Genomic DNA, 144,179 nt, shown 5'->3' on the forward strand with positions numbered 1-144,179 from the left:
CAAAATGCTGTGACTTCTAATCTTGTTATGTGATTTTAATTATATTTTTTAGTTGTGACATGATCCCTACTTACATTTATTACAAACTTCTGTAATTATACAAATCATGCCTGTACACACTAATTTATGTAAAATAATATTCAAACAAAATTATCTTTTTTCCTGTCTCCAACAGGGAAGGATGTTGTGCTGAAGTACAATAAATGAAAGCTCTCTAACAAAGAGTCTTTATGGAATGGAAATTGGCAACATGAGAATGGGAACATGAGCACTTTCTACTTGGCTGAACAGGAATTTTTGTTTCTACAGTACTTTCTTACCTTTTAATAACACAGGGAAAGCCATAAAATTTGAAGTTCATATGAAGGAATTGCATTCCTCAAAGATGTGGCAACCTTTCTCAAAAGCTCGATCTTATCACTAGTTCTTTGCTCTTGCTGGCTGATCTATTTCTCTATCATATGTTTCATATTATTAAGCATATTAGTAATTCATCAATGAGTACATTACAGGAGACTCCAGAAATTCACATCTATTGTGGTGTAATAATCAGAAGAGAGAAAAAAGATTATATTAATTTCCAATTCCTCCCTTTGGCCTTCAATATGCCAATTAATTTTCAAAACAATCATGTACAATGTTTGTTTATTTTTCCCTTTTTAATTAGATATTAAGCAAGTGTTTTTGCAGTAAAAAGAGATGACAGTGGTATAAGAGCTCTGGTATGAGCACCTTCTCTCTAACAAGTAATGTTCTATGGACTGTAAATATGGAAGCCACATTAAAATTCTCTACACACTCCTCTCTCTCTCTCTCTCTCTCTCTTTCTCTCTCTCTCTCTGTCTCTCTCTGTCTCTCTCTGTCTCTGTCTCTCTCTCTCTTACAGACACACACACACACACACACACACACACACACACACACACACACACACACACACACACACAGCTGCCACCCAGACACATCAGAGATCAGTTGCATTCATCTGTAATGATTGTTGATTGATGTTTGATCCATTGCTTTATTTCAGCTTCAGATCTTGCCTGGACCTTTATCTTTCCCTGAGATCAAGTCCCTAGTTCTTAGTTTATTGTGGGTCTGAGTATTCATAATATGTTCCTGGCTGCTTCAGGCCAATTAACAATACCCTAAATACTGTATCCTCAAATTTGATATTCAAGTCCAACTCCATGAATTTATACTACTGTTCCAAAATACTAAAATTTATTGGATCTAGGAACCAAGAAAGTGCCCACCTTGATACTTTAGTAGCAACTGACATCATGAAAGTAGAAGAATAAAATGTAGAATACTGGATGGGTGTTACAGATACATACGGACTGCCAGTGAACACAGTTAGCCTTTTGTCCTTTCCTAGCGTTAGAGCTTGGGTCAGGGCTATTAACTTGGCTCTCTGGGTTGATATGGCTACTGGTAGAGGTTCAGCCCAGACCACATCAGTCTCAGTCACTACTGCCACTCCCGCATAATTCTCCCTGATGAATAAAGCTGCTTTCATCTGTAAACCACACGAGTTCAGCGTCCAGCAATGGCTGGACCCTTAAGTCCTCTTGGATGTTATGGACTTGTGCCAGGATCTCTGAGCAGTTATGTAGTGGCATGTTTACATCCTGATCTGGTAGAAGTGTTTCCCGGTGGAGAGCTGAAGGAGCCTGGAAATTGATTCTGAGAGGGTTGAGTAGCATTCCTTGGTAATGGGTTAGTTGGGTATTGCTGAGCCACCGATCTGGTGGTTGCTTTAACATACCCTCAATTGTGTGGGGGGTGGTCACACAGTTCTTGGCCCATGGTTAGTTTATCTGTGTGTTTTACCATCAGAGCAGTAGCCGCTATCATTCTCAAACATGGTGGCCATCCTACTGTTACGGAGTCTAATTTCTTTAACAAGTAGGCTACTGGTTTTCTCTACAGGCCCAAATATTGGGTTAGGATTCCTTTTGCTATTCCATTATGTTCATCCACATATAAGTAAAAGGGTTTACTGGCATCAGGGAGTCCCAACACTGGGGCTTATAATGCAGTTTTTATCTGTTCAAAGTCGCATCAGCTTCCTCTGTCCATTGAAACAGTTGCTTCTCCTCGTAAAGAGGTTTAGCCAGCTCTGCAAACCCTTGGATGCACAGATGGCAAAAGGTGGCAGAACCCAAAAACTCCCTTATTTGGTGCTGTGACCGTGGTGTTGGAATTTTGAAGGACAGTTTCTTTTCTGTCTTTGGTGACACATCGCTGCCCCCATTTCAATAAATAGCCCAAGTAAGTTACCTCTGATTTGCAGGTTTATGCTTTCTTGGCCCATGCTCATTAACCAAGGTTTCCCAATATCTGGGGTAAATCTTCTGTTCCTTGGATGCATTCTCTTTCAGTTTCACCAGCAGTTAATAAGTCACCCACATATTGCAACAAAGTCAGACCAGGGTGGCTTCCCCTAAACTCACCCAAGTCCTAATGCAGAGCTTTGTCAAAGAGTGTTGGTGAGTTTTTGAATCCTTGAATGAGTCTTGTCCAGATACATTGACACCTCCTTTGACATCTGTCCACTCAAAGGCAAAGGGATCTTGATTTTTGGGCACCAAGGGTAGGCTGAAAAAGGCATCTTTTAAATCTAATACAATGTACCACTGCCTATATTGAGGCAGGGTGCTCAGGAGAGTGTAGGTGTTAGGTATGGTAGGGTGATTGTCCATTACCCTTTTATGGACTTCCCTGAAGTCCTGTACTGGCTTATATTCATTAGATTTGGGCTTGCAGACTGGTAGCAGGGGAGTGTTCCACTCTGACTGGCAGGGTCACAATACATCCAGGTCTAGCAGACACCTAATGTGGGGTGTAATTCCCCCTGTGCCTCCATGGACATAGCATACTGTCAAACTCTAACTGGGTCCACCCCTGATTTTGCTTTGATGAAGAGAGCTGGTCTATGTTTCGCTAGTCCCACTCTGCCAGTCTCTGCCCAAGCTTCTGGATACCTTTCCAGCCAATAGGTGATTTCTTGGTCAGGAGTCTAGGGTGGTTGGAGCAACCGGTCCTCATCTTCCAGGCCCTGAGTCAATACTTGTATTGGTCTTCCTTGAGCATCCTCCACCGGGGGGCCTTCTGGATATAAGTGAATCTGTGTCCTGACCTTGGTTAACAAGTCTCTTCCCAATAAGGGATAAGGGCTTTATGGAATAACCAAGAATGAGTGGGACACTCATCCCATCCCCAGGTCCACTGTTCTTTCAGTGGTCCATGAGTATTGTTTAATTCCCATTACTTCTTGCACCCCAGAGGTTTTTTGTTGTTATTTGGGTTTTTTAACTGTATTTTTTTGTCTTTTCTTTTTGGTACTGGGGATCGAACCCAGGACGTTGTACTTGCTAGGCAAGCGCGTTGCCACTGAGCTACATCCTAGCCCAACACCCAAGAGATTTTATTTGAGACTTTTCCTTGGGGCTATATTAAAGCAGAGTATTGGATCCCGGTATGTACTAGAAATTTTACTGGAGTCCCATCCACTCTCAGTGCTACCCTGGGTTCAGGGAGGGGAATTGAACCCTGACATCCCTATTCATTATTAGCAGTACTGTTAGCCATTAGTGTCGAGGTTCTATGAGGCTGCCACTGCTTTGTTCAGTTTCCCTTTCTTAGCACATTCTTTGACCTAATGCAATATTTCTTGGTAGTAAGTGCACTAATGTCTGTGTAGACCTCGACTATTTGGGCATCGTAGGGTTTCCTTCCCTGTAAGACCATGTATACTTTAGCCAAATTGTTATGTTTGCAGGCTACTGCCCTGAGATCCGCCATTAGAGTCTGGTGATAGACCCTTAATCCCCCCCTACGTTCTGACGTGTTGTAGTCCCAACCATCATTTGGAGGCCTGGTTAATGGAAAAGATGCATTGGTGAAATCAGGGTTAGTAGTAGGCTACCTGTCATCCACCAGAACCAGTTTCCTAGCCTCAGTTTGAATCCTTTCTCTTTCTTCCGTGTGGAACAAGACCCGAAGTAACTGCTGGCAATCATCCCTGGTCAGCTGACACATGGACATTACATTATGTAGGAGATAAATCAAATCCTTGGGATTATCTGAAAATTTTGCATTTTGTGTTTTCCAATTATATAAGTCATTCCTGGAAAGGGCCAACACTGAATTCGGGGGTTTCTGGTTTTGTCCGGTGGCCCAATTTCTCTGAACAGCAGCATCATGGTGGTGTCAGGGAGACTCAGGCTGGCAGCTCTGTGAATGCTACCAAGAGTTCTTCCTGTTGGCCCTTCCAAGTTGCTGCTGGCTCCTTGCTTCTCATCTCTTACTGCCTCCCCTTCCTCCAAGAGGGGTGGAGGAGGCAGCAGTGAAGGGTATGGGAGGAGATCAAAGGCTAATAAGAGAAGATCTTCACTCCCTTCCTGTAAAATGGTATATAAGGAGGCTGAGGGCGGTAGTTGACACAAACTTTTCTTATGCTAAAATCTTGTTTTTATTGACAGAAAGGGGTAGAAAGGGCAACAGACACTTTGGAGGTTCCTGCACCAAATTCTGCCATACTAAAATATAGGGAATCTGATTGGGGTGCCCTGCACTTCCTGGGAGAAAAGCCCTACTTTAACCACCCAAATGGTGTTTAGATTAAAAGTTCTTTGGGGGCTGGCATCCAACCTCAAAAGTAGGCCACTCTGACTTGCACAAAATAAGTAATTTTTCTTTTTTAACTTCAACACCTAAATTGTTAGCTCTTTCCTTATCACCTTTAAAAATATCTGTCAGAATGGTAAGAGGTGTACTTTGGTTCTGACTCATTTCAGTGTATATCAATCCACACACAAGACAAGAAAAAAGGAGGAAGGCAATTACAAATGTCACAAAATTAAACAACTGGTGCTTTCGGGGATTTAGGATAAAACCACAACTCAGAGTGTCCCAAGGAGAAAAGTGTGGATTCACTGGCCTGTTTAGGATCCCAAAGAGGTAGATGTAGACACTTGGTGATGTTTCAGCAGTGTCATCGGGTAAAAGACTACCCGACTCTAGCTTTGCTTCAAGTGGGCCAACTTTCTAAGCCAAATTTCACCCTTCGAAGCAGAAGATAAGAGAGTCTGAAAGAGAAAGTAATTATTGTTGGACAAGAAACTGAACAAAGCATAACAATTTTACATGGAGGCAAACAGGGTTTCCAGGCATCTGTGTCAGGATGAATATGAAAGAGGGAAATGTTCCACGAAAGCCACAATAAGACAGACACACAGATTTTAAGAGAAGACACATTAACAGCATGCAGGTGATAGACTGGGTGGTAGACTGTCAGACAGAAATTGCCGGACTAAAGACAGGAAACATCCCAAATGTCCACACTAGTGGACAGTCTACCCTGTAAACTATCAAGCAGACAGTTCAGGACTACAGATGGGCCCAAATGTCCGCACTAGTGAATAGTTTACCTTCCCTGGGCTTCTCAGGGACATCTCCCACTGGTTCTGTTGGCTGCCTTATAGCACGTCCGCCAGGATTTTTTGCCAACTCCAAGACCCAAACTGAAAACTACACAAATATCACAGTTCCAAAACTTACTGGCTGTTCTTTACTACACCCTGATCAGGTGTCTGGGTGAGCTTATGAGGGAGATCCCATATGAGCCCCTATTTGTTGTACCTGGACTTGAGACCCCCCGAAGACTACCAGAGACCACGACCAATGCAAATAACAAAGGAGTGGTTTATTTGCAAGCTCGAGGTTGATCCTCCACGCACTCAGTAACCGGTGATGCTAAGAAGCCCCGACCATAGAATAAGCACAGTTTTTTTTTTTATAGTATTGAACAAACAACTTTAAGGAAGTTTTACATGAGAAATTACATGATTGGTTAACATTTTAAGCAAACTACACTATACATATGTGATTGGCTAATATTATTATGGATGTGATATTGATGGGAATTGTCTGGCCACTGGGTCACTGTGTCCTGCATGGCCACCCAGTGTTTGGTCAATGCATCTGGAGAAAATTCCTGTGGCTTTCCCAAGGATCATTTATGTCTCAGTTGTCCAGGAATTGTTTTTCTTTTTGTGTCATTTCTTGGTCAAACACATGGTTATTTTAATAATTCATACCTTACAAGATGGTTGCTAGCCTGTAATGGAGTTACTTAGGCCTTCATTGTACCTCTTTAAGCCTTAGGTTCTTCACATTTAGTATTATTATTGTCTCTTCATACAAGCCTGAAATCACTATTTCAAAGTAACACAAATATAAAAACAAAAATAATCTGATACAACCATCACAAATCATAAATTATGTTAAAAAATCCACAATATAAATAAATAAACCTGAGGAAGAGGAAAAACAATGACAGAATAACAACAGAAAATTACCCTAGGTCTCTCTAATGAAACAGATATTGAGAGTCCTAGAAGATACTCAAATTCTAGAGGTTCATACCAAGTCAGCTATAATTATATATAGATATAAAATTCAGAGGCAGATTTTATACTGACTTCACAAAAAAATACAGAAATCTATGGAAAGTTACCCAGCCAGGCAGGTGACTGCTGTGACTGTGTTGGCCAACATATTCAAAAGCACAATTGCATTGTGGAAACAAAGGGCCACATGGGAAATAAATCATGAACAGAGACAGTCACATCTAAACACAAACTCAATTCACCTTACCACTGGACAGTCCAAACTGTCATTGTAACCACAAGTATTAACATGACAACATCTCACCACAACTGATCTCTTCTCCTACACTTAATGGTCTAGACAAAAACCTAAATCCAGAAAAAGAAATCACAACAGAAGATCAAATCAACACCTGGCAAAAGATGGATTACTTATAAAAGATATAGAGTCAGAATAAATACAGATTTCTTAGCTGATATGGTAAAAAGGAGAGCCTGGCATGATTATGACAAACATTAAAGGCAAACAACTACCAACCATGAATTCGTTCCCAAGCCAAACTATCCTTTATATTAAAAGGATATATAAAAATATTTCATGACAAAGAAAACTTGAAACAATGTATCTCCACCAAATCCGCAGGATAGAAGTTAATCTAATATATCCTACATAGAGAAGATCAAGAAGAACAGGAACTGGTGACATAGAATGCTCCCTACCAGAGAACAAGGTAAATATATTAAGAGTAGATGAGGCACAGCTCCTAACAACAGGTGCATAACACAGCAGGACTTATCAAATATTTCAAAGTCTTAACTCTCAATATCATTGGACTTAAATTTCAAAATAGAAGACATAGATTAGATACTAGTATCAAAAAACAAGATGCATCCATGTAGTATCTACAAGAGACACATTTTATTGACAAAAACAAACACATACTCAAACTGAAAGGCTGGAGGAAAAATTTCAAGCAAAAGGACACCATAAACAGGCCACAGTAGAATTACTAATACAAGATAAAATAGAATTCAAATTAAAATTAGGAGGAAGAGATATTATATATTGATAAAAGCAACTCTCCATTAGGAGGATATAAAAAGTCTAAACATCAATGCCCTGAATCCTGGAGCACCCCCACTTCATCAACCAAATAACACTTAACCTAAAAACACATCTCAACACATCGTTGTTATCCTTGGATAGGTCATCCAGGAAAAACTCAACCAAAAACTGCAGGCTTAAATAACTACATTGACTGCCTAGCCCTAACAGACTTCTACAGAATATACATTCAGCATCAATAGAAACATTCTTCTCAGCAGCTCTTGGAAGAGTCTTGAAAATAGAACATATCCTATGTTACATAGAAATTCTATCCAAAATGAAAGAAAAATAAATTGACTTGCCAAATCATGTCAGACCACAACAGACTAAATTTAGAATTAAACAGCTAAAGCAAAAAAAAAGTCTCAAATACATGAAGACTGAACAACACATTACTGAATGACCAGTGGGGCACTGAATACATTATAATGAAAATCTGAAAGTTTCTGAAAATTAACAAATTGAACACACAAAATACCAACTCCTCTGGGACTCAGTAAATGCAATACATAGAGGAAAATGTATACCTCGGAGTGCCTACATCAAGCAATTGGGGAAATCTCAAGTCTGTATTTTAATTATATACCTCAATCTTCTTGAAAACAGGAACAAGTCCAAACCCAAAGCAGTAGACAGAAACAAACAAACAAAAAAAGAACTAAATCAGATACACGCACAGGTTGTGGCTCACGCCTGTAATCCTAGCTACTCAGGAAGCTGAGATCTGAGGATCGAGGGTCAAATCCAGCCCTGGCAGGAAAGTCTGTGAGACTTTTATCTCCAATAAACCAATAGAAACCCGGAAGTGGCACTGTGGCTCAAACGGTAATGCTCTCGCCTTGAAGTGAAGAGCACAGGGACAGTGCCCAAGACCAGAGTTCAAGCCCTACGACCTACCAAAAAAAATTAAATCAGAAATACCTACATAAAGACAAAATGAAACATAAAAAGATCAACAAAACAGAGTTGGTTCTTTCAATAAATTAACAGAATTGACCGACCCTTACCAAATCTGACTAAGAAGAGAATTTATATAGATAGAAAGATAAATAAAAAGTCCACAGATTGGGAGAAGATCGTTACTTGCTCTGCTACAGACAATGGACTCATAACTCAAATATATTTAGAGCCCCTAAAGTTAACCCCCCCCAAAAAAACAAATAATCAAAAAACAGCCACCCTATTAATAAGTGGGCTAAAGATTTAAGGAGAGAACTCTCTGAAGAAGAAATATGAATGGCCAATAGACACATGAAGTAATATGCAACATTTCTGGCCATAGAAATTCAAATCAAAGCAACATTGAGATTCCACCTCACCCCAGTTAGAATGACCATTATGAAGAAAATTAATAATAACAGATGATGGGCTGGTGGGGATATGGCCAAAAAGGAACATTACTACACTATTGGTTGAAATGTAAACTTGCTCAAATATTCCGTAAAGAAGTGTACAGGTTTCTCAGAAAGGCTCCCCTATGACTCAGCAATCTCACTCCTGGGCATTTACCCAAATGACCACAAACAAAGCCACACTAACGCTGCTATCAAAACTATGTCCAATGTAGCATTATTTACCATAACTAAGATATGAAACCAAAACAGATGCCCCTCAGTAGATGAATCGGTCCAAAAAATGTCATATACATTCACAACAAAATTCTATGGTTCCGTTAGAAAGAATGACATTGCCCCATTTGTAAGGAAAAGGAAAGACTTGGAAAACATAATAAGTCAAAAAAGCCAGACCCAAAAAACCATAGGCTACATGTTTTCACTCATTTGGAAAAACTAGAATATATCTAGGATATTCTTAGAAAAGAGCACAATAGCTCAATAGCTATATGCATATCACCATAGAAAATGATGCTTATTGAAATGAGCTCCCCGAAATGGAAACAAGATAATTGTATGGTGAACTGTTTTTAGTTATTTCTATTTACTTTTCCCCCTTTGGTTTATTCCCTGTAGTCACTGTTTTTGATTTCCGTACCCTTTGTCTTATACCTAAGTTAATTTTATTTGGGGAACGAAGAGAAATCACAGAAATGGTGGGACAAAGATTAACCAAAGCAACAGTGATAAACACTAGACACTATGTTAGAAATGAACTTTATAACTTTGTAGGTGTGGGATATCAAGTTTGGGGGTAATGTACTCATTACTTATTTTAATGTAACCTCCCCCCGTCTAACACCTTCATAATAAAAAAAACCCTGAAAATACAATAAGAGAACTCACCCAAATAGAGAAATTAGAGAAAAAATTAGACATCACAACATAAATAAGCAAAATTGAGAATGCTATAAGAAAGTACTTTGAAAACCGTATGCCAGTCACCTGGAGAATTCTAGAGAAATATATGCTTTCATATACTCGAACTGAACCAGGAAGTGATACATAAGAAGTAATGAAAATGAAATGTCAATAAACAATTTCCCATACCAGAAAAATCTAGGACTCAATGGATTTACCATGAAATTAAGGCCTGCAAAGAGCTTGCAATACTCAGATCTAACTCTTCAATGGAATAGCAAGGGAAATGAAATTATCAAACACATTCTATGAAGCTAGAATTAGACTCTTCCCCAAATCAGATAGGGACTCATCAAAGAAAGAGAACTATGAACTGAACTCTTGATATGCATTGATACAGAACTTCTCAATAAAATTTTCACCAACCAATTTCAGCAACTAACAAAAAAATCGTATACTATAATCAAACAGTATTCATTCTAGGATCCACTTGGATCCAATATACTTGTAAATAAACATAACATAAACCATCATCAGAAGCATGGACAAGAGCCACATTATCATATATACATAGATGTAAAAATAGCTTTTAACAAACTCCAATACCCCTTTATGATTAAAGGTCTGAGAAGCTAGGAATGCATGGAACATTCCTCAATATAATACAGAGTATGTATATGACAAAGAGATAATAAACATGTACCTAATGGTGGAGGCAGGAAGACATTAAAATCAGGAATGATAAAAGGATGTCCACTCTCTCTACTAATGTTCAATATAGTACTGGAGTTCCTAGCAAGAGCAATAAGCAAGAGAAAAACATAATGGGGATCCAAATAGGGAAGAAGGAAAAGTATCTCTTTTTACAGATGAAATGATCCTGTATTTATAGGACCCTAGAACTTCCTCCCTCAAATTAGTAAAGGTGATGCTAACCTTCAGCAACGTAGCAGGGTATAAAACCCACAAGAATCAGTAGTTGTTTTGTGTTACCAACAATGGGAAGATCCAGGCTGGAATCCAAAAAACAACCTCATGTATATTAGCTCAAAATCAAATCAAAACTAAACAGAACAAAACAACAACAAAACTAGGAATTAATTAATTTAACTAAAAATGAGAAGTACCTCTACTGTAAAAACGTTAAAACTATAAAATGGGTAATTGAAGGAGATTCAAGGAAATGGAAAGTCTTTCAATGCTCCTGGTTGGAAGAATTAACATTGTGGAAACTGCAATATTACCCCCAAACAATTGACAATGCAATACCCAGCAAAATCCCAACAATATTCTTCAATACAGTAGGGAAAACAATCCAAATTTAATATGAAATTACAAAATTACAGATGAAACAGAAAGCTTAGAAATGAACTAATGGGCCTATAGTCATTTTAAACACACACACACACACACACACACACACACACACACACACACACAATGGATTTCTATTCACTCATCAGAAGGGATGACTTTTCACTAGTCTTAAGGAAAATGAAAGGCTTGGGGAAATTATACTAAGAGAAAGGAATGCACACTCAGAGCAATATATGTTTCATGGATTCATTCACTTATGGTAGCTAGTAGGTGCCTAGAAATCTACAATAACAAGACAGATTCTAGCTCGTCCCAGTTAGGAGGGCCATTATCAAGAAAATTGACAATAGCAAATTCTGAGGTGGATGTAGCCAAATGGGAACTCTATTACACTGTTGCTAGGAAATTGAACTTGTTCAACCACTCTGGAATGCAGTATGAACTTTCCTCAAAAGTCTAAACATAGATCTCCCTATTACCCAGTAATTCCACTCAGGGTCAGTATTCCAAAAAATAACAAAGAAGTTCACATTAAAACTACCAGCATAACCACGATCATGGCCAAGGCCCAGAGTTCAAGATTGGAAAAAAGTTACATTGCTGGTATTTGTTTCCCCAAATATGAATATTTTGACATAAGATTCCAAATCATTCTATTTGCAACAGCTACCATAGGACTTAAATGTAGTCGGTTTTAAAATGGCTTCTTTATTGAATGTTAGGAAAAGCGGTAAGCAGTCCAAGAAAAGGGAGAATATTTTGTTGTTGATGTTGGTTGAGAGGCTTGATGTCTGGGCGTGGCCACTGGCCCTGAGCTCTTCAACTCAAGGTAAGGGCTCTATCTCTTGAGCCACAGGGCCTGCTCTGATTTTCTGGTGGTTAATTGGAGATAGGAGGCTCAGGGGCTTTCCTGCCCAGGCTGGCTTTGAACGGCAGTCCTCATATCTCAGCTTCCTGAGTAGCTAGGATTACAACTATGAGCCTGTGGTACCAGGCTAAAAATGGGGGATTTTTATAAAAGAAAATCCACCTCTTCACCTGTGTCTAAATATCAGATGTCACTATTAGAACACGGCACCCTCAACTCATTTCATCCCACATTTGTAAATTTTCTCTTTTCCTTCATCTGGGAACATTGCAGTCAATATCAAGTCAGCTGTGGGACTGGATCAATTGTATGTTAATTGCTAGCATGTAAATCAAGAACTGTTATATCAAAACAAATAAAACCCTCATTTGGAATAATTGTTTTCTCTTTTAATTACAAATCTGTGTTTGATTACTTCCTAATGTGATATTGGACCACCTAAAAGAGTGATGACATTTTCTTTCTCTTCAGCAATTGGCCTTCTCCCACATGTTGTCAAATATTTAAGAATTCAAAGATTTCCACTGATAATTCATTAAGCTGATATCTAAGAAAATGTGTATTTCTGGAATTGGTCTTATGTCTTGTTCTTACATGCACAAGTGTTCTATGATTTATTTGTTCTACAAGGAATTCTATTATCCAATCTTTGTGTGATCAATTTTAGTCTCTCTGATCTGTCCTTCTGACCCTCTCTCGGGAATCTCATTTCAGTCTGCCTCATAAAAAAATATGTTAGTTATTAGCTAAATGACTCTCAGCTTTTGTTTTTTGCCTGACTTCATGTAGGCTGTGATAGCAGCCCTGACTGGCTGTACTTACTGGAGTTCTCTGTTTGTTTGTGTGTTTTTTAGAGATTTATGATTACTATTCAAGGTAGTAGATTCTCTGGGCCCCAGTGATCCCCTGGCCTAGAGTCAATGGCTTTTTTTCCTAAAGATACAAAAACAACTGACTAAATTCCTGTTTCAGTTGTCTCAAAATGAGGCAATCTGGATCCTTGCAAAGCCATCAATGAGCCTCTGTAACCACTTACAGAAATGGTCTATCAAGATGGCTTGTCAAGGTTGACTGTGAAAAATGTTCATTTCCAAGTGACCACCATAAAACAGATCACCTCACTGGGAACAGACTTTTCTATGGAAGGTTAGCCTTCCTTCCTTGTCTTACGATAGATCAAAACATAATATTCTGCAGTTTTGCCATCCTGGAGCATATTTTCCCAAGAATATTCTGTAGTGTAAAAGAGGACCAATTATCAAAATAAAGGTGAAAATACTTGTCTACTACAGACTGATTTATCTGGCTTATATCTGTTGTTATTTTCATTACTTCAAATATATAGATAATTTATATTGCAATTAGACAAGTGACAAAGGATTAATGGAATAAACATTTAATTTACTTTCATATATCCAATATAATACACTTATCCCCTTATGGAATATTACATCCAACAGTAGAAACAATGTCAGGAATATAAAATGAACCTCAAGATGTGTAATCTGGCACATATACACCATCATCTACTCAAAAATTCAGTTTCTCTATAAAAATTTATTTGGTAAAAAATAATAAAACTTTAATTAATGAATATGACTTTTAAGAATCATCTGAAATGCTACTCGTGTATCTAATTGCATATAACTGTGTAGAAGTCACCTAGAAAGGAATTTAACATGCATGAAGAAATCAAATTTCCACAATTTAAGCTAGATGAGAGGAGTCATACCCTCATGTACTGTGTGGTGTGAATTTTACCACAGTGCTGAACCCTTCCACCTAATACCAAGAGTCATGTGCAATAATTTATTATTTGATGTCAAGATGAGTGCTAAGTGTAGAATACACTTTGAATTATTCCATTAATTCACATAAATGAAACAGTAATGATATATTATTTTTTAAATTCTAATGCTTGTCACTTTTACAATTCATGAAATGTATTATTAAAATTAGTTTCAATTTCTTCTTTTCTAAATTTTAAATTATATATTAAATTTAAATTTAATTTATATATTAAATTTAAATTATATATTAAACATTTAATATTAAGAAATCAGGAATAAGTAACCTGTTATTAAAATGATCTACTATTAAAATTATCTACTATTAAACTGTGATTTGAATTATGTTTCTAACAATTTGTGATGTAAAAAAACTTTTCTTGGGGGTTCCAATCTTGGGGCCTGAACTCTGGGAATGGGCTCTGTCCCTCAGCTCTTCTGCTCAAGGCTAGTGCTCTACCACTTGAGCTGCAGCGCCACTTCTGGCTTTTTTCTTTTTGCTTATGTGGTGCTGAGGAATCAAATCCAGGCCCTCATGCATGCAAGGCAAGCACTCTTCACTGAGCCACCTTCCCAGCCCTGATGTAAAAAACTTTTAATAGAATTGTGGGTAATAATTTTTAAACTTACCAGCTTGTTATTTGTTTTCTAAATGTGTTATTTCTTATTCTTGGTCCATGTCATCTCTTCACCTTAGTTGTTTAGTTTTCTATTTTATCTCTATTGGTTTGCTGATTGTGCATTTTGATTTCCCTTTTTAGTGACTGACATGAGGCTGAAATTCTGTATGGTAGTTTACTCCCAACAGCTGTTCTGCTCTTCTTTGTATACTATTATATTTCCCACACTCCCATCTCCTGTATTGCTGCTCTCAACTATTTTATTTCATTTTGTATTTAAATTTGATTGTCAAAGTAATGTACAGAGGGGTTGTAGTTACATAAGTAATGTAATGAATTCATTTCTTTTATAACTTTTTACCTTTCCCCCATTTTTCTCCCTCTTCCCTCCCAAAATCCCCCCCCAAGATTATTTCTAACATATTGTCTCATGATTTTCACTTTTGCATAAGTTCCCCCTTTGTCCTTTGTCTCACCATTTTGTTTTTTTCTCTTACCCTTCCCTAGTTCCCTAGTTGTGATAACCTGGGTATCAAAATCAAATACAGTGACTACAGGGGATAAACATATGTGGGGAAAACGCAAAAGGATGAAAAGTACATAGTACATTAAGAACAACAATAACAAATAACATGTCTTGGAGTTCATTTCACTTGGAATCACCTTTTGTGGTCATATGTACATAGCTATTGAGTTATTCAGCTCATCTACTAAGATTATCCTTGATGTGCACAATAATGCTCCCCTATTACTCAGTAAACCAACTTCTGGGCATTTAACCATGTGACCACAAACAAGGCTACACTGAAGCTACCAGCACAATTATGTTTTTTACAGTATTATTTACTATAGCTAAGGTATGGAATTAAGCCAGATTCACCTCAGTAGATGAATAGATATAGAAAATGTGACACACACACACAGACATACACACATACACAAACATGGAATACTATGCTTCCATCAGAAACAATGATACCACCTCATCCATAATGAAATGAAAGATCTTGAAAAAACATCATACTAAGTGAAGTAAGCCAGACGTAAAGGAACATAGGTCCCCAGGTTGTCCTTATTTGTAATAATTAGGTTACATCAAGGAAAATCTCATGTATTTTAATTTGAAATTTTGTTTTATGTTGAACATACATTATTACTATATTGTTTGTTATTCTTTCTTTTTTTGAGGAGGGCTAAAATTTATTTAACCATTAAAATGAAGTATGTAGCCACTGTATAAAGTTTAATATAATGTATCTTCTTAATAATTTTTTATTGTGAAAATACCGTATGGAGCAGTTACCATTACATGGCAAGGTAATGAGTATATTTCTTATCAAACGTTGTTGCCTCCACCTTTGTTTCCCCTAACCATCAATTCCTATCCCTCCCCCCAATTCTCGTGCAAAAGTTGTAAAGTTCGATTTTTGACTTAAAGTCCTGTACATCTCATTGTTGCAATGAGTCCATCTATTTAAACAATTTGATTTTTTTGCTTCACTTCCACAAATTATACCTACATCAAATACAGTGAAAACCGGGGTTATACCATGTGGGAGGGACACACAAAGCAACAAAGAAATAACTTTAAAAAATGTTAGAAACGATAGCAAGAAAGAAAAAAAAAAAGAGTCTTTATCTTGAGTTTCATTTCACTTAACATCAACTTATTTGTCTGTTATTTCTTGTCTCAGACATATACTAGTTATTGTACATAAGGGAAGCCATGGGACGTATGTTTCTTTGAACCTGGCTTACTTCACTTAATATAATTTTTTCCAAATCTTTCCATTTCTGGACAAATGGGGCAAAAGGCAGATATACTTAAAGAATTATGTTCAGCTTATGCATTACTGAAGGTAGAACAAATAAAAGAGCAATCCCTATTAGGAAGAAGAACTCCTATTTACTTAGCTTCATTCCTCTGTAACGCCAGAGTTGCCCCCTGTATCCTCATGTTGTACATTACAACTTTATACTTGATCATCCAGTATATCTACTATCTTATACATTGTGACCTAAATGCCACAGGAATTCCACTTCGTTTTACTTTTTAAAAAAAATTCTCTCTAGTGAAGATATTCTCCCCATCTGTGGGCTTTCTATTGATCTTGCTAGTTATGTCCTTTGCCATGTAGAAGCTGTGCAATTCCATGCAATCCCATTTGTCCAACCTTTCTTTGATTTGTTGTGTTTCTGGGTCTCTATTAAGAAAATCTGGCCTTTTCCTGGAGACCCAGGGTTTCTCCTATTCCATCTTGTAATGTTTTTAGAGTGTCTGCTTTGACTCAGAGGTCTTTGAAGCATTTGGGGTTGATTCTGGTGTAGAGTGATATCTAAGGATCTAGCTTCAGTTTTCTACAAGTACTTAACCAATTTTGCCAGCACCATTTTCTGAAGAGGCTGTCTTTCTTCCATTCTATGATTTTTAGCTCCTTTATTGATGACTAGACATACAACGGAGAAGTGTCTCATATCTAAAATAAACCTGGAACTCAAAAAATTAAATCCCTCAAGAACAAATCTACAAAGAAACAACTGCCCAATAAGTAAGTGGGCTAAAGACAAAGAGAAACTTCTCTGAAGAGGAAAGAAGCAGGGTCAATAGACACATGAAGAAATGCTCAACCTCCCTAGCCATAAAAGAAATGCAAATCAAAACAACAATGAGATACCACCTCACCCCAGTTAGAATGGCTATAATGAAGAACTCTAATAACAACAGATGCTGGAAGGGATGTGGACAGAAGGGAACCTTACTGCATTGGGAGTGTAAACTTGTTTAACCACTTTGGAAAGCAGTATGGAGGTTCCTCCAAAGACTCAACAAAGAGCTCCCCTATCACTCAGCAATCCTATTTTTGGGTATCTACCCAAAAGATCACAAACAACACCACACTAAAGATACCACCACGACTATGTTTATTGCAGCATTATTTACCATAGCTAAGATATGGAACCATCCCAGATGCCCTGCAAGTGATGAATGGATCAAGTAAATGTGGTATATATACACAATAGAATTCTATGCCTCCATCAGAAAGAATGACATTGCCCCATTTGTTAGGAAGTGGAAGGACTTGGAAAAAATTATTTTAAGTGAAGTAAGCCAGCCCCAAAGAAACATAGGCCCCATGGTTTCCTTTATTTGCAATAATTAGTATATGTCTGAGTCAAGCTGAAAAGGTCAGATAAGTTGATGTTAGGGAAATGAACCCTAAGATGTGTATTCAAATGTTTGATTTCTTTCATGCAATTGTATCTAAAGTATTTATAAGATTTTTTGGTTGCTTTGTATGTCCCTTCCCCATGGTATAACCCCTGCTTTCATGGTATTTGATGTTGGTATAATTTGTGGAGGGTAAGGGAAAAAACAAATCATTTAAATAGGGTTAGAGGTGGACCCATTGCAACAATGAGACATACAAGTCCTCATGTTGAAAATGAAATTTACAACTTTGGGGGAGGAGGAGGATTGGGTGGGGGGGAGGATGGGAAGGAATGGGAATGGGAAACAAAGGTGGAGGCTACAATGCTTGATAAGAAGGAAGGGTTAAAGTAACTCCATTTTTGAGGCAGTGACCATTTCTTTCTTGTTTATCTCAGCTAGCAGAGCAACACGTGGTGGTAATCTAAATACCTGGTTGTTTGCCTTTATAAGCCCTGCAAATGTTCAGGTCAGGGCTCTCCTCCTAAGCTCCACTCTGTGGGAGTGTAGGATGAGGCCTGAGCTGCAGCCCGTCTAAATAAAACCTTGCTTTTGCATTTTGGAACGTCTGACTCTAGTTGGTCTTCTTTGTGGGGGTCCTGAAAAATGGTCACTACATGTTAGTGAGGGCTCGTCCAGGATAACTCAAGAGACCCACGAGACCTCAGACTCCGAAGGTAAAACAGTGCTGTCAAATTTGTCTTGTCCTGTCGTTCCTCTTTGTCTGTTTTACTTTCATTTTTGTTTGTGAGGACAGCAGCTCCAATTCGTATTGTGTAAAGGGTTGTCATAGCGGATGCGCTTGCATGACAACCCTGGAGGAACTGGGGGAAACTGAGACCTGAGAAAGAGGTCCTCCTAACCTAGGCCCAACTCACACACTGTGGGTCTGCTCCTTCCGCTTCCCTATTACAGGGGTCAGCGGACCAATTCAGATCTCCACTTCGTAACCTTTTCTTTTTTTTTAACTGTCAGGCCTGTGTGTTTTTGTTTTTTTGTACTGTTTATTGTTTTTTGGACTGTATGACTAATGGGACTGGAAATCATGGGCAACAGTCCATTTAACCCCCTAGACTTACAAAAAGAAAAAACTAAGAAAGAGGAAAAGATATTGTACCCCCCAGTTTTTCAGGGAGATAACGTGGAAAAAATATTTCCTACCCCATACTCAGCTTCCAGGTTCCTTTTACAAAGCCTGAGAATGATCAAGAGGAGGAGGTAGCTATAGAACCAGCAGCCGAACCCTCGGTACCTGCTCTTAAAGTTTCTGAGGGGCCAGTCACTAGAGGAAGCCATGGGATCAGCCCCTCTCCCCCTTCTAATGCAGCTGTTTTTCCCTTAAGCACAGTAGGTCCTGTGGATGTGAATGGTCAACAGCAATTGTAATATTGGCCATTTTCTGCCAGTGATCTATACAATTGGCGTACCCAAAATGCCCCCTTTTCTGAGAAACCCCAGGATTTAATTCATTTGCTTGAAACCATTCTGTTTACTCATCAGCCCACTTGAGATGATTGTAGTCAGCTTTTACAGGTCCTTTTTACCACTGAAGAGAGAGACGGTATCTGAGAGGTGGCCCGGAAACATATCCCTGGTCACTTAGGAGAGCCCATCACAGATCGCTGCCTATTTTCCTGAGATCTGACCAACATGGGACTACAATATGGTTGAAAGTAGGGAGCAACTCCTCATCTATCACCAGGCTCTGTTGGTAAGTCTCAAGGTGGCAGCTCACCGACCTACAAATACAGCCAGAGTCCATGATGTTAGATAGGGAGGAAGTGCAAGTCCGGCAGCGTATCTTGAGCAGCTCATGGAAGCTTTTAGTAAATATACCCAGGAGTCAGCTCTGATGATTATGTTTTCCTATATAAATTTATCTGTACCAGACATAAAGCAAAAGTTGCAGGCTCTAGAATGACTTCGTGAAAAGTCTATTAGGGATCTAATAGCAGTGGTGGAAAAGATTTACAGTAAGAGAGAGACAGAGGAGCAAAGAAAGGAAAGGAAGGGCAAAGAACGTGAAATTGAGCATGAAAAGAGAGACCAGGCCAAGTTAAAGAGGCCAGACTTGTTGCAATTGTCATTATCACATGCCTTGCATACCTGGTTCACAGATGGCAGCAGTTTCATTCGAGATGGAAAAAGGTACACGGGCACAGCAGTCACCATGGACACTGAGATAGTGTAGGCTGAAGCACTCCCCTAGGGAACATCTGCACAAAGAGCAGAACTAGTGGCACTTACAAAAGCCCTATGGATGGGAAAAGGGAAGGGATTAAACATTTACACCGACAATCGCTTTTGCTACCATGCATGTCCAGGGAGCCATTTACCAAGAGAGGGGGCTGCTGACAGCTGAGGGAAAGGCTATTAAAACCAACAAGAAATTTTAAGCTTTGTCCAGGCCTTATGGGAACCAGCAAATATTGCCATTATGCACTGCCTTGGCCATCAAAAGGGAACTGATTCAACACCCAAAGGAAATAACTTGTAAGATCAGGCAGCAAAGGAGGTGGCCCTCCATCCTAGGGGGGAAGTACTTACTCTAGTAGACGCAGGGCCTCGAGCTTTGCCTCCTGAGCCTCAGTACTCCCAAGAAGACTTGGAGCGGATAAAGAAAATTCCCATAGCCTATAAGCCCCCAGGCAGAGAAGAAAATAAAGACTGGTGGAAAACTGGTGAGGGGAAACTTACCTTGTCACAAAGATTGGGCAAGGGAATTTTTAAGAGAATCCATCAGGCCTCTTTCATGGGAACCCGAAGAACGCAGGACTTGCTCCAACAATCAGAAGTAAAAATTAAGCAAGGAAATCAACTCATTGAGAACATTGTTAAAAATTGTAAAGCCTGTCAGCTCACCAATGCCCCCAATCAACCGGTTACAAAAGGAGTTGGCCTCCGTGGAGATAGGCCAGATGTGTATTGGGAATTAGACTTCACAGAAATTTAAAGTGGAAAAGTTGGATATAAATATTTGGTAGTTTTTGTAGACACCTTTCAGGACGGGTTGAAGCCTACCCAACAAAGCATGAGACCACGAACTTCGTAGCTAAGAAGATCCTGGAAGAAATCCTACCCATCTATGGCTTCCCATCCACCATCAGGTCGGAAAATTGACCTGCCTTGGTCTCAAAATTAAGTCAGGGAATAGCTGTGGCACTGGGGACGGATTGGAAATTGCACCGTGCTTATAGACTCCAGAGTTCAGGGCACGTAGAAAGAATGAATCAGACTCTAAAAGAGACCTTAACTAAATTGGCTTTGGAGACTGGCACAGACTAGGTATCACTCCTTCTTTTTGACCTGTTTAGAGTAAGAAATTCACCCTATCACCTTAGCTGTACTCCTTTTGAAATAATGTATGGACATCCTCCACCCATTATCCCTAGCCTTCAGACTGGATTGCTTGCTCATTTGAGTGACACTGAATTTCTATGTAAACTTGACTATCTATAGCTTGTCCACAAAAGTGGGTGGCCCCAGCTTAGAGCATTATATGATTCTGGTTCTATTCGTACCCCCCATTTCTTTAAACCAGGGGACTGTGTGTTTGTTCAAAGGTACAACTTGAGGTTTTTGGAACCACGGTGGAATGGACTTTACATGGTACCTCTGGCTACACCCACTGCCCTTAAGGTGGACAGCATTGCTGCTTGGATCCACTGCACCCATGAAAGACCAGCTGACTCCCTTGCCCTTGATGACCATGGGGAAACATGGGAAGTCTCTAAGCATCCTACCCAACCACTCCATAGAAAAATGGACTGATTGTTATTGGTATTGTTTCAATTATCATTTGCAGAACTCCTGGGACCCGCTCAGTACAACAAGGGGAACTTTGTGCTGCCCTAGGAGAAGAGTGTTGTTTTCACGTTGACCATTCAGGAATAGCAAAAGACAACATGGACATGGTCATAGAGGGACCAGTCAAGATCGAGAGCTGTTGGAGTGTAGTTTTTGGCTGGAGCCACAATATTGTGTCTCAGGACCATAAGTCAAGTGGGGAGGAAGGTTAAAGTAACTCCATTTTTTGAGGCAGTGACCATTTGTTGCTTGGTTATCTCAGCTAGCAGAGCAAGATGTGGTGGTAATCCAAACACCTGGTTGTTTGCCTTTATGAGCCCTGCAAATCTTTATTTAGCTCAGGGGTCTGCTCCTAGGCTCCACTGGGTGGGAGTGTAGAATGAAGCCCAAGCTGCAGCCCGTCTAAATAAAGCCTTGCTTTTGCATTTCAGAATGTCTGACTCTTGTTGGTCTTCATGGTGGGGGTCCAGCAACGTGGGCACTACAAGAAATGTACTCATTATGTTGCCCATGTAATTGTAACCCCTCTGTACAGTATTTTCACAATAAAAAAATAAAATTCTTGGGAACAACAAAAATCATTTCTCTCTAAATCTTTGAGGTTGTTGTTGTTGTTGTTGTTGTTGTGTGTGTGTGTGTGTGTGGTTTTACAAAGATCAGAAGACATTTACTTCATTTAGAATACATCTTTGAGGTTATTGTAAATTGTGGCTACTGGGAGAAGACTCTTGCTATATTAAAGATGAAACAAGCTGTTTTGATTACTATGGCTTTATAGTAGAGTATGAAATTTGGTATTGATATTCCTCCAGCAGTGTTCTTTCCGTTGAGGAGCGTTTTTGCTATTCGGGGTCTTTTATTGTTCCATATGAATTTTTGGATTGTCTCTTCTATTTCCTTGAAGAATGAGGGTGGAATTTTGATAGGTATCGCGTTGAATTTGTAGATAGCCTTGGGAAGTATTGCCTTTTTCACGATGTTAATCTTGCCAATCCAGGAGCATGGGAGGTTTTGCCATTTTTTAAGTTGGGTGTTGATTTCCTTTTTCAAGATTTTAAAGTTTTCATCACAGAGGTCCTTCACTTCTTTGGTTAAGTTAATTCCTAGGTATTTTATTTTTTGTGGGGCTATTACAAATGGAGTTGCTTTCCTAATTTCAGCCACACTTTTCTCATGGTTGGCATATAGAAAAGCCATTGATTTTGGGTGGTTAATTTTATAACCTGCTACTTTGCCAAAGTTTTGAATCAGCTTGAGTAATTTGGGAGTGGAGTCTATGGGATTCTTTAAATACAAGATCATGTCATCTGCAAAGAGGGAGAGTTTTATTTCTTCTATCCCTATTTGGATCCCCTTTATGTCTGCATCTTGTCTTATTGCTGTAGCTAGGCATTCTAATACTAGATTGAAGAGAAGTGGAGAGAGTGGGCATCCTTGTCTTGTTCCTGAGTTAAGAGGAAATGGCTTTAGTTTTTCACCATTGAGTATAATGCTGGCTGTAGATTTGTCATATGCAGCCTTTATTATATTGAGGAATGTTCCATGGATTCCTAATTTTTCCAGAACCTTCATCATAAAGGGGTGTTGGATCTTGTCTAATGCTTTTTCTGCATCTATTGAGATAACCATGTGGTTCTTATTCTTGCTCCTGTTGATGTGATGAATAATATTAATTGATTTGCGTATATTGAACCAGCTTTGCATCCCTGAAATGAATCCTGTTTGATCATGGTGTATGATTTTTTGGATGAATTGTTGAATTCGGTTGGCCAAAATTTTGTTGAGAAGTTTTGCATCAATGTTCATCAAAGAAATGGGTCTATAGTTCTCTTTCTTTGATGAGTCCCTGCCTGGTTTTGGGATGAGGGTTATGATGGCTTCATAGAATGTGTTCGGTAGTGAGCTTTCTCTTTCAATTTCATTGAAGAGTTGGAGGAGTATTGTGGTGAGCTCTGCTTTGAAGGCCTTTTAAATTCCGCTGTAAAACCATCTGGTCCTGGACTTTTCTTAGCTGGGATGTCTTTTATTGCTGTTTCTATTTCAATGCTTGATATGGGCCTGCTAAGCTGGTTTAACTCATCTTGGTTTAGTTTTGGCATGTCAATATTTGCTAGGAAAAGGTCTATTTCTGTCAAGTTCTTATGTCAAAACCAGCTTTACAATGTCGGTGTGGGGGGGGAGGGGGGTATAATTGGGTGGGGGGAGGGGGGAGGCTGGGAAGGGAGGTGAAGGGTAAACAAAGGAGGAGGCTGCAATGCTTGGTAAGAAATGTATGCATTATCCTGCCCATGTAATTGTAGCCCCTCTGTACAGTATGTTCTCAAATAAAATTAAATTAAATTAAAAAAATAAAATAAAATAAAGATGGAACAAAAATATATTGTGCATGCAACACAGTGCTTTATTAGTCTGCAGTTGAACCCTTAACTTCAAGTTATATCTTGGCCGTTGTTGTGAATAATGTGAATAGCAATGAACTACAGATATTTATCAGTTACCCAAAGAGAAATAAACACATGATCCATGGGTCATATGATATTTCAGCTTTACATTTCTCTAGAAAACTGCATATTACTTTCTACAATGAGAATATTTACCTGTATTTTGACTAAGAGTGTAGAGAATTTCTTCTTTTTGCTTCTGTGGTGCTGAGGAATCAAACCCAGGGCCTCAGGCATACAAGGCAACCGCTCTACCACTGAGCCACCTTCCCAGCCCTAGAAAATTTTTTTATCAACATTCTCACCAACATTATTACCTATTTTTTTAAGGTCAGGCTTTTACTATGTGCAGTACCCCAGACTGGCCTTAGAATAAAATCCTATAACTCCAACCAGCTAAATGCTTGGAATTACAAGCCTTTACCACCACACCAGGTTCCTTTGATTTTTTGGATAAGTGTTATAATAGTTATGAAGTAGTATCATAGTAATTTTGAATTGCATTTCTCTAATGAATTCTGTTCCAAAAGCATTAAGCCAACATAGAAGTTGTATTAAACACTAATTTGTAAACCCACTGGCTACTTTCATGGCTATTTGGAAAACAGGTCTATTCCGAACTTTTGTCCCATTTTAATCATTTCTTTTTTTAATGTGAAAATACTGTACAGAGGGGTTACAATTACATGTGAAAGATAAGTACATTCCTTTTCAAGCATTGTAGCCTCCACATTTGTTTCCCATTCCCATCCCTTTCCATTCTCCCCGCGCCAATCTTCCTCCCCCTCTTCTCCCATCATAAAAGTTTAAAGTTAGTTTTTCAACATAATAACTTGTGCCTCTCATTGTTTCAATGGGTCCACCTGTATTCCTATTTAAGCGATTTGTTTCTTCCTTCCCCTCCACAATATATACCAACATCAAATACAATGAAAGCAGGGGTTATATCGTGGGGGAGGGACATAGAAAGCAACAAAAAAAATCTTATATATACTTTAGGAACAATCGCATGAAACAAAAAAACATTTGAATACATATCTTAGGGTTCATTTCCCTAACATCAATTTATCTGACCATTTCTGCTTGACTGAGACATATACTAGTTATTGCAATTAAGGGAAACCATGGGACCTATGTTTCTTTGGGCCTGGCTTACTTCACTTAAAATAATTTTTTCCAAGTCTTTCCACTTCCTAACTAATGGGGCAATTCCATTCTTTCTGATGAGGGCATAGAATTCCATTGTGTATATATACCATATTTTCTTGATCCATTCATCACTTGAGGGTCATCTGGGTTGGTTCCATATCTTTGCCAAGGGAAATAATGCTTCAATAAACTTAGTCCTGCTGGTAGCCTTAGTATGGTCATGTTTGGGGTCATTTGAGTAAATGCCCAAAAGTGGGATTGCTGGGTCATAGGGGAGCTCTATGTGGAGCCTTTGGAGGAATCTCCATGTTGTTTTTGAAAGTGGTTGAACAAATTTACACTCCCACCAACAATGCAGTAATATTCACTTCTTTCCATATCACCTCCAGCATCTGTTGCTATTAGAGGTCTTGATTATCGCCATTCTAACTGGGGTGAGGTGGTATCTCAATGTTGTTTTGATTTGCATTTCTTTTATGGCTAGGGAGGTTGAGCATTTCTTCATGTGTCAATTGGCCCTGGTTCTTTCATCTTCAGAGAAGTTTCTCCTTTTCTTTAGCCCACTTACTTATTGGGCCGTTGTTTCTTTGAAGATTTGTTCTTGGGGGATTGAATTTTTTGGAATTGCAGGTATATTTTAGATGTGAGACCCTTGTCTGTTGTATGGCTAGTAAAGATCTTCTCCCAATCAGTGGGCTTTCGATTGATGTTGCTAGCTATGTCCTTTGCCATGCACAAGCCCTACAATTTCATGCAATCCCATTTGTCCAACCTTTCTTTGATTTGTTGTGTTTCTGGGTCTCTATTAAGAAAATTTAGGCCTCTGCCAAGGAGACCTAGGATTTCTTCTATTCCATTCTGTAATGTTTTCAGAATGTCTGCTTTGACTCCAAGGTCTTTGATCCATTTGGAGTTGATTCTGGTGCAGAGTGATATCTAAGGACCTACCCTTAGTTCTCTTCAAGTAGTTAACCAATTTTGCCAGCACCATTTACAGAAAGGGCTGTCTTTCTTCCATTCTACATTTTAGCTCCCTAATCGAAAATTAGATGGCTATAGGTCTGTAGGTTCATTTCTGGGTTTTCAATTCTATTCCATTGGTCCTGAGGTCTGTTCTTGTGCCAGTTCTAAGCTGTTTTGATTATTATGGCTTTGTAGTAGAGTTTGAAATTTGGTATTGACATTCCTCTAGCCCTGTGATTTCTGGTAGGGATCATTTTCACTATTTGGCATCTTTTATTGTTTCATATGAAATTTTCGATTGCAGCTTCTATTTTCTTGAAGAAGTAGGTTGGAATATTGATAAATATCACATTGAATTTGTAGATAGTCTTTGGAAGTATTGCCATTTTCACGATGTTGATCTTTCCAATCCAAGATCATGGGAGTTTTTGCCACTTTCTAACTTTTGTTTTGATTTACTTTTTCAGGTTTTTAAATTTTTAATCATAGAGATCCTTCACTTTTTGGTTAATTTAATTCCTAGTTATTTTTTGGAGGCCTATTTTGAATGGAGTTGCTTTCCTAATTTCAGCCACACTTTTCTCGTTGGTAAACAGAAAAGGCATTGATTTTTGAGGGTTAATTTTATACCGTGCTATTTTGCCAAAGTTTTGAATCAACTTGAGAAATTTGGGAGTGGAGGCTGTGAGATTCTTTAAATACAATAACATATCATCTTCAAAGAGGGAGAGTTTTACTTTTTCATTCCCTATTTGGATCCCCTTTATGTTTATATCTTGTCTTATGGCTGTAGCTAGGCATTTTAATAGTACATGGAAGAGAAGTGGAGAGAGTGAACATCCTTGTCTCATTCCTGAGTTAAGAGGGAATGGCTTCAATTTTTCACCATTAAGTATAATGCTGGCTGTAGGTTTGTCATACAAAGCCTTTATTGTATTGAGGAATGTTCCATGGATTCCTAATTTTTTCAGAACCTTCATTATAAAGGGGTTTTGTATCATGTCAAATGCTTGTTCTGCATCTATTGAGATAACCATGAAGTTCTTATCCTTGCTTCAGTTGATGTTATGAATTATATTAATTGATTTGTGTATATTGAGCGAGCTTTGCATTCCTGAACTGAATCCTGTTTGATCATGTTGCATGATTTTTTAGATAAATTGTTGAAATCGATTGGCCAAAATTTTGTTGAAAAGTTTTGCATCAATGTTCTTCAAAAAAATGGGTCTATAGTACTCTTTCTTTGATGAGTCCCTGCCTGGTTTTGGGATGAGGGTTATGATGGCTTCATAGAATGAGCTCGGTAGTGAACTTTCTCTTCAAATTTAATTGTAGAGCTGAAGTATTATTTGTGTGAACTCTGCTTTGAAGGTCTTGTAGAATTTCACTGTAAAACCATCTGGTCTTGGACTTTTCTTAGATGGGAGGTCTCTTATTGCTCTTTCTATTACAATACTTGAAATGGGCCTGTTCAGATGGTTTAACTCATCTTGGTTCAGTTTCAACATGTCAATATTTGGTAGGAAAAGTTCTGTCGCTGTCAAGTTCTCAAACATATTAGCATAAAGTTTTGAGGATTATTCCCTTATAATGTTCTGAATCTTGGTTGTTTCTGTGGTGATGTTACCATTTTCATCTCTGAGTTTATTTATTTGGATGTATTCTCTTCGTTTTTCTGATAAGATTTGCTAAGGGGCTATCAATTTTTTAAAATTTTTTTGAATAACCCACTCTTTGTTTTGTTGATTCTCTCCATGTTTTTTTTGATTCTAATTCATTTATTTCTGATTTAATTTTAATCATTTCTTTCCATCGACTGTATTGGGGTTTATATTGCTGCTCTTTTTCAAGTAGGCTCAGATGTCTCGTTAAATTGTTGGTTTCAGATATCTCCAATTTGTTGATATAGCATCTTAGAACTATAAACTTGCCTCTGAGTACTGCCTTTACTGTGTCCCAGAGGATGTGGTAATATGTGTGTTCTTTTTTGTTGAATAACATGAACATTTGAATTTCCTTTCTAATTTCTTCCAACAGCCACTCGTGAGTCAGCAGTGTGTTGTTCAGCCTCCATGAGTTACAGGACTTTCTTTGGTGGCTTTTGGTTTTGAGTTCTAATTTTATTCCCTTGTGATCTGAGAGAATGCAAGGTATAACTGCAATGTTTCTGAATTTGGACAAGTTTGCTATGTGACCTAAAAAGTGGTCTATTTTTGTTCCATGTGCTGATGAGAAGAATGTGTATTCTGATGCTGCTGAGTGAAATATTCGGTAAATGTCTGTGAAATCTTGTTGACCTATGCAGTTGTTTAGATCTGCAGTTTCTCAGTTGAATTTTTGCCGAGTTCATCTGTCTAGTGGGGAGAGTGGTGTGTCAAGTTCCCAACAATCAATGCCATTGTATCTATGTGGGATTTGAGGGAAAATAGTATTTCTTGGATAAATTTGGGTGCTCCGTTGTTTGGAAAATAGATATTTAGAATTGTAATATCCTCCTGAAGGGGGGATCCCTTAATTAGTATATAGCAAGCTTCCTTATCTCTTCTCATTGATTTTAATTTGAAGTCTATTTTATCTGATATGAGGCTTGCAACACCTGCCTGTTTATGGTGGCCGTTTGCTTGGTAGATTTTGTTTCAGCATTTCACATTCAAAATGTGTTTGTTTTTATGGGCAAGATGTGACTCCTGAAGGCAGCAGATAGAAGGATCTTGCTTTTTAATCCAACTAGGCAGTCTATGTTGCTTAATTGGAGAGTTTATTCCGTTAATGTTGAGAGGTAGAACTGAGAGGGATTTGGGAGTTCCTGCCATTTTATCCACCTTCTTGGGATTGTGGCAACTGGGTTCTTCCTATGGTTCTTGGATTCTCAGTTTGGGTGCAGTTTCTTGGCCTTTATTGTGGTCTTGTTGGTTTGCTAAGGATATCTTTGAGTATCTTTTGTAGGCCTGGCTTGGGAGAGATATATTGTTTCAATTTTTCTTTGCTATGGAAGGTTTATATTTGACCTTCAGTTATGAAGGAGAGTTTAGCTGTGTACAGTATTCTTGGTTTCTAGTTGTTTGTCTTTAGGGCATGGCATACCTTATCCCGGGCTCTTCTTGTTTTAGTTGTCTCTGCTTAGAAATCTGAGGTGATTCTAATTGTTTTCCCTTTGTAGGTGATTAATCTTTTCTCCTTGACAGCTTTAAGGATCTTTTCCTTTGTCTGAATTTATCCTGTGTGGATTATAATGTGATGGTGGGATGTCCTGTTCTGGTCTGGTCTAGTTGGAGTTCCAAAAGCTTCTTGTATCTGAATAGGCCTATCGTTTTGCATGTTTGGGAAGTTCTCTGCTAGGATCCTGGTAAACAAATTTCCTAGACCATTAACTTCTCTCTCTCTCTAAGTGCTCCACTACACCCATTATCCTCAGATTAGGCCTTATGATGGTGTCTTCTAAATGTTGAATAGATCTGTCATATTTCTTGGATTTGTCTTGATGTTTGTACGTTCTTTCTCTATAATATCTAGGCTGTCTTCAATCCCCGAGATTCGATCTTCTACATGGTGTAACCTACTGACAAGACTTTCTATTGTTTTTTATTTCTTTTCTTTCTAATTTGTCGGTTTTGATCGCTTCAAATTCTTTGTTGGAGCTTTGTTTTAGATCTTCTATGGAGTTCTTTGCTTCCTTAACTTAGTGTTCAGTGTTTATTCTCAAATCACTTAGTTGATTGGTTATGGTTTCCTTGGACTCCCATTACTTCTGTTGGGTTCCATTCAGCATTCCCTTTGTGGTCTCCCTGACTTCTTTCAGCTCTCTGTTTATGGATTCCATAAATGCCTCTAAAGATCTTTGTCTATCTCATCTCGCTATCTCAATTCTTGTATTACTCTTTGATTAGCTTCCTCACATTTATGCAATTCCTGACTTTCTCTTTGTCTATTCTCAGCCAGCTCACGCAATTCATGTCTATCTCTTTGACTGGACTCAGCCTTCTCATGCTATCCCTGTATTTCTCTTTTAGTGTTTTCAATCTGCTCATGCAGTCCCTGTGTCAATCTTTGAGTAAGTTCCGTTCCTCAAGCTCATGATATTCATGTATTGACCTTTGGTTTGCCTCCTCTCTCTCCCTATCATGCTTACACTGAGTCGTTTGAAGGTGGTCAATTTTTTCATTTACCATGTTTATCAGTAGTTTTTGTATAGCTTTTGGGGAGCTCTCCCCTGGATTATTCATTATCTATTCTGTCCCCTGATTATCATAAGTAGGAGTTTAGATACCGGACTTGCCATTTTTCTTGTGTTTTTCTGCTTGTTCTGCAAATTTGGGATGAAAGTAACACCAGTTTTGTGCTAGAACATTATCTTAAGGCAAGCATCATCCAAAGTCTGTAGTTTCACAGTCAAAAGTCCTCAGATACAATCTAGTTCAACAGATATATTTATTCAATATCAAACAACTATATACTAATGGGCTATGAACAACAAAGAATAATTTGGCATACCAGAAATTATAAGGTTTAGGGAGAGATGTGGGTAAAAATAGGAATAGAGGAATGTGGAAAGGTAAAAGGAGAATTAAATTAACTAAGTCCTAATCTCAATAAGGAAAATAGTTCAGATAGAATGATAGTAGAGAGAGAAAAAAAAAGAAGAAAAACTATGAAAAAGAAAAAAGAGACTAGACAGAATAGAAAAACAAATATTAAAAATTATTAATTGAAACACTTAAAATTTATGCAAATTTAACAACATAATATTCACAGAAGAAGAGGGATAGGATGAGAGAAGGGGAGGGATAGAAAGGGATAGAAAGTAAAAAAAAATATCCTGAAAATATTATATAGGTATAAAGAGGTAGTACTGCTATTAAGAAACTTAAGTCAAAGAGGTTTTGAATTGAGTAATAAATTTCTGGATTGTGTACACAATGGGGGATAAGGTCTAATAATCGACTTTTCGTATATCTGAGGATGAGCAGAACAGCAATTAAGTCACACAAAAAAGAATGAAAGAGGAAAAAAAGTGAAAAGAATGAGAAAGAAAAAAAGGATCAAAAGTTCAGTAGAGCTAAAGCACACACACACACACACACACACACACACACACACACACACACACACACACACACACACACACACACACACACACACACAGAAGCACAGATATTCCCCCAAAATAAAAATTAGAAGAGGAAGAAAAAAAAGGTTAACAGCAAACAATTTTTTAAAATTAAAAATGAAAACCAAAAATTTAAACAAATTTTAAAAGGTACAAAATATGAGTTCTTTGATTTTTTTGGTGTGGATGGGAAGATCCTGTATCTCCCTTGTGTCTGTAACCAGTCCCTTGTTGGAGTTTCTGGTCTGCTTGTGGTGTTTGATTTTCCTGTGGGTTGATTGGTTTCTTAAGTCAGTTTGTTTGAGCATGCAGAAAAATGTTCTGATTTACCCAGAATTTTGTGATCCTCCTCCAAGGCTAGTTCAATGGGAGGGAGATCTGTTTTGAGTATCACAAAAGAGTGAGATGGCTGTTTCCTCTAGTCTGGAGATGCTTTGATGAGTCTTGGTTCTGGGTAGAGTGGAGGCCTTTCAGCAAGCAGTAGAGTTTCCCTGAGGGTCTAGCTTCTGAGACACTTACAGAGCCTAGCCTGGAGATGTTCTCAGGGTTTATGTTTACTGAATTTCAGTTGATTGTCAAGACTGCTGTAGGGAGGAGCAGCCTCTTGCTCTGTTTAGCCAGTGAAATAATCAACACCTGAGGAGGGCAGAGCTATCTCTGCCTGGGCTGGATGACTTTTCCCTGGGTGGAGCTGAGCCTGGCAGGTGACGTCAGGTTCCTGTGACCTGCTAAATGACTTTTGTTTTCTTCCAAGGCCTGAGTTGGAGCTAGCTGCTCAGCCAGGCCTTTATCAGTATCAAAGATGGAGATCTCCAGTAGTGGAGAGGGGAGGAGTTGCCTTTCCTCCTCTGCTCCCTTAGAAGGAGTGAGGATGTCAGGCTTCTACTCACAGCAGACTCTTGGTTCCTGGGTCATCTCTGGTCTTCGATCTGCAGGATGAAGATGTCTCTTCCTTGTCAGTTCTTGCTAGTGTTGTGTAGAATCCCCTAGCCCGCTGATCTGGGGCCTTCGTCCCGGACGCTCTGTTTTTCAGGTTTGGTGGCTATGGCTGCCTCAGCCACCGCCAAAACCGCAGCTGAGCCTGCTGACAAGTGCATGGACCTGTCCCCTTGCCTGGATTTTCCCTCGCTGGCCAAACTTTCTGTACTGTGATGGCACCCTTGGTGTGATTCTCTTGCTTAGGACTGTTCACTGGAACACTTAAACTGCTTTCTATGAAAGAGCCTGTAGCCTCCAGCTTCTCCCTTACCATCTTCCCAGAACTCTTTTGAATTTTAATCATTTCTTGTTAATCTCATCTTTAATCTCTTTATACAAAATCAATAATTAATTCAAGGGAGGAGAAAGGAAAAAATTAATAACTCCTTACATTTTTCAATTTTCAATAACATAATATTGCTTATATCATTTTCTGTTTACACTTTAGACTATATAACTCAATTTAGTTAGACCTTTCATAAGGCTATGTGTATTTTATTTATTTTATGTTGATTGTTCTTTCAAAAGCCTGCATGTATAATTTCCCTTGGTTTCTTTCATTCTCAAGTAGTTCAGATTTCAAATTGAAGAATAAATTGAAAGAAGCAAACAAAAAATACAGTTCCTCTCATCTGATAATGCTTCTACAAGAATGAAGAAAGAGTTCATCTTGCTAAGGACCTATGATAGGCTATCAAAAAGAGAATTCATGGTTCTAGGTATTCCCTATCTTTGCAATGCAACTTAAATGATGTAAAACACAATATACTGCTCAGGTACTTTTACGTTTTATCAGTTTTTCACATTATCATATGGACATTACCTCAGTCTACAACATTCCTTCATTATTCTGTCCTTGATACTTTTACACTACCAAGACATAAGATAATCAGTTTGATTTAAAGCATGAGACATTGTACACCTGGCTTCCTTAGAAGCAGAGCATGGTCAATAGATCATATTCCTTCTGGTTGCTCACTACCTGTAATGTTTTCTGTAATATTATTGCATTCTATTTAATATTAAAAATTATGGCTAAATTCAAAGCTCATTCATAGAAGTTTATGTTAAGTATTTTGCAAGTTTTATTTCTCTCAATTCTTAAGATAACATTTGCTATAATGCTAATGTTATTATCATTTTAGTGTTGGGAAAAAATTGTAATTAAAGGCATGAAGTGCATGGCCCAAAGACACACAGTGAAGAAGGAAATGAGTCACAGTCTCCAAAAGCCTTTTAGCAATACAAAAATTGTAGGTAAAATCTCTCCATTCTCTTACACTCTCAATTCAATATTCATATTGTCCTATAATAATAGCATACCAAATATTGCCCATGGCGATTGTTTTCTGTTACATTTTGTCTCCAACACAGACTGTGTTGGTGACATTGTGTTATCATGCACAGAACTGAGCTTATAAATTGATGTCCAAAGAGAGTCAAATTTCTTTTGTCCCACAGCTCCAGTGTCCTTTTTCAAAAAGTACTAAAACTTTTAAATACCAACACTTACTATCTTTTAAGAATCCGAAAACGAAGTAAATTCACATATAATCACTCCAAAATGCTTTAAAAGTAGGAGATGATAAAACAGGCCCCCATAAAGTAAACTTTCTTCTATTTTTAAAATTATTCTTAAGGCCTTGTCCTGGGTGGTCACACCTGTAATCCTATCTACTCGGGATATCTACTCAGGAGCCTGAGATCTGTGGATAACTGTTGGAAGCCACTCAGGGCAGAATAAATTCATGAAATTATTTTTCAGAAATTATAATGAACTAGTAAAGAGCCAGGAATGGAGATGTAGCTTATATATTAGCTCATCAATCTAAAGAGGAAAGGCCTAGCAAGACCTTGAAGCCCTGATTTCAAACTCTGAGCATGCCAATACACAAGCATGTGCATGTGTGCATGTGTGCATGCGTGTGTGTACAAACACCCCCCACGCACATTTATTCAAAATACCTTCGTATCAGCATATCAGTGTTCTGCATTAATTTCTTTGTTAACGTTATTATCTGGGTAAAATAGAGGAAATAAACTCTTCTATATCAGAATATTTTTATACTTTTTTTACTGTGAAAATACTGTACAGAGGGGTTACAATTTAATGGGCAAGATAATGAGTACATTTTTTTATCAAGCATTGTAGCCTCCTCCTTTGTTTCCCCTTCCCATCCATTCCCATCTTCCCCAGCCCTCCCACCCAATCCTCCCTGCCCCCCCCCAAATTTGTAAAGTTCGTTTTTGACATAACGACTTGTACTTCTCATTGTTGCAATGGGTCCACCTGTAAAAATAACTGTACAGAGGTGTCATATTTATTTGAACAAATAATGAGTACATTTCCTAACAAGCATTGTTACCTCTTCCTTTCTTTTTCTTCCACCATCCCTTCCCTCCCACCTCAACAAATACACTCCTCTCCCCCTTCCCCTGTCTAAATTGTAAAGTTCATTTTTCAACATAGTGTCTTGTGCATCTCAACCTGTATCCCTGTTTAACTATTTTGTATTTCCCTTTCCCCTCCCCAAATTAGAGAAACTTATACACAGGATGTAGGCGCGCAAACTTCAAATACAGTGAAAACAGGGGTTAGAGCGTAGGGGAAGAACATATAAAGGAACAAAAAACATCACCTCACACATTATAAGTATCTTAGAAACAATAGCAAGAAACAGAAAAATCACTTGTCTGATTCATTTCTGGTAATATCATCTTATCTGATATGCACATAGCTTATGATCTATTCTTATTCTAGACATATATTATCTGTTGAAAATGAGGGAAACCATGGGACCTATGTTTCATTTGCCTTGGCTTACTTCATTTAATAAATTTTTTTCAAGTCTTTCCAATTCTTAACAAATTGGGCGATGTCATTCTTTCTGATGGAGGCAAGAATTTCATTGTGTATATATATACCACATTTTCATGATCCATTCATCTTCTGTGGGCCCTCCAGGTGGGCTCCATATCTCAGCTATTGTAAATAATGCTACAGTAAACATAGTTGTTCTGGTAGTTTTAGTATGGTCTTCTTTGTGATCATTTGGGTAAATCCCCAAAAGTGTGATTGCTGGGTCATAGCGGAGCTTTATATGGAATCTTTTGATGAGCCTCCATACTGCTTTCCAAAGTGGTTGAACAAGTTAAAACTCCCACCAAGAATCAAGTAAAGTTCCCTTGTGGCCACATCATCTCCAGCATCTTTAGTTGTAAAAATATGGAATGATTCAAGAATTTGCATGTCAACCTTGCGTAGGGGCCATGTTAATCTTCTCTGTATTGTTCCAATTTTAGTGTATGTGCTGCTGAATTGAGCACAGAGCATTTTATATAGATAAAGTGTAATTGATTTTCTTAAACTAGACAATTCAAAGAAAAGTAAGTTTTGAAGAATTCTCGTTAAATTTTAGAACCATGTACCTCTTACATAAGCACACATTTAAGAATAGTCAAGATTGACATGTCAGAAACAAAATAATCCCAGATATTGTTGTTCAAGAGATGTGTAGGATCGGGTGGGAGGGTATTGGGTAGGAGGGGTGGAGGAAGGCTGGGAAGGGATGTGAAGGGTAAACAAAGGAGGAGGTTGTAATGCTTTATAAGAAATATACTCATTATCTTGCCCATGTAATTGTAACCCCTCTGTACAGTATGTATACAAAAAATAAAAATAAAAAAATGAGATGTGTAGGAGGACGAATTCAATTATTCTGTACAAGGCACCTGTCATTATGAACACTATGGCAAGTGTTAGGTTTTGTTAAAAGTTTTAATGTTTTAAATATATTTAATTTTGGGAATTTGCTTATATAGGCCAAAATTAGGACTGTTTGTCAGGTCATACAACTTTTCTATAAATATTTAAGATTTATGGTAGCAGACATATGCTACTAAAAAGTACATTTCAGAGTTTAGTAGAAACATTACTAATGAGATGTTGCAAAGTCTTAGTGTAAAGAAGCAGAGTGAAGAGTTAAGACTTTGTTAACTGCACAGTTTCTCTTAAAACTTTAGGGCTTCCTTACTTTATATGTTAGTGAGGAACAAATGATGATATAAGCCATATACAAATGATGAGATGAGTCATAAAAAGCAATCTTAGTTGGTAACTTTAAAGACTACACATAGCCTATAAACTCTGTTGAACATCATAATCTTATTCATTGTTAAATGTACAGGAATGTGAGAATAGTAAAATTAAATATGTAAGTACACTTCAAATACTGAAAACCCTGGTAATTCTTCGATATTTTATTTTATTAATCATTAATATTTATTTATTGTGTTTTTTATTTGTAGTATTGTTTCCCTTGTAATATAATAAAGCTTTTTGTTATTCATCATCAGGAGGTACTTTGAGAAGGTTACTGGGATAGCCAAAACATTTTTTATAGTTGCATGTGAATTTACATAAAGCAAAATTAAGAACAAAATATTGATTAAAAAATTATCAAGTACAGTCAGAATCAGGAGGTATGATAAATGTCCACACTTAAAATCTTAGCCCTAGGCTGAAGCAGTGATATTACAGAGTTGAGGTCACAAAAGTGAGAGACTGTGTTTTCTTTTGTTTTTTACTTTGATTTTGTTGGCCATGGGGTTGAACTCTGGGGCCTGGTTGCTGTACCTCAGCTCAAGGCTAGTGCTACCACTTGAGCCACAGAACCACTTCCGTCCTTTTCTACTTATGTGATGCTGAGGAATCAAACCCAGGGCCTCATGCATGCAAGGCAGGCACTCTACAACAGCCACCATCCCAGCTCCTGATAGCCTGGTTTTAAAAATTCATCCAAACAACATTTGCTTTCTGCTTTGGGTTATATAATGAAATATATGAATATCTTTTCATATTTTTGTGTATTTTTATACTTCTAAATTTAAACTAATCCCAGCCACATTATTCTTTTCAAAGTCATGAAATATCTCTGAGAGTTTGCTAATGTGAAAATTGTTTTAGCATTTTAAATTACTTCTGAGTCATTTTTATTTTTTATTAAAATCATTTTATATTTTGGGTTGATGGATTATCATACATCAAATACCTTTAAGTGTACATGTAGAGCCTAAAGATAACAGTATGAATATTCTCATACAGCTCTTTTATCTGTTATGCACTTTCAGTATTATGATATTTCTCCCTCTTTCACGCTCTCTCGTTTCCTCTTTCTCTTTCATGCTCCATGTCTGCTACATAGAATTTCTGCTGGTCTACTATTATCCTTGAGGATCCACTGGCTTTGTGGGAACATGATGGAGACTAACATTTTCCCTTGCATTCTTAAAGAATTATGAGTGACGTGATATTATTCTTTGACATTGTAAATGGCAAAGCAACAGGTCTAGGAATTCCTTTTCATGTTTACTACTATTACAAATTTTATCTCATAGGAATCATTTGGATGGATATGATATTTTAATGTGGGCTAGGAAGGTGGCTCAGTGCTAGAGTGCTTGCCTTGCATGCATAAGACTCTGGGTTCGATTCGTCAGCAGCACATAAGCAAAAAGAAAAAAAGCCAGAAGTGGCGCTGTGGCTCAAGTGGTAGAGTGCTAGCCTTGAGCTGAAGAGCTGAGGGACAGTTCCCAGGCCCAGAATTCAGGCACCAAGACTGGACCCCACCCCAAAAAAAGATATTTTAACCTGTGACCTAAAAGTTCTTTTTCTTTCACAAACAACCTTTGTCTTTGATTAGCACTTTGTAACTACATGTAATGAAAATAAAGCTCTCCTATGGAAACCAGACCGAAGTTGTTCACAGGGATGAAAAAGAAGCTAATGATGGAAGTGAGTACAATAGAGCAAGGTCCTCAGAGCAGTTTATCATGAACACTTTGTGAGAATGACAATGTTCTGGGAACTGAACAATGGTATATATGCATATATATTTGTAAATGTATATTTATTTATATATGCATATATGTGTGTATATGCCCTTATATTGCACACATATATGTTACTATACACACAAATTCACATACACATATACACGCATACATGCACACATGGAGAAAGACACATAATTACAGCCAACACAAGTTTCATTAGTTGCTGAAAATGCCTTAGATGGAATGCTTGGAAAAAAATATGTTCAAGATGTATTTGTCTCTAAGAGTTCTTTTACCACTCCTCTTATCTCTTTAAACTGGGAGGTTTTGACAGATTGGACTTGCAAAATGCAGTACACATGATAGCAAGTTACTCAGAAATGTCAGTATGTAAAGATCATATGGTGTCTCCTTGATCCCCAGGGAATGCTTGCTCTTATACACACACTCTCAACAGCCAAAGTAACAGGAGAATATCATGGTAAAGAATAAAATTATAAGCCATTAAATGGCAGCCTTCTTTGAGCTCTTTTCCAACAGCCAGCATCAATTCCTAAAAAGATTATTGAGTCCTCATAAAACTGGACCTCAGGTCAACAGGTAACCAACTCATGTGAAAAGTCCTATGAGAGAAATGCTGACTGAGGTCTTGCTGATTTTCTGGCCAAGAAAATAAGAAAAGAAGAGATTATTTTTAATATATTAAAGTTTGAGAATAATTTGTAAATTGTCAATAAATGTCTAGAACACAACTAAACCAACTGACAGAAACGTTGTCCATTTCATTTAATATGCTCTTGGACTTGGTGAGTGATTTTAATTGTGTCTACACAGTAGAATCAGCCTAAATCAAGCCAGCATTTCTTCATTTAATATACAAAGATAGGATTCAGGTTGACCCATTGTAATAATGAGATAATAATAATGTAATAATGTAATAATAAGACACTTTATCAGAGAGTGGGTGGAGGGATGAGTTGAGGAGGTGTGAAGAGAAGGGATGGTAGGGGAAAACAACGGATGGGGTAAAAATGCTCAATAAGAAATGGACTCATGCCAGGTGCCAGTGACTCATGCCTGTAATCCTAACTACTCAGGAGGCTGAGGTCTGAGGATTGTGGTTCAAAGCCAGCCAGGGAAGGAAAGTCCGTGAAACTCTTTTTCCAGAAAACCGGAAGTGGCACTGTAGCTCAAGTGGTAGAGCGATAACCTTGAGCTGAATTGCTGAGGGACAATGCTCAGGCCTTGAGTTCAAGTCCAGGACCAATAATGAAGAAAAAATTTGTACTCATTATCTTACTTATGTAACTGTAACCCCTCTGTACAGTATCTTTACTACATATATATATATATATATATATATATATATATATATATACACATATATATATATAAAGATATAAGGAAAACTTATGTACTTATAGGAAGTTGTATTTGTCACTCAATATCAGTAAGGTATTGGTTTTAGGACCACAGGCATATTAAAACATCGGATATTCAACTACTCTACATGAACACAATATATTATTATTTACATTAGAATCTGCCAACAACCTAGTGCAGTGTAATTACTATGAAAATTTGTACTACATTCTATGTTTGTAATAAAAAATAAAAGTATATGCACTGTCAACAGATACAAATTTTTTTCAGATAATTTTTGTCTGCATTTTGTGGATGGAATTGGGAGCACAAATTTCATCACGAAGACTGGTCTGCAAAATGTAAGAAAAAAGCTTACACACCATCATTGAATAGTACTGAACTCCAAGGAGAAGTACTTGGATTGAGACATTATCAGAAAGTGTAAGCATGCAAGTACTTTTTAGAAATACAGCTGCTAGATTTCTAATGGAGAGCTTTCATAACACTTTGTGAAACGCAAGCCAGAACCTCACTGAAGAGTAAATGGTTTTCCCTCAACTTTCTGTCATGCTCAGTCATTATCACTCAACATATAGCTAATCTTGAATAATCCTTTAATAAGAAAATGTTGGTGGAGTGTTTATATGCAGAAAACCTGGGAAGGCTAAATGTTTCCAATTAGGATAGTCTGTATTCTATGATCCAGCAGAGAGAAAACTAGATAAGCATCCATTTACAACCTTCTGCATAATTCTGATTCTGCCCATATCAGTTATCTATCCATACCTGTGCCCGAGTGAGAGGATTTAAATGACTTTAGTGTTTTAAAATTTAAATTTAAATGTGGAATGAAATTATTTCCAATGCATTACCTTAAGATATTTAGAAACAACTAAAGGTCTATAAGATTTTTGTTATTTGAAGTTAAGGGATATTGGAATTTGGTTCTCTATAGTTTAAGCAATTTTCAAAAAGAATTGGCAAAGTAAAATTTACATTTGCAGCAGACGACACTTATTAAATTTTGTATATTGAAAAGAGCACAAGCCTCAACAATATGTCAAAGCTATCCTGTTATTTATCTCTAACGGTTTATGCTTTTGGTCTCTTAATAATAAAACCAATTTTTTTTAATCTTTAGCTAGTTGTGCAAAGGGGTTTCACTCCATCATGTCAGTGTGGAATAGAGTGTATGTACATTTCATTGTACAACACATCTGGATCATTGTTAATCTTTCCACTTTTCTTCCTTCCCTTTCCCCAACCCCACCTATCCCTTCAAGTTTCCTAGTCATATTCTCACATATGTACGTTGAGTGATCTGACTATATTAGTCCAACATTTCCCCCTCCATTCTTCTGTCCTACTCCCTTTAAGCCCAGCTCCTTATTTAAGACTTATTTCAACTTCACGGTATTTTGTAAAGTATCTCTTCCTTTGGCATTTGGCTTTGGGCTTGCCAAATCCTCACTTCCATGTTTGACCTACATAAATGAGGCTATTTCTCCACATTTCCAATCTGTGAATGGCTGAGATAGGTCTCCTTTACTATTCACCTTCTGTCCTAAATTTAGAATTGGACCTTCAGGGCCATCAAATAGAGCTTTTTCACTTTCTACACACTGAAGATGGAAGGAAAATAATTTCCATGATCTCAACATTATGCTATCCATCATGAATGTCCATCACTTATGACTTCAACAGTCTAAATTTAAAGTTATGTTTTCTGCATTATATTCACACATTTTAAGTGAATATCGAGGACAATTTACCTAGTATTGGAAGTTTAGGGACGATTTTCAATTTCTGGTGATAGAAACAGGAGTCAGTTTTAATTGTGCAGAATCCACTATATAGTGAGTGCTGTAGTCTTCTAAATTTTCAATAAATTCTGAGTTACTTTTTATTAATAATTGAAACAAGTTTTATTTCAATAAGTTAGAATGAACTCCCCCCCATTTCCCCTACTAGTTCAGGTTAAGTCTCCTTTGGCTTTATTGTTTGAGGGGATGAGGGTAAACAGATGAGTGTAAACAGAAAGATGATCATTGCTCAGATATCTCCTACTTCTTCTGTTTCTGCTATTCTTTTTTAAATTTTTATTTATTTTTATTGTGAAAATATTGTACAGAGAAGTTACAAGTACATGGGCAAAATAATGAGTACATTTCTTATCAAACATTGTAGCCTCCTTCTTTATTTCCCCTTCCCATCCCTTCCCAGCCTCCCTGTTTCTGCTATCCTTGTAGAAAGGAAGACTGGAGCAGGGAACAAGAGTAATACTTGGGCAAGGGAGCATTCCTGGCATATCAATTATTGTTTCTCAGAATCACTTAAACTGCTTACTCTTGCCTTGTCTCTAACAGTAACCTAACTGTGGCTTCCTTCGTGCAGGAGTAAGCACACTAACAGGTTTTACATGTAAATTTGTATTTTATATCTCAGCTTATTACTACCAAAAATAGAAAGCTTTGGTTACATAAATGCAAAGGCGCTGATTGTTCAACAATACCTTAGTGAGGAATACACAATTCTACTCAGCTCCCCCCTCCTCTTCTATCCTTCATTCCCCTCCCCTCCCATCACTTACCCTCCCTTCCCTTCTTCTTTCTTTATATCTCTCTCCTCCATATTCATTTCTATCTTCTCTCTTTTTCTCTTCCAGTAGGAAGTGATTTGGTTTATACATACGTAATTGAACAAATATGTATTCTCCTCTTTTTGAGAATATTTATTATTAAGAAGTGAGTTCTAGCAGAGCACCAGTGGCTTACAGCTCCATACTAGGTGGGTTCAAATTTGACAATTGTAATTCAAAGCTTTTCCAAGTAGATAAACCTAAGAGATTCTTTTCTCCACTTGTGGTAAAAGGAAGAAGTGAAAGTGTGGTTCAGGAGGTATAGAGTAAGCATTGGGATTTAAAGCCCAGATTGTTAGGTTTTTAAAGAGTAGTCGAGTAAGAACCACACAAACACGAGGTATTCAGGAAAGGGGTAAGTTTTTTCATCATTCCCGCTGGCACCAGGCCATGTTGGCCCTCCATGCGGCTGGGAAAGTCCTGGGAAAGAAATGGAAAAGACCTGAGAAATTGAACATCTAGGGCTGGGCTAGGCCTTACCTATGGTATGGATGGAGAAAGGTGTGGCCACATCAAATTCAGATGCAGATGTGATATCTTCCAGGAGTGCCAGTTGCCAAGGTAACACAGGTACTGGGAGGAGACTTTGCTTGGAGGAGGGTGGAATCTGCTCGCTATCCAGAAGCAGACCTTATATTCCAGCCTTTTAATAATCATGAAATAGGGTGCGGATCCTCTCTGGCTACTTCCTGCTGACAAGGTGAATCAAAATTAGGGGTAAAAGGCTGGAATTTGGTCCCATCCCAGAGAAGGCAGTGAGCTGCAGCTGTCCTTTGGTGAGTGTGAGTCTTTAATAAAGTCTGGCGGAGGCAAGTCTCTTGGATGAAGTCTAGAGAAAGTCTCATGAGGCATTGAGGGGCTGTAAAAATTTATTAGAGAGCAAATAAATGGCAAGTGGAAGGACTTGGGGCTGAAAAATGTTGGTAGAATTGTCCCTATCTTGCGACTAGGTAGAGGAGAATTCAGGTAACAAAGGCAAGAATGTGAATTCCCATCCTGTTAAAAGGTAGACAAGTAGGAACATTAGATGGCAGGTTTCTTACTTATATTGACCTCCTGCCTCTGGTTAATTAGGAAAGGGCAGGCACAAAATGGCTGATATGACATCATCTCCTCTTACTCCTCTCCATAGTCCCTTGTTCCCCAGACTGGCTGAGTTTAGGTGCTCGTTTCTGGGATGACTTGTCTCAGTGAGTATTCATGGAGATTTTCACTCAAGGCCTGGGCACTGTGCCTGAGCACTTCTGCTCAAGGCTAGTGCTCTACCATTTTGAGTTACAATACCACTTCCAGTGTTTGGCTGGTTAGAATTAAGAGTCTTCGGCCATACTTCCAGCCTCGCTCTTTGCAGGTTAGTTGGGAGATGGAGTCTTAGGGATTTTTTCAGCCCCGGTTGGTTTGAATTGCAATCTTTGTCACAAAAACTCTTTATTATTTCCAATTACACAACATGGCGATCAAATAGAATAAGTAGAATTTACCTGGTCCTTACCAAGAATTGACCAAGTAATATCTTGCAATGACAAAACTCGTTAGATTTGAGAATCTTAGCACAGATATGCCCAATATTTTAGAATCACGTAGTCAGTACTAGAATACATAACAACAAACCAAAAAGGCAAAACTCAAAATCTAAAATTTTTTTACATTAATATTTAGACATCTTTGCTAACAAAGCACATCAGATACTTGGGCCTCAGTTACCAGAATCTGAGAAACGAGCAACTTGTTAGCAAGGTACAATAGAATAGATGGATGGAGGAGTAGTAAAATTAGTGGAAAGATATGGGTCAGATAGGACCAAACACTGAACCCACCATGTGGCCAAGATGGCAAACTCACGATGGTGAATTTCTGAAAAAAATGCAAAGAAAGCCTGAACAAAGAGATGAAGCCTAGGTTGGCTAGTCTTTGATAGGGAAGCTAGAGGAGGTCCCCAGGACCCAACTCTCATTACACTCTTCAGGACACAATCCAAAAAGTTGTAGAAAAGAAAGGGAGAGATACACGAAGTTGGACATGATTAGCAGAGAGCAAAGAGATCCTGAAAGTGAACAGACTTCTGACCGTTTACCATTGCAGAGGCAAAAATTGTCTAAACCTGAGAAGAGACTAAAAAATTAGGTGCTCTGGCTATCCAGGGAGTGCAGGAGGCATTTCAGAGGGGTTTCGTGGCACTGGAGTTACACACAGCTCCCCATTAAGGGTGTAGGAGAGAAAAATAACTAGTGAGTGAAGGTGGGCTTATTGGATGGAAGTGGAGCCACAACTTACCACTGAGCCCTCTAGGGGGAGTGGCCAAGCAACCAGAGTCAAGTGCCCTTGGCTCCAGATGTGACTGGGCTTTCAGTTAAAGGCCTAGCAGGTTCTTCGGTGTGGAACCACATCTGGAGAGAGACTGAGCGACAGAGAACCCTTAGAGAGTAGTTCACTCACCAAAATGTTCAAGCATGGAGGTGGATGCAGAGGCCAGCAAGGAATTGATTCACTTTGTCCACAGCAGACAGACCGGTTCCCAAAAGGCCTTCAGAATTGTGGTATTCCTCAGAGCGAAAAAGGGAAAAACAAACAAAAGAAAGAAAAAAAAAAGGAGAGGAATCCCACCTCCTATCCTGACTTTAAGCCTTTCCCAGATTCAAATGGCACCATTTATGTTAGGTTTTTCAAAGTGGTTGCTGAGTAAGAACGACACCACACATGAGGTATTAAGGTAAGGAGTAGGTTTATTCATCAATCCTGCTGGCACCAGGACATGTTGGTCTTCCAGGGGGCTGGGAAAGGCCTGGGAAAGACTTGGGAAAGACCTGGGAAAGAGCAGGTCTGGGCATGGGCTAGGCCTTGTCTATGGGATGGGTGAAGATAGGTGTGGCCACATCAAATTCAGATGTGACCTCAGCAGATGCAGATGTGACATCTTCCAGGTGTGCCAGTTGCCTAGGTAACACAGTTATTGGGCGGAGACTTTAATACAAGGAGGAAAGAGTCTGCTCTCCATCCAGGAGCAGATTTTACACAGGTAGAGCGCAAGGCCAGGATTTCAAACCCCAGTACCAGCACAATGTAAAAAAAATGAGTCCTTTATTTTTGAAAAGGGATATTTCTCCAAAAATTCATACCCAGGAAAATTTTCAAGGTCAAAGACTGTTTGAAAGGCTCTTTCACATCTTAAAATGATTTCTCTGTTTGATTCACATTATGGAAAATAGGAATCACAGTTCACATTAAAAAGTATGCACATTGTTGAACATTTTTAATGTTCAACAAAATGTAAAAATTGTTTATATTTTTAATGTAAAGGAAGCATGGGAAAGGAATGCACCTCATTGGGTGAATTAGGTTTGACTCACTGACAGACTTTTGCAAGTAAATGAGGGTCTGTTTACATGTAAAGAAGTCTATACAGATGGATTTCTAGGAGGGAGAACAAGCTTAGCTGCTGTCCAGGTTTGAATCAAAGTAAGTTTATTCCTATGAAATGACAAAGAGTAGCTCATCTCATAGAATTCTATGCGAACAGCAATTTGAAAAGGTTTAAAAAACCCATGTCTATGTTGTGAACAACCAAGTTTTCACAAACAAAAAAGAATTTCCTGAGCCAAAAATATATGTTAGAGCAAAAGAAACTATGTTAAATATAGTTAATGGCTGAGGGACAGGTGTAAAATTGTTCTGTAATAACAACTAACTATACATTTTTCATCAAGTCCCTAACAAGAATCTCCAAGATAGGCCTTGCTAAATCTGTCATAGAGGACTGGGTTTATGCAATTGTCAATTTTGTTTAGGGTCCAACATCTTCTATGGTCGCTTTGTTTGCAAATTGCTCACACCACATGCAGTGTCTGGAAAAACGTGCTGTCTTGCTAGACACCTAAGGGATTTTTATGCCACTTTGAATATTTATCGTTTTACTTCTTGTAATTATACCTGTCAATGTGAAGTCCTTTCTTGATAAGAATAATAGCTTCTGGAAGTGGTACCTTGGCGCCCAAGCCCAGAGTTCAAGCCCCATGACCGACACACACACACACTCACACACACACACACACACACACACACACACACACACACACATTTACTACTTTGACTCATGTTAGGTTCCTGACATGGGATATCACACAATGATCTAATAATCAAACTTTCCTCCCCAGACAATACATCCATACTTCCACACAAACAAATACACCAGATCATTCAAAATAATGAGAATAATGAACCATCTACTCCGTGATTTCATTCATTCATGATGATGCATTTTTCATATCATAATTAAAAATCTTTTTGAGTCTCTCTGATTATTAGACAAAAGTATGTTATCATATAATAGAAACTCTAGGTAAAATTACTTTTCCCTAGTTAATCTTTAATATATCATATCAAAGAATTCTCTTTCCTTCTTGCAGAGTCTGTTTCTGGCATTTTTCCCTAATGTCTAATATTAAATTACAAAGGACATGCCATATTCCTTAATTCATTTTTCCTAAAGGTTATGCTATAAAGTTGAATCTGATTTGTTTACTGATTCTAAATTAACTTTTCTCAACAACTTGTATTATTGTTTATATTGCTCCTAAAGCATTTGAAATGTCAAAAAGAACTGGATATTCACCTTAGCAATGATTGTGAATGGCAGCAATGTTTGTGGGGAAATGAAGGACTTGGAAGTATCTGGAGTGCCTAAAAGATGGCAATGCTATTTAAAGGGCTGATCGTTTAGTAATCTTTTAAAATGTGTTCTTCTGATTACATCTAAGAAGATAAAAGTATGCTTTTCATCACATTGTGGCCTGTAAAGCACTGGAATCATTTCCTTTGTACATCATATGCCCTGCTGCTACTGTAGTGAAACCCACAAACAACTGCACAGCTGTGTTAAGCTGCTCTAGATTTTGAAATTTTCTTCCAGTAGCCCTCCCTAGTGATTCAAGCCCAGACTCATGAGATAGTCACATAATCCACAATTACAAAGCACCACAATATAAAAGACCACGTGCAAAATGAGGTTCATTTTTTTCTTTATTGTTTCCTTTTTATTGATTGTCTTTTAAGGAGCGTGGGGCGGTTTATTTCTCATTATTCTTGGTGTGACTTAAATAAATTTACCAGATTTTTGAAATAAAATAGATATAAAAAGGCATATTTAGTCACAAAATAAGAGTGAATATTTGAGTGATTCTTTTCATTCTACTCCTGTTCACAGTTATTTTAAAGTAACTTTGAGATGAGACAAGCATATGTGTAAATTGCCACGCACCAAGCACACAGGACTCTGGAATCTTTGGGCTTTGATTTCTATATCAACTTCACCTAGAAAAGAAGATAATCAATTGCTTTATGTCTTAAGTAATCTACTTAAAACAAGTTTTCTTAATTTTATCAATACATCTCATAATCTATGGAATTGATGCATTGCATAAGTATTTGATTTCTTATTTCCACTACATTAATATTACACTTATTTTAGTTTTTTGCACAAGAAATAAAGACATTCTTTTTTTTTGCGGGGGGGCGTTCGTGGGGCCTGAACTCTGGGCCTGGGCACTGTCCCTCAGCTCTTCAGCTCAAGGCTAGCACTCTACCACTTGAGCCACAGCACCACTTTCGGCTTTGTTATTTTTGCTTATGCGGTGCTGAGAAATCGAACCCAGGACCTCAAGCAAGCAAGGCAAGCACTCTACCACTGAGCCACCTTCCCAGCCCAATAATGACATTCTTGAAGATAAAACATTCCTGTTTTCCTTTTTTTTTATTTTCTTTTTTAAAAAATATTATTTCATTTTTTTGTGTGAACCTATTGTACAGAGGGAATACAATTACATGGGCAGGATAATGCATACAGTTCTTATCAAGCATTGCAGCTTCCTTCTTTATTTAACCTTCACATCACTCCCCACCTCCCCCCTACCTCCCCTCCACGCAATTCTCCCAACTCCCCCCTCCCCCCAACCACCGCACCAACTGTGTAAAGCTCGTTTTCGACATGACAACTTGTACTTCTCATTGTTGCAACAGGTTCACCTGTATCCTCAAACGACTTGTTTTTCCCCATTTCCTCCACAAGTTGTACTGACAACAAATATAGTAAAAGCAGGGGTTATACTGTGGGGGAGGGACATACAAAGCAACAAAGAGATAATCTTATAAATGTGTTAGAAACAAATGCATGAAATAAAAATACATTAAAATTCATATCTAAGGGTTCATTTTCCTAACATCCTATTATCTGATCTGCAAATAAGAGAAACCATGGGACCTATGTTTCTTTGGGCCTCGCTTACTTCACTTAATATAATTTTTTTCAAGTTTTTCCATTTCCTAACAAATGGGGCAGTCTCATTCTTTATGATGGAGGCATAGAATTCCATTTTGTATATATACCAAATTTCTTGTTCCATTCATCTACTGAGGGGCATCTAGGTTGGTTCCATATCTTAGCTATGGAAAATAATGCTGCAATAAACATAGTTGTGCTGGTAGCTTTAGTGTGGTCTTGTTTGTAAACATTTAGGTAAATGCCCAAAACCGGGATTGCTGGGTCATAGGGGAGCTCTATATGAAGTCTTTTCAGGAACCTCCATACTGCTTTCCAAAGTGGATGAACAAGTTTACGCTCCCACCAACAATGAAGTAAGGTTCCCTTCTGTCCACATCCCCTCCAGCATCTGTTGTTGTTAAGAGTTCTTAATTATAGCCATTCTAACTGGGGTGAGGTGGTATCTCAATGCTGTTTTGATTTGCATTTCTTTTATGGCTAGGGAGGTTGAGCATTTTTTCATGTGTCTATTGGCCATCCTATTTTCTTCTTAGGACAAGTTTCTCTTCAAGTCTTTAGCCCACTTATTTATTGGGCAGTTGTTTCTTTGAGGATTTGTTGTTGGGGGATTTAATTTTTTGAGTTCCAAGTATATTATAGATATGAGACCCTTGTCTGCTGTATGGCTAGTGAAGATCTTCTCCCAATCTGTGGGGTTTTTATTGATCTTGCTAGCTATGTCCTTTGCCATGCAGAAGCTCTGCAACTTCATGCAATCCCATTGGTCCAACCTTTCTTTGATTTGTTGGGTTTCCTGGTCTCTATTCAGAACATTTCAGACGGAGCCAAGGAGAACTGGGGTTTCTCCTATTCCATCCTGTAATGTTTTCAGAGTGTCTGCATTGACTTCGAGGTCTTTGATCCATTTGGAGTTGATTGTAGTGCAGGGTGATATATAAGGATCTAGCTTTAGTTTTCTACATATTGTTAACCAATTTTGCCAGCACCATTTACTGAAGAGGCTCTCTTTCTTCCATTTTATTTTTTTAGCTCCCTTATCGAAGATTAGATGGCTATAGGTCTGTGGGTTCATTTCTGGATTTTTAATTTTATTCCATTGGTCCTGAGGTCTGTTCTTATGCCAATACCAAGCTGTTTTGATTACTATGGCTTTATAGTAGAGTTTGAAATTTGGTACAGATATTCCTCCAGGAGTGTTCTTTCCGATGAGGAGCGTTTTTGCTATTTGGTGTCTTTTATTGTTCCACATGAATTTTTGGATTGCCCCTTCTATTTCCTTGAAGAATGAGGTTGGAATTTTGATAGGTATCACGTTGAATTTTTAGATAGCCTTGAGAAGCATTGCCATTTTCACGATGTTAATCTTTCCAATCCAGGAGCATGGGAGGTTTTGCCATTTGCTAAGTTCTCTGTTGATGTCCTTTTTCAAGATTTTAAAGTTTTCATCATAGAGGTCCTTCACTTCTTTGGTAAAGTTAATTCCTAGGTATTTTATTTTTTGTGGGGCTCTTAAAAATGGAGTTGCTTTCCTAATTTCAGCCATACTTTTCTCATTGTTGGCATACAGAAAAGCTATTGATTTGGGGGGGGGGGTTAATTTTATATCCTGCTACTTTGCCAAAGTTTTGAATCAGCTTGAGTAATTTGGGAGTGGAGTATGTGTGATTCTTTAAATATAAGATCATGTCATCTGCAAAGAAGGAGAGTTTTATTTCTTCTTTCCCTATTTGGATCCCCTTTATGTCTGCATCTTGTCTTATTGCTGTAGCTAGGCATTCTAATACTAGATTGAAGAGAAGTAGACAGTGTGGACATTCTTGTCTTGTTCCTAAGTTAAGAGGAAATGGCTTTAGTTTTTCACCATTAAGTATAATGCTGGCTGTAGGTTTGTCATATACAGCCTTTATTATATTGACGAATGTTCCATGGATTCCTAACTTTTCCAAAACCTGCATCATAAAGGGGTGTTGGATCTTGTCGAATGCTTTTTCTGCATCTATTGAGATAACCATGTGGTTTTTATTCTTGCTCCTGTTGATGTGATAAATAATTTATTTGATTTGCGTATATTGAACCAGCTTTGCATCCCTGAAATGAATCCTGTTTGATCGTGGTGTATGATTTTTTGGATGAATAGTCGAAGTTGATTGGCCAAAATTTTTTTGAGAATTTTTGCATCAATGTTCATCAAAGAAATGGGTCTATAGTTCTCTTTCTTTGATGAGTCCCTTCCTGGTTTTGGGATGAGGGTTATGATGGCTTCATAGAATGTGCTCCTCCGTAGTGAACTTTCTCTTTCAATCTCATTGAAGAGTTGGAGGAGTATTGCTGTGAGCACTGCTTTGATGTCCTTGTAAAATTCTGCTGTAAAACCATCTGGTCCTGGACTTTTCTTAGCTGGGATGTCTTTTATTGCTGTTTCTATTTCAATGCTTGATATGGGCTGGTTAAGGTGGTTTAACTCATCTTGGTTTAGTTTTGGCATGTCAATATTTGCTAGGAAAAGGTCCATTTCTGTCAAGTTCTCAAACTTATTAGCATAAAGTTTTGAGAAGTATTCCCTTATAATGTTCTGAATCTTGGTTGTTTCCGTGGTGATGTTTTCATTCTCATCGCTGAGTTTATTTATTTGTGTGTGTTCTCTTCTTTTTCTGATAAGATTTGCTAAGGGTCTGTCAATGTTGTTAATTTTTTTGAAGAACCAACTCTTTGTTTTGTTGATTCTTTCTATAGTTTTTTTGGATTCTAATTCATTTAATTCTGATTAAATTTTAATTATTTCTTTCCATCTAATGGATTGAGGTTTACCTTGCTGCTCTTTTTCAAGGAGGTTTAGCTGTGTCTTGGTTTCAGATCTCTCCAATTTGTTGATGTAGGTGCCCAGAGCTATAAACTTGCCTCTGAGTGCTGCCTTTGCTGTGTCCCAGAGGAGCTGGTAATTTGTCTGTTCATTTTTGTTGAATAGCATGAACATTTGAATGTCCTTTCTAATCTCTTCCATGACCCACTCGTGATTCAGCAGTGTGTTGTTTAGCGTCCATGTGATACCGAACTTTTTTTGGTGGCTTTTGGTGTTGAGTTCTAATTTTATTCCCTTGTGGTCAGAGAGAATGCAAGGTATAACTTCAATGTTTCTGAATTTAGATAAGTTTTCTTTGTGGCCTAAAATGTGGTCTAATTTAGAAAATGTTCCATGTGCTGCTGAGAAAAACGTGTATTCTGATGCTGCTGGGTGAAATGTTCGGTAGATGTCTGTAAAATCTAGTTGATCTATGCAGCTGTTTCGAGCTGTGGTTTCTCTGTTGTGTTTTTGCCAGGTTGATCTATCTAGTGGGGAGAGTGGTGTGTCAAAATCCCCAACAAGTAATGTCTTTGGATGTTTATGGGATTTGAGGGAAAGTAGTGTTTCTTGGATAAATTTGGGTGCTCCATTGTTTGGTGAATAGATATTTAGAATTGTAATATCCTCCTGAAGGAGAGATCCCTTAATTAGTATGTAGAGACCTTCTTTATCTCTTCTCACGAATTTTAATTTGAAGTCTATTTTATCTTATATTAGGAATGCAACTCCTGCCTGTTTATGGGGGTCGTTTGTTTGGTAAATTTTGCTCCAGTCTTTCACATTGAAAATGTGTTTGTTTTTATGGGCAAGATGTGACTCTTGAAGGCAGCAGATAGAAGCATTTGTTTTTTAATCCAACTAGACAGTCTATGTAGCTTAATTGGAGAGTTAAGTCCGTTATTGTTAAGAGATAGGACTGACATGTATTTGGGACTTTCTACCATGTTTTCACCTTCTTGGGGGTTGCAAAAACAGGGTTCTTCCTATGGTTCTTGGATTCTCAGTTTGTTTGATGAGTCTTGGCTTTTATTGTGGTCTTGTTGGTTTTCTATGTGTAGGACATCTTTAAGAATCTTTTGTAGGGCTGGTTTGGTGGAGATGTATTGTTCCAATTTTTCTTCGCTATGGAAGGTTTTTATTTGGCCTTCAGTTATGAAGGAAACTTTAGCTGGGTACAGTATTCTTGGTTGATAGTTGTTTGTTTTTAGGGCTTGGCATACATCATTCCAGGCTCTTCTTGCTTTGATTGTCTCTGCGGAGAGATCTGAGGAGATTCTAATTGTTTTCCCTTTGTAGGTGATTAATATTTTCTCCTTGACAGCTTTAAGGATCTTTTCCTTGGTCTGGGTTGATCCAGTGTGGATTATAATGTGACAGTGTGATGTCCTATCCTGGTCTGGTCTATTTGGGGTTCTAAAAGCTTCTTGTATCTGAATAGGCCTATCTTTTTGCACGTTTGGGAAGTTCTCTGTTAGGATCCTGTTGAACAAATTTCCTAGAACATTAACTTCTGTTTCTAGGTGCTCCTCTACAGCCATTATTCTTAGATTAGGCCTTCTGATGGTGTCTTCCAAGTGTTGGATAGATCTATCATATTTCTTGGACATGTCTCGGATGTTTGTATGTTCTTTCTCTATAATATCTCGGCTGTCTTCAATCCCTGAGATTCGATCTTCTGCATGGTCTCACCTGCTCTCAAGTCTTTCTACTTTGTTTTTTTATCTCTTTTCCTTCTAATTGGTCAGCTTTGATGGCTTCAAATTCTTTGTTGAAGCTTTGTTTTAGATCTTGTATGAACTTCTTTACTTCCTTAATTTGGTGTTCAGTGTATATTCTCAGATCAGATAGTTGATTGGTTATGGTTTCCTTGGACTCCCATTCCTTCTGTTGGTTTCCATTCAGCATTCCCTTTGTGGTATCCCTGACTTCCTTCAGCTCTTTTTTAATGGATTCCATGAATACCTTTAGTGATCTTTGTGTATTCTCTTCCTGCTCTCTCAGTTCCTGTATTACTTTTTGATTATCTTCCTCCCGTTCGTGGTATTCCTGTAGTTCTCTTTGAGTGTAATCAGCCTGCTCACGCCATTACTGCCTTTCTCTTTGAGTATTCTCAAGCTGCTCACGCAAATCCTGTATCAGTTTTTGAGTATCTTCTTCACGCTTATGATATTCCTGTATAAACTTTTGGATTGCCTCCTCTCTCTCCCTATCACGCTCATACAGATTCTTTTGTATGTTTTCCATCTTTTCATTTATCATGTTTGCCAGCAGTGTTTGTAGAACTATTTGGGAACTCTCCTCTGGATTATTCATTATCTGTTCTGTCCCCTGATTATCCAGATTGGGAATTGAGATACCCGGATTTCCCATTTTTCTTGTGTTTTTCCGGCTTACTCTGCCCATTTGAGATGAAAATACCAACAGTTTTGTGCTAGAACACTATCTTAAGGCAAGCATCAATCAAAGTCTGAATTTGCAAAGTCTATATTATACAGATATTTCATATTATTTGAATTTTAGAAGCTCCATTTAACAAATTAACGTTTATACATTTATTTAGTTATTAAAATTGAACGTGCAGTGTGAAAAATAGTGTTCATTTTTATGAAAAAAAATACACTCAAAGGTTTAGATGACAGAATCTTTGGACAAATTGAAATATTCTATTATTCAAAAACGAAAAATAATAATTAATTAAATTTCTCATGTAAACTAAAAGCAACAGGCTCTGTCAGCCTTAATGAAGCAATTTTATATTACATTAAATATTATATACTTTGGTCACATAATTTTCTCTTTTTAAACATAAACTATATTTGACAGAAAAAAGTAGATTCATAAATTTTGGGGTATATAAAAATCTCAGTTATTGGTCAAGTATTTCTAAGGTTTGAATAACAAGTCCTTTCAGAAACACTGAATTTCATGTATTTTATGTCAATAGTGATTTTAGAAATGAATCAATCTCAATATGAGATAACTAAAGCACGAAATTCCATCAGTTATCCAATTATTCCAACAGACTTTAATAGAACTTATTTTTGAATAGCTACTCTCTATAGAATAACTAAGAAATAAATGATCATGATAGTATTTATTGTTCCTTCATCTATAAAGAAAGAACCTCACTATCGATGACACATACTTGAATAGAAATGCCATAAAATTATGAAAAATTCAAGTCATTATGATTTAGATGTAATAATCAAAAGTGAAATCTCTTGAAGCTTCCTTATCTGTTAAATAAAAAGCATTTGCCCTCTAAATATTTCATTCATTTCTCCAGCAATGGTATAACCAAACCACCTTTACTCCAAATAGTTTCTCTGATTAAGTCAAGTAAATATTTAGGAACAGAAGTTATCACAATTGTATAGAAGTATCTACCCACCACGCAATAAATTAAATCTTAAATCAAAAAGGATTGGGATTAATAATTAGCTTTCACTGTGTTGCCATAAAGAAGTGAACCCTTTCAAGTGGGCATAGTCATAAAGATTTGGTCACTGAGAACTTGTGATCAAAGAGAATGTTAAGATCAAATTCCTTTCTTCCTCTTCCTTCTTTTAATTCTCTTTCTCCTTCTCCTTTTCCTTCTCCATCTCCCTCTTCCCCTGCTCCTCTTTCTCCCTTCCCCCACTCCTATTCAACCTTTTCTTTACTTCCTCGCTTCCATGAATACAAATAATCCATCACTTGTTCCTGACATGGGGTATTGTGCCACCAGCAATGCAAAGCAATGAGGATAAGAAACATAAAATGAAATGTGTAAAACAAGAAGTCAAGATTTATCTTTCCTCCTTTTAAGTTAAGTTTATAATGTATTTTGTCATATTAATAGGAGACTGAAACAGCATGTTCTCATTTATTGTAAGTGATAAGATTTACTGGAAAAAAAATCAGACCAACATCGCCCTAATGAAATAATTGATTAAATTAATATTATATTAGAACAAATCTACTTTAAAATATTAGATATAATTGAATAAGAGGCAAAAAATCACCTCTATGATTTCTTACGAAAAGACAGCAGAATACGATCTGTTAACAAAAATGGGTCCCATGGAACAATGGGAAACAAAATCTACACCTACAGATTGTGATATAGCTAGAAATTAGTTTTCACTATGCTAAGTCTTTGACATTTTAGGTTTGTTTACACAGCTACTGTCATCTCTTAGGAAATGACTTTATTAATACTCAAGGGTTTGCAGCTTATAACCCAGCAACAAATAATGCTTCTAAATGTAAAAAGGCAGGGGCTTCTAGTTCAAAGCCTTGGCTTGGTGCCAGCTTAGTAAGTTATAGCTGCACCAGGGAAGAGGGGTAAAACATGAGTGGGTATAAAAAAAAAAAAGCACTGGTCTGAAGCCTCAAAATAAGGACCCCATTCTGTGTGGACCAAACAGTCTCTAACATGAGGTTCTTTTTAAATTAACAAGCACAATTTTAGATTTTTGCAGAGTGAGATGATGCATAGTTACAGACGAAGTCTGACATGTCAGGTAATCCAGTCTGCTCTTTCACAAGTTACCCAATAGCCAGGTTTCAACACGTATGACTAAAATGAGATTGTCCAAATTATACTGTGACTTTTACCTCTCATGAATCAAAATTCTGTCTAATAATTTCTGTCTTCCAGATGTTTTCACAATATTTCTCATGATCTTTTCTACTATTTTGTCTTCATTATTGATACTCATACTACTTTTTTGTTGTTGTCTTTTGTGTATATGCCATTTTTAGTGCTTGAACTCAATGTTTAATTGTCTTCCTTGTATTTTTTGCTCATGGCTGAGGACACGCTATTCTTTGTGCCACATCCTCACCTTCTGCCTCCTGCTGGATAATTGGAGATAAGTTTTCACATTTTTGTCTGTTTGGACTGATATTGAGCTAAAATATTCAGGTGTTAGCTTCCTGAGTTTCGGTGATTCTACACATGAACAACTAACACCAAGCTTTGCTATACTATTATTTTAATTATGTCTTGGAGAAAGTGAAGTCTATTTGCATTAAGTGTGCAATTTTCAAATACAAGTTTGAATATACTTGATATAATGTAACTGTTATCAATTTTAACAGTTAAATCAATGAATGCTAAACATTCCCAAAGAAATGTAATTGAAAAAATGCATAATTATTTTCTTTAAACAAGTAAAGGAACTATGAATTTCTTTCACTTTACAATTCATGTTTTATATAACTTTAATTAGCAAACTTCCATGACTAAAAGTAAATATATTAATTTTTTACTACAAGAAGCAAAGTGATTGTACTTAAGAATAGATATTTCATCACAGCCAGGAGATAAGTTTTTGAGCATTCTCCCCATAAAGAAATGTTACATGCAGAAATTAATGGATATGATGTGACTTGATCATTAAACAACATATAAATGAATGGGAGTATCACTCCATACTTCATAAATGTGTAAAAAATAATTATGTTGCTAGGCGCCAATGGCTCATACTTGTAACCCTATTTACTAAGGAGGCTGAGAGGTGAGAATCATGGTTCAAAGCCAGCCTAGGCACGAAAGACCATGAGACTCTTATCTCCAATGACCCACCAGAAAACTGGCTGTGGCTCAATTGTAGTTCACTTGTCTTGAGCTGAAGACCTGACTGACATCGTCCAGGTGACGATTTCAAGCTCCATGACCGACAAAAATTAGAAATAAACAGTTACAAATAAACTAATATTTTGGTATAAATGTTAAAATATGTATTATAAAAACCTTTAAATCCTCACTAGATATGCTAGTTTATATAAACGTAGAGAAGTTAACTCTGGTTTTAAATGTCATTGAATCAATTGTGTAAATCACACATTTCTCACTCAATATATATTTGTATGTTTATATACTTATAGGCCATAAGTATAATTAACTGATATGTGATAGGGAGTGTTGTTTTAGGAATCTCCCTTGGCTTTCTAACATTAACCCTTCTACTCTAAAATAAATAGTCTCTCTAACCTTGTAAGAGGTTTCATCTCATTGAAGCAGAAAAATATAAACCATAATCATTTTTTGGAACAACTGTAACATTTTACATGCATTTCACTTAGTTTAAGAACCAAAACATTCAAGTCATCTTAACTGTACAAGTAATAACAAAATGTCTTCTGAGCTTTTCAGTCTCTTAAGAGATGAAAACCTTTAATTATATATATTTTTTTTTCTGCCTAACGTCCTATTCCTTAGAAAGATCTTTTGTGTTACCTTGTGTTCCTGATTAGAAGACAGGAACAAAAGCAATAATGAAAATAGCCAAGGAAAATATTTGAAACAATTATAAAACAATCGCCGACACTCCTGTATTCACTGGTTTTAATGAGAATATACGTTAAAGTATCACGTTTTTGTTTTCATTTAAAGAGCAATAATTAAACTTCAATTAACAGTGAAGAAGGGAACAGAAAACTGAAGACAGCTTGACTTTGAACAATCCAACATAAGTAAAATGGAGTTATCTTTTTTCTTTGTAGTTGCCAAAATAATAGAGAGCAACACCCAAAGGCAAGGAAACACCTAAGCCAAAGCAGTAAACGTTTGTCTATAAAATAATGGTGAGGGTCTGACTCGTTCAAAGTCAGGCTTGCAAAGAGGAAAAGTGTATTTGCTTTAGTGTGAACGATAAAAAAAATATAAAAATTCTTTATTGAAATTTTACATATCTAGACTAGGACTTCTTGTGTTGGAGAAGAGGAAAGGTATGAAAAAGTTCAAGATTGTTTGACTATTCCCCAAGATCATTCTACTTTATCAGATATAGCAATGCAAGTTGCCTTGGTTACTCTTAGTATCATGCTTGTTTACATTTAGAAGCATTATTTGTTGCTGGGTTATAAGCTGCAAACCCTTGAGTATTAATAAAGTCATCTCCTCAGTGATGAAAGTAGTTAAAATGTCAAACACTTAGCATAGTGCAAACTATTTTCTAGCTATATCACAATCTGTAGGTGTAGATTTTTTTCCCATTGTTCCATAGGACCCATTTTTGTTAACTTCTTTTTCACCATCTGGTGATCCTATAACATCCTATACCATCCTGCAATTGCTTATCTTTACTGGATTCTCTAATTTATGTTGGAAAGTTAGGAAGGAGAGAAGATTGAGTTACTGTTTCAGTTTTACCTTATTTTTTTATTAACTTAGAAACTGTAAATCAAAATAACATAACTTATCTTTATAATAAGAGGAGACAGATTTCATTTCTATATTCTTACCCTAGCTTTCTAGATAACTTTGGTACTTAGTGATCCCCAAATATTAAAATGAAGATAGGGAGCTTCTTGTTTAAATATTATTTAGGAATTCAAGACTACATTAATGCAAGGCCCTTAGTAGTATGTACATCATAAATGTGTATAAAGCTGGTGACAACTTTTTCTTATTCTCAGAAACTAGGATACGTGGTATCCTTGTAGTTGCATCAGGAAAAGGCTGTATTTGATTTAGCTTACTAAACCAACTCTGCTGTAAAATATTTCTACAAGATAATTGTCTTGAATGATCTGTACTTATCATTTACATTTCTAAAGGACAGTAATCAAAATAACTCTCACTAGATTAAAATAGAGCCTCCTACAGAGCTAAAATATTTTTCAGGTGATTCTAGTGGAAAAGGCATTTACTTCCTATTCCGCTTTCCAGAACCTTCAGTATGTTTGTTCTTGTCTTTCCCTTAATCTTCTAATGTAGCATTTTACATCTTTCTGTTGATTCTTACCTAATGATGTCCCTTTCGAACTACAGCTGGGACTTTTGAGTATAATTTGCCAATCTGAAAATTATTCAAATTTGTGTTCCTTGGGTAATGAAAGGTGATTATTTTACAAACTTATATATAAAATGTAAATCTACATTTGATTGATTAGATATTTCGGGACTATAGATATTTTCAGAAGGAATATTACTGCCTACCACAATGAGTGCATAAGCATTCCTTCTACAGGTTATAACCTGTTACCCTTTCCTTAATTTTGAACAAAATATTTCTTCAATAAAATATAACTAGAAAAAATTTGGCTCCTGAAAGCATTTAATCCTGATTAAAAATTGTCATTTACTAGAAATCTTAAATATCAGACAGCAGCTCCTGAAGCAGTTCTGGCACTATCACTTTTTGTATATTCTCCTTACAATCTTCTCTTTTCAAGAGCATTTGATTGTTATTATTTTGGAATTATGGTTAATAGTTATTTGACTGCTATTTTTAAATAATGCACCACCAATACTCCTTCTCGTCTTTTAACTTGTTTATGTGTAATCTATTTCTGAAAGAAACACGGCTATTTGAATTACATGAACTGCTTATTGAAGTGTGGAGAGGAAAAGAAGAAAAAAGATGCCCCTGTGTGTATGTCATGTTGAAAATTTACCTAAAAGCTATTTTCTTAACATCATATGTTTTTTCATTTTTTTTGGATTCTGATAAAATTTAGCCTCTCAACTCACACAATGCTAATGCTGTCTTATTTCATGCCTACTAAAAGCAAACAACAAATTAGTATATATTTTAAATTTTTTAATTGTTAAAATTATTATTTATTAAAAAACAATATTTTTTTAAAAAATTAGCCAAGGAAAATTGTTTGTTAGATGTTTAGAGTCATGTGCATACTGTATTGTTGAAGCCAGAAAGGGAAAAATCATGCTTTTCTTCTTCCTTGAGCCACTCTGATTTATTTCATATATTTCTGAAAGAATAAAATTCTGGCTTTGAAGCCTTTTGCTTGATATCCACAATGTCTCATTCTTTCTTTATTAATAGGAAAATTTGGAGAAAGGATGAGAATTCTCACTAGAAAAAGGAGGAGAGGAAAAGAGATGTGAGAAATCTAGATATTTCTTTCTCATCTAAATCACAAGTTCTTGATAATGATTGTGGATGTTAGATACAGTCTTCTAGAGTGATTAAACACATTTATAGAAAAAGTTAACCCCTCAAGTGATCACATAGAGAATGCTTATTTATTTAAAAAATGTAATAGCATCAAACAGGAAGTGTTATCTATTTATTTAGTACGGGTTTAGTATTTCTTAAATTCTGATGTGCTGTAGTCATACAAGAATGGTAAGAAACTAACATATTAATACCACATTCTAATATTCGCTTAATTCTTGCTGTGTTTGAGTTTTGCTTCAATTTTACATGCTATATTCTTCCACTATATAAGTTGAAAAAAGATTCCCTCTGGAAATATGCTATTTTTATCGGTAAGTGTAAAGAAGTTAGCTCTTAGACACAGACAATGGGATAGAAATCTTTCCTTAGAAGTAGCCTTTGACCACTTCTGGTTCATTTTTGTTAGCTGAAGTAAGTCACATGACCCATCTTGACATTGCAGAGTAGAGGTAAATCTCACCTACAGTAAGCTAATGCAGGACAGACTAATATGCCAAGATATGCAATACTTGAGATAAAGAGGAAAAAGAAGAGAACTATAATACAATCAGTCATACATGCCATCACATGTCTCTGCAGGAAGGAAACTATTATGTACCTTTGTTTCTAAAACTACTGAGATCTTTAAATCATGTCTTTTATGCTTCCATGTTACTGGAATTAGAGAACATCTTAATACTGAGACAACATAAAATCTCAAAGAAAGCTGGACTAATCATTTCAATACTACATTTTGTTCTGCTAGGACATGAAACCATTTTATAGACAATACTTTATACTGGTAACTTTTTTTTTTCCAGAACCGGATTTTGTTAATATATGTGATTTTCCACCAGAATAAATGTCTTCATTTATCTGCATTTTGTGCAGACAGCATATTAAAGTAGATGTGGAGTTCGTCAGTAGCACTTTTTAAAAGTGCAAAAAATGTGGACTGGGAGCCAATATACATTTTTTTCCAACATCACCTTCTACATCTCCTTCTTCCTTCCTAGGAAATACACCCAATCAATAAAAAGGCTTAGATTTTTGGCTCTTGAACTTGAAAGTGGAAGTAGAATGTTATGGATGTCGGGGATTACTTTTTATGTTTTTTTTTATATAATAATGTAACATGCAACATCCCTATGAGTCCTGCAAGTGTTAACACTGTAGTCTTTAGGGATGTGATAGGAATGTTAGCCTTACTGGACTTAGTATTGTTTTCCACTTCCTTTTCTACCACCTAGCCTAAATTATAATACATAGTAATGGAATGAAAAAGTAATGCCATATTAAGAAAGTCATTTAGGTTTCTGGGAATGTGGCTTCATGGTACAGTGATTGCTTAGAGTGCAAGAAATCCTGGGTTCAATTCCTCAGTACCACATAAACAGAAAAGAAAGTGGTGCTGTGCCTCAAGTGGTAGAGTGCAAGCCTTAAGCAAAAATAAAGAAAAAAGTAAAAGAAAAAGAAAAATCTCAGGAAGAGTTCCCTGGCCCTGAGTTCAAGCCCCAGGACTGGCAAAAAATTCTTTAGCTAGTAAATGCCAAATAAAGAACCTATATTTGAATATATAATTGCTCCTTCCAATAATGATGTAACAATAGTTCTTATGTACTTTATCTATATTAGAAGGCTGTGTTGAGAAAAAAAATTGTTAGTAAGTCATGGCAATTAATGGCAGGAATGTGCTTAGGTATCAGGTGAAGGTTAATCCTGGAAATTCAAAGATTCCAGGCTTTTGACTGGTCACTGCTAATCACAATGAGAAGGGTCGTCTAAGTGAGAATTGGAAATCTTTTTGGTCAGTATGGAACCAAAAAGGCACCAGCTAATTAATAGTTGTGATAGAAGTGAAGGAATAAATCCAGATGGAAGAAATAAATGAGAATTGTTAGTTTTTTTTTTTTTTTAAAGAGATAGCCAAGTAAGAACAGCACCATGCACGTGGAATTCAGGTAAGGAGCAGGTTTACTCTTCGTTCCGGCTGGCACCAGGCCATCTTGGTCCTCCACGTGGTGGGGAAAGGCCTGGGAAAGATTGCTGGGAGATCTGGGAAAGAGAAAGAGCTGGGAAATAGAAAAGAGCTAGAAAAGAGAGAAAAGAGCTAGAAAAGAGAGAAAAGAGCTAGAAAAGAGAGCATCTGAAAAAGAGGTGGGAAATGGAGAGCTAGGAAAGAGAAGAGAGCTGGGAAAGAGAAGAGAAGGAGAGAGCTGAGAAAGAGCTAGAAAAGAGCAGAGACAGGGCGTCTGGGCCTGGGCTAGTCTTTATCTTTATCTTTATCTAGGGTATGGGGACAGAAAGGTGTGGCCACATCAAATTTAGATTGACCTCAGTGAATGCAGATGTGACCTCTTCCAGGTGTCCTAGTTGCCTAGGTAACACAGGTACTGGATGGAGACTTTGCTGAGAGGAGGGTGGAGTTTGCTAGCCATCCAGGAGCGGACCTTATATTAATAATAACTAAATTATACCAGAAACTCTTCTAGGAAACCATATTTGTTTATTGAAGAACTAGTTATGAACCAAGCTTATTCCTCATTACCTTTAGCATTCTATATCACTTAGGCCAATTCTTAATCTCTGTGTGATAAATTGAATGCCATTCTATGTTGTTCTTTTCTATCTGATCTCCATTGCTTTCTAAAAATCTCAGTCTTTCTATATTTCTCTACTGACAATTATTTATACTAAGTCCACCGTCGCATACATCAGAAGATGCTAAAGTAAGAGTCCAATAGCTCATGAGTCATTAATGTAACAACATGGAAAAGGAGGACATATTTATTGTTACCTCAAATTTTCTGAAAAGCTGAAATGTCATCATTTGATTCAAATTTCCATTATTTGTCTACAAGTCATTACTTGCACATAAATACAAAGATGAGCCAGGTGCTGGTGGCTCACATCTGTCATCCTAGCTACTCAAGAGTTTGAGACCAGAGGATTGTGGTTCAAAGGTAGCCTGGTCAGGAAAGTACATGAGACACTTATCTTCAATTAGCCATCAGAAACCAGGAAGTGGTGCTGTGTCTAAACTGGTAGAGCACTCAATTTGAACTTAAGAGCTGAGGAACAGTGCCCAGGATCAGAGTTCAAGCCCCACGACGAACAAAAAAAGTCAAATATACTTTAAGTTTCCCTAAAAAGAACTACGAACTGAATAGTATCGTCCCAAGCAGAAAAAATTTTCCAATAAGATTCAGTGCACCTACTTTTTCTGAATTATTTAAGTTATGGCTTCTTTGCTGGATGTATTCTCTTCTTTTAAAAATTGTCAAATATTACCATTATAATAACCTTCATCTAATACTTCTTGGTTCAAAAGAGAAGTCCATAAAGTTCATGTCATTTAGCTTTCTTACTATCTCAGTTCAAAGCCAACCCAGGCAGGAGAATCTGTCAAATTCTTATCTCTAATTAAACACCAAAAAATCCGGAAGTGGACTTTTGGCTCAAGCAGTAGTGTACTAGCTTTGGGGGCAGGTGGGCAGGAAAGACAATTGTTCAGGGACAGAGTCCAGCATCTGAGTTCAAGCCCCAGAAGCAGCACAAACTAAAGAAACAAACAAGCAAACAAAAAAAAACCCACATATTTCTTTGGGACTATCCTTAAAGCACTGGTTTGAAAAGAGGCTCCTTTTGCTGATCATACTCACTGGATCCTGCTTTTTGTAGTCCTTATTGATAGGGCAAACTCAGGACCAGAATAAAGGAATGGATATCTGACTTTTACAACAAGAGAAATATCTCAGGAGTTAAATATCCATGCATAAGACATTTTAAAACCTCCGTGTCTTTGTTTCTTTGCAGTAGAACATTGTACAACAATGTTATTTCCATTTTTTCTATGCTGGCCTTCAAATGGCATGTTGTTTCCTTTTGTAATACTCTCAACTAGAAGTCTACAGAAAGTTTTATGAGTAAAGAGCACACTCGAAAAAGTCAGGGACAGAGTTTCCTTCAAGCCTTTGATTATTTTCTTGTACAGTAAAAGGAAAGCACAAATTAACTTGAACTTTGTCATTTTTCTATGTTCAATATCTCTCATGGATTGAGCTTCTACTTCCTGTAAAAGTTCCTTCCTATTACTTCCGTAACAATCTACGGTGCTGCTCCAGGCAAAGTGAATGTTTTCTGGCTTCATTGAAATAGCACAAAGACATCTTTGGGCATGAGGTAACACGTGTTTCAGAGACATCTTAGCAACGAGAAAATATAGAATTTACATGTCTTATAAAACATTATCCATGTACATATGGCCATATAAGACTATGTTAAGTGAAATGAGCCCAAAAATAGGGACACCAATTGTTTTTTTTTCTTTCTTACTATTGTTTTTAATGTATCTAACATATATTCTGTGTTTTTTTTTTGTTTCTCTTCTATTTTCTTCTTCCATGGTATAACCCGTTTCCACTGTTTGATATCAGGGACCTTGCACATACATTTTTCTAATGTGGGGAGGGGAAGGGAAATAAAATGGTGAAACAAGGATACAGTATGACCTGTTTTAACAATGAGATGAACAAAACACTATTTTGAAAATGAACTTTACAACTTGGGGATAGGAGGGGAGAGTTGGGGTGATGGGGAGAAAAGGCATGGCAGGGAAAAGACAAAAGAAAAGGTAACAATGTTCGTTAGATAGTGTAGTCATTAACTTACTTATGTAACTTTAACCCTTCTGTCCACCATTTTCACAATAAAAAAACATGAAAAAGGAAAATATTATCCTGGAGTACATTATGTTCAAATTTCCTAAGTGCTCTGTAAATTAAGACCTATTTTAAGTGGGAAGAAGTTTCTCAGAAACATTTTTTGTCAGTGTTTGTGTTGTGCATTATTACCCAAGTGTACATAAGTTAACAGAAGGAGAAACAATAGGAATAGGACAAAGAGAAGTTCTGTATTTAAGTATAATGGTTCAATACTCTATAGAAGACTCTGCAAATAAGACAACTTTGAAAAAATAAAGTCAAGGCCAGCATGTAGATCTATGGGAGTGACATAGAGAAAGCATTTCTACTAAGTGGAACATGAAGGATGAGACCAGTCTCTTTCTTCTACTACCTCTAAATCATGATAGCTAATCATTCAAATTTGTAAAAAGTAGAATGGAAGAATAATTCTGGATCCAAGCAATTCATATATAAGACCGTGGACTTAACTGGAAAAAAGGCCATGTTGAGAGAGCAGGAATTATACTAGCAATGAAATAGTGGCTAAGATTACATTTCTTTTTCTTTTTCTTTTCTTTCTTTGTGTGTGTGTGTGTGTGTGTGTGTGTGTGTGTGTGTGTGTGTTTTGATGGTAGTGGGAACTGAACTCCGGGCCTGGGCACTGTCCCTCTATTCTTCAGCTCAAAAATTTTTTCTCTACCTTTGAGCCCCACACCACTTCCAGTTTTCTGGTGGTTAATTAGAGATAAATGCCTCAGAAACTTTCTACTCATGCTGGATTTGAACTACAATGCTCAGATCTCAGCCTCCAAATTAGCTAGGATTATAGGTGTGAACCACTTGAACCCTGCTTAGGATCACATTTCTAACAGTGTATACTCAGCATATGTAATGTGTAGGTTCATCTATCTTTACATGAACTCTAGTTAAAAATCTGGGAAACAGCTTAGATTTTACACTCACAAAAATGGTTGTACTTCAAAAGGTGGTATCCCTGGAGAAATAAAACTTAAGAATGTAAAGGAGTCTGGGAAGTTCAGTTTGCATCTAGCTTGGGCAAAACAGTCTTTGAGACACTATAATTAACCAGCAAAAAGATGCATTAGAATAATGTCTCAAGTGAAGGAATACTAATTATGAGCAAGATTGCTGAAGAAGAGCTTGAGGTTTTTGCATACATATATACATACAAATACTCACATACACACAGAGGTACTTATATGTTCAAACACACATATGGAACAACTATCAGATTATGTAGAAAAGTTAGAAAATATGTCCTGAGTAAAAATAAAATCAAGTGATAATTTTTAATATTAGAAAGTCCTCAAGTGAAATTTCCCCAAAAAGCTTGAGAATATTACATAGGTGGGAACAGAGATAGTAAGAAAGTCAAGTCATCATTAATAAAGGGATCGGATCCAGGGAGGAATGAATCCGAGACCCCTTCAGGTGCATCTGAAAATGTTCATATCTTGTGTCAAATGTTAGAACATCTTTGATAATAGTTCATAAACAGTCTGAGCCATCACTCTAGTGGAAAATATTATTGGAGAAGTTCAGAATTGCTAGACTGTATCTAGATTAAATAAATAAAAAACTATGGTAGGACAATGTGATACAAGCCGGGAATTCTAGCACTCAGACTAAGACAGGTGATTAGAAAGTGGAATGACATAGTGATACTTTCAGTGGAATAGGTAGTATAATTTGGTCTCAATAAACAAACCAAGAAAGGAATAAAAAATAAGCCAGAAAGGAATACACAGTTGGAAGTTTGGGCTAATTTTGTCAATATATTTTGAGAAATCAAGTTTCCTATTGAAATGCAACTCATATATAATCCTCAGTTGTGTTTAATTGTCGTCTTCATTACAGAACATTACTAGATGCAGAAGAGCTCATGATTCCCAACCAAGAATTTGATAAAGCAACCACATTCTGTTAGATTCCAAAGAAATGATGAAGGATTACAAAAGCTTAAGCCTAGAGAAATAGGAAAGTTCATTTTATGTAGGAGTTTGTAGACCTGGCTAAATAAGAATTTAGATTTAAAATAAATATTTTTGTTTGTAATTTAATATTCTATAGGTTACTATAAAATTGTTTTTAAGTAGAAGATTTAATTTACAAATTCACAAATGATTCTCGCTTTCTATTTGCCTAAAATATTCTTTCAAGTAAGGCATAATTAGAACTTAGACAACAGTTAATTCCAACAGTTCGTAAGTAACATGATAATGTGAATAATCTAGATAAAGTTGACAACAAATTTATGCTATTAATTTATAAATTTACCAAAAGAGCAACTTTTTGAGACTCTGGTGTAACATGGTATGAAGAGAGTAATTGTGTGACATCTTAACTTCTAGGCCTGGGCACTGTCCCTGAGCCTATTTTTGCTCAAGGCTACTGCTCTACCTCTTGAAACTCAGCGCCACTTGTGTCAGGCTTTTCGTGAGCAGTTATTGGAGGTAAGAATCTAAGGAACCATCCTTCCTGGGTGGGATTTGAACCAGAGTCTTTAGATCTTAATAGTCAGACATTCAGATCTCCTGAATATCTATGATAGATAAAATATATAACTATAAATAATATTTGCAAGTGTTCTGATCTCAAGGATAACACTGGGAGGAAAATGATACAGAAAAGTTTAGTGTAGTGTTCTTTCCACAATACGAAGGGCATCACATTAGCAGAATTGTAGTATTTTTTCATAATAGTTATATGCTTGTCATGTTGTGAATTTAAGGAATTTTAAGGTGCACATTACAAGTTGGAAATTGTTGGGCTAGGATGACTTTATGACATAAAAACTTGGGATCGATGGTTATAGACATAATGGCTTACTTTGATGAACAAATGTTTACTCTTGAGGAATTAATATAGGTATTTCATAGTTTTACCCTCTCCCAGACTGTGGCTATTTTTTCTGTTGAATTTAAATATGTAACGCTCCATTGAAAACTGCATTTATTGCAGAATTAAATAAAATGAAAACAGGTACTGTTTTGAATGTCTCTAGTGTGGCATGTTAAGAATTTGAAAATGAGTATTTATTAGTCATAGGAATGTTCAAGAACACATATACTCTGTCCTCTTAACAATTATTCCGTTTTAAAAGTTAGGAGTTTCAACAGAATTGAACTATTTTTGTTTTAGTATGAGACAATACTAAAACAATGTTTTTTTTCAAAATAATGGCAAGTATATTCTGAAATATTATATAGTTTGATAATATTCAAGTTGATGACCCTCTGATAAAGAGGTAATTAATTCAAATTAGCAGCCAAAAATGTTCATTTCTTAAAAAGGTAATACACATATAATAATATTTACTATACCAATACAGTGAAATTATATTTTATACAGCTCATTTTTAATTTCATTTTATTGTCAAGGTGATATATAGAAGGGGTTGCAGTAATTATAAGGTAGTGAATACATAGCATGTGTAACTATTTACCCACTCCCTCATTTTTGTCACAGTTTTCCTTCAGCTCAATACCCCTCATAAGTTGTAATGTAAATTTTCAACATGTTGTTTTGTGAGTGTTGCTATTGCATTGGTTTGCCCTTTGTTCTTTGTCTTGCCATTTCATTGTTCCTCTTCCCTTGCTAAATAAAGATAAATGTATATACAATACACAGGATATTGAAATCAAATATAACAGGGATAAATCAAAGGTAAAACACAAAAGAAAAAAGAAATCTCATACTACATTAAAAACAACAACCACAAACAGAATATTCTGTTCCCATATCCAGAAGTCCATTTTGCTCATCATCATCTTATATGGTCATATATACATAGTTATTGAACAATTCTGCTCAACTGCTAGATTATGCTACACATTTCTTACTTATTACAAATGAGGAAACAACGCAATCTGTTTATTTGTGTCTTGTTTATTTTACTTCGTGGGATTTTTCCAAGACTTTCCAGTTCTGTATGAATTTGAAGTATAGAATTACACCGTGCATACATAAAACACACTTTGTCAGTTCATTCATCTGCTGAGTGGCATATTGGTTTAAAACATGACTGCTTATAAATATCACTTAGGGTCATTCAAAAATGAGAGATGCCACTTCCCTAGACATTATAAAAGCATGATTTCTAGTAACATAGGATTTTATGGTGGTATGAGTTTTGAGAAATCTGGATGAGTCTCATGTATATCTTGCACTGAATTAGGCAGGAAGATATCCAATATCATAGAGGCTAAAAATGGTTGTGTCAAAAATATTTCCCTTGAGAAACATCTAAGAAGCTGCCAGAAGTATAAAGTAGTTCAGATAATTTTGAAGAATTTAGAAATGCAAGCAGTATAGCCCAGTGGTAAAACTTTGGCCTTGCATGTGTGAAGCAATGGTGTGATCTCCCAAACATTACAAAGTACACACAAAGAACACCCACACAAAAACCACATAAACACACACATACACACCACGTACCCACATTTGGAATATAGATATTATCCTATTCAACGGAGGAAATTATCACAAATAGTAAAAGTATGTTAATATATGAAATCTTAATATTGCTTGTACAATTTAAAAGTTTACTAGAAATAAAATAATCACAATATACTTGGATTTTAATAGATTAAGTAAATTGAAAATTAATAGAAGACATGAGAATCTTTGCAAATAAGTTTAAATAATAAACATTTTGAAACATGTATCCTTTTATTTTGACAAAAGAGTGATGTTACTGGTGTTTTAACTTAAGATTTAGGATATGATAGCGAGATGCCCTATATAACATTAGCGATGGCTATATCTCTAATCATTTCGTTCTGAATAGTTTTATAATAAGGTCACAGAGTTTTCCAGTATCTCTCAAATTACAAACCCTATTTACACTTCCCATCATAGCTAGAAAAATGGATGCCACAAATCACAATGCCGGGCTCAAACTTTTTTTTTTAATTCAAGTAAAAATATTTCCAAAAAGTGGCCAAGTAATGAAGCTTTTCTTAATAAAGTATGTGCTTCATGAAAATACAGTAAGGATTTGTTACCTGGACAAATATGTTTATAACAATAAGAAAATGAATTTATTTAAAATCATAGCCATATAAAAATTAAGAAAACAATTTTTAAATAGTCACATGTTAAATATTATAAAAGTAAAATACATGTATCTGAATAATTTACATGTGTAAAATCATGCAAAAATAAATTAACTAAACCTACAACTCTGAAAAAAATGAATTACCCTAAAGAAACAAAAGAAATTATTTAAGCCCAAAATTTGAAATTTAGAAAATAAATTGCAGTGTACTCTTTAGTTGACTTAATTAAGTGTAAACCCTCTGTATATCGATTTTATAATAAAAACGCATTAACAAAGAAAGCAAAATTACCCATGGATCAATAGCAATAGCAAAAGCATCACTAGTCCTTCTTTTGAGTGTACTAAAAAATCGATGGAAGAGATAATGTTCCTTCCCTACTAAATGTACTCATTACTTTACCTTATTTATGTAACTGTAACCCCTGTGTACATTTCCATTAAAATAAAATTAAATTGAAATGAAAATAAAACCAAGTGATATACCAATTAAGAATTCTTAGACACCATTGGTTAAAAACTTTGTAAAAAACTGCCCTAAATACCCAAGGAATATACTTTGATGATACTATTTAAATACTTCAACTTCAGCAGAAAAGCCAAAAGTTTAAAAACTGTTACAAAGTAAAGTAATAAATCAGAATATATTACTATTAATAAGAATCATAAGATGAATTTATAGTGGTAGTCAAATATGTAAGAAATGATGCAATTTGCCATTAATTTGCACTTAATAAGTGAGAAAGAATTTTTTAGGTCTTTTTAAATTATCATATGATAAATGAAGGAACTGTTCTGTCACATCATATGATAATCAGATGAAGCTGATATTAGAGCAAAGAACAGATTGTATTAAGTTTTTGAATGTTCATGTATATACTTATTTTGGTTGTGGGAAATTGTGGGTATTTCAACTTGGGGTATATTTTTCTTGCTAGGCAGGCGTCATATCAGTGGTTAATTTTAGGATAGGGGTTTCCTTTCCACAAGAACATGCACCTGATCTGTCCTTTTAGCCATCTCATCATCAATGGCATCCGAGATGAACACCAACTTGTCCAGCCTGCTACCTTGACTGGCCTGGATCCACAATCAATCCAATCGTAGTAACTAGATAGTGAAGTATGGTGGAAATGATCCAATGCACCAAGCTATAGATTGAGAAGGAATTCCACTGAACTTTTGGCCTGGGTTTTGTTCTCAAGCCTCCTAAGTATTTAAGAGTACAGATAGGAGCCCCTGGTGCCAAGCAGTAACAGTATAAAGCTATTAGACATATATATGACTTAGGCTTGTGATAATCTCAGGAAATGAATAAAAGAGCAGTGAAGCATAGAGGACAGCCAGAATTTTAACTAGGTACTCAGAGGATGAATAAGCTTAACTAGCTACTCCGGAGTCTGAAATCTCATGACCACTGTTCAAAGCCAGTCCAATCATGAAAATACAAGCGATTATCTAAAAAAAGAAAAAAAAAGAAGTGGCTGAAGTGGTAGACCACTATCCTTGGGCACAGAAACTGAGGAATAATTCCCAAGCATATCAAGCGTCAAGAATGATGAATGCATGCATGAGCACATGCACGTGTGCCTTTGCATATTCGCATGCGCATGAACACACACACACACACACACACACACACAAACACACACACACACACACACACACAAATGAGTATTTCAATGTGAAGTTCTTCATTTTTTACCTTTGCTGTACTTTATTTCCCTGTACTGGCTCACAAATTAACAAAATCAGCTAAGGATATATTTACATAAAATTCATCATGTTTCTCTAAAATCTACACTCTTTTTGGAAGCCTGCTTTTATTTGACCCAAAAGTAAATTAGTCAGGAAGTCAATTCATCACTCTCAAGTCTATAGTATTAGATGATTGCTCAAGTTCTTCCTAGCAATATGATTTTGTGAAATCCTGCATAAAGCAATATATTTCTTTCACTAGAAGTGAAGCCTATTTCAAAAAATTAATAATAGGTTTTTCTCCTCTTGGCATGCATCTGTAGTTATATTATCTTCATATATTTCATGATCTGTGTATGACAAAGACTACCGTGAAAGTAAAAACACCCTTCTCAGCATTTTTATACCATTCATAGATATGAATGTGTTTAAATGTTACTGAAATTGCTTTGGAATAAATAATGTTCACCCTGACTATCTTGAGAAAATAGAATTGGTTTCTCAGCACTTTAGGTAAGAAAATCAGAGAAACAAACAAAATGAAAAGTTTGGAACAACTCAACACATACATTCAAATGAAACAAAACAAGACAGAAAACACAAATTAATTCAGTACTCAAGAACCTGCAGGAAATGCAAAGAATTTTTAAAAATCAGCTATGACAAGCTTATGAAAATCCTGACTACATGGGAGTGCACTGATGTGAGAACAGTGGCTAAAGCCTAGACTAGACAGAAAAAACTGTACAGAATACCATACACTTGTTATTCTAAATTCCAGGATGAATAACATAAAGTGGACTGAGGCCAAGGTCATACACAAGTAGGAATCCAGTTTCTATCTGAAAAATTATCAGGATAATTTAGGGCTGGCACATGACAAAGTGGTAAGCACACCCATTTAGGGGGCACAAGACACTGAATTCAAACTGTAATATTAGGGGTATTAAAGAAAAAAGCTATGATTTTAAATAATTGGAAAAATTGTAACACTTCAGTATTTTAGTGGAGAAAAATCCATTTCAGAAATAGAATGAACCCACGTTCCAATGCTACTTTAGTGAAAATGTTTAGTGGTACTTCAGACAAAACAGAGTTACCTTGTAAATGAGCATGGATGTGCATTAGGGTGATGGAAATACTCTACTTACACAGATGTAAATTAGATTTTTTGGGTAGATTGTAGTTCTTGAACTAAGAGCCTGGGTGATGTCCCTGAGCTTTTTCTCTCAAAGCTACCACTCTATCACTTTGAGCCACAGTTCCTATTCTTATTTTCTGTTGGTTGTTTGGAGATAAGAGGCTTATGGACGTTTCTGCCGAGGATGGCTTTAAACCATGTTCATCAGATCTCAGCCTCCCGAGTAACCAGGATTCAAGGCATGAACCATCGATGTTTTTAATAATTTAGTAAATTTTATAGTTACAGAAGTTATAAATTATCATTGTAACCTGTGTAATATATGTATGTATGTATATATCAATACATATGGGTAGAAATAGTTTAACATATTTTTGTATCTACAGTATATATATGAAATCATCCTTCATTATAAAATAAAATGGAAACAAAAGTTAATGAGGAGCAAAACAAAGGGAATTTTTACAAGTTTATTTTTGTTGAATGAAATATGTATCAGTTTGGAAAAAAAGTCATCTCTACTTTAACAAAATGGATAATTGCTATTAATTCCAATCCATCTATTTGCCCATATTGTGCATCCTCACACATGAATGTCAAAATCAAACCACAATTTTTTGTCTGTATTTAACTCACCTGTTATAATTTAGGGGATAGATGAAGTAATCAAATAAAGATTAAAATAATAGAAAGTGAGGCTATGAGTTAGAGCTGAAAAAGATTTTAAATATGATAATAGCTAATTAAAATGTATATTTCTTACTTTTACTCTGTTGTTATGTCTCTCATTCCCACATTAGGAAAGTACATAGAAGGTTCTCACTAAATTTATATAAGTATTAAAAATATATTGAAAGAATATGGGCATCGTGTGGTTTTAGCTTATTGAGACATGTATGGGAGAGTGTGTTTTTGAGGACTTGCAATACCTTGTCATGTAGATGAAAGGAAGGATGTGCTTATTCAAGAAAACTAGCTAGAGGATTGCTCTCAGAAAGATAGTGATGAATTCTTCCAAAAGGTTACAGTAAAATCACATTCACAACCTTGTTCATTATTGCACTATTCACCACAGACAAGTTATGGAAACAGCCAAGATGCCTTTTGGCAGAGGGATGCTTGGAGAAATTGTGTCATATATACACAATTGGATTACACCTATCCATTATGAGCACTGTTACATTATTTACAAAGAAAGTGATAGATCTAAAAATATGTTAAGTAAACGAAGTGAGAGCCAGACACACAAAGGACCCATGTTCTGTCACATATTTGGAAGCCAGACTTTTATGCAAGTTAAACAACAGTATTAACCAAAGTTTTCATTTTTCAGAGCAGTATTTAAAAGGTGTAATTTCTTATAAAATTGAACTTTTAATCTAACAAAATGAATACCAGGAAACTATTACTTGGAAGATGTGAAGGTAAGTCAAAGGGAAGGAATAAAGAGAGTTGTGGAGGAAAAATGAAGACATAATAGTCAATGCAAATAATATGAAACTAGAAAAAATTAAAGTGGGGTGAGGTTTGGAAGGGTAGGGAAAAGTTATGTAAAGATCCATTATACTTAAAAAGTAATTTATTGAATGGAAATTCCCGTTTACACCTAGTAAAGATAATTAAAATATGATTAAAAACAATGGAGATATTTGATCTTAAACTGTGTTCTCTTAAACCATGAGTCAATATAATAGTTTCTTCCTCAGAAATTTTCTTTGCAGGTATTTTCCTCATAGTGACAGAAAAGTGATCAATGCAATGAATATCAATACATCACATTGTACATATAAAATCACAGTAAAAATGTTAGAATTCATCATATGATAAAATAATAGGTAGAATTTGCCAAATGCTAATTGATTGTTTTTCCAAGTACTTTACCTATGGTATATAATTTAATCCTCACAATAATTGCATAAAGTGGAACTCCTTACATTTTTAATTCTCAGATGATGATATTGAAGTCTTCAGAGTTGGAATTACTAGTACAGCATTGCACACATGGTGTTAACCTGACGATCATCTCCCACTGTATCAATTAACCTCATTCTATTTTATGACTAAAATACCAGCACTTAGTCTACAAATTATAGGAAATTTCCCAGAATTATTGTTTTCACTTTCACAATATTTCACTTTATATTTGTTAGAAAATAGGGAACTGTAATATGAAAACTCAAAGTTCATAATCAATGCATACCTCCCTGGTGAAAGGAACTGCTCAAGTATAATATTCTTGATTTCTAGCTCAAAATAGTAGGAATCGTATTTTATCCCTTCACTCAACACTGCACTGCCTGGGGACACTATCTCTGTTTAACACTGTCTTACTGAAAGAATGACCTCCCCAATTCCTGATGGAAACATTTTGCAGGTCTTATGGACTAATCATTTCCACATTGTAGCTCAACTAAGTTGTTTACCATTCAAGTATTTTGATTGCTTTTTATACCCAACAATTTGAGAGAAAGGTACTACTTTAAAATGCTATTAAAGCAAGACTGATATTAAAATCACCTTTGGCCCCAGATAAATATTTTATCTTTCCTATACTCAAAAATGCACTCTGACCTATCATTAATGTTAGGAATGAGAGGATAAAAATCATAGACACCAAGACCTAATTATGAATTAAAGACTCTCCAACTTGTGAATAATATTGGTTTAAAAAGACATAAAGGGCTGGAAGGTGGCTTAGTGGTAGAGTGCTTGCCTTGGATGCATGAAGCCCTGGGTTCGATTCTTTAGCAGCACACAAGCATAAAGAAAAAAGCTGGAATTGACGCTGTGGCTCAAGTGGTAGAGCGCTAGACTGGAGATGAAGAGCTGAGGGACAGTGCCCAGAGTCCAGGCCCCACTACCGTACCTCTCCCCCCCAAAATAAAGACATCAATACTACCAATTTTTTCTTCACAATTTCTTATGATACTGAAGATTCAATTATAAACTATTAACACTTGAAAATAACTCATTTTCATGGGAGTAGAACACAAAACACAAGATTAATCCTAATCATATTAAAAGACATTTATTTATACTACAAATTCACTCTTATAACTACAAAGATTCTAAAAATAACTGAAGCACAGTGACACAAAAATTATTTAAATGCATCATCTACATTCAGAGGACTGTGCTAATAGAAAACAAAATTATACTAATAATTAGGTTACCCAATTCATTTACATTCTTTTAATCTATTTCTTTTAGTTTCGTAAAAACTGGCTTTTCATAAAATGATCCATAAAAAAGCCTATATACCCATTTACATTTTCAGATCTTAACAATATTTATTTCAGAAATGTTTTTAGCTGTATTGTCAATGAACTAAAATATTACTAAAATATTTAAATAAAATATTACTAAAAAACTAATAATTAGGTTACCCAATTCACTTACATACTTTTATTCTATTTCTTTTAGTTTCATAAAAACTGGCTTTTCATAAAATGATCCATAAAAAAGCCTATATACCCACTTACATTTTCAGATCTTAACAATATTTATTTCAGGAATGTCTTTAGCTGTATAGTCAATGAACTAAAATATTACTAAAATATTTAAATGGTTTTCAGAAATTGCAAGACTCGCACTGGGATGTTATTTATATTGGAAAAGATATTCGAAAAGCCTTATTTGTTAAAGTTGTGATCGTTACTCCCACAAAAGAACTACTAATGAAGAAACATTTGTATGTACAAAACAACTTCAAATGCATCCACAATTTGGAGATGACACATGTTTTTGTTTTTTTTAAATATATATCTAACAAGCATAGCCACAATACTAATTTTCAGTAAATATGATGCGATATTCAAACCTTAAAAATACGGGGTTTATTATCTTAGTGTGAATAGATATGATCTTACAAAGAAAGTTGTTTTCAACAGACATCTGGAAAGAGTTTGCCCACCTTGAGTTTCACAGAAAAAAACAGAGAGAAATACCTATTTGTTCAAGTTGGTCAAAATCACTCCATGAATATTTCTTAAAAATATAACCAATTTAAGAAGTCAAACACATATTTTGTACTGACAGTCATCTTACAGCAATAAATTACTACCTAATTATATGTGTATCTTTTTGCCTAACATATATTAAGAACTGAAAATGATCTCTTTTATCTAACTTACGTTGTAAATGCTTTGATTATGATTATGTTATTAACAAATAAAATGTACAGAAGGGTGGTTCCACTGAAATGACAGAACAGATCACTGATAAATAAAAAAAACATTGCAACACAGTTCTTTTCAGTCTCACCCTGTTCATATTGGCAAGCAACATTGCAACAACACACACACACACACAAACACACACACACATAAACACACATGTGTGCACACGTACACACACATATACATGCATGCCAAATTCAGGGTTTATTGTACAAAAAGTTCAAATAAAATATTAGTGTTTAGGACAAATGATAATTTACCTTATTACAAAATGATACATAATCCAGTCACCATTGAAGTTACATTTCATCTGCCCCTCCACATGTTACCACTTAATTTATTTTAGGTAATTCTTTAACTAATTCATTCCTTCTTTAGTTAAATACTAATACTAGATCTTGAACTCAGGGCCTAGCTCTGTCCCAGAATTTGTTATGTTTTTGTTTTAGTTTTCTCAAGTCTAGCATTTTTTTGCTTGTACCACAGCTCCATTTCTAGCTTTTGCTGGTTACTTTCAAACCAGAATCTAATGGACTTTTTTCCTTGGTCTGGTTTCAAACCACAATCATCAGATTTCATCTTTCTGATTAGCTAGGAATAAAGACATGAGCCACCAGTGTGGATCCTACTTTTTCCTATACTTATCTATTGCACATACTTAGATAGCAATTTAATATTGAGAGTATAGAAGCAAGATCTATAGTGATTATATTTTTCTGTCAGAAATTCAAGTTAGTAATGTACCTTTCTTCTTAAGACCACACACAAAAAATAATTAAGAAGAAATCTGATGATGATGATGATGATGATGATGTGTGTGTGTGTGTGTGTGTGTGTGTGTCTGTACTGTTGCAATATGTTTCACATATAAGCACTGTGCAGGGGTGTCCAGACATTCACAGTAATTGCGTGAATATCTGCCTTGAGCTACCATCTCATTGATAATGTCTAAGTGTCCACTCTAGGCCTCCCGATGAAGAGGGGTATACTCATCGTCATCCCTAGTATTCATAGGAGAGGCCTTTTTGGAATGTAGTCTCCACACTGTAGTAAGCGGCAAGAAAAACACTCTACCACTGAGCCATTTTCGAAGCCAAAGGATTAAGATTCTTGTTTGTAATTTGGTCAAAGCTATGTCTCTTTATGTATGCTACTAAAAATGTATTTACTAATTTCAAGTAAATACATAAATTCTATTTCCATCTCTTTTAACAAATAAAAAATAAAATTGTTTGCTTTGTAAATGGATCAGAAGAATGGAATTTTTGGCTAGCTAGGTCATTGCACATCTGTATCTCTCTTCCTCTCTCTCTTTTGTGATTCTCATAGACAATATGGTTGCTCCAAATTATGCTAATTTATTTTGCTTGTATATTTTTGGTTGCATCATTTCACTTTCTGCTCTATCATTTCCCAAATCAGCACACATAAACAGAACAACAGAAGTGGTTCTGTGGCTCATGTGGTAGAGCACTTGCCTTGATTTGAAGAGCTCAAGGACGGTGCCCAAGCCCAGAGTACAGGCCCCACAACTAATTTTTTAAAAAAAGAATCTAAATCCTTGATAATTCTTGGAACAGATCTGACTGAAATCAGTTGAATCACACTTTTCCTGCACAATGAAAGGAAAGGTCCAGGCTAGGAAAGCAGCTAGAGAAGGCAGACAGATTGTATGTGTGACAAAACTTTGTGGAAAATGGTACAGAGGATTACTTACTGGAGATCCACTTGCACTGAAAGCATGATGCTGAACTATTGTTTGCTGATTCTGAACTATTGCTTTGATCATTATATTCTCCAAGAAGAAAAAATGAAATTTAATTGATATCAAAGGACTACTAATACATGTGGTCTCCTCATTAAGCATCTTCAATCATCAAAATCACCTGAAGAAAATAGATAGGCCTACTTTTTCTTTTTTTTGGTCCGGTCTTGGGGCCTGAACTCTGGCCTGGGCATTGTCCCTCAGCTCTTCAGCTCAAGGCTAGCGCTCTACCACTTGAGCCACACCGCCACTTCCGACTTTTTTCTTTTTGCTTATGTGGTGCTGAGGAATCGAACCCAGGCCCTCTGGCATGCAAGGCAAGTGCTCTACCACTGAGCCACCTTCCCAGCCCAGGCCTACTTTTTTAGATGGAAACAAGTGTTTTTAAAAAAACAAGAATTTAGGTAGTCATACAAAGGACTTCTATTTTACTACTGAATTATACATTTTTTTCTAATGTTGGTTACCAATAAATAATGGATCTATTAGAAAGCTGTTAAAGCTCATATATTGAATAGTAATTTCTCTTACACTATATCTTGGTATTTCCCAAATCATTTATGTAGTAGGTTTTGTTTCTTATTTTCTCCTTCCTAGAATAAGCTGCACATGAAGACACCACTGGCCCTCATTTTCAGTCTGTGCATTTGAATACGGAGGAAAATCTTTCCTCTGCTCTCTATCAATTCACTACTCTCCAGTGAGAATTATTTAAAATAGGAAAAATGGAAAAAGAGAAAATAAATCATGGTGAAAAAACATGCAGAAAATTCACCGGATTTTTCTGACCATTTCAACCAACGTGAACTATTGGGGAAATACATGGAAACCTCATTCCCACTGGTACTCAAAGTCTCTGGTTAGGCAATTCTGATGAAGACAAGGAACAAGATGAAAACGTGAGGAAGGTATCAATTGCAAGAAAATAATGGAGAAGAATCCATGCAAATTTCTTCTTTGGGATGCTGAAATTAATCGGCTTACTACAGTGCCGAGACTACTTGCCAAAAAGGCCACTCATATGTATACTAGAAATGAGGTAAGTATATCCCTCTTCATCGGGAAGCCTAGAGTGGACATTTAGACATTGTCCATGAGTTGGTAGCTCAAGGCAGATATTCATGCAAGAATTCTGAATGGCTTGGCACCACTGCACAGTGAGTATATGTGGAATAATACCAGAATTGATTCTTTCGTACTTAATCATGATGCAGATACCAATCCCCAAACTAAGGGCCTCTTGACCCCCTTAAATATTGTTTCTTGGGATAGAAATAGCAAAGAAACACTGTATCTCCTTCTGTTGAAACATGATATCAAACCGGGATTGAAGAACAACTTGGAAGAAATTGCATTTGATATTGCCAAAAGCACAAATATGTATCACTACCTATTTAAAGTTGTGGAAGGCTGTACAAATTGTTATTCTACGTAGTAATGGTTTGGTTAAGTTTCTTAAATTTCAAAAGTGCCAGTCCATCCTTTGTGGCCCAACAAAATATTTTCATAATACAAAACAACAGCAATATCTTAATTTAAAAATTTATGGATTCCATGGTATTCTTCCACGTGAATTGCCTGACTTTGATGTCAAAATGTATTCAAGAGTTGTTTGTATGCATTTATAATGATTTCTGCAGAGTTTGTGATTTTTTTAATTTTATCTTATCTGTTGAAAAGAATAGTATAGAAATTAAAGATATTCCTGGTGCTTGTCTGAAAAAAAGTATCTATGTTTGTATAAAGTCCATAATCTATTTCATTGTCTTCTAGATATAATACTTTGAAGTCTACATTGTTTTATAATATATAGGTTCATTAATAAATGTGTCCTTTCAGATTACATTCCATATAGGAAAAGTTTAAGATTCCTTTTTCCTAAGTCCTTATATTATTTTATTTCTTTGGGATAAAAAGATAATGTTATCTAATTTCAAGTTTTGTAAAGGTTATGCTATGTAAGGGCCTTTGAATGTGAAGGTTTAATACACTGATGTCAAACTAACCTTTAATTCTGTGAATTACAGGTTTTGTTACGCTTGTATTTTTGTAATCAACTTTTTCAAAACTGTTTTCCATTTCTTGCATTTTAAGAATGAAAAATATGGAATAATTCACAAATTTTCATACCATCCCTGTGCAAGTGCTATGTTAATCTCTGTATTGTTGTAATTTGTGTAGACTTGCTGCTGAAGCATGGAGTATCCTCTTAATTTAAGTAGTTAACAATGTAACCTTTATACAGGCATATATCCTTGGTTGCCTATTTGTAACAAGGAACCTTTATTGTTCCTAAATATGCTATTGATCTTATTTCTATAAATTTCTATGTATAGTGGAAAAAATTTATATTGTTTGGTCGATTGCTCACATTTGCCATTTTTTGTCAATGACTATTTTGTCGTTTTCATTTTAAATTTGACCATATTTTGAAGCCTTTATAGCTAAGTCCAAAGGTAATGGCTTTTCAAGTACTTATTTATCAACTGAGTTAGCTTTGTGGAGCTAATGGATTCAAAGTAAGCCTTGCTTAAAAGCTACTTCTAAACTTCTGCAGGTTAAAATTTCCTAAATGAGGTCTCAGTGGTACAAATGTCTTTCTGCCCCATTACCCTTCTTCCATGTAGGAACAGACCAACCAGAATATCTTACCCTGACAGCATAGATTGTCTTACTGGAACAAAACTAATCTTAGTTACAAGGGTTCATAGAGAGATGAACACTTCAGACCTAATTGTTCAGAATAGAAGGTATTTTATCAAAATATAATTGTTAATTATTCCTATTATTTCAAAAGTAGCTAAAGCCAAGAAGGTGAAAAAATGTTCATATTCATGTTTACCTAATATCCTGGCCTGTCTACCATCCAACCAGGCAGGAACTTATACTAGTGACTTTCTATCACCAAATATTTCCATAGCTCCTGGAGAAGTCCATATGTTTTTCGTCGATATTAGGCCTTAAATTGGTAATGTTTTAATCAAAGTGTTTCCTCTTGCCTCCAGGCTGTAAATTTACAAATGGTAAAGTTTTAGGTCTAACTCTACCAAAAACTGAGGTAGAGATAATGGAATAATACTTTAAAACAGAGTTGCCTTTGATACCCTAACCACAACGGAACATTGCTTAACAATGTCTTATATTATATATACTTATATATTTTATATTTATATTTGCTGATCTTAAATTTCACACAGTGAATCTTACTAGAATTCATTGATAATTTGACAAATAAATTGAAAATTATTCCCATAAATAGATTGGAACATAAATAATTAGGTTTACAATATATATTAGAATATAAAACGTATCAATGCAATGTCTTCGGTATAAACTTGTGATACCTTCTAAGTGTTCTTGGTCTTCTGAATTCACATAGTAAAAAAAAAAAGCAGTATTGTTTTCCTCTAAGCTAGAAGAGATGTTACACTGCTGATATGTTTATTGTGTTAACTCGTTAGTCCCAAAGTTTTTTTCCATATTTCTGAAGCGTTCTTACTGATTATACACAAATTTGGCTGATATGATGCCTAAAAGCTATTATTCTTCTGCAGTACCCATGGGTCTGAGGATATCAGGTCCCAGTTACCTGCATCATCAGATAACATGGGCAAACCTTCTCACCCTGGCCCATGCAACATGCTAAGAGAAAGTAATTGAAGACCCATCTCAATTTCTTATTTCCTATAATATTTCAGTGCCCCAATTCCTTGCAGGAATTAGCAGTAAGCAATTGTGAAATGTAAGGCAACTTAAAATGAAAGATGAGCTCACAAGATATGACAGAAAGTACTGTAGTTCAAACTTTCAATTTACAGATGACCAGGCCATATGAGTAAACAAAATCCCAAATGTCACAAGATTATTTTTAATACGCCTCTCCTAATGATGAATGGAAGATTTCAGTCCAGCATAAGTAGGCCAAAAAATAATTCCTGAATGTTAGATCCATAATTGTTCTACCAAGGCTAGGAAAACTTGACTTAGAGTTCAAATATAATTTCAAAAAACATTAATTGAGAAGACCCTTAGTACTTCAAAACACTGGTACTTCAGTAAAACTTGGTTCTGTAGTCTAAAAATGCTGTCATTCTCAAACCAATGGTAACCTACATTTAATCTCTTGAAAGTATATTCCTTTTCAAATAAACTTTTTAAAATCATATTCACCAAAATAACACTTGACAAGTAGATGATAGTGACATTAAGTTTTTCAAGTGTAGGAATCAAGTTACAATAGAGTTGATTTGTTTACCCAGCACTAATGCCAAATAAGTTCAACCATTCATTAAAGTGTAGAAATAGTATCTCCCACCATTTGCAATGTTCAGTAGGTGCCTTCCAGAAATGTGTTAAATACATCAGCCTCCCATAATTCAAACCCAAATATTAGCTAATAAAGTAAATTTCATCATAAAAAAGGTACATTTTAAAAAGTCACTAATAGTTGCCTTATCATGTGTTGCCTTATCATATATTTTCCGTATCTGTCTAACATAGTAAGAAATATGACTTTAAGTCTTGAATATGGGTACTGATCAGAGATGTGACAAACATAAAATCTGTCTTCTATTGCTATCATATTCCTTTACAGTAATAAATTTTAGTTTTCTTCTTTTTCCAAAACTTATAGGTAGTAGAAAATATCATCCCATGTACAATAAAATAATCACACACCATTGTACAAAGCGATTTATAAAAACTGGTAGTTAGCTATAAATTCTAAGTGATTTTTAAACTTTCTTGTTGACTAAAGATTAATCTTCCAAAACGATGAGAATAAAATCATGTCTAGGTGCTTCACGTCTCCCGTCTTGCAAATTGTTATTGCAGATGAATGAATTATGGAAATATAAGCTGACATCATTTCAAGTATATGTGGGATTGAAACTCCATGGAATGTATATAAACCTTTCAAAGTATTAACAGACAGTTTAACAGAACGACTATCAGGAAGTTGAAACCAGAAAGGAATAATAGTAAAGACATAAAATGAATGAAAAATGGAACAAGGGGCAAGTACAGCTAGAATACTCAATGTACACATGTAATAAAGGAAGTCCTAAATCTGCAATAAATCTTGGAGATAGGGTTGGTTGAGAATCATAGAAGGAGTGACTCTGATCCAGGAGCACTGGACAATTAGGTGGAAATATTTAATTGTTACACAAATGCACAACCTTTTGAAATTCAGTTAAAAACACAACTACAAACAAAAACACACAAAAATCACAACCAAACAGCAATCCCTAGAGAGTATGTATAAGAGCTCATAAAATTTTAAGCAGTTAATGAAGGGCAGTCATGGGAAAAGCAAACAAACTGTTCAAAGAGGGCAGCTTGGGGTATGGGAGAATTTTGAACAGATTTAAATAGATTGTCAAATGTTATAAATCATCTATATCTACTGCAAATATTTTCTTCTGTGAGTATTCTTTTTTTTAAGGGTGGGTCCAGTCGTGGGGCCTGAACTCTGGGCCTGGGCGCTGTCCCTCAGCTCTTCAGCTCAAGGCTAATGATCTACCACTTGAGCCACAGCTCCACTCCCGGCTATTTTCTTTTTGCTTATGTGATGCTGAGGAATCGAAGCTTGTGAAGATAGAATGGAAGAAACAAGGTCAAGAACCCATTACACCACTGGAGAGAGAACAGTCCTCTATGGTTTTTCTCATCTTTCTTCACTACTCTTTCCTCATACTTTTATTTAAATCAAGTGATTTTGAATTACATCTTCCCTTCTTTTTCAAAGAATTACTGTTTAGTAATTAAATGTCAATTCACAAATTTTGATGTCTTTTTTCAAAAGAACTTTGAATTTAAATTCCATTGCAACCTTGTTTCACACAGTGAGAGTATATTTCCTGGGTAAGGACAATTCTCAAGGGAATCTACAGGATTTACAGCAAGGTTTGTGAGGCTTGTTTGTTTACTGTGGAAATGAGCCATATTCACCCACATTGCTCCCTCTCAGCTAAGTCTCCACGGATTTCTTTGCATGAAAGCCTATTTTCCCAAACAATTTTAAATGCTCTTAATAGGCTAAGTTGTTAAAAAGTTGGAACAATTAAAATTTACCTGTCATAAATTTTAAAGCTCTTTTGAAATTCCTTTATCAGAATCATGAATTCACCAATCATAATCCCGCTTTTACCATCAAAAAGAGTTAACATGTTGTTTTCATGATATAGTATCCATGAAACTACTATTTTCCAGTGCCTTTGTTATGCATATATATGACCATATAAGCTGATACTGAGCAAAATGAACTCCAAGATATGGAAAGAGAAATATTTATTTGCGGTTGTTGTTTTTGATGTACTATGTGATTTTTATTTTCTTTGAGATTTTCCCCTATGGTTTATCCTCTGCTGTGTTTGATTTTGGTACCCTGTGTATTTTGTATACATTTACCTTAATTAGGGAAGGGAACAGGAACAAAAAAAATGGTGAGGCAAAGGAAAAAGAGCAAACCAATGAAATAGCAATTTTCACAAAACAATAAGTTGGAAATGGACATTACAACGTCTGAGGGGTATTGTGATGAAGGAAAAACTGTGAGAAAAATGAGAGAGGGGATAACAAGTTTGAAAAGTTATGTATTCAGTACCTTCCAATGGCTGTAACCCCAGTGCACATCACTTTCACATTAAAATTAAATTTAAAAAATAAGCTGATGAAATAAAATTTCACTGTTTTGATATAGTAAATATTATTCTTTTTGTAGTAACTTTTTAAAAATCAGTATTATTTGGCATCTAATTTGAATTAATTACCTCTTCTTTATCAGAGGGTCATCAACTTGAATGATATCCAACTAGACAATTTTTTCACAATTTACTTGCCAATATTTAGGAAATAGAATAAATTTAGTACTTTCTTATACTAAAACAGAAAACAGTTTAATTCTATGGAAACCCATAACTTTTAAAAGTAAATAAGTTGTTAAGAGGACAGAATGTATGTGTTCTTCAAAATTCCTATGACTAATAACTACTCATTTTCAAATTCTGAATATTCCATACCTGAGAGATTCACAATATACCTGTTTGCATGTTACGTAATTCTGCAATAGATGCATTTTCCAATGGGGTGTTACAGACTGAGAAGTGAACAGAAAAAGAGCCACATTCTGATAAAGGATAAAACTATGAAACATGTTATAATTAATTCTTCAAGAGTAATCAGTTGTTTATCAGATTAAGCTATTATTTCATGACCGTCAATCACAAGATTTAGGTCATAAAGTCATCCTAGCCCACCAGTTTCCAATTTGTACGGGGCATCTCAAAATTCCCTTAATTCACATCAAGAATAGATTATCTCCATTCTGAAAATACACTGCATCTCTGCTAATGTGATGCCCTCCGTGTTCTGAAAATAACAACACTACAAACTGGGTTGCATCATTTTTCCTCCACTGGTATTCTTGGAAATATTATTTATATTTATACTTTTTTAAATATCATAGATAATCAGGATGCTAAGATTGTAAGATTACAGTTAAAAGCCTGTGAAGACTCAGGGTCTATGTTGAAGGGGCAGAATGATGCAGGCTCCGGCCTCAGGATTATCTGAGGACTGTGTTTGAGTATTAGGAAAGCTCTTGGTATGCCGGGCTAGAGAGGGAAAATGTTCTCTCTCCCTATCTCAAAATACATGCCACAGACTCCTGGGAGCTGAGGAAGTAGCTCTTCTGATTGCTTAAGCATAGTTGAACAGCTGGTCAAGCATTTTCCTGAGATTGGAGAAGTGGTTTGAGCTTGCTCTAAAATAGTTTAGATAATAATATACCAAGACAGGGCTGGGAAGGTGGCTCACTGGTAGAGTGCTTGCCTTGCATGCTTGAGGCCCTACATTCGATTCCTCAGCACCACATAAGCAAAAAGAAAAAAGCCGGAAATGGTGATGTCGCTCCACTGGTAGAGCTCTAGCCTTGAGCTGAAGAGCTGAGGGACAGCGCCCAGGCCCAGAGTTAAGGCCCCATGATCAGACCCCCCAAAAATAATAATATACCAAGGCATGTATCTGTTGAAATTTTTGTGTTAATGTCTTCTGACCAAATATTGTCAAAAATCATGCTTGCTTGTCTTTAAATACCCACTAACAATAAAGCATACCATGCAGTGGCAATTGCTGTATGCACTCTGCATCCCCAGTGTCCTGGCGATTTCTTTACCCTTACCCAGGGACCCCAAGGCACTAGATGATACAACTGGCACCCAAACAGGGACCCTTCATTGTTGAATTCAGGAATGGATATTCAGGTAAGTACTTTTAATTACAGGGTGATAGGACAAGTTAAATCTACTCCGTACTTACATATGCTTAAACATTTACTTGCTGCTTTTGGTCTAAATATTTCTTCTTCTGACATAGAAATGTGTATTAATGTAGTTAGGGAATGGAATCCTTGGTTCCCCGATGAAGGAACATTAGATGTTGATAATTGGAAATGAGTAAAGAATAATGTAGAAAGAGCTGTTCGAGAAGGGGAAATGATTCCTTTTAGATTTTGGTCCATTGGGGCTATTTTACATACCCTTTTTAAAGCTTTGAATGAGGAAAGATTAATAGCAGACTTAAAGAAAGAGGCCACGCCTTCTATTGTAGGTTTACAATTGGAATCTGAGGTTGAGGACACAATAGATAGGATGCATTGCAATTAACAGAGAAAAAACAAGTAAAAAAGGCTGAAAAGGAACAAACTGAAAGTGTAAATAAAATGTCTGAGCAAATGGAATTGATTTTATCAAAATTACAACATATGGAGTTGGAAATTAGCAGAGTGAAAGGACAACCTGAAAATGTGAAAGTAAAGCAGCCTTCGGCTCCTTCACTTGCCGATGCAATTTTTACAGCATTACTCCCTCACAAAACAGAGGGCTCAGACCATGAGTTTGATGATGAAATGCCTATTTTTTTCTTATCCTGTAATTCGACCACCCCCTATGAATGGTATATCTCAACCAGCCAGATATGAAGGTGCTGCTGTTGATGATATTGGTAAACTTAAGAAGGCAGTGATGGTGTATGGTCCTTGTAAGGTCAGCTCCAGGATGGCGAGAAAACTCCACCCTCCTTGCAGCAAAGTCTCCACACAGTACCTGCACTACCTAGGCAACTGGGACACCTGGAAGAGGTCACATCTGCATCCACTGAGGTCACATCTGAATTTGATGTGGCCACACCTCCTCTGACCATACCCTAGATAAGGCCTAACCCAGGCCCAGAGGCACTCTCCCGCTGCTCTTTTCTAGCTCTCTCACTGTTCTTTCCTAGCTCTCTGCTCTCTCTCTCTGTTCTCACTGTTCTTTTCTACCTCTCTGTTCTCTCTCTGCTCTCCCAGTGTTCTTTTCTAGCTCTCTCTACTCTCTCACTGCTCTTTCCAAGCTCTCTCTCTTCTCTTTCTTTCCTCTCTCTTTCCCAGGTCTCTCTTTCCTAGGCCTTTCCGAGCCATGTGGAGTGCCAACCTTGCCTGGTCCCAGCGGGTCTACTGAATAAATCTACCCCTTACCTAAATACCACGTGCGTGGTGCTATTCTTACTCAGCTACCTTTTTTTAAAAACCTAACATAAATGGTGGCATGACTTGGATAAAGGGCTTAAAGTCAGGATAGTTGGGATTTCTCTGTTTTTTTTTCCCCTCTTTTTACTTTTTCTGTTTGTTTTTCCCTGTTTGCTCTGAGGAATACCCGCAGTTCTGATGGCCTTTTGCGAACCCATCTGTCTGCTGAAGACACAGCGCATTGATACAATTGCTGGCCTTCACATCCACGTCCACACCACTTCTCTACTGTGGTGAGTGACGCTTCTCTATGATTCTCTGTTGCTCTCTCTAGAGGGCTCTGGGGGAAGTTGGGACGCCACTTCTGCCTCGTCAGCTCTCCTTCACTCACCTGACTGACTCTCCTACTCATTAATGGGGTGCTGCAAATCATGCCTGAGCCGTGAAACCCCATTGAAATGTCTCCTGTGCTCCCTGGAAAGCTAGAGCGCCTCATTTTTATGCCATTCTCAGATGTAGACAGTTTTTGCTACTGCAATGGTAAATGGTCAGAATTCTGTTTATTTTCAGGCTCTCTTTGTTCTCTCTCGGCCATTCATGTCAACTTTCCCTATCTCTCCCTTTCTTTTTTCTACATTTTGGCTTGTGCCCTGAAGAGTGAGATGCAGGCTGGGTCCCAGGGACCTCTTCTAGGTTCTCTCTCAAAGGCTAGCCAATTGTAGTCTTGGTCTATTTGTTCAGGGTGTCTTTGCATTTTGTTTTTTTTTTTTTTTCAGAAATTCACCATCTTGGCCACATGGTGGCTTAAGGATTTGGCCCCATCTGGCCCTAAACCTTCCACCAAACTTACTATTCCATTCTGCTATTGTAAGGTGCCTTGCTAACAATTTGCTTTTTTCACAGGCCCTGGTAACTGAGGCCCAACCATGTGATGTGATTTGCTAGCAAAGATGTCTAAACATTGTTGTCAAAATTTTAGGTTTTGAGTTTTGCCTTTTTTGTTTTGTGTTGTGTATTCTACTGACTACATGGTTTTAAAATACTGGTCATATCTGTGGTAAAATTCTCATCACATATAATGAGTTTTGTCTTTTCAGAATATTTGTTGGCAATTCTTGATAAGCCTTTTTGTTTTGTGTTGTGTATTTTACTGACTACATGGTTCTAAAATACTAGGCATATCTGTGCTGAAATTCTCATCACAGCTAATGAGTTCTGTCATTTCAGAATATTTGTTGGTCAATTCTTGATAAGAACCGGGTAAGCTCTACTTATTCTACTTGATCTCCTTGTTGCTTTAATTGGAAATAATAAAGGGGTTTTGTGGCAAAGACTGCAGTTCAAAGACAGCCCGGGCTGAAAAATCCCTAAGACTCCATCTCCCAACTAACCTGCAAAGAGCCAGGCTGCAAGCATGGCTCAAGACTCTTACCTCTAAGCAGCCAAACACTGGAAGTGCTATTTTAACTCAAAGTTGTAGAGTACTAGCCTTGAGAATAAGTGCTCACAGACCATGCCCAGCCCTTGAGTTCAAACCTCCTTGAATACCAACTGGGACAAGCCATCCCAGCAATGAGCACCTAGACACAGCCAGTCTGGGGAACAAGGGAACATGGAGAGGAGTAAGAGGAGATGACACATCAGCTACTTTGTGCCTGCCCTTTCAAAATTATCCTGAGCCAGGAGGTCAGTGGAAGTAAGAAGCCTGCCCATCCAATGTCTATACCTGTCTACTTATTAACTGAACAGGAATTTATATTCTTGCCTTTGTCACCTGACTTCTCTACCTAGTTGCCAGATATCAATAAAGCCTAGCCCAGGCCCAGAGGCGCTCTCTCGCTGCTCTTTTCTAGCTCTCAGTGTCGTATGTTATTATAACATCAGAAGACGGGCAGACAGCTGTCCTTAAACCTTATATTATGGAAGTTCAAGTTAATATAATTGGTAGAGATGTACTGGAACAATGGGGAGCTCATATTGAATTTTAACATTTTTAGATGGAGCCCATAGAGATATTATGGAAATCTGAGGAACTTCTTTGGATTCAACAATGTCCTTTATCTAAAGAAAAATTAGAAGCAACTAATCAATTAGTGGAAGAACAGTTAACCAAAGGACATATTGAGCCGTCTATGTCACCATGGAATTTTACAATATTTGATATTAAAAAGAAGTCAGGGAAATGAAGATTGCGGACTGATTTACAAGGAGGTAAAGCATCCATGTACCCTATGGGGGCTTTTCAACCTGGTATACCGTCGCCTGCCATGCTTCCTAAAAGTTGGCCAATAGTAGTAATAGATTTACAAGATTGCTTTTCTACCATTCCTGTACATTTAAAAGATAATAAAAGATTTTCCTTTTCTTTACCACAAATAAATCATCAAAACCCTCATCAGCACTTCCAATGGAAGGTGTTGCCTCAAGGAATGATGAATTCTCCAACTATGTATCAGATATGTTGATAAGGCCTTAAAACCTGTGACAAAAATGGCCTCACATTTATATTTTTCATTATATGGATGATATTTTATTTGCAGGATCAAATGTGACAGAATTAGACATGGTGTTACAGTGTTTACCCTCCATATTTATAGATTTATAGATTTTGGATTAATAATAGCACCTGAAAAAATACAAAAAGATATGGAGGTAAAATATTTAGGATTTATTTTTGTTTTTTTGTTTTTTTTATTTTGAAAATGCGGTACAGAGGGGTTGCAATTACATGGGCAAGAGAGTGAGTACATTTCTTATCAAGCATTGTAGGCTCTTAGTTTACCCTTCCCATCCCTTTCCATTTTCCTTCTCCCCCACCAAATCCACCCCCCTCAAGCTGTAAAGTTCGTTTTCGACATGACAACTTGTACTTCTCATTGTTGCAACAAGTCCACCTGTATCCTTATTTAAATGACTGGTTTTTCCCCTTCCCCTCCACAAATTATACCGACATCAAATAGTGTGAAAGCAGGGGTTATACAGTGGGTAAGGGACATACAAAGCAACAAAGAAATAATCTTATAAATGCGTTAGAAACAAATGCATGAAAGAAAAAAAAAACATTTAAATACATAGCTTAGGATTCATTTTCTAACATCACCTTATCTGACCTTTTCTGCTTGACTCATACATATACTAGATATTGCAAATAAGCGAAATCATGGGACGTATGTTTCTTTGGGCTTGGCTTACTTCACTGAATATAATATTTTTCCAAGTCTTTCCATATCCTAACAAATGGGGCAATGTCATCCTCCATGCTCCTGGATTGGAAAGATTAACATCCTGATAATGACAATATTTCCCAAGGCTATCTACAAATTCAATGCGATACCTATCAAAATTCCAACGTCATTCTTCAAGGAAATAGAAGAGGAAATCCAAAAATTCATATGGTACAATAAATGACCCAGAATAGCAAAAATGCTCCTCAACGGAAAGAACACTGCTGGAGGAATATCAATACCAAATTTCAAACTCTACTATAAAGCCATAGTAATCAAAACAGCTTAGTACTGGCACAAGAATAGACCTCAGGACCAATGGAATAGAATTGAAAACCCATAAATGAACCTACAGACATACAACCATCTAATCTTTGATAAGAGAGCTCAAAAAATAAAATGGAAGAAAGACAGCCTCTTCAGTAAATGGTGCTGGAAAAATTGATTAACTACATGTAGAAAACTAAAGCTAGATCCTTGTATATCACCATACATTGAATCAACTCCAAATTGATAAAAGACCTCGGAGTCAAAGCAGACATTCTGAAAACATTACAGGATGGAATAGGAGAAACCCTAGGTCTCCTTGGTGCAGGCTGAAATTTTCTTAATAGAGACCTGGAAACACAAAAAATCAAAGAATGGTTGGACAAATGGGATTGCATGAAATTGCAGAGCTTCTGCATGGCAAAGGACATAGTTAGCAAGATCAATAGAAAGCCCACGGATTGGGAGAAGATCTTCACTAGCCATACAATGGATAAGGGTCTACTATCTAAAATATACTTGGAACTCGAAAAATTAAACCCCTCAACAACAAATGCTCAAAGAAACAACTGCCCAATAAATAAGTGGGCTAATTACTTAAAGAGAAACTTGTCTGAAGAAGAAAGAAGGATGGCCAATAGGCACATGAAGAAATGCTCAACCTGCCTAGCCATAAAAGAAATGCAAATCCAAACAACTTTGAGATACCACCTCACCCCAGTTAGAATGGCTAAAATCAAGAACTCTAATAACAACAGATGCTGGAGGGGATGTGGACAGAAGGTAGCCTTACTTCATTGTTGGTGGGAGTATAAACTTGTTCAACCACTTTGGAAAGTAGTATGGAGTTTCTTCAAAAGACTCCACATCGAGCTCCCCTATGACTCAGCAATCCCACTTTTGGACATTTACCCAAATGTTTACAAATAAGACCACATTAAAGCTACCAGCACAACTATGTTTATTGCAGCATTATTTACCATACCTAAGATCTGGAACCAACCCAGATGCCCCTCAGTAGATGAATGGATCAAGAAAATGTGGTATATATACACAATGGAATTCTGTGTCTCCATCAGGATATGTTGTTTGTAGACAAACAGTGACACCTCAAAAAATATCTTTACGACGTGATCAATTACATATGTTAAATGATTTTCAAAAGTTAATAGGAGATATTATTTGCATGCGACCGGCCTTAGGAATTCCTACTTACCAATTACATAATTTGCTTTCATTGTTACAATTGGAGCCTGATTTACATAGCAAAAGAACTTTAACTAAGGAAGCTGAAAGAGAAGTACAATTTGTAGAACAGAGAATTAAAAAAATGTTTTTACATCGAGTAACGCTAAATCAACTCATAAATTTATGTATTTTAGATACATGGAAATACCCAACAAGAATTATACGACAAAATGAGATACCATTAGAATGGATTTATACGCAGCATAGATTTACAAAAAATATTATTCCTTATCAACAACAGTTGGCAATTATTATTCAACAGGCCAGGCAACGGGTATTTACCCTATCGTGGTATGATTTATTTGAAATTATCTTTCCTTTGCCAAAAGTCCAACTAAAATATTTGTTAAACCTGTCTGAAACGCTACAAATAGCATTAGTAAATTTTACTGGGCAATATTCCTATCATTTTCTCATAGGTAGATTGTGGGATTGCTTGCATAAACAACAACTTGTCATTAATAATATAATTACCAAGGTACCTATTTCCACTGCTCTTACCGTTTTTACAGATGGCTCCAAAACAAAAAGTGCTATTGGACAACAAATAAATATTGGGTACAAACAACTACTTAAGCATCAGTTCAACAAAATGAAATTTTTGCTATTATTGAGATGTTATAAGATTTTGTGAGAGATATTAATATTGTTACTGATTCTGCCTATGCTGTAGGAGTTGTGACTAATATAACTGGAATTACACATTCATCTAAACCCCAGCTAAACCAACTATTTAAACAACTACAAGCTTTACTGCAACAACGTAATGCCAAAGTGTAACTCACATTTGAGCTCACTCTTTGTTACCTGCTACCTTGTATATGGCAATAATCAGGTTGATAAATTAGTTAGTTTTGCTTCTGCTAAACAGGATCATGCTCATTTACATACAAATGCTAGCCATTTACATATACATTATAAAATACCTTATTCTCAAGCTAAACAAATTATAAAAAGGTGTCCTATCTGCAGACCCATGCATTTGAGAGTTGTACCTGCTGGAGTAAATCCTCGAGGATTACAACCTAACGAGCTCTGACAAATGGATATAATCCATGAATAAGCCTTTGGCCGTTTTTCCTTTGTACATGTTACAATAGATACGTATTCCAAATTTGTTTGGGCTTCTGCCCTTATGGGAGAAATTGTTAACCATGTAATAGAACACTTATTGGAAGCTTTTGCCATTATGGGAGTGCCTGCCAAAATAAAGACTGATAATGGACCAGCCTATAAAAGTATCAGATTTAAAAGATTTTGTGAACTTTATGATGTAGTACATATTACAGGAATAGAATACAACCCCCAAGGACAAGCCATTTTTGAACGAGTTCATGGCATACTAAAACAACAAATTAAAAAACTAAAAAGGAGGAAAAGGTTGGATGAGGGTATGGATATTTTGTGGTTTTCCATGCAAAATCCTAAAATAATTTTACATCAAGCTCTCTATGTTCTTAATTTTTTAAATTTACCACAAGTAGATATTTTAACTAGAGCTGAGCGCTATTTTGAACAAATATCAGAAAAACATTATTTAAATGCTTATGTATGGATTAAGATTGCATTGGATGCAGAAAGGCAACTAGGAACATTATTACATAAGGGGTGAGGATAGGGTTTTGTGTCTACACAGGATGGCAAACAATACTAGCTTCCTGCCTGATGGATACAGATGCGGCCCAGTGAGGACAGCCCTGTATCCTTCAAGGAATCAGCCACCAGTTGAGGAAAAAGAACCCTTAGATATGTATTTTAATGTTTTTTTTTCTTTCATGCATGTGTTTCTAACGCATTTATAATATTATTTCTTTGTTGCTTTGTATGTCCCTCCCCCACAGTATAACCACTGCTTTCACTATATTTGATGTCAGTATAACTTTTGGAGGAGATGGGGAAAAATAAGTCGTTTAAGGATACTGGTGGACCTGTTGCAACAATGAGAAGTACAAGTTGTCATGTCCAAATCGAGCTTTACTGTGGAGAGCTGCGGGAGCCGACCAAAGATGGCAGGGCCACATGGCACGGCCATGACAAAAGATGGCGCTGGCTTCCGCCTTCCGCCTTCCCGACAGCGAGTGCTCTCTGTGAAAAACAACTCCTTATATGGCTATGGCTTGGCTACTGGCTTGCTTCCATGTTTGTGACCCTATTGGAATTTGCCACGTGTCACTTCGGGGTTGGCCATCCAGGAGGCTTATAACTGGAGTGTGGGTGCGGGGCGAGGAAGAAGCAATAAAAGCTAACAAACAAGGTTCCTGAATAAACTGCTTTGACAAGAATCCCGGGTCGTGTCTTCCTTGCTGGTCAAGGTAGATGCGACAGCTGGTGGCCCATACGGGGAACTAACTCCACAAGGGATTCAAAACTCCTGGCAGTCAGGGTGGTGCACCCGTAAGTTCCCAGGAAAAGGAAATCTGCTACAAGAGCAGGGTAAGTTCCCAGGTAAGTGGGAATCCACGATTAAAGCGGGCATAATACGGGGCTCTTCTCTGTAGATAAAGAGAGAGTGGAAACCCGGGAAGAAATACAGGCCTAAAGTAAAAGTAACAAAAAATATTTTTTTTAATAACTAAGATGGGCGCCGCGACTTCACATCCAATTTTTCTGGCCTTGGAAGAGCTGCTACACTTAAAAGGGCTAAAGTTAAAAAAGGATACTTTACAGAAGTTCCTTGAGGCTTGCAATATTGTAGCTCCTTGGTTCATAGTGTCCGGGAGCCTTACAGCAGCCTCGTGGGAAAAGTTAGGGAGGGATTTGGACTTTGCCTATAAACAGGGCACATTAAGGGCAGGAGTCCGCCCCATTTGGGCATTGATTAAGGGCTGTCTGGAGGATCAGAGCTGCTGTGAGATTGTAGAAAATGGACAGTCAGCACTGGTGCAGTTACAGGAGGAGAGGTCAGAGAACGCGATCAGTGAAGTGGGAGACAGTAAACAGGGCAAAAGGAGGCAACTATACCCAGAACTGTCTGAGCTAAAAAAGGAAAGAGAAAGTTCCAGTGAGTTAGAGGAGGAAGAAGTGAGAGCACTTATTCAACAGATGAAAAGGAGCAGTATAAAAAAGGGAGAACATAAGCTAAGCCAATCTGTGCTTAATGAGGACATAAAAAGAACTTCTGGTCAAGCCCCTTTAGATGACGTAGAAAGACCTTCCAGTCAAGCCCTTTTAGGTCCTCCTCCATATCTACATGGAGCCAATGGGCATACATTTTGCCCGGATACTTGGAGGACTGCTCGAGCAAAACTCGCCTTTCCAGTTTTTCAAGACAATAATCAACTGAGATTTCATGAGCCTCTAGAATTTAAAGTAATTAAGTCCTTGGCTGAGTCTGTTGGGACGTATGGGATTTCAGCCTCTTTTACCGTGGCTTAAGTGGAAGCTATAAAAAGATATTGCATGACTCCCTCTGATTGGGCGAGTCTAGCACGAGCATGTCTGAGTCCAGGCCAATACTTGGATTGGAGGGCATTTATGCTAAAATTTTGTAATGAACAGGCAGCCATTAATCAAGCAAACGGATGTCAGGCTTGGGACAGAGATATGCTCTTAGGACAAGGCCGCTTTGCTAATGCTCAGACAAGATATCCCCCTGAAGTGTATCAACAGATAAATGATGTTTGCATTAGGGCGTGAAAATCACTACCAAATAAGGGGAAAGTTAGTGGTAATCTCACCAAGATCCTGCAGGGGGCTACCGAGCCTTTTTTAGATTTTGTGGCCAGAATGGTGGAAGCAGCAGACAGAATTTTTGGGGATCCTGACATGGCTATGCCTCTTATAAAACAATTAGTCTATGAGCAATACACCAAAGAATGCAGAGTTGCCAGGTTTCCCCTTTTGTGTTTTTGATAATTAACAACATCTCTATATGTTCAGATGATGTGTGTGCTTGTACTAATGAAACCTGCTATTATGCTACCTGCTGGAGTTCTCAATATTCGTTAGCTATAGTTGCACGCATTCCGCGTTGGGTGCCTGTGCCAGTAGATGCTTCTCAATCTGTAACCTTGTTTAGACATAAAAAAAAATTGGCAATAATAATAATAATAATAATAATAATAATAATAATAATAATAATAATAATAAAAACACCCTTCTTTGGTTGGGAAGTGGTCTCGATAAGAAAAAAAAAAGAGAGAGATTTTGGCTTCACTGCGGCCATTGTAACTGCTATAGCTGTGGCTGCTGTGGGTGCAACAGCTGCCGCTGTCGCCATGTCACATACTGTGCAGACGGCTCAGACTCTAAATAACTTGTCGGCTACTACAGCCAGAGCTTTGGATTTACAACAAGTGGACATTGCACAATTAAAAGGAGGACTGATGCTGTTAAATAAAAGGTTTGACCTTGTACAGGAACAGGTTGATATCATGTGGCAGTTGGCACAGCTGGGATGTGTTCAAAAATATGAAGGGCTTTGTATTACTACTATTCAGTATTATAACTATACCCAAGCAGCAAATTTGTCTAAACAACTGTCAAGTTATCTTTTAGGCAACTGGACAGGGGAATTCGACCAATTGATGTTACAGCTACGATTGGCCATTGTCGCGGTAAACTCCACCCGGATGGATGATGCCCTGTTACAAGATGTTTCCTCCTGGATTTTGACAGCTGTGGATCATTTGAAGGAGTGGGCGGGAATAGGCTCCCTTATTGGTATCCTGGCATTGGAGATCTTGCTGTGCCTGTGGTGCATATATCGGATTAGGAGCTCACAGCGCAGGAGTATGGCTATGGTGGTCCAGGCCTTCACTGCCATTGAGGCCAGACAGTCCCCTCACGTGTGGCTTGCCACATTAAGAGAATAGCACAGGGTGTAAGGCAAATGCACTGCACATGGGCAAACGCACTGCACATGGGAATCACTTACTGGCGTGAGCCCAAGAAGAGCATGTTGGGTTACAAGTGGGTTGATGCCCAAGATCCCACCTCTGCAAAAAAGGCATCGGACGGGCCTGGTCATCACTGGGGAAAGCACGCACCTCAGGCAAAGACCAGTGCAAGGTCCTCTCATTAATGTTTCAGACAGAGGCCCAACCTCTACTCTTACCTGTATCTCAATAAAACAAAAAAGGGGGAGCTGTGGAGAGCTGCTTGAGCTGACCAAAGATGGAGGGGCCACATGGCACGGCCATGACCAAACATGGCGCTGGCTTCTGCCTTCCCCCTTCCCGACAGCGAGTGCTCTCTGTGAAAAACAACTCCTTATATGGCTATGGCTTGGCTACTGGCTTGCTTCCGTGTTTGTGACCCTATTGGTATTTGCCACGTGGCACTTCAGGGTTGGCCATCCAGGAGGCTTATAACCGGAGTGCGTGTGGGGGGGGGGGGAAGAAGCAAATAAAGCTAACAAACAAGGTTCCTGAATAAACTGCTTTGACAAGAATCCCGGGTCGTGTCTTCCTTGCTGGTCGAGGTAGATGCAACAATTTACCACGCTGGTGCGCGGGGGCGGGGGGGAGCGGGGAGAAGGATTGGGACTGGGTGAGGGGGAGGCTGGGAAGGGATGTGAAGGGTAAACAAAGGAGGAGGCTGCAATGCTTGGTAAGAAATATACACATTATCCTGTCCATGTAGTTGTAACCCCTCTGCACATTATGTTCACAAATAAAATAAAAATAAAAAAAAGAAACCCCCACTGCCCATCTGGGGGCAGGTTAAAAAGTTGACTGGAGAAGGACAAAAGATGTTACAATTCAATGATAAACCTGTCACTGCTGAGAACTTGTTCCTGGCCATGTGTGCCCTGCTTACTGTAAACTTTGTCCATGCTAATGCTAATGTAAGTTATTGGGCCTTTGTTCCTAACCCTCCTTCATTGGAACCTGTTGTTTGGGGATATAACCTTCTATATTCTTCCTGCGGTTTTATCTCCTCCTTGGAATAATTTCACACTTTGCAATAAGGATGATGGTAGCTTTTTAAATTTTACTTACTATACTCATTCCTTGCCTGTTTGTCTGGGGCCTCCTCCATGTTTAGTAATGAATTGGCAACGTTGGGTTTTACCTGGGAAACGCACTTCCAATTTTAAAACACAGTTTCAGCGATTAACTTCTTGGCCATTAATAGTAGCTGGGAAAGTGTCACTGATGGCAAGTTATCCTTACCTATGTGCCCTGATTTTACTTATATTGATTTAAAATATCAGCCTTTTGTGTGGCAAGAGTATAGAGGAACATTTGGAAAAATGTTCAATAATTTTATTAATTGAGGACCTTTGGACAGTTTATTAACACATGTTCAGAATGGAATATTACCAGATGTGATTTATCAAATGTTACTAGGATGCCGGAAGCCATTAATGGATCGCTTACTGAAGTTCGATTGATGGCCTGGGGAGATGGAGGCATTGCAGATGCTCTATGGGCTTTCATGGCTGCACCCACTGCTGTTCAGACTCATCTTTGGAAGGTCGCAGCGGCGCTGAAACCATGAGGATATCAAATGGATCGTTTTCAGGGACGGTGAACTCTGCATCCACTTATAATTGTACTTTGTACAAATCTTATGATTCAACTGCTTGTGTAGCTCTGCCTTATGCACTTTTAGTGGGAAATTTTACATTTTCTCCTAATATTTCTTGTTTTCATTGTCGCCTGTGTTCTTGCATTAATTCCTCTTAATTTTAATGACAGTATAGTACTATGATATTACAACAAAGAACTCATATTTGGCTACCTGTCAAATTAGGAAGACAATGGTCCCAAAATCCTTTGGATAGTGTTGTTATTGAATTTTTTACCAAAATACTAAAATGTACAAAGTGCATGATTGGAGCCATGGTAGCTGTCATCTTAAGCTTAATTGCTATTACCACTGTTGCTGCGGTGTCTGGAATTGCCCTATACACTTCCTTACAAATTAGCACTTTGTGGAAGAATGTCTCCGGGATTCACATGAATTGTGGGTCTCACAGGTAGAAATTGATGCTCTATCACAAACACAGATTAATATTCTTAAACAGATAGTGGGATGGTTAGGACACAAGTTATTGGTTGTGGAAAAACAGTTACTGTTAAAATGTAATTGGAATTTTACTACCTTTTTCATTACTAATGTAAAATATAATAAATCTATACATGATTAGAATGTAATACAGCAGTATTTATCTGGAAATTCTACTGCTGCTCAATTGATTGCACAATTACAATTTAATGTACATGAGAATTTTGGTAAACAATTTACAAATGATAATGATTCTAATATTGCTGATGCACTTATTAAACAATTAGAAGGGTTGGATACAAAAAACTACTACAAAGCATTTCACATATTGCTAGTGGTAGGGAAATTATGATTGTTAGTATTTTGATTGCATTGGACTGTTATGTTTGATTTTTATGAAACCAATGCAAACATCTATGATAACTCTGTGGAAAGCTTTACTTTAAAACAAAAGAAAAAAGAAGGAAATTGTGAGGACGCAGGGTCTATGTTGAAGGGGCAGAATGATGCAGGCTCCGGCCTCAGGATTATCTGAAGACCGTGTTTGAGTATTAGGAAAGCTCTTGGCATGCCGGGCTAGAGAGGGAAAATGTTCTCTCCCTATCTCAAAACACATGTCACAGACTCCTGGGAGCTGAGGAAGTAGCGCTTCTTCTTGCTTAAACATAGATTAACAGCTAGTCAAGCATTTTCCTGATTGGTTTGAGCTTGTAATAAAATAGTTGAGATAATAATATACCAAGACATTGCCGCATAGGTCAAGTAAAAATCTATCTGTTGAAATTTTTGTGTCAATGTCTTCTGACCAAATATTGGCAAAGATCATGCTTCCTTGTTGTTAAATACTACTAACAATAAAGCACAGCATGCAGTGGCAATTGCTGTTTGCACTCTGCATTCCCAGTGTCCTGGTGATTTCGTTACCCTTACCCAGGGACCCCAACGCACTAGACATTGGCAAAGGCCCACCCAGGCAGGAAGGTTCTCTAGATTCTTATCTCCAATAAACTTTTTAGGAAAAGCCAGACACAAGTGAGCTGAGGTTGAAGTGGTAGGGCATGGGCCTTGAGCATAAACAGGCTCAGACAGTGTCCAGTCCCTGAGTTCAAGCCCTAGGACAAACCAATAAAACAAATCACAAACCGAGCATTTTTCTCACTGTATACAGAGGCACGTAATTAAGGGAATTGCTTCCTGTCTTACATAGAGGTAGAAGAAAGAAGATGTCACACAATTATTCTCTTCATTCCATGTTATACCAAAGCCTCAAAAAATCGCCCTTTTTCTAAATTTATAAATTAATATCATCCACTTTTTGCCAACTCTGTCTACATTATTCACATTATCATTTTATACATGAAGTGTTGGTATTATCTACTGAGTTCTAATTATAAATCTCATGAAAGAATATTCTAGGCAAATAGCATGCAAGACACATTTGTAAATTTGTCAATTAAACCCTCTACTTAAAAAGAATTTTGTAGTATCCTATAGAATATGAAATTACAAACAAAACCAAAACATTTATTTTAAATATAAACTCTAATTTAGCAAGATCTACATAGTGCTACATTAGATTAACTTTGCTATTTTTCCAAGCTTAAGCTTTTGTAATCCTTTGTCCTTTCCTTGGAATCTATCAGAATGATGATTCCTTACATTTTCAAATTTTGGATGGGAATCATGAGCCATTTTGCATCTAAGAATGTTCTTTAATGAAGAGAACATTTCAAACACAACTGAGGATTATATATAAGTTGCATTTCAATAGGAAACATGACTTCTCAAAACATAATGACAAAATTAGCCCAAACTTACAACTTTGTATTCCTTTCTTGTTCGGTTTGTTTTATTAAGACAAAATTATACTACCTGCTCCAGGGAAGGTATCACTGTGTAATTCCACTATCTAATCTCCTGTCTTAGTCTGAATGCTAGAATTCTAGCCTTGTATCACATTGCCCCTCCATAGTTTCTTGGTTTATTTAATCTAGATACAGACTAGCAATTCTGAATTTCTCCAGTAATATTATCCACCATACTGCTCAGAGTGTTCATGTACTCTTTTCAAAGATGTTCTAACATTTGACACAGGATATGAACATTTTCAGATGCACCTGCAGGAGTCTCTGATTCATTCCTCCATGGACCTGATCCCATTAATAATGATTACTTGATTCTCTTACTATCTCTGGTCCCTATCTATGTAATATTCTTAAACTTTTTGAAGAAGGTTCACTTGAGGACTTTCTAACATTAAAAATTATCACTTGATTCTAGTCTTACTCTGGACATATTTTCTATTGTTTTCTAACTTTTCCACATATTCTGAGAGTTACTTCATATGTGTATTTGTGTGTGCACATATACACACATACGTGTGTGTATATATGTGTATGATTGTATGTATGTATGCAAAAGCGTCAAGATCTTATTCAGCAATCTTGTTCATGACTGGTATTCCAATACTTGAGCCATGCTTCCAATCCAGCTTTTGGTTGGTTAATTATAGTTTCTCAAAGACTGTTCTGCCCAGGCTGGATGCAAACTGAACTTCCCAGACACCTTTACATTCTTAGGTTTTATTTCTCCAGTAGTATCAACTTTTAAATTACAAACATTTTCGTGAGTGTAAAGGCTAAGCTGTAGCCTAGATTTTTAACTTAAGAATTCATATAAAGATACATGAACATGCACATTATATATGCTGTGTGTACACTGTTAGAAGTGTGATCCTAAGCTGGATGGTGGTGAGATCTTCGGATAGGGTTCAAAGCCAGGCCGGGCAGGAATGTTCCGGAGACTCTTTTTCCAATTAACTACAAGAAAACTGATAGTGGCACTGTTGCTCAAGTATAGAGCATTATCCTTGAGTTGAATAGCAGAGGGATAGCTCCCAGGCCCAGTGTTCAATTGCCAAGACCACCACCAACAAAAAATACATAAGTAAAGGAAAGAAAATAAATGTGATCTTATCCACCAGTTCATGGCTAGTATAATCCCTGCTCTCTCAGGATGGACTTTTTTTTTCCAATTAAGTCCATGCTCATATCTGATTTGCATTGGAAACAGAATTATGCTTCCATTCTACTGTCTACAAAGTTGCATGATTAGCAAGCATGATTTAGAAAGTGAGTGGCCTCATACTTCCTGTTCCACATACAAGTAATGCTTTCTCTATATCACTCTGAAATCTACATACTGGACTTGGCTTTATTGTTTCAACATGGTCTTATTTTTAGAATCTTCTATAGTGTATTGAACCCTTATACTTAAACACAAAACTTCTCTTTCTCCTATTATTGCTATTGTTTCCTTACTGTTAACTCATGAACAGTTGGGAAATAATGCGCAGCACATACACTCACAAATAAAAAGATCTGAGAACCTTCTTCCCATTTAAAATTCACCTTAATTTATAGAGAACTTACAAAGTTTGAACTCAATATACTCATGGAAAATGTATTGAAAAGCAATATAAATTTCATATTTTCTCTTTACTAAGTTGTCTCTGAAACACGTGTAACCTCAGATAAAGGTGTCCTTGTGTTATTTTGGTGAAGCAAGAAAACATTCATTATACCTCCGGCAGCACCATAGATTGTTCCTGGAAGTAACTGCTACTGGATGTGGAAACTGATCCCAGGAGAGGAATGGAACATAGAGGATTGCCAAAGTTCAAGTTAACTTGTGCTTTCCTTTTTACTGTACAAGAAAATCCCAAGGCTTGAAGGAAACTCTGTCTCCGAATTTTTCGTGTGTGTTTTTACTCATATATAACTTTTCTGTAAACTTCTAATTGAGAATATTACAAAAAGAAATAATGTGCCATTTTAAGGCCAGCATAGAACAAAAAGAAATAACATTGTTTTAAACATGTTCTACTGAGGGGACTGGGAAGTTGCCTCAGTGGTAAAGCGCTGGCATTGCATGCATGAGGCCCAGGTTTGATTCGTCAGCACTATATAAGCAAAAATTAAGCCAGAAGTGGTGCTGTGGCTCAAGTGGTAGAGCGCTAACCTTGAATTGAAGAGCTGAGGGACAGCGCTCAGCCCAGAGTTCAGGCCCACCACTGGACCCTCCCAAAACCGTTCTACTGCTAAGAAACAAAGACATGGAGGTTTTAAAGTCTCTTATCGCTGGTATTTTTACCCCTGAGATGATTCTCTTGTTTCAGGACTCAGTTATCAATTCCTTTAGTTTGGTCCGGAATTCTCCAGAGCAATAAGGATTCCAAAAAAGCATCCAGTGAGTATGATCAGCAAAAGGAGGCTCTTCTCAGACCAGTACTCCTTTTAGGAAATTTTGGGGTTTTTTTGTTTGCTTGTTTTTTTTTTTACTTTGTGTTGGCTATGCTGCTTGAACTCATAGGCTGGGTACTGTCCCTGAACGGTTTTCTTTCCTGCTAACCTGCCCCCAAAGCTTGTACTCTACTGCTTGAACCAAAACTCCACTTGTGGCTTTTTTGCTGTGTAAATACAGATAAGATTTTGACAGACTATCCTGCCAGGGTTGGATTCGAACTAAGATAGTAAGAAAGCCAAGCAACATCAACTGTATAGACATCTCTCTTCAAAGATGAAATATTAGATGTTTATTGTAAAGCTAATATTTGACATTTTTTCCTTTTTTTATTGTGAGAATACCTTATAGAGGAGTTACAATTACACGGGCAAGATAACGTGTACATTTCTTATCACGCATTGTTGCCTCTTCATTGTTTTCCCTTCCCATCCCTTCCCATACTCCCCCTCTCTCCCCATATCATCCTCCCCCCCCAACAAAGTTGTAAAGTTCGTTTTTTGACATAAAGACTTATACATCTCATTGTTGAAATGGGTCCACCTGTATTCCTAAACGATTTGTTTTAAGAGAATATGTCCAGCACAGATTCTATAAAATAACTCACCAAATGTAGGTGCACTGAATAATTTTGGAATTAATTTTTTTGCTTGGGAAGATTATTGATCTTGTCATTCCTTCTGGGGAAACTTAAAGTCATATTTCACCTTTTTTGTTGGTTGTGGGGTTTGAATTCTGATCCTGGGCACTGTCCCTCTGCTCTTCACTTCAAGTTGTGCACATTAACACTTTAGCTACAGCACCACTTCCGGGTTTCTGGTGGTTAATTGAAGATTAGGGTCTCCTGGACTTTCCTGACAAGGCTGGCTTTGAACCACAATTCTGGTCTCAACCTCCTGAGTAGATAGGATTACAGGTGTAAACCACCAGCACCCATTTCATATTTGCATTTAGGTACACTGAATGACACTGTGTAGACAAAGAATGGAAATTTTAACCAAATGATGCCATTGCAGCTTTTCAGAAAAATTGAGGTAGCAGTAAATATGTCCTCCTTTTCCATTTTGTTACATTAATGACTCATGAGCTATGGGACCCTTACAATAGCATGCTGTGACATCTGTATAGGTGTATTTAGTATCAGGAACTGTTCATAGAGAAATATAGAAAGACTGAGATTTTTAGAAAAAAAAGGAGATAAGGTATGAAAGAACAGCATAGAAGGAGATACATTTTGGGAGTTCCAGGAAGATGACAGAGGAGAAGCTGGAGGCAAAACAAGCTCTCACATAGAAAGCAGTTTTAGAGTTCCAGTGAACAGTCCTAAGCCAGAGAATCACACCAAGTGTGCCATCACAGGACAGAGAGTTAGGCCAGAGAGGGAAAATCCAGGCAAGGAGACAGATCTGAGCTCTTGCCAGCAGCAGCTGCTGTGACGGCAGCGTCGGCAGCGACAGCGGCGGTACCCCCATACCTGAAACAGAGAGAGTCTGGGGACGAAAGAGCCAGAAGCAGCAAGTGAGCGGATTCTACTCAACACCAGCAAGAACCGACAAGGAGCAGACATCTTCATCCTGCAGTTCGCAGACCAGAGACGACCCAGGAAGCAAGACGGCATGAGTAGAACCCTGACATCCTCACTCCTTCTCAGGGATCAGAGGATTGAAGGCCACTCCTCCCCCCCACCCCAGTACTGGAGATCTCCATCTTGGATACCCACAAACTTGGCAGAGCTGCTAGCTCCAACTCAGGCCTTGGAATAAAACTAGCATCATTTAGCAGGTCACAAGAACTTAAAGGCGTGACCTGCCAGAATCAGCTCTACCAAGGGAAAAGTCACCCAGTTCGGGCGCCAGACCTAGGAGTGGCTTTCTTCATTGAGTAATCAGAGCCAGAGGCTGCCCCTCCCATTAGCAGCTTCAATATCAGTAAACAGAAGCCCTGAGAGTGGTTCCAGGCTGGACTGTGTGAGTTTCTCACAAACTAGTCCCTGGGAAAAGCTACTCTTTGCTGAAAGGCCTCAAGTCTACAAAGAACCTAGCCTCATCACAGCATCTCCAAATTGGAGGAAAAAGCCATCTCCCTCTTTTGTGATACTCAAAGCATACCCCACTCCCATTGAACTAACTTGGGAGGAGGATCGAAAAATCCTGGGTAAAGCAGAGTATTTTTCTGCCTGTCCAAACAAACTGACTTAAGAAACCAACCAAGCAGACCAGAGACTCCAACCAGAAGCTGATTACAGACACAAGGGAGATACAGGATTTTTCCCAATGCTCCTAAAAAAATCAAAGAACTTTTTTTTTAATCTTCTTCTTTTTTATATACCTTTTACGAAAAAAATTATTTTTCTTTCCTAAAACTTTTTTAATCTTTAATTTTTACCTTTTTTGAAAAAAACTATTTTCTAGTAACTTTTTCCCCCTTTTAATCTTTATTTTAGGTATACATGCGTGTGTGCATTTCTCTTTCTTTCTTTTTTCTTTTTATTTTTTTTATTTTTTTTAATTTTAATTTTAATTTTTTGTGACATACTGTACAGAGGGGTTACAACTACATGGGCAAGATAATGAGTACATTTCCTATCAAGCATTGCAGCCTCCTCCTTTTTTACTCCTCACATCCCTTCCCAGCCTCACCCACCCCCCGACCCTATCCCCCCCACCCCCCGCACTAAAGTAAAGTTTGTTTTTAACATGACAACTTGTACTTCTCATAGTTGCATCGGGTCCACCTGTATGCTTAAACGACTTGTTTTTCCACATGTACTCCACAAATTATACCGACATCAAATATAGTGAAAGCAGGGGTTATACTGTGGGGGAGGGACAGAAAGAATGACATTTCCCCATTTGTTAGGAAATGGAAAGGCTCGGAAAAAATTATATTAAGTGAAGTAAGCCAAGCACAAAGAAACATAGGTCCCATGGTTTCCCTTATTTGCAATATCTAGTATATGTATGAGTCAAGCAGGAAAGGTCAGATAATGTGATGTTAGGAAAATGAACCCTTAGATATGCATTTAAATGTTTTTTTTTATTTCATGCATTTGTTTCTAACTCATTTATAAGTTTATTGCTTTGTAGCTTTCTTTTTTTCTTCTTTTAACAAAATTTTCTTTTTGCTTTTTGCTTAGCTCGACTGAACTTCTGATTTTTTTCTTCTTTCTTCCTTATCCTTCCTACCTTTTCCTCAATTTTGTTCTTTATGGGACTTAATTGTTGTTCTACACATCCTCAGATATACCCGTAGTTGACTATTAGACCCTATCGCCCATTGTGTACACACTTAATCCACAAATTAATTACTCAATTCAAAACTTTTGAGACTTAAATTCCTTAATAGCTATACTACCTCTTTATACCAATATAACATTTTAATTATTTTTATTTTTAAGTTTTTCACATCTCCTTTATATCCCTCCCCTTCTCTCAATATATTCACGTTCTTTGAATAGTTTGCTCTCGATCTGTATATTATTAATTTATATTTTTCTATTTTTTCTGGTCTCTTTTTCTCCCTTTCTTTTTCTTCTTGTTTTCTCTCTCTCTACTTCCATTCTATCCAACCTAATTCCTGCTTTGAGACTAGGACTTAGTTAAGTTAACTCTCCCTGTACCTTCCCATATCATTCTATTCCTCTTTTTTTCCCACATCTTTTTACCCACATCTCTCCCTAACCCTAATAATTTCTGGTTCACCAAATTCTTCTTTGCGGTTTGTAGCCCATTAATATAGAGTCATTTGATGTTGAATAGAGGTAACTGTTCAACTAGATTGTATCTGCAGACTGTTGACTATGCAAATTCAGCCTTTGGTTGATGCTTGCATTAAGTTAGTGTTCTAGCACAAAACTGGTATTACTTTCATCCCAAATGGGCAGAGTAAGCTAGAAAACCACAAGAAAATGGCAATTCCGGGTATCTTCACTCCCACTCATGATAATCAGGGGACAGAACAGATAATGAATAATCCATAGGAGAGTTCCCAAATAGCTCTACAAACACTGCTGGCAAAACTGATAAACAAAAAGATTGAAAACATACAAAGAACTCTGTATGAGCGTAATAGGTAGAGAGAGGAGGCAAACAATAGGTCAATGCAGGAAAAGATTAAATACCTACAAAGGACTCTGTATGAGCGTGATAGGGAGAGAGAGGAGGCAATCCAAAGGTTTCTAGAGGAATATCATGAGCGTGAGGAAGCTACTCAAAAACTGATACAGGATTTGCGTGAGCAGCTTGAGAATACTCAAAGAGAAAGGCAGGAATGGCGTTATCAGGCTGATTACACTCAAAGAGAACTACAGGAATCCCATGAATGGGAGGAAGCTAATCAAAGAGTAATACAGGAATTGAGAGAGCAGGAAGAGAATACACAAAGATCACTAAAGGCATTCATGGGCTCCACTAACAAAGAGCTGAGGGAAGTCAGGGAGACCACAAATGGAATGCTGAATGGAAACCAACAGAAGGAATGGGATTCCAAGGAAACCATAACCAATCAACTAAGTGATTAGAGAATGAACACTGAACACCAAATTAAGGAAGTAAAGAAGTTAATACAAGATCTAAAACAAAGCTTCAACAAAGAATTTGAAGCCATTAAAGCTGACCACTTAGAAGGAAAAGAAATAAAAAACTAAGTAGAAAGTCTTGACAGCAGTTTAGACCATGCAGAAGATCGAATCTCGGGGATTGAAGATAGCCTAGATATTATAGAGAAAGAACATACAACCATCCAAGACAAGTCCAAGAAATATGATAGAACAACCCAACACTTGGAAGACACCATCAGAAGGCCTAATCTAAGGATAATGGGTGTAGAGGAGCACCTAGAAAAAGAAGTTAATGGTCTAGGAAATTTGTTTAACAGAATCCTAGCAGAGAATTTCTTAAACATGCAAAAAGATAGGCCTATTCAGATACAAAAAGCTTTTAGAAGTCCAAATAGACCAGATCAGAATAGGACATCCCACTGTCACATTATAATCCACACAGGATCAACACAGACAAAGGAAAAGATCCATAAAGCTGTTAAGGTGAAAAGATTAATCATTTATAATGGGAAACCAATTAGAATGACCTCAGATTTCTCAGCAGAGACAATCAAATCAAGAAGAGCCTGGAATGATGTATGCCATGCCCTAAAAACAAACAATCAACCAAGAATACTGAACCCAGCTAAACTCTCCTTCATAACTGAAGGCCAAATAAAAACCTTCCATAGCAAAGAAAAATTGAAACAATACATCTCCACCAAACCAGCCCTACAAAAATTCTTAAAGATGTCCCACACATAGAAAACCAACGAGACCAAAATAAAGGCCAAGAAACTGCAACCAAACTGAGAATCCAAGAACCATAGGAACAATCCAGGTTTTGCAACCCCCAAGAAGGTGGATGACATGGCAGGAACTCCCAAATACCTCTCAGTCATATCTCTTAACATTAACAGACTTAACTCACCAATTAAGCGACATAGATTGTCTAGCTGGACTAAAAAACAAGATCCTCCTATCTGCTGCCTTCAGGAGTTATATCTTGCCCATAAAAACAAACACATTTTCAATGTTAAAGACTGGAGCAAAATCTACCAAGCAAATGGCCCTCATAAACAGGCAGGAGTTGCAATCCTAATATCAGATAAAATAGACTTCATATTAAAATTTGTGAGAAGAGATAAAGAAGGTTGCTACATACTAATTAAGGGATCTCTCCTTCAGGAGGATATTACAATTCTAAGTATCTAACTGCCAAACAATGGAGCACCCAAATTTATTCAAGAAACACTACTTTCCCTCAAATCCCACATAGATCCAAAGACATTAATTGTTGGGTATTTAACACCCCAATCTCCCAACTAGATAGATCAACTCGACAAAAACTCAACAGAGAAACTGCAGATATAAACAGCTGCAGAGATCAACTAGATTAAATAGACATCTACCAAACATTTCACCCAGCAGCATCAGAATACAAGTTTTTCTCAGCAGCACATGGAATATTTTCTAAAATAGAACACATTTTAGGCCACAAAGAAAGCTTGTCCAAATTCAGAAACATTGAAGTTATACCTTGCATTCTCTCTGACCACAAAGGAATAAAATTAGAATCAAGACCAAAACCCACCAAAGAAAGTCCAGTAATACATGGAGGCTGAACAACACACTGCTGAATCAGGAATGATTCATGAAGTGATTAGAAAGGAAACTCAAATGCTCATGCTATTTAATAATAATGAGCACACAATTTACCAGCTCCTCTGGGACACAGCAAAGGCAGTATGCAGAGGCAAGTTTATAGCTCTGAGCTCCTACATCTACAAATTGGAGAGATCTGAAACTAAAAATTTAATGAGTCATCTGAACCTCCTTGAAAAAGAGCAGCATTATAAACCCCAATCCAGTAGATGGAAAGAAATAATTAAAATTAAATCAGAATTAAATGAATTTGAATCCAAAAAACTATAGAAAGAATCAACATAACAAAGAGGTGATTCTTCAAAAAAATTAACAAAATTGACAGACCCTTAGCAAATCTTATCAGAAAAGGAAGAGAACATACATAAATAAATAAACTCAGAGATGAGAATGGAAATATCGCCATGGAAACAACCAAGATTCAGAACATTATAAGGGAATACTTCTCAAAACTTTATGCTAATATGTTTGAGAAATTGAGAGAAATGGATATTTTCCTAGCAAATATTGACATGCCAAAACTAAACCAAGATGAGTTAAACCATCTTAACAGGCCCATATCAAGCATTGAAATAGAAACAGCAATAAGAGACCTCCCAGCTAAGAAAAGTCCAGGACCAGATGGTTTTACAGCAGAATTTTACAAGGCCTTCAAAGCAGAGCTCACACCAATACTCCTCCAACTCTTCAATGAAATTGAAAGAGAAATTTCACGACAGAACACATTCTATGAATCCATCATAACCCTCATCCCAAACCAGGCAGGGACTCATTAAAGAAAGAGAATTATAGACCCATTTCTTTGATGAACATTGATGCAAAACTTCTCAACAAAATTTTGGCCAATCGACTTCAACAATTCATCCAAAAAATAATACACCACGATGAAACAGGATTCATTTCAGGGATGCAAAGCTGGTTCAATATATGCAAATCAATTAATATTATTCATCACATCAACAGGAGCAAGTGTAAGAACGACATGGTTATTTCAATAGATGCAGAAAAAAACATTCGACAAGATCCAACACCCCTTTATAATGAAGATTTTGGAAAAATTAGGAATCCATGGAACATTCCTCAATACAATAAAGGCTGTATATGACAAACCTACAGCCAACATTATAATTAATGGTGAAAAACTAAAGCCATTTACTCTAACTCATGAATAAGTAAAGGATGTCCACTCTCTCCACTTCTCTTCAATCTAGTATTAGAATGGCTAGCTACAGCAATAAGACAAGGTGCAAACATAAAGGGAATCCAAATAGGGAAAGTAGAAATAAAATTCTCCCTCTTTGCAGATGACATGATCTTGTATTTAAAGAATCCCATAGACTCCACTCCAAAATTACTCAAGCTGATTCAAAACTTTGGCAAAGTAGCAGGGTATAAAATTAGTCCCTCAAAATCAAGGGCTTTTCTATATGCCAACAATGAAAATTGTGGCTGAAATTAGGCAAGTAACTCCATTTTTAATAACCCCTCAAAAAATAAAATACCTAGGAATTAACTTAATCAAAGAACTGAAGGACCTCTACGATGAAAACTTTAAAATCTTGAAAAAGGAAATCAAAACATAACTTACAAAATGGCAAAACCCCCATGCTCCTGGATTGGAAAGATTAACATCGTGAAAATGGCAATACTTCCCAAGGCTATCTATAAATTCAACGCAATACCTATCAAAATTCCAACCTCATTGTTCAAGGAAATAAAAGAGGCAATCCAAAATTTCATATGAAACAATAAAAGACCCCCGAATAGCAAAAACGCTCCTCAACGGAAAGAACACTGCTGGTGTAATATCAATACCAAAATTCAAACTCTACTATAAAGCCATAATAATCAAAACAGCTTGGTACTGGCATAAGACCTCAGGACGAATGGAATAGAATTGAAAACCCAGCAATGAACCTACAGACCTATAGCCAATTAATCGTCGATAAGGGAGCTAAAATAATAGAATGGAAGAAAGATAGCCTCTTCAGTAAATAGTGCTGGCAATATTGGTTAACTACTTGTAGAAATCTAAAACTAGATCCTTATATATCACCCTGCACCAGAATCAAGTCCAAATGGATCAAAGACCTCGGAGTCAAAGCAGACACTCTAAAAACATTACAGGATGGAATAGGAGAAAACCTATGCCTCCTTTACTCAAGCTGAAATTTTCTTAATAGAGACCCGGAAACACAACAAATCAAAGAAATGTTAGACAAATGGGATTGCATGAAGTTGCAGAGCTTCTGCATGGAAACGGACATAGCTAGCAAGATCAATAGAAAGCCCACGGATTGGGAGAAGATCTTCACTAGCAATACAACAGACAAGGGTCTCATATCTAAAACATACTTGGAACTCGAAAAATTAAATCCCCCAACAACAAATCCTCAAAGAAACAACTTTCCAATAAATAAGTGGGCTAAACACTTGAAGAGAAACTTGTCTGAAGAAGAAAGAAGGATGGCCAATAGACACATGAAGAAATGCTCAACCTCCCTAGCCATAAAAGAAATGTAAATCCAAACAACTTTGATATACCACCCCAACCCAGTTAGAATGGCTAAAATCAAGAACTCTAATAACAACAGATGCTGGAGGGGATGTGGACAGAAGGAAACCTTACTTCATTGTTGGTTGGAGTATAAACTTGTTCAACCACTTTGGAAATCAGCATGGAGGTTTTTCAAAAGACTTCACATAGAGCTCCCCTATGACCCAGCAAAACCACTTCTGGGCATTTATTCAGATATTTACAAACAAGACCACACTAAATTTGCCAGCACAACTATGTTTATTGCAGCATTATTTACCATACCTAAGATCTGGAACCAACCCAGATGCCCCTCAGTAGATGAATGGATCAAGAAAATGTGGTATATATACACAATGGAATTCTATGCCTCCATCAGAAAGAATGACATTTCCCCATTTGTTAAGAAATGGAAAGGCTTGGAAAAAATTATATTAAGTGAAGTAAGCCAGGCCCAAGGAAACTTAGGTCCCATGGTTGTCCTTATTTGCAATATCTAGTATATGTATAAGTCAAGCATGAAAGTTCAGATAATGTGATGTTAGGAAAATGAACCCTTAAATATGTATTTATTTTTTTTCTTTTATGCATTTGTTTCTAACTCATTTATAAGATTATTTCTTTGTTGCTTTGTATGTCCCTCTCCCACACTATAACCCCAACTTTCACTATATTTGATGTCAGTATAATTTGTGGAGGAGATGGGGGAAAACAAGTCTTTTAAGGATAAAGGTGGGCCCGATGCGACTATGAGTCGTACAAGTTGTCATGTCAAAAACGAACTTTACAACTTTGTTGCCAGGGGGAGGGGAGGATTAGGTAGGGGGGCAGGGGGGGGAAGGCTGGGAAGGGATATGAAGGTTAAACAAAGGAGGAGGTTGCAATTTTTGATAAGTAATTTGCTCGTAATCTTGCCCATGTAATTGTAACCCCTCTGTACAATATGATCACAAAAAATAAAAATTAAAATTAAAAAAATAAAAAATAATAAAAAGAAAAAAGAAAAAAAATGCACACAAGTAAAAAAAAAGAAGGGTTTACATGTATCACGCAGAGATTAAGAACTAGCCTAAGAGATTTAGAATCCTAATGGCAACGAGGAAAATCCTAGTTGACAACTAGTTCTTCAATAACCAAAAATGGTTCTCTAGACCAGTTTCTGGTATACCTTATTTAGTATCATTTTTTCCTTCCATCTGGAGTTACTCCTTATTTTCTGTCACAACTATTAATTAGCTTCTGCCTTTTTGATGCCAAAACTGATCAAAAAGATTTCAAAATCACACTTAGACAACTTTTCACTTTGTGATTAGCAGTGATGACACAAAATCCTGGAATCCTTGAATTTCCAGAATTAATCTTCAGCTGACAATTAAGCATATTCCTGGTATTAATTGCTGTGACTTAATGAACAACAATTTTTTAACACAGTATCCTAACATAAGTAAAATACATGAATTAGGGGCTATTATCAGGTGTCAGTACAGAAGTAGCAATTATATATTTCAAGTATGTGTTCTTTCTTTTCCATTTACTAATTTTTTTCCAGTCCAGGCTTAAACTCAGGGGTAGGGAATTATTCCTGAGCTTTTTTTTCTTCAAGGCTAGCACTCTACCACTTGAGGCACAGCATTCCTTCTAGTGTTTTTCTTTTTTCTGTTTTACTGAGGAATTGAACCCAGGGTTTCATGCATGCTAGGCAAACACCATACCATGAAGCCACATTCCCAGAGCCCTAAATGACTTTCTTAAGAAGACATTACATTTTCATTCCATAACTATGTATCATAAGTTTGGCCAGGTGCTAGAAAATGATGTAGAAAGCAATACAATACAATAAGCCCAGTAAGGCTGGATTGACAATGAATTTCATGATCTAGCCAGGGCACAGTGGGGCTTACCTCAGGGAGCTGTTTCAACAGGCTGAGTGAGACAGCTCCTGACCCACAGCCCACCTCCAGAATGAGAGGGTCACCTTGTATTCCAGCCATATGGGGATGCTGGACCCCTTACTCCAGCACCTATTCAACCAGTTTTTATAAAAGAGAGAGAGAGAGAGAAATCAGAATTAAAATTAAGTTGGGTGCCAGTGGCTCAGATCTCTAATCCTAACTACACTGGAGGCTGACATATGAGGATCATGGTTCATAGACAGCCCCCACAGGAACGTCTTTCTTTTATTTCCAAAGAACCACCAGAAAACCAGAATTGGTGCTGTGGGCTCAAGTGGTAGAACACTAGCCTTTTGCTGAGGAGCTCAGGAACAGTGCCCATGCCTAGGGTTCAAGCCCCACAACTGACAAGAAGTGGACTTCCTACCACAAGAAGTGGATTGAATAGCACCCATTGTCCTAGGGAGCATGGTAGTCAAGTCAGGCCCAGCTTCCTGTGAAGTTGAAGTCATAAGGAGGTCACCTGACTTCTCTGTGCCTCGGTTTCCCCAGATGCAAAATTCAACACAGTGAAGGATCCCCTTCCTCATGGGGAGAGGGTAATGATGAAAGAGAGCCGTGTTTTGTTTCAAAATCCCCAGCTGTTGCATGATTAATAACTGGCCCCACCTGAGCCCTTTGTGTGTATCTTCCTGTCATTTGCTCACAGAATTGCAGAACCTTCTCTGAATGCCACTCCCTCCATGCCAAGCCATGCTCCAGAGATTCCCTCTGTATAAATCCCTTGTTTCCTCAAACTGTCCTGTGAGGAGAATGAGTTCTCATGGTTGTGGCCCTACCCAGAGCTTCACCTGTGGTCAAGAATTGGCTGCTGTGGACTAAAAGTTTGGGATAATCCATCTAAATCTATTACTGAGCTTGGCGCTACATGTTTACCATCCCAACTACAGAGGACCAGGCCTGGTGGAGCATACCTGTCCCAGATAGGAGGACCTTGATCCTGTCCAACCAGAGCATATATTGAGTCTCTGTTTCAGAAATGCCCAAGACAGAAAGGTGGCTCCTCAGAGTCAGGGTGAGGAAATAAGCAGGGGGTCATGGTGCCCCCAGAGGGGTGTCTGATCCCTGGTAGTGGTGATTTGGGGGCAGCCACTCACCTGTGCTGCTGGGAAAAGCTGCTGGAGGCTGCTCCAGTTGGGGCAAGCAGCAATGGCAGCATCATTGCAAACACATGGGCCAAGAGCAGAGAACCAGAGCCAGGGACCAGGTCAAGGCTTTAGGCGGGCTGGCAGTACAACATTGCCAGAGGTTTGAAATCCAGCAACTTGGGAAGGTGGGGAGGGATCCCGGATGCGGGCAGGCATCTCAATTTCCTAGTATACTCCAAAGTTGCTTGAGTCTCTTCTTCACCACTCAGGCACCTCTACCTTCCTCAACTGCTGGTAGTGGTGTAAACTAACAGTGGGAATCCTGGGTGCTACTAGGCAGCATGGAATGTGGGCGTGGTCACAATTCTTGTATCCCATTGGTCAGAAATAACCATGAAAGAATGGGGGTGTGGCCGGAATTCTGTGATGCAAGCAGCATGGGCATAGTCAAGAAGATAGCAGCTCCCCCAGCCCTTTTCCCAGGGAACAATGTCCAATTCAGTTGGAGATGAGAGGGTGACCTGCTTTAGCTGGATGGCTGCACAGATTCTTCTGTATGTCTGTTTGTTGCCAGACCCGGACCTTGAACTCAGGATCTGGGCACAGTCTAGGCACTGCTTTTGCTCAAGGCTCGCCCTCCACACTGGAGCCACAGGGCTTCTGGCTTTGTTGACACTGAAGTTGGAGAGAAGTTCAAGGACTTTCCTGACTACGATGACTTTTACCATGATCTTCCCATCACAGCCTTGTAAGTATCAAGGAGGACTGCTTTGAATCCCTGGTTCCTGTCTAATCATTGGTCTTGCTGATATTCTTGGACAGACCGGTGAGTACCCTATTCCCAGGTTGAAGTGGTGGGAGCTGGAACTCACAGTTGGAATCCTGGTCCTGCCACCTCCAAATGGCTGGAGATCTTAAGGAACTCATTCCTATCCATATGATTGAATGGGCAGTTCTTGAATGATTCTAGGATAAAATTATACACAATTATGTTATAGAACACTGATTGATTTTAGTTAATTCTTTATTAAGCAGTTAAACAATCACATTCATAAAATGTAGGCATAATGAAATGCTTAAGAATTGGGCCTCACATAGTGCAAAGGTACCATTTTTCTGCCAGGATTGGGATTGAAACTCAATGTCTTGGTAACTCTGTTGCACTGTGTGGGAATGGGAAGCTGGCCTCCTTAAAGTCAAGAAATTCAGGTGTGTTCCTTATGCCTAAAATAGATCTCCAACACTAGAAAACATCCTATTCATGTACAATTTAAATATATGATTTATATTTATATACATATGTTGACTCCATATTGTATTCAGTGTAGTTATTATATTTTTTTGTTTTATTCATATATTGACCATTTATTTTATTGACTATTATGGAACATAAAACATTGATTACATTGATTACATAGGATATAGGTCTGCATATGTATTCCACTTCATACCTGACACCCAGGACTTTCACAGAAAAGGAAAACGTGTCACCATCATCATCTTACTCCACGATTCATTTTTGGGAGTGCTGGCATCTGAACTCAAGACCTACAAGCCTTCAAGGCCCAATTAATGAATGGGTGAGTGTTAGCATGCCATCCTGTGGCAAATTCAGATGACATGCTGTTCCAGGACCTCAGATCAAGCACTAGGGGTGACCAAAATAAGAAAAGATTGACATGCAGATGGCAGTACGCTAATAAATATAACTTTATAGCATGTCAGAGATGTCTATACATTATTCAGTTATATAGACTACATTCCTTCCAATTCCTGGTTATTAATTATGCCTCAATGTAATTAATTTTAATTAGTGTAATATAATTGTTTTCATCCTTAAACTATTAATGAAATCAGTGTCCTGAAATTATTGAGTTCCTTTAAGTAATAATATTCTTTTAATGTTTCATAAATATTGAATAAAATGAATCAGCCTCCTGAAATCATGCTGTCTAATTTTATAGGAGCATCATGCATGATCAACTCATTGAACCTTGACATTGATAATATTCCATTGTTAATCCTGTGGATGGGAACCATTTTCTTAGTAGCTCCTGCCATTGGTTGGTGTTAGGACAGGGATTCGAAATCAGGGCCTATGTTGCCACGTGGGCCTATGGCATCCCTGATAGTCTGGCAGCCTTCAGCAATGCAAGGTGAAGTACCATTTGCAACAGTGTCATTCAGGCCCATGAGGGTCACCATGCAAAGGAAGAAAACATAAAATGGCCATATTTTTTCTGTGCATTGCTTTCCCTGCAAGGCCTGGGGGTCTAGGATCCCAGGAGGAGCTGGAGATCTTGTGGCTGCAACCCAGCCTAACGTGATCAAAGGTTAGGCAGAGTTGCCACGACCTGAGTTCAAGCGCGATATTGAGAAAAGTAAAATAAAAAAAAAAATTTAGTTCCCTAGCTTGCAGTTCACACTCTTTATTCTTCCAGGCTTTGGATTTGAACTCAGTATCTGGGTAAATTGGCAGCAATGTGGATAAAGGGGATGATCACCGTATTTGAAGATAAGAAATTTAGGCCTGCCGGGCGCTAGTGGCTCACGCCTGTAATCCTAGCTACTCAGGAGGCTGAGATCTGAGGATCGCGGTTCAAAGCCAGCCCGGGTAGAAGAGACCGTGAGACTCCTATCTCCAATAAACCACCAGAAAACCGAAAGTGGCGTTGTAGCTCAAGTGGTAGAGCACTCACCTTGAGCTGAAGAGCTGAGGGACAGCGCCCAGGCCCAGAGTTCAAGCCCCACGACCGACAAAAAAAAAAAAAAAGAAAGAAAATTAGGCCTGTTCACTAGTCCTGAATTCAAGCCCAGCCCTGGATACATACTATTTATATACATTGTAAAGATAGGATTTATATTTACCTGTAGATGTTCAGTCCATACATGTTTGGTGTGGTTGTTCTTGTATTTTTTGTTTTATTCATTTATTTACCATTGATTGTACTAAGATGAAACCCCTTAAATTTATTACATTGATGACATCCCATCATAGAGCATGTAGATTTATAGAAATATTCTCCATCATGCCAGGATTCTCAGGATCACCCAGGATATTCAGAGAAAAGGAAAATAAGTTTCACACTTAGCTTCTTACTCCACGATCCACTTGTTGGTAGTGCTGGGATCTTAACTCAGGACCTAGTAGGACCAATTGGCCAATAAGTCAAGGTGAACACATTAACCTGTGAGCAACTAATGAGCTAGGCCATTTCCAGGATCTGACATTGATTGCCAGGGTGGTCCACTATAGTCATGAATTCATAATTTAAACATACGATCTATATTGACACACATGTGTGTAGAGAATCTTGTGTTCGGTGAATTTCTTCTCCTTATTTTGTCTCTATTTCATGGAGGTATTGTGTATTTTACTAAATATGGTGACAGGTATAACTTTGCTGACATGGATGACAACCTGTTCCTATGGTTATAGGGTTGCTTATGAATTTCTCTTGTTGGTTGAGACTCAGGACTTTCACAGAAGAGGAAAACGTGTGAAACAACTGGCTTCTGACATCAGAATGAAACTTTTGTGAGCACTGGGATTTGAATTCAGGTTTGGATAGCTCTGTTGCACTGAGGGAGAAGGGGAAGCTCACCATCCTTGAAGACTAGAATGTCAGGTCTGGTTTAGGGCCTGATTTGAAGCCCCAGCACTGGACAAAATAGCAAGCCCACCTTTTTTAAACATAGGATCTGTATTTACCTACAGGTGTGGTATGCATCTTGCATTCAGTGTAGTTACACTTTTTATTAATTTTCTATTTATCTTATTCATGGAGGTATTGTGAATTTTATTGAATATGGTGACAGATATAACTGTGCTTACATGGATGACAACCTATTCCCATGGCTATTGAGTTGCTTATTTAACATTTTCCATCCTCAATGAGACTCAGGACATTCACAGAACAGGAAAACATGAGCAACCCAGGCTTTTCACATTAGAATGAATCTTTTGGCAGTGCTGGAATTTGAACTCAAGGCCTAGCAGGCCCAATTGGTGAATGGGTCATGGTGAGCACACCAGCCTGTGAAGCACTAAGGAGGTAGGCCATTCCTGGGACCTGAGATGGAGTCCTGGTGGGGGCCAATACAGTCATAAATTCATAATTAAACAAAGGATCTATATTTCCAAACATGAGTGGGCGACATCTTGCATTTGGTGTAGTCATTCTCTTTATTTTGTGTCTTAGTCATTGATGTATTGTGTATTTTCTTTTTTTTGGGGGGTGGGTCCGGTCGTGGGTCCTGAACTCTGGGCCTGGATGCTGTCCCTCAGCTCTTCAGCTCAAGGCTAGTGCCCTACCATTTGAGCCACAGTGTCCACTTCCGGCTTTTTTCTTTTTGCTTATGTGGTACTGAGGAATCAATCCCAGGGCCTTGAGCATGCAAGGCAAATGCTCTACCACTGAGCCACCTTCCCAGCCCTTGTGTATTTTCTTGAGTATAGGTTGACAGATATAACTGTGGTGAACTGGATTACAACCTATTCCCATGAATATAGAGTTGCCTATACCTTCTCTATCCTAGCTGAGACCCAGAATTTGCACAGCACATGAAAACGGGTGCAATGACTGGCTTCTCACATCAGGGTGAATTTTGCTCAGTGCTGGGATTCGAACTCGAGGCCTAGGCAGCCCAACTGCCCATTGGGTCCACATGATCACACCAGACTGTGAGCCAGTAAGGAGCTGGGCTGTTCCCAGGAACTGAGATTGAGCCCCAGGGAGGCCAAAATAGTCCTCAATGCATCATTGAAACATGGTATGTATATTCACATCCGTGTGTGGACTGCATCGTATATTAAGTGTAGTTATTGTCTTTATTTTGTATGCTATTCATTTCTTGAGTATATGACAGGTACAACTTGGCTGACATGTATAACAAGTTATTCCCATGACCACAGGGTGGCCCATGCATTCTCCATCCTAGCTGAAGCCCAGGAGTTGCACAGGAAAGGAAAACAGGGAAACGATTTGCTTCTGACATCAAGATGAATCTTTTGGCAGGGCTGGGATCTGAACTCGTGGCCTAGCAGGCCTAATTGGTGAATGGGTCCACAAGAGCACACCAGCCTATGAGCCATGCAGAAGCTAGGCATTCCAAGTACAAAGAAATAATCTTATAAATATGTTAGAAAGAATTGCAAGCAAGAAAAAAAAACATTTCAATAATTATCCTTGGGTTCATTTCACCTATTATATTGATCTGGTTTAATCAATTCTCTGCTTTCACAACCAGATTATTTGAGGAATACATAAAATAATTGCACTGAGAAGTGATTTAGAGAATTAATTCATATTGTTTATTTTTAATTTTTTGAGGTATGTACTTGGATTCAAATTCAGAGCCTTGCATTTGCCAGGCAGGCATCTGACCACTTGAACCATGTCACATACAGCAATTTTTGCTTTGTTGGTGTTTGAGATAGAATCTTGTATTTGTTTATTCCTAGTCTACCTGGATAGTGTACTTCCTAGTTTTATGTTCAACATAGGTAGGATGACAGCCACATATTGGTACACCCAGCTTTTATTGATTGAGCTGGAGGTCTCTTGTATGTTTTCCAGCTTGACCATGAACTGCAACTATTGACATTTCCATTTTCAGAGTAGTTGGGATTATAGGTATAAAACACCTCATTTGACTTATGTTTACGAAAATTCTGAAAGTATGAGAAAATCCTCTAGAGTTACCAACCATATCCAGATTCTAGGTGATACACTAATGATTATTCTGTCAAAAACTTTTTGACATTATTCTGACAAAGGTTTTTATTTTTTATTTTTTTTGCAAAATGCCGTACAGAGGGGTTACATGGGTAAGGTAATGAGTACATTTCTTATCAAGCATTTTTGCCTCCTCCTGATTCCACTTCTTATCCCTTCCGATCTCCCCTCTCCAACCCCCCAACACTCCGCCCCTGGCAAAAGTTGTAAAGTTCGTTATTGGACATAATAACTTGTATAGCTCATTGTTGCACTGGGTACAACGTATCCCAATTTAAAGGTTGGTTTTTGCCCATTCCCTCCACAAATTATACCAATATCAAATAAAATGGAAGCAGTGGTTATAACATGGGGGAGGGACATACAAAACAACAAAGAAATAATCTTATAAATATGACAGAAACAATTGCAAGAAAGAAAAAAAACATTTCAATACTTATCTTGGGGTTCATTTCACCTAACATTAGCTTATCTTACCTTTTCTGCTTGTCTCAAAAACATACTAGTTATTGCAAATAAGGGAAACCATGGGACCAATATTTTTGTGCCTGGCTTACTTCACTTAATTTTTTCCAAGTATTTCCATTTCCTAACAAATGAGACAATATCACCCTTTCTGATATAGGCATAGAATTGCATTGTGTATATCTACCACATTTTCTAGATCCATTCATCTAATGAGGGGCATCTGGGTTGGTTCCATATCTTATCTATGGTAAATAATGTTGCAATAAACATAGTTGTGCTGTCAACTTTAGTATGGTCTTGTTTGTGATCATTTGGCTAAATGCCCAAAAGTGGGATTGCTGGGAAATAGGGAGCTCTATGTGGAGTCTTTTGAGGAACCTCCATACTACTTTCCAAAGTGGTTGAACAAGTTTACACTCCCATGAACAATGCAGGAAGATTCCCTTCTTTCCCCAACTCGTCCAGTATCAGTTGTTATTAGAGTTCTTTATTATAGCTGTTCTAACTGGGCTGAGGTGGTATCTCAATGTTGGGTTGATTTGCATTTCTTTAAAGCTAGAGAGGTTGAGAATTTCTTCATATGTCTATCGGCAAGCCTTCTTTCCTCTTCAGAAAAGTTTCCCTTTAAGTCTTTAGCCCACTTATTCATTGGGCAGTTGTTTCTCTGAGGATTTGTTGTTGGGGGATTTAATTTTTTGAGTTCCAGTTATATTTTAGATATGAGACCCTTGCCCGTTGTATGGCTAGTGAAGATCATCTCCCGATCCGTGGACTTTCTATCGATCATGGTAGCTATGTTCTTTGCCTTGCAGAAGCTCTGCAATTTCATGCAATCCCATTTGTCCAAATTTTCTTTGATTTGTTGTATTTCTGGGTCTCTATTAAGAAAATTTTGGCCTGTGCCAAGGAGACCTAGTGTTTCTCCTATTGCATCCTGTAATGTTTTCAGAGTGTCTGCTTTGACTCCGAGGTCTTTGATCCATTTGGAGTAGATTCTTGTGCAGGGTGATATATAAGAATCTAGGTTTAGTTTTCTACCAAGTGATTAACCAATTTTGTCAGCACCATTTACTAAAGAGTCTATCTTTCTTCCATTCTAATTATTTAGCTTCCTTATCGAAAATTAGATGGCTATATATCTGTAGGTTCAATTCTATTCCATTCGTCCTGAGGTCTGTTCTTGTGCCATTACCAAGTTGTTTTGATTACTATAGTGTTGTAGTAGAGTTTGAAATTTGGTATTGATATTCCTACAGCACTTTTCCTTCTGTAAAGGATCTTTTATGCTATCCAGGGTCTTTTATTGTTCCATATGAATTTTTGGATTTTCTCTTCTATTCCTTGAAGAATCAATTTGGGATATTGATAGGTATTGCATTGAATTTGTAGATAGCCTTGAGAAGTACTGCCATTTCCATGATGTTGTTCCTTCCAATCCAGGAGCAGGGGAGTTTCTGCCACTTTCTGTGTTCTGTTTTGATTTCCTTTTTCAGATTTTTAAAGTTTTTATCATAGAGGTCCTTCAATTCTTTGGTTAAGTTAATTCCTAGGTATTTTATTTTTTGTGGAGCTATTATGAATGGAGTGGTTTTCCTGATTTCAGCCACACTTTTCTCATTCTTGGCATACAGAAAAGCCATTGATTTTTGAGGGTTAAATTTATACCCTGTTTCTTTGCCCAAGTTTTGAATAAGGTAGAATAATTTGGGAGTGGAGTCAGTGGGATTCTTTAAATACAAGACCATTCCATCTGCAAAAAGGGAGAGTTTTACATCATCTTTCCCTTTTTGGATCCATTTTATGTTTGCATCTTGTCTCTTTTTTGTATCTAGGCATTCTAATACTAGATTGAAGATGAGTGGTAAGAACAGACATCCTTGTCTCATTCCTGATTTAAGAGAAAATGGCTTTAGTTTTTCACCATTAAGTATAATGCTGGTTGTAGGTTTGTCATATACAGCCTTTATTGTATTGAGGAATGATCCCTGGATTCCTAGTTTTTCCAGAGTCTTCATTATCAATGGGTGTTGAATCTTGCCAAATGCCTTTTCTGCTTCTATTGAGATAACCATGTGTTTATTATCCTTGGTCTTGTTGATGTGATAAATTTTATTAATTGATTTGCGTATATTGAACCAGCTTTGCACCCCTGAAATCAATCCTGTTTGATCGTGGTGTTTGATTTTTTGCATGAATTGTTGAAGTCGATTGGCCAAAATTTTGTCAGAAATTTTGCATCAATGTTCATGAAAGAAATGGGTCAGCCGGGGGCTGGTGGCTCATGCCTGTAATCTTAGCTAATCAGGAGGCTGAGATCTGAGGATCACGGTACAAAGCCAGCCCGGGCAGGAAAGACTGTGAGACTCCTATCTCCAATAAACCACAGGAAAAACGGAAGTGACGCTGTAGCTCAAGTGGTAGAGCCCTCGCATTGAGTTGAAGAACTGAAGGACAGTGCCCAGGCCCAGTGTTCAAGCCCCACGACTGACAAAAAAAAAATGGGTCTACAGTTCTCTTTTTTGAAGAGTCCCTGACTGGTTTTGGGATAAGGGTTATGATGTCTTCATAGAATGAGTTCTATGTAGTAGTGCACTTTCTCTTTCAATTTCATTGAAGGGCTATTGGTGTCAGCTCTGCTTTAAAGGCCTTGTAGAATTCTGCTGCAAATCTTTCTGGTCCTGGGCTTTTCTTAGATGGGACTTCTCTTATTGTTGTTTCTATCTCAATGTTTTATATGGGCCTGTTAAAATATTTTAACTCATCTTGGTTTAGTTTCAGCATGTCAATATTTGCTCGGAAAAGGTCCATTTCTTTCAAGTTCTCAATCTTATTAGCATAGTTTTGATAAGTATTCCCTTTTAATGTTCGGAATCTTGGTTGTTTCTCTGGTGATGTTTCCATTCTCATCTCTGAGTTTATTTCTTTGGGTGAGTCTGCTTCTTTTCCTGATAAGATTTGCTAAGGGTCTGTCAATTTTGTTAATTTTGTTGAAGAACCAACTCTTTGTTTTGTTGATTCTTTCTCTGGTTTTCTTGGATCCTAATTAGTTTAATTCTGATTTAATTTTAATTATTTCTTTCCATCTCCTGGATTAGGGTTTATCTTGCTGCTCTTTTTCAAGGAGGTTCAGATGACTCATTAAATTGTTGGTTTTAGATCTCTCCAATTAGTTGATGTAGGATCTCAAAGCTATAAACTCGCCTCTGAGTACTGTCTTTGCTCTGTCCCAGAAGAGTTGGTAATTTGTGTGCTCATTTTTGTTGAATATCATGAACATTTGAATTTCCTTTCTAATCTCTTCCCTGACCCACTGATGATTCAACAGTGTCTTGTTTAGCCTCCATGTGTTACAGGACTTTCTTTGGTGGTTTTTGGTGTTGAGTTCTAATTTTATTCCCTTGTGGTGTGAGCGAATGCAAGGTATAATTTAAATGTTTCTGAATTTGGACAAGATTGCTTTGTGGTCTATTTTGGAAAATGTTCTATTGCTGCAGAGAAAAACGTGTATTCTGATGCTGCTGGGTGAAATATTCAATAGATGTCTGTTAAATCTAGTTGATATATGCAGCTGTTTAGATTAGAAGTTTCAGACTTGAGCTGAAGAGGTGAGGGACAATGCCCAGTCCCAGAATTCAGGCCCCGCAACCGACCAAGAAAAATGCCTCTGCCACATCTGCCTTGCTTGTTTTGGCTCCCCTCATGTTGGCATACTAGGAGGCAGCATAAGATGAAGCTCCAGAAACCTTTTTGGATAGAAAAAGAAACCCCTGCATGGGAAGTGAGGGGTGTTTTAGAAGAGATTTGGAACTGAACACAAGCAGGAGGGCTGATGGCTTCAGCCTCAGCTGTCTTCTGAATTATTGCTCAGTTATCAGCTGTAATTTTTTGCTCCAAAATCAATGTGGCAAAGTCTACAACTCTTATTGATTCGTTCATATACACTGATCTAGTTAGGCGTCCAGAATGACTTAAAATGCAGATTTCCTAATCAGAGAAATCTGTACCAGAGTAAATGGGCAGAAAGAACTTCATTTAATCAGGTTCAATTCATTTTTACTTGCTTATAATTTAAATGAGAGAACAATATCAAACTAACCAAGCTTTCACAAAATCAAAATATCCAAGCAACTACATTTTACAGGAAGTAAATATTGACAGCACAAATCAGAATTTCTGAATAGGTGGTGCTTTCAGAAAATAAGGAATTAGGGGTCAGGACACATGTCAGATACATTTCAAAACAGCATCAAAATGAAATTTACAGCTTGGGGTGGGGTAGAAGTTGGGAAAGTGCGAAGAGAAGAGATGGTAGGGGAAAACAAAGGAGGGGGTAACAATACTCGACAGGAAATGGACTCATTACCTTACTCATATAACTCTAACCCCTCTGTACAGTATATATACAATAAAAATAAATATTAAAACATAAAAAAAATTAAATTCATTACCACAGGTGGCAAAAGTTACTTACTCTCAGCATGTAAGCACATTATCATTGTTTTCTGGTCCTTAGTAAAACAGAAGGAAGAGTTTGATTTCCCTTCTCAATTTCAATCTTCAAATTTACATTTTTTTCTAAGGAAGTCATTTATCTCACACACCTGACAATACAGAATATGTCTTCAAACCAGGGCCTCCTGGGCATCTGGGAGCAAAATAGGAAGAGCGAAACAGGCTACAGGAAGCTTGATTGTTCAGGAATAAATCATGTTTGTACTTCTGCTTTTTCTTTTTAATTGTGAAAATACCGTACAGAGAGGTTACAATTACCTGAGCAAGGTAATGAGTACATTTCTTATCAAGAATTGTTGCCATGGAAAGACTTGATGGCACAGCTAAGCTAGTTTGGGAGTGCTTGTCCTTTCCAGCACCCAGGTGGGAAGATGGTTAGTTGGGAGGGGAGAAATGTCTTAGAGTTTCAGAAAAAGGCAAAAGAATTGTGCATGGTTGTTCTTCTCAGAAAATAACCTTTAAATAAGATACGTTTTTCTCTTCACAAAACAATTATACAATAGTCCCCTCCACTATAATTTCCCCTTCTGTAGTTAGTTACTGAAGAGCACATAGTCAGCAAAGATGGCGCTGAGAGGAGTTGAGTGGGCAGAGCCGAATTTACCTTATGTTCAGTGCTTAACCAGCCTGTGAAAGCTTAGGTGTATGATAGGGTGTGACCTTGACAGTGATTGATTCATCTTCCTCCCCTGCCATGCCACCTGCTTTTCTTGGCTTTAAAAAGGGCTGCACTCTGTTAATAAATGAGTTTTCTTCCTGCTTGACTTGGCTCCCCGCTGTGTCTGATTGTCTCCCGGTTTGAGGGAGCCTGGAGAATGGGCAAGCACCACACTTACCTTTCCTCAGACCCCTCTGTCTTTCTTGTTTCCTGGGACAGACAAAGACCCAACAAGTTACCTGTGCTCCACTGTTCTGAAAAGATTAATGGAAAAACATCTCATAATTTGAAAGAGACCACATTCACATAATACCTTTATTTTATTTTTTTTGGGTTCTTTTGGAGCTAAAATTTCACTGTATATATCTTTGATTATTTTCCTGCCTAGGCTTCTGTTTCCTGGAATTTCAGGTATGCACTTCCACATCCATTTCACATTATTTTTTTTTATATTATATGGTTACAATTTTTCTATTTTTATTAGGTACTGTTATAATTGTCTTACTGTACCTAATTTATATCTGAAGTTTATTGTAACTATATTTGTTTAGGTAAAATCCTAAAATAGTCATCTCGGTATTTACAGTGTTGCTTCCAGAATTGTTTGAGTATACTAAAATCAGCATAAGCTCCAGTCCCATATAGAAAATAGCATACAAAGTAAGTTACACTTTAAATCACATCAAGGTTATATCTATTACCAACATACATGTAACAGTATGTAAATAGTTGATATATTGAATGTTTGGGGAAAAATTTTTTACTGAATATTTTAAATTTCTGGTTGACTGAACACCTAGATGTGGAAATTCTGGATACTGAGGGATAACTCTATAAAGTACTTCATGGATTTCAGGTATCCACTTGAAATATATATCCAGAGGCTAAGCAGGAACTACTGTAAAGATCAAAATGAAACTTGAACCTCTTATTTAGCCATAATTATTCATTAAATAAAATGTGGATAAATTTGATTCGGTACCTCTTCCTCCTCCTCCTCCTCCTCCTGTTCCTCCTCCTCCTCCTCCTCCTCCTCCTCCTCCTCCTCCTCCTCCTCCTCCTCCTCCTCCTCCTCCTCCTCCTCCTCCTCCTCCTCCTCCTCCTCCTCCTCCTCCTCCTCCTCCTCCTCCTCTTCTTCTTCTTCTTCTTCTTCTTCTTCTTCTTCTTCTTCTTCTTCTTCTTCTTCTTCTTCTCCTCCTCCTCCTCCTCCTCCACCTCCTCTTCTTCCTCTTCCTCCTCCTCTTCCTCCTCTTCCCCCTCTTCCTCCTCTTCCCCCTCTTCCTCCTCCTCCTCCTTCTTCTTCTTTGTCTTCTTCTTCTCCTTCTCCTTCTCCTTCTCCTTCTCCTTCTCCTTCTCCTTCTCCTTCTCCTTCTTCTTCTTCTTCTTTTTCTTCTTCTTCTTCTTCTTCTTCTTCTTCTTCTTCTTCTTCTTCTTCTTCTTCTTCTTCTTCTTCTTCTTCTTCTTCTTCTTCTTCTTCTTCTTCTTCCTCTTCTTCTTCCTCTTCTTCTTCCTCTTCCTCCTCCTCCTCCTCCTCCTCCTCCTCCTCCTCCTCCTCCTCCTCCTCCTCCTCCTCCTCCTCCTCCTCCTCCTCCTCCTCCTCCTCCTCCTCCTCCTCCTCCTCCTCCTCCTCTTTTCTCAGTGCTGAAGATCAAGAGCAGAGCTTTGCATATAAAAGGCTTGGTCTCTAACACAGTTCTACATCCCAACCCTCTACAGCTAAAAATCTAGTTTGAGAATTTCACAATGTTTAATGTTCAACACCAATTTTCCTTTTCCTTTCTAAGCTCCAGAACAGGGAAAAGTGAGGTGGGGGAATAAATGGGACAGTCACCTAGGGAAAATTTTGCTGATTATCATATTTTTCATTCCTATGGCATTTAAAAATATATTCCCATATAATTTAAATCCTATTTTTAATATTTCTTCATAGGACCAAAGACCAACTAAAAGTTTTTTTTTTGTTTTTATGTATAAAGTTCACAATGCTGTCTCTATAAGAATCTTTTTAAACATTCTTGTGACAATCTCCATAGAGGCAAAACCGAAGTCTATATATTAAATATTCTAATCATCATATGAAATAACTAGGAAGGGCAAATCAGTAGAAACAATGAAAACTATGTCAAACACAATGAACAGGACAATTACCCATCAAACAGATGCTTGTCATCTTTGAGAACAGCAATCTGAAAATTTGCAGAATTACTGACAGGACAATGTTTGAATTCAAAGGAAAGAGGAAAACCCTTAAAATATTGAAAGACAAACATGCACCAATATGTCTTGCCTGTAATCATACCTGCTCAGGAAGCACATTAGTGGATAAAGAAAAGCAAGAATGAACCGGATAACATCAAATGATAACCTTTCATAATTCAAAGGACACTATAACAGAAGTGAAAATATATCCAACAGATACAGGGCGGGCACTTATTTGTTAATCCTACAATGTTAATGCTACAATGATCCTGAGTCTTAAGTATTTTTATATCTTATAATTCTCTCTATATATATGATTCATGGGTCCGGTCATGGGGCTTGAACTCTGGGCCTGGGCGCTGTCCCTCATCTCTTCAACTCAAGGCTAGTGCTCTACCATTTGAGCCACAGTGCCACTTGCTGATTTTTTTCTTTTTGCTTATGTGGTGCCGAGGAATTGAACCCAGGGCCTAAAGCATTCAAGGCTAGTGCTCTACAAATTAGCCACCTTCCCAGCCCCTAATTCTATATATTTTTTCCTGAATACTATATTTCTTTTTTTTTAATTGTGAAAATACTATACAGAGGGCTTACAATTACATGAGCAAAGTAATAAGTACATTTCTTATCAAGCATTCTTGCCTCCTCCTCTGTTTCCCTTTCACATCCATTCTCATCCAACCATGTGTCCCCAACTTTCCCCCCAGGCCAAAGTTGTAAAGTTCATTTTTCAACAAAACGACTTGTATAGGTCATTGTTGCAATGGGTCCATCTTATCCCTATTTAAACTATTTGTTTTTTCCCTTCCCCTCCACAAATTATACCAACATCAAATATAGTGAAAACAGGGGTTATATTGTGGGGTAGGAACATACACAGCAACAAAGAAATCATCTTATAAATTTTAGAAACAATCACAAACCTAACATCAACTGATCTGACCGTTTCTGCTTGTCTCACAAATATACATTACTGCAAATAAGGGAAACCATGGGACCTATGTTTCATTGGGCCTGGCTTACTTCACTTAATTAAATTTTTTCCAAGTCCTTCTATTTCCTAGGAAATGGGGCAACGTCATTCTTTCTGATAGAGGCATAGAATTCCATTTTGTATATATACCACAGTTTCTTAATCCATTCATCTACTGAGGGGCATCTGAGTTGGTTCCATATCTTACCTATGGTAAATAATGCTGCAATAAACACAGTTGTGCTCGTAGCTTTAAAATAATCATGTTTGTATCATTTGGGTAAATGCTCAAAAGTGGGATTGCTGGGAAATAGGACAGCTCTATGTGGAGTCTTTTGAGGAATCTCCATATTACTTTCCAAAGTGGTTGAACAAGTTTAAACGCCCACCAACAATGAAGTAGGGTTCCCTTTTGTCCACATACCTTCCAGAATCTGTTGTTAGAGTTCTTGATATAGCCATACTAACAGGGGTGAGGTGGAATCTGAATGTTGTTTTGATTTGCATTTATTTTATAGCTAGTGAGGTTGAGCATTCCTTTATGTGTCTACTGGCCATCCTTCTTTCCTCTTCAGAGAAGTTTCTCTTTAAGATTTTAGCCCAATTATTTATTGAGCAGTTGTGTGTGTGAAGATTTGTTGTTAAGGGATTTAATTTTTTGATTTCTGGGAATATTTTAGATATGAGACCCTTGTCCGTTGTATGGCTAGTGAAGATCTTCTCCTAATCCTTGGGCATTCTATTGACCTTGCTATCTTCATCCTTTGCCATGCAGAAACTCTGCAATTTCATGCAATCCCATTTGTTCAACCTTTCTTTGATTTGTTGTGTTTCTGGGTCTCTTTTAAGAAAATTTCGGCCTGTGCCAAGGAGCCTTAGAGATTCTCCAATTCCATTCTGTAATGTTTTCAGAGTGTCTGCTTTGACTCCAGTTCTTTGATCCATTTGGAGTTGATTCTTTTGCAGGGTGATATATAAGGATGTAGCTTTTGTTTTCTACAAGTGATTAACCAATTTTGCCAGCACCATTTACTGAAGTGGCTGTCTTTCTTCCATTCTAATGTTCAGGTCCCTTATCGAATGTTAGATGGCTATAAGTCTGTAGGCTCATTTTTGGATTTTCAATTATATTCCATTGCTCCTGAAGTCTGTTCTTGTGTCAGTATCAAGCTGTTTTGATTACAGTGCTGTTGTAGTAGAGTTTGAAATTTGGTATGGATATTCCTCCAGCACTATTCTTTCTGTTTTTAATCATTTTTGTTATTCAGGGTCTTTTATTGTTCCATATGAATTTTTGGATTGCCTCTTCTACTTCCTTGAACAATGAGGTTGGAATATTGATAGGTATCACATTGAATTTGTAGATAGCCTTGGCAAGTATTGCCATTTTCACGATGTGGATACTTCCAATCCAGGAGCATGGGAGATTTTTCCACTTTCTAAGTACTGTTTTGATATTCTTTTTCAGGTTTTTAAAGTTTTCATTAGCTGGGCACTGGTGGCTCACGCCTGTAATTCTAGCTACTCAGGAGGCTGAGATCTGAGGATCATGGTTCAAAGCTAGCTATGGAAGTTAAGTCCGTGAGACTCTAATCTCCAACAAACCACTAGAAAACCAGAAGTGGTGCTGTGCCTCCAGTGATAGAGTGGTCTCCTTGAGCTGAAGACCTGTGGGACAGCACACAGGCCTAGAGATCAAGACCCATGACTGACCAAAAACAAAAAAGTTTCCATCATAAAGGTCCTTCATTTTTGGTTAATTCCTAGGTGTTTTATTTTGTTGGTGGGGACTATTATAGATGAAATTATTTTCCTGGTTTCAGCCACACTTTTCTCATTGTTGGATGAGAGAAAAGCCACTGTTTTTGAGGGTTAATTTTATAACCGGCATCTTTGCCAAAGTTTTGAATCACTATGAGTAATTTGGGAGTGGATTCCATGGGATTCTTTAAATACAAGATCATGTCATCTACAAAGAGGGAGATTTTTACTTAATCTTTCCCTATTTGGATCCATTTTATGTTTGCACCTTGTCTTATTGCTGTAACTTGGCATTCTAATACTAAATTGAAAAAACTGTACAGATTGGACATCCTTGTCCCCTTCTTTTTTTATTGTGAAAATACTTTACAGAGGGGTTACAATTACATGTGTAAGATAAGGAATACATTTCTTATCAAGCATCGTAATCTCCTCCTTTGTTTCCCCTTCCCATCCCTTCCCATCCTCCCCCACCTGAACCCAATACCCCCTCCCCCGCACCAAATTTGTAAAGTTCATTTTCTACATAAGGACTTGGATGTCTCATTGTTGCAATGGGTCGACCTATATCCCTATTTAAATGATTTTTTTCCCTTCCCCTCCACAATTATACCGACATCAAATACAGTGAAAGCAGGGGTTATACTGTGGGGGAGGGACACTCAAAGCAATAAAGAAATAATTTTACAAATGTGTTAGAAATAATCGCATTAAGGAAAAATTAACATTTGAATACATATGGTAGGGTTCATATCCCTAACAACAAATTATCTAACCTTTGTTTCTTCACTCAGACATATACTATATACTGCTATTAAGGGAAACCATGAGTCTTATGTTTCTTTGGGCCTGGCTTACTTCACTTAATATAATTTTTTCCAAGACTTTCCATTTCCTAACAAATGGGGCAAAGTCATTCTTTCTGATGGAGGCATAGAATTCCATTGTGTATATATACCACATTTTCTTGATCCATTCATCTACTGAGGACATCTGGTTTGGTTCCATATCTTAGCTATAGTAAATAATGCTGCAATAAACATAGTCGTGCTGGTAGCTCTAGTGTGGGCTTGTTTGTGAACATTTGGGTAAATGCCCCACAGACCGAAATTTTCGTAATAGAGACGCAGAAACACGACAAATCAAAAAGGTTGGACAAATGGGAATGCATGAAATTGCAGAGCTTCTGCGTGGCAAAGGTCATAGCAAGATCAATAGAAGGCCCACGGATTGGGAGAAGATCTTCACTAGCCATACAATGGACAAGGGTCTAATATCTAAAATATACCTGGAAATCAAAAAATTAAATCCCCACCAACAAATCCTCAAAGAAACAACTGCCCAATAAATAAGTGGGCTAAAGCCTTAAAGAGAAACTTCTCTGAAGAGGAAAGAAGGATGGCCAATAGATATATTAAGAAATGCTCAACCTCCCTAGTCATAAAAAAATGCAAATCAAAACAACATTGAGATTCCACCTCACTCCAGTTAGAATGGCTAAAATCAAGAATTGTAATAACAACAGCTGCTGGAAGGGATGTGGACAGAAGGGAACCTTACTTTTTGTTGGTGGGAGTGTAAATTTGTTCAACCACTTTGGAAAATAGTATGGAGGTTCCTAAAACGACTGCACATTGAGCTTCCCTATCACCCAGCAATCCGTTGTTCCCTTCTTGATTTAAGAGGAAATTGCTTCAGTTTTTCACCATTAAGTATAATGCTGGCTGTAGGTTTGTAATATACAACCATTATTCTATTGTGGAATGTTCCCTGGATTCCTAATTTTTCCAGAGCCTCCATCATAAAGGGATTGTTGGATATTGTCAAATGCTTTTTCTCAAACAATTAAGATAACCATGTGATTCTTGTCCTTGCTCTTGTTGTTGGGATGTATTATATTAATTGATTTGCATATATTGACCCAACTTTGCATCCCTAAAATAAATCTTGTTTGATCGTGGTGTATTATTTTTTGGATGAATTGTTGAAGTCAATTGACCAAAATTTTGTTGAGAAGTTTTGCATCAATGTTCATCAAAGAAATGTGTTTAAACTTCTCTTTTTTTGATGAGTCCCTGCCTGGTTTGGGGATGAGGGTTTTGATGTCCTCATTGAATAAGTTCTGTAGTGAACTTTCTTTTTCAATTTCATTGAATAGTTGGAGTAGTGTTGGTGTGAGCTTTGCGTTGAAGGCCTTGTAGAATTCTGATGTAAATCTGTCTGGTCTTGGGATTTTTTTATATAGGACTTCTCTTATTGCTGTTTCTATTTTAATGCTTGATATGGGCCTGTTAAAATACTTTAACTCATCTTTTTTTAGTTTCAGCAGCGTGTAGATATTTGCTATGTAAAGGTCCATTTTTGCTAAGTTCTCAAACCTATTAGCATAGTTTTGAGAAATATTCCCTTATAATGTTCTGAATCTTGGTTGTTTCTCTGGTGATGTTTCCATTCTCATCTCTGAGTTTATTTATTTGGGTGAGTTTTCTTCTTTTTCAAATAAGATTTGTTAAAGGTCTCTCAATTTTGTTAATGTTTTAGAAGAAACAACACTTTGTTTGTTGATTCTTTCTATGTTTTTTGGAATCTAATTCATTTAATTCTTATTTAATTTTAATTAGTTCTTTCCATCTACTGGGTTGGTGTTTATCTTGCTCCTTTTCAAGGAGGTTCAGATGTGTCATTAAATTGTTGGTTTCATATATCTCCAACTTGCCTCTGAGTACTGACTTTTCTGTGTCCGAGAGGAGCTGGTAATTTGTGTGTTCGTTTTTGTTGAATATCATGAGCACTTGAATTTCCTTTCTAATCTCTTACATCACTTACTCGTGACTCAACAGTGTGTTGTTCAGCATCCATGTGTTACAGGACTTTCTTTGGTGGCTTTTGGCGTTGAATTCTAATTTTATTTCCTGTGGTCTGAGAGAATGCAAAGTATAACTTCAATGTTTCTGAATTTGGACCTTTGCTTTGTGACCTAAAATGTGATCAATTTTTCAAAATGTTCTATATGCTGCTGAGACAAAGGTGTACTCTGATACTGCTCGGTGAAATATTCGTTAGATGTCTGTTAAATCTAGATGATCCTTGCAGTTTTTAGATCTGCAGTTTATTGAGTTTTTGCCGAGTTGATCTATCTAGTGGGGATAGTGGTGTGTTAAAGTACCTAACAATTAATGTCTTTGGATCTATGTGAGCTTTCAGGGAAAGTAGTGTTTCTTGGATAAATTTGCATCTCTGTTGTTTGACAAATAGATATTTAGAATTGTAATATTTTCCTGAAGGAGTGATCCCATAATTAGTATGTAGCGACCTTCTTTTTCTCTTCTCACTAATTTTAATTTGAAATCTATTTTATCTGATTAGGATTGCAACTCCCACTTGTTTTTGAGGGTCATTTACTTGGTAGATTTTGTTCCAGTCCTTCACTTTCAAAATGTGTTTGTTTCTATGGGCAAAGTGTGACTCCTGAAGGCAGCAGATAGAAGGATTTTGCTTTTTAATCCATCTAGATAGTCTATGTCTTGACTGCAAGAATAAAATTAGGGATTTACTGTCTCACCTGATTATGTGATTGTTATTTCTTGATATTGAAACTCTCTTCTTGTAATTCTTATTGTATGTAATCCAACACTGTTTATTATTATGTATTAAATATGGGAAATCTAACTTCAAAGATGTCTAAAAATTTTTTCCTTTTGAGTCATAACATTGCCATTATCAAGGACACTCTGGTCATCATCATCTTCAACATAATTATTATTAGCATCATCAGTGCTAATTATTGAAAATCTGGTATGTGTCTATGATTTTTTATTATTTGTATTTTGATTAATGATTTTAATATTACCACTGAGCATGCATCCATGTTAAATTTTTGAATAAATAAAGAAATAAAAAAACTAAACCATAACAGGTAGCTTGGCTATGTGATTACAACAAATTATTGAACCGATTTTTGAAGCATTGCATATTTCTAACCAGTATGAATTAACTTCCCCTCTCCCTGTCATTACACACAAATATTTCAGGGTTTGAACAGATTTTTTTCAAGTAATATACTATAAATATTACTATGACATCATGTGTATATCTAAAATTACCTTGAAAATAATATGTTCTACTTTCTATTGAAATATTAGTCATGTTACTCTAGGAAACTTTTGGAAAAATAGACTATATCTTTGAAATGAAAAGGGTAAAAATAGTAGCATAACCGTTTTAGAGGGAGTGTATATATTCAGAAATATATGTTTGTGTTTGTGTGTGTGTGTGTGTGTGTGTGTATAAATGTTATGTGTAGAAAGTCATATATTTTTAGAGGGAATTTGTTGTCATATATATATATATATATATATATATTTATGTATAGAATCATGTGCATTATAGTGAAACAAACATCTTAAAACATAATTAAAATTAAAAAAAAATCATCAAAGCAAATGCTGGTAACTCTTGCCTATAAATCTAGCTCCTCTGGTGGCTGAGATCTAACAATTGTTTTCACATCTAGCCCAAACAGAAAAGTACATGTTAGATTCTTATTCTCCTATTAACCATTCAAAAACAGAAATTAGCCCTGTGCTTCAAGTTGTGCAGTGCTGGCCTTGAGCACAAAAAAACTTAGGGACAATGCCCAGTACTTGCAAAAAACAACAACAACAACATGTCTCACATTAATTTCACAAAAACATTTTTTAACTGCTGTGAACATTTCTTAGAGACATGAATACATGCCCCTGGAAATTTTTAAGTAAAAACTATAGAATATTTATGTCTATGTTAAAGACATGACTATTTAGATTGTTTAAGATATTTAGGTAATGTTTAGGAATTAAGGATAATGATAGATAGGTAATAATTGGGAGTGGTCTTTTTATTCTGTTTTATGATACTGATAAAATGATATCTGTAATGATTATATAAAATAGCTCTTGCTTGGTATTTGAATTATAAGAAGTGATAAACATTTTTGAAGTTTTTTTGTGAAAATACTGTACCAAGGGGTTATGATTACATGGGCAAGGTAATGAGTATATTTCTTTTCAAACATTGTTGCTTCCTCCTTTGTTTCCTATTCCCATCCCTTTCACCTCCCCCCACACTGATCCCCAATGCCTCCCTCCCAAATTCCCCGGCCAAAGTTGTAAAGTTCATTTTTCGACATAACAAAAAATAACTCCAGATTTCACTGTATTTGTTGCTGGTATAATTTGTAGAGGGGAACGGAAAAAACAATTTGTTTGAATACGAATAGAGGTGGAACCATTGCAGCAGTGAAATGTACATGTTGTTATGTAGAAAAATGATCTTTACAACTTTGGTGGGGGGGAGAGAATTGGGTAAGGGGAGTCTAGGAAGTGATGGGATGGGGAAACAAAGGAGGAAGCAACAATCTTTGATAAGAAATATTCTCATTATCTTGTCCATGTAATTGTAAACAATCTGTATGGCATTTTCACAATAAAAAATACCTCTCAGTCCTATCTCTCAACATTACCGGATTAGCTCTCCAAATAAGAGAGGTAGACTGTCTAGTTGTATTAAAAAGCAAAATCCTTCTATCTGCTCCCTTCAGGAGTCACACCTTGCCAATAAAAACAAACACATTTTGAAAGTGAAAGACTGGAACAAAATCTACCAAGCAAATGACCCCCATAAAAAGGTGGGATTTGTAATCCTAATATCAGATAAAATAGACTTCAAATTAAAATTAGTGAGAAGAGAAAAAGAGGGTCGCTACATACTAATTAAGGGATTGCTCATTCAGGATGATATTACAATTCTAAATATCTATTTACCAAACAATGGAGCATGTAAATTTACCCAAGAAACACTACTTTCCCTCAAAGATCACATAGATCAAAAGACATTAATTGTTGGGGACTTTAACACATCACTATGCCCACTAGATAGATCAACTCGGCAAAAACTCAATAAACTGCAGATCTAAACAACTGTAAGGATCAACTAGATTTAACAGATATCTAGCGAATATTTCACACAGCAGTATCAGAATACACGTTTTTTCTCAGAAGCACATAGAAGATTTTCAAAAACTGACCACATTTTAGGTCACAAAACAAAAGTCCAAATTCAGAAACATTGAAGTTATACTTTGCATTCTCTCAGACCACAGGAAATAAAATTTTATTCCAATGCCAAAAGCCAAAGTCCTGTAACACATGGAGGCTGAACAACATACTGTTGAATCACGGGTAAGTCATGTAAGAGATTAGAAAGGAAATTCAATTGTTCATGATATTCAACGAAAACGAACAAACAAATGACCAGCTCCTCTGGGACACAGAAAAGTCAGTACTCAGAGGCAAGTTGGAGATATATGAAACCAACAATTTAATGACACAGCTGAACCTCCTTGAAAAAGAGCAGCAAGATATACCCCAAGCCAGTAGATGGAAAGAAATAATTAAAATTAAATAAGAATTAAATGAATTAGATTCCGCCCCAAAAAAACATAGAAAGAATCAACAAAGCAAAGAGTTGGTTCTTCGAAAATATTTAAAAAATTGACAGACTCTTAACAAATCTTATCAGAAAAAGAAGAAAACTCACCCAAATAAATAAACTCAGAGTTCAGAATGAACATCACCAAAGAATCAAACAAGATTCAGAACATTATAAGGAAATACTTCTCAAAACTATGCTAATAAGTTTGAGAACTTGGCAGAAATGGACCTTTTAATAGCAAATATCAACATGCCGAAACTATACCAAGATGAGTTAAACTATTTTAACAGGCCCATATCAAGCATTAAAATAGAAACAGCAATAAGAGAAGTCCTATATAAAAAAATCCCAAGACCAGACAGATTTACATCAGAATTCTACAAAGCCTTCAAAGCAGAGCTCACACCAATACTACTCCAACTCTTCAATGAAATTGAAAGAGAAAGTTCACTACAGAACTTATTCAATGAGGCCATCAAAAGCCTCATCCCCAAACCAGGCAGAGACTCATCAAAAAAGAGAAGTTTAAACACATTTCTTTGATGAACATTGATGCAAAACTTCTCAACAAAATTTTGGTCAATTGACTTCAACAATTCATCCAAAAAATAATACACCATGATCAAACAGGATTCATTTCAGGGATGCAAAGTTGGGTCAATATATGCAAATCAATTAATATAATACATCGCAACAACAAGAGCAAGGATAAGAACCATACGGTTATCTCAATTGATTGAGAAAAAACATTTGACAACATCCAACAAACCCTTTATGATGAAGGCTCTGGAAAAATTATGAAACCAGGGAACATTCCTCAATAGAATAAAGGCTGTATATGACATACCTACAGCCAGCATTATACTTAATGGTGAAAAACTAAAGCCATTTTCTCTTAAATCAAGAAGGGGAAAACGGATTTCTGGGTCAGAGGGAAGCTCTATGTCGAGACTTTGAGGAACCTCCATATTACTTTCCAAAGTGGTTGAAAAAATTTACACTCCCACCAACAATGTAGTAAGGTTCCCTTCTGTACACATCCCCTCATGCATCTGTTGTTATTAGAGTTCTTGATTGTAGCCATTCTAACTAGAGTGAGGTGATATCTCAATGTTGTTTTGATTTGCATTTTTTTTTTTTTTGCTAGGGAGGCATTTTTCATGTGTATATTGGCCATCCTTCTTTCCTCTTCAGAGAAGTTTCTCTTTAAGGCTTTAGCCCACTTATTTATTGGGCAGTTGTTTCTTTGAAGATTTGTGGTTGGGGGATTTAATTTTTTGAGGTCTAGGTATATTTTAGATTTGAGAACCTTGTCCGTTGTATGGCTAGGGAAGATATTCTCCCAATCCGTGGGCGTTCTATTGATCTTGCAAGCTATGACCTTTGCCATGCAGAAGCTCGGCATTTTCATGCAATCCCATTTTTCCAACCCTTCTTTGATTTGTTGTGTTTCTGTGTCTCTATTAAGAAAATTTCAGCCTATGCAGTATTTACCCAAATGTTCACAAACAAGACCACACTAAAGCTACCAGCATGTATATGTTTATTGTAGCATTATTTATTATAGGTAAGATATGGAACCAACCTGATGCCCCTCAGTAGATGAGTGGGTCAAGAAAATGTGGTATATATAAACAAAGGAATTCTACGCCTCCATCACAAAGAATGACATTGCCCAGTTTGTTAGGAAATGGAAAGGCTTGGAAAAGATTGTATTAAGTGAAGTAAGCCAGGCCCAAAGAAACATAGGTCCTATGGTTTCCTTTATTAGCAATATCTAGTATATGTCTGAGTCAAGCAGAAAAGGTCAGATAATTTGATATTAGGGAAATGAACCCTAAGGTATGTATAGAAATGTTATTTTTTCTTTCATGCGATTGTTTCTAACACATTTGCAAGATTATTTCTTTGTTGTTTGTTCCCACCCCCACAGTATAACCACTGCTTTCACTGTATTTGATGTCGGAATAATTGTGGAGGGGAAGGGGAAAAACAGATCATTTAAATAGGGATACAGGTGGACGCATTGCAACAATGACATTACAAGTCGTGATGTCAAAAATGAACTTTACAACTGTGGTGCGGGGCGCCGGGGGGGGGGCGAGAATTGGGTGGGGGTGGGGTAGAATAGGAAGGGATGAGAAGGGGAAACAAGGGAGGAGACTACAAGCTTGATAAGAAATGTATTCATTATCTTGCCCATGTAATTGTAACCCCTCTGTATAATAAACGAAGGGTACAAGAATGTCCACTCTCTCCAGTTTTTTTTCAATTTAGTATTAGAATGCAAAGCTACAACATTAAGACAAGGTGCATACATACAATGGATCCAAATAGGCAATGATGAAGTAAAATTCTCCCTCTTTGTAGATGACATGATGTTGTATTTAAAGAATCCCATGGAATCCACTCCCAAATTACTCATAGTGATTCAAAACTTAGGCAAAATAGCCGGGTAATTTTATAACATGCTTTTCTCTAATCCAACAATGAGAAAAGTGTGGCGGAAACCAGGAAAACAATTCCATCTATAAAATAAAACACCTAGGAATTAACCAAAAAGTGACGGACCTTTATGATGGAAACTTTTTTATTTTGTCACTCATGGGTCTTGAGCTCTGGGCCTGGGTGCTCTCCCACATGTATTCAGCTCAAGGGGAGAGCTCTATCACTGGAGCACAGAACCACTTCCGGTTTTCTAGTGGTTTATTGGAGATAAGAGTCTCACGGACTTTCCTCCCTGCCTAGGTTTGAACCATGATCCTCAGATCTCAGCCTCCTGAGTAGCTAGGATTACAGGCGTGAGCCATCAGTGCCCAGCTGATGAAAACTTTAAAAACCTGAAACAGGAAATCAAAATACTACTTTGAAAGTGGAAAAAGCTCCCATGCTCCTGGATTGGAAGGATCCACATCATGAAAATGGCAATACTTGCCAAGGCTATCTACAAATTCAATATTCCAACCTCATTGTTCAAGGAAGTAGAAGAGGCAATCCAAAAATTCATATGGAACAATAAAAGACCCCGAATAACAAAAATGATCAAAAACAGAAAGAAAAGTGATAGAAGAATATCAATACCAAATTTCAAACTCTAATACAACACCACTGTAATCCAAACAGCTTATTACCGACACAAGAACAGACTTCAGGAAAAATGGAATATAACTGAAAATCCAAAAATGAACCTACAGACCTATAGCCATCTAATCTTCGATAAGGGAACTAAAAATTGGAATTGTAGAAATACAGCCTCTTCAGTAAATGGTTCTGGCAAAATTGGTTAATCACTTGTAGAAAACTAAAACTAGATCCTTATATATCACCATGCAAAAGAATCAACTCCAAAAGATAAAAGACATGGAGTCAAAGTGGACACTCTGAAAATATTAAAGGATGGAATTGGAGAAACTATAAGGCTCCTCGTTACAGGCCGAAAAGAGACCCAGAAACACAACAAATCAAAGAAAGGTTGGACAAATGGAATTGCATGAAAATGCAGTTTCTTCATGGCAAAGGATGAAGCTAGCAAGATCAATAGAAAGCCCACGGATTGGGAGAAGATATTCACTAGCCATAAAACAGACAAGGTTCTCATATCTAAAATATAGCAGGAACTCAAAAAATTAAATCCCCTACCAACAAATCTTCACAGAAACAACTGCCCAATAAATAAGTGGGCTAAAACCTTAAAGAGAAACTTCTCTAAAAAGGAAAGAAGGATGGCCAGTAGACACATGAAGTAATGCTCAACCTCCCTAGCTACAAAATAAATGCAAATCAAAACAACATTCAGATTCCACCTCACCCCAATTATGGCTGTAATCAAGAACTCTAACAACAGATTCTGGATGGTAAGTCGACAGAAGGGAACCCTACTGCATTGTTGTTGGGAGTGTAAAGTTGTTCAACAACTTTTGAAAGTAGTATGGAGATTCCTCAAAAGACTCCACATAGAGCTTCCCTATTTCCCAGCAATCACACTTCTGAACATTTATCCAAATGATACAAACATGATTATTTTAAAGCTACCAGCACGACTGTGTTTATTGCAGCATTATTTACCATAGTTAAGATATGAAACCAACCCAGATGCCCCTCAGTAGATGAATGGATCAAGAAAATAAGGTATATATACAAAATGGAATTCTATGCCTCTATCAGAAAGAGTGACATTTCCCTATTTCTTAGGAAATTGAACGACTTGGAAAAAATTTACTTAAGTGAGGTAAGCCAGGCCCAATTAAACATAGGTCCCATGGTTTCCTTTGTTTGCAATAACATATATTTGTGAGACAAGCAGAAACCATCAGATAAGTAGATATTAGGTGAAATGAACCCCAATATAACATTTATAAGATAATTTCTTTGTTGCTTTGCAAGTCCCTCCCCAACAGTATAACCCCTGTTTTAACTGTATTTTATGTTGGTATAATTTGTGGAGAGGAAGGGAAAAAACAAATCGTTTAAATAGGGATACAGATGGACCCATTGCAACAATGAGCTATACAAGTCATTATTTTGAAAAATGAACTTTTCAATTTTGGCCTTGGGGGGGGGGTAGGGGAACACCTGGTGGGGGGATGAGAATGTGAAATGGCAACTGGAGAGGAGGCAACAATTCTTGATAAGAAATGTACTCATTACTTTGCTCGTGTAATTGTAAGCCCTCTGTACAGTATTTTCACAATTAAAAAAAGAAATATAGTATTCAGAAAAAAATATATAGAATGATGGCTAGAAAGGTGGCTTAATTGCAGAGCACTTGCCTTGCATTCTTGAGGCCCTGGGTTCGATTCCTCGGCACCACATAAGCAAAAAGAAAAAATCAGCAAGAGGCACTGTGGCTCAAGTGGTAGAGCACTAGCCTTGAGCTAAAGAGCTGAGAGACAGCGCCCAGGCCCAGAGTTCAAGCCCAATGACTGGACTCCCCAAATAATATATAGAGATAATTATAAGATATAAAATACTTAAGACTTGGATCATTGTAGCATTATCAAATGTGTCCCCTGTATCTGGTGGATATATTTTCACTTCTGTTATAGTGTCCTTTGAATTATGAAAGGTTATCATTTGATGTTATCCGGTTCATTCTTGCTTTTCTTTAGCCACTAATGAGCATCCTGAGCATCTAGGATAACAGGCATGACATATTGGTGCATGTTTGCCTTTCACTATTTTAAGGGTTTTCCCCTTTCGTTTGAATTCAAACATTGTCCTGTCAGTAATTCTGCCCATTCTCAAACTGTTGTTCTCAAATATGATAAGCATCTGTTTGATGGGTAATTGTCCTGTTCATTGTGTTTGACATAGTTTTCATTGTTTCTATTGATTTGCCCTTCCTAATTATTTCATATGATGATTAGAATATTTAATATATAGACTTCAGGTTTGCCTCTATGGAGATTGTAGAAGTCATGACAAAAGACAGCATTGGGAACTTTATACATAAAAACGAAAAAATTTAGTTGGACAAACAACTCTTGAATCCATTTTGACATCAAAGTCAGGCAATTCACGTGGAATATACCATGGAATCTATGAATTTTTAAATTAAGATATAGCTGTTATTTTGTATTATGAAAATAATTTGTAGGGACAAAAGGATGGACTGGAACTTTTGAAATGTAAGAAACTTAACCAAACCATTACTACGTAGGAAATAAATAGTACAGCCTTCCACAACTTCAAAGAGGTAATGATTCACAGTTATCCTTTTGGCA

The 144,179-nt window shown here is 37.1% G+C and overlaps 1 long non-coding RNA gene, 1 other non-coding gene and 1 pseudogene across 2 annotated transcripts; all 3 read right to left on the bottom strand.

Moving 5' to 3' along the window:
* Positions 1-35,223: 35,223 nt before the first annotated feature.
* Positions 35,224-35,330, bottom strand: LOC138805383 (U6 spliceosomal RNA). Its single transcript, XR_011365522.1, has one exon. It is a non-coding gene; the product is annotated as a U6 spliceosomal RNA (small nuclear RNA).
* A 24,224-nt stretch (positions 35,331-59,554) lies between these two features.
* LOC138805382 (uncharacterized) lies at positions 59,555-115,897 on the bottom strand. Its single transcript, XR_011365521.1, has 3 exons — positions 115,686-115,897; positions 114,538-114,657; positions 59,555-59,767 (listed from the first exon to the last, which is right to left on the bottom strand). It is a non-coding gene; the product is annotated as an uncharacterized lncRNA (long non-coding RNA).
* On the bottom strand, positions 80,497-80,596 carry LOC138805386 (U6 spliceosomal RNA; annotated as a pseudogene).
* Positions 115,898-144,179: the final 28,282 nt, after the last annotated feature.

The sequence above is a fragment of the Dipodomys merriami genome, unplaced genomic scaffold, assembly GCF_024711535.1.
Source record: "Dipodomys merriami isolate MVZ:Mamm:240054 unplaced genomic scaffold, mDipMer1.0.p SCAF_390, whole genome shotgun sequence".
Classification (NCBI taxonomy): domain Eukaryota; kingdom Metazoa; phylum Chordata; class Mammalia; order Rodentia; family Heteromyidae; genus Dipodomys; species Dipodomys merriami.